Source organism: Tetrao urogallus, assembly GCF_951394365.1.
Source record: "Tetrao urogallus genome assembly, chromosome: 16".
Classification (NCBI taxonomy): domain Eukaryota; kingdom Metazoa; phylum Chordata; class Aves; order Galliformes; family Phasianidae; genus Tetrao; species Tetrao urogallus.
Window position 1 is genome coordinate 4289304 of NC_136829.1, and position 141681 is coordinate 4430984.

The 141681-nt window shown below is 46.1% G+C and overlaps 5 protein-coding genes across 6 annotated transcripts; all 5 read left to right on the plus strand.

Annotated features, from left to right (window-relative positions):
• Positions 1–5322: 5322 nt before the first annotated feature.
• ACTR5 (actin related protein 5) lies at positions 5323–15125 on the plus strand (the record flags this gene model as incomplete). The annotated part of the gene is made up of 9 exons (XM_079543306.1): positions 5323–5703; positions 6315–6544; positions 7375–7544; positions 8385–8602; positions 8934–9116; positions 11573–11695; positions 12210–12349; positions 13714–13846; positions 14868–15125. 9 exons carry the CDS (start codon positions 5323–5325, stop codon positions 15123–15125), a joined length of 1836 nt encoding a protein of 611 aa, XP_079399432.1.
• Positions 15126–48464: 33339 nt separating this feature from the next.
• Positions 48465–77538, plus strand: PPP1R16B (protein phosphatase 1 regulatory subunit 16B; the record flags this gene model as incomplete). 2 transcript variants are annotated; one of them, XM_079543338.1, is made up of 10 exons in its annotated part: positions 48465–48811; positions 68233–68303; positions 70471–70616; positions 71588–71691; positions 71986–72110; positions 73638–73763; positions 74102–74177; positions 75234–75363; positions 75906–76074; positions 77017–77538. In XM_079543338.1, the coding sequence occupies 10 exons, from the start codon at positions 48565–48567 to the stop codon at positions 77536–77538; spliced, it is 1716 nt and encodes a 571-aa protein (XP_079399464.1). The 2 variants fall into 2 exon arrangements, with proteins under 2 accessions (XP_079399464.1, XP_079399463.1); XM_079543337.1 differs by lacking the exon at positions 73638–73763 and having other exon boundaries at positions 48565–48811.
• A 5023-nt stretch (positions 77539–82561) lies between these two features.
• On the plus strand, positions 82562–87822 carry LOC306952846 (protein FAM83D-B-like; the record flags this gene model as incomplete). The annotated part of the gene is given in 7 exon segments (XM_079543618.1): positions 82562–82571; positions 82715–82848; positions 82852–82863; positions 82865–83329; positions 85421–85588; positions 86458–86582; positions 86934–87822. Coding segments are annotated over 7 exon segments (1803 nt in total).
• Positions 87823–90219: 2397 nt separating this feature from the next.
• LOC306952847 (protein FAM83D-B-like) lies at positions 90220–93820 on the plus strand (the record flags this gene model as incomplete). Its single annotated transcript, XM_079543619.1, has 5 exons — positions 90220–90663; positions 91369–91536; positions 91934–92058; positions 92256–92421; positions 93653–93820. The coding sequence occupies 5 exons, from the start codon at positions 90220–90222 to the stop codon at positions 93818–93820; spliced, it is 1071 nt and encodes a 356-aa protein (XP_079399745.1).
• Positions 93821–94511: 691 nt separating this feature from the next.
• On the plus strand, positions 94512–120867 carry DHX35 (DEAH-box helicase 35; the record flags this gene model as incomplete). Its single annotated transcript, XM_079543588.1, has 22 exons — positions 94512–94572; positions 96160–96293; positions 96655–96747; positions 97517–97594; positions 99809–99913; positions 101127–101188; positions 101810–101879; positions 102482–102541; positions 103125–103237; positions 104350–104446; positions 105599–105757; positions 107040–107250; positions 108662–108786; positions 109526–109580; positions 112674–112769; positions 113156–113250; positions 113879–113956; positions 114888–115017; positions 115706–115787; positions 116294–116365; positions 117820–117958; positions 120823–120867. Exons 1-22 carry the CDS (start codon positions 94533–94535, stop codon positions 120865–120867), a joined length of 2139 nt encoding a protein of 712 aa, XP_079399714.1. The 5' UTR covers positions 94512–94532.
• Positions 120868–141681: the final 20814 nt, after the last annotated feature.

Here is a 141681-nt window from a genome sequence, read left to right on the forward strand (position 1 = left end):
AGGCGATTTGCTCAGCAAACGGCTGATGAATGGCGTATCCGCATATATCTCCTCGAAATAAATGACCACGGGTATAAAGACAGCGAGCAAACAAGTTTTATTTAAAAGCATGCTGCCCTGCATAAATATTTGGACGCGTGGACATCTGTGGGAAAGGCAAACGCAAACAAGGCGTGCTTCGTAATTACAGGCAGCAGAACCGTTACACAGTCTCCCCATGCAGGGCTGTGGAGAGTTTCCTTCACCTCAGGAATAGGGACAGACGGCAGCGCGCTTCCCGGGCTGTGACTCCCGATTTTCAACTTGCCTTTTAAAACGAATTGTGCAACGCGTGCATCCAAGCAACGGGCAAACGGCCCCTCAAGAACCTTTAGGGGACAGAACTACAGCATAGCCCCCTCGTGGCCCCAGGGAGCTGGCAGTGACCGTCTCTGGCAGTGGAATCCAACCTCACGTGCTGGAAAGGGTGTATTTGCACAGCTCCATACATGCTAAGGGTGTTTAGCCACTCTGAAAGTGATTTGTACTTTGCAGTAGGAGAGTAGCAGAGCACATTTCCAAGCTCTACGTGAGATACTACTTGCTGTGGTCCATTTAATAACACAGAACCAGTCAATACTGGTTACTTGGAAATTAGCTGTTGTGACCTGAGTGCATCAGCTTAGTCCAGACTGCATTTCTTTATTAGGGAATTAACCTCTCCCTGCCATGCTGGAGTGGCTTTCACCGATGCTGAACAGGATTGCTGCTAACGGTCATAGAACTACTGGCTTCATTTTTACCTCGAGGCAGTCCTCTGAGCTGCACTCTGTTCTGTTTTCTTGTATCTCATCCCCAAGATTGAAGTTAACAGCCCTCTGCTTTGTAGCCTTGGGGAGCCCAGGATTTTCACAGCATTTCCACGCAGCAAATCACAAAGCCGAGCCACATCGACAACCAGAGAGGATGGCAGAAGCTGAATCCTCAGGACATTACAGATCTGGAGCAAATGGCTGAGAAAAGTCCAGGTGAGAGAACAAAGCATGGAGCACAGCAGCTGGTGAAGAAAAGGGGAAGAGAATTGCCATGGAAATCACATTTTTGGAAGATGTCAGTTTTCAGTAGGATATAAATAATGCGAGACCATACACGGTTATCCCTTCTCTCACCCACCCAACACAACTAACACAGCCTGTTGGTGTCACAGGTCTTATGTTACAAGGGACAAGTTTAAACTCCAGTTCTTCAGACTGCTCTGAATAAGTGAATGCTTGCACGTGCAAAGAGTTCTAGGAGAGCCGAGAGGTAACCTAGGCAATTCTAGGCTCATTCTTAGCATGTTTTCTTCTAGTTTTTGAGTACCGATAATGGAAAAATAATAATTAAAAACAAATCTTACAACACTGCCCTTGTTCTATCTTGTTAGCATTAGTGATGTCAAAGATCATTTAGCATGAGATATTCCTGGTTCCATGCTAAAGGTCAGCTTCTGGGTGTGCTAGTCAAACAGATACAGCAATTTAAGACAATACCAGTCCTTGACAATTCTAGTTTAACAAAGCAGCCAGCCAAGCTGGTAGAAGTAAACATAGGTAACTGTTGCTGCAATTCGAAATTCCAGGCAATGTAAGTAGAGAGGACAGAACAGAGACAGAGGAGGCAGGAACTAGCTTTCCCTTCTGAGCCCCTGCTGCAGCAGGGCATACAAAGAGCAAGGAAAGAAGCCACACACAACCCTGATCTCTTCCACTCTTTCGGACATATCTTTTGGGATTTGTAAGAACTGCATGCAGTTCTAAAAGACTTTGCAAATATGTATGCATACCTTCATAATACACACACACTTATACATACGTATGGTTCAATTTTATACATACTCTGTTCAATTTTGTACTCCCTGCAGTTGGTATACAACAGGAATCATTCCAAATAGGGATGACAGGGAGAGAAAACCTCTTGTTGTTCATTAACCAAGCAGAAACCAGTCTTGAAGATATCTCAGGCAGAGATGGAACAAAATAATATGAGCTGAGGCACAAAAGCAACAGATATGCAAAGAGAGAGTCTGGTCGTGCACTCACCATCGTGATGTTACAGAGAACGCTCCTTCCCACATGGGAGGGTTTTATCTTTGGTTCTGGGACCAGCCCTCTGAGATGGCAGTTTGCTTTTGGCTTTGAACTCAGATAAGCAGGTTTGGGCCTTGGTTGTCCCACAGGGCCACTAGATTGTTTGTCCTCTTTAAATTCTGGACTTGCTGTGTCATCCTGGCTTTCATCATCTGTTGGTTCATCTTCAAGTTTAGATTCAGAATGAGACACATCAGCAATCAGAGATTGTTTCTTAGTTTCTTCTGCAGGAGGCATCTCTTCTGGAAATAGATTTTGAAATCTGTTACATTACAGTTAGTAGTTCTATCCAAGAGCTGGATAAAATTCTTCTGAATCCCTTTTACCTGGAATTAAGGATTTTCAATCTCAGCTAGGCAGCAAGAGGCCTATACAGGTGTTTGATTTTAACCAATTAGTTTTTAATCAGCAACTACATTAAAGTCAAAGCTGAGTTATGCACTTATTTTATGTCACTTTACACTAGGAACGAGTAGGGAATAAAACAAGTGGGTATGACTTAATTAGGCAAGAAGACATTAAAAAGAGCATTGCTCTGTTTGGCTTCTTAAGAGTGACAGAGTACATCAAAGCTTAGTGATACATGTCGTCTTACTGATTGAAAGGGAATTGAAATCATGGAAGCCTGATGCAAACAACGGTCATCCTAGGGCCTGGTATTATAAAGGTAAATGCAGTGCACGTACCCTGAAAAAAATTTACATCAATAGAGGCATCAAAATATTTCAGAGTTACTCTGCCCAGAAAAAAATTGACAGCCAAACTCAATGTTAGAACAAGGCACAGCTAACCTTTACCTACACAATTCACATGGTCATTTTATTTTGCTTTTCAGACATTAGAAGCGAGCCGTGCCTATGCTACTCAGGTAGTTTGTACCCTGATCATAGCTCCATAGAGCCTACACTCTTTTGTCACTGTCACTGCTTATCCACAAGAGTGCACTTGGATGTATGGAGAAAAAGCTAGCAACAAGCAGAGATTTCTCTGAGCATCACTTATACATTAAAACTGAAAAATAGGCACAGAGAGTCAGAAAATGCATGGGTACACAAAGGCAGGGCAGGAAAGGTGATTAGAATAGAAGCCTCAGCTGCGGTGAATGCTTTCTGCTCCACTGCTGCTTGTGGGTCCAAAGGAATCATTTGGTTGTCTCCTGTAGGATCTGTTATAGAACAGGTTACCACAACGTTAAGTAAGAACCTGACTTGTTGAAGGCAGCTTTTATTCTTATTTTCCTTCCTGCAGTTGTCCGTCAAAGGCAGAATTACTGCTTCTGACTGGAATCGACTTATGATTGATTCCTCAGCTGCAATTGCTTATGTTCCAGGATTTGCAAAACCAGCCAAGCTTTATGCCCAGGAGCACATCAGCAAGCCTATTATTAGCCTAAACCAAAGCTTCTTATTAGTTACTGACATGTTAGAATTAAGAGCAGTGGTAGAGCAGAGATACAAAGTAAATAAATGAAAATGCACATCCTGCTTCTTTAAGAAACTGGGTTTTTTTTTGTTTTTTTCTTTAATCAGACTCAGCATTAATAAGAGAATCCCTTAACAACTCCCCTGATAAAATCCACTCCCTCCCCAAAATACAGAGATGAACTATAATGTGGGAGTTTGAAACCATACCAAATTATTAGGAACCATTTCTTTTAAATAGAAATCTACAAAAGTTATTTGACTTTTATCTCTCTTAAATTGAATTAATTCTGAAGAAAAAAAAAGCAGCTAGCAGGAGTTAGTCTTATAAGCATTTTAACAGAAAGGTGTGATCATTTGATTTTCTGTAGGCCACCAAAAGTACAAAACCAACAAACAAAAACCACACTTATTTTCCCTCTGTGATGAGAGGCATTAGGCTAAAAGTAGCTCACAGAATGCTTTACAGATGAAGTTAATAGAGACAAAGCCTTTCTACAGATGCACGCATCCAATCAGCTGCAGAACTTACCTTCATTAAGTAAGAGCCGTAGCCAGATCACTGCTATGATCAGTGTTAGCACATATGGCAAAGAAAGGCAAAAGAAAACAGGCAAAGTCAGCTCAGTCACCAAAGGAACTGGAGGATACTTCATTGCTAGCTTCAGGTTAATCTAAGTTTAGAGCAGCTTGCTTGTTCTTTACTAACTACCTTTTTATAACTCTGATTGCATCACTGTGTTAATCACAAGAGGACCACTGGTATCCTCAGCACGGATTGCAAAAGGAACAGCCCTGTAAGGGCAGGGAGGGGGTGAAACGGATTAAGCACGGGATAAGGAGACCTGGGAAAACATCTGATTTGATTGTCACTGCTTCAGCTGGTAATCACAGGATAAGAATAAATTGGAAAGCCTTCAAGGCTGATGTTAAAATGGTAGGTAAAGGGATTCTTATATCTTCTAATACAGGGGTATAACCAAGCACTTCAATTGCTCTTTGAAACTGGTAAGGAAGGTAACTTCTGAGAAATCAGTAACACAGAATCAGTTTTGCAGAGGTTCAGAACATAACTACTAGCTAGTTAAAAAACACTTATCCCAGGTGCTCTTGTTTGACATGGAGTACATGTATGTCCCACCTTAACACAGATCCCATTTTTAACCTTCTCTGCATATTTCAATCTATTAGCGAATCCATCGGGAAAATATACTTTAGCATTAATTGCCTTCCTGTTTCCCTTCACTCCAAGAAAGGCAAGCTAGCATGCTTCATAGGACACGCATCTCTGTATACATCGCCTCACAAAGGAGCCCAGCCGGAGCTGAGATAGGAGCAGATAGGTGGCTTTGATAACTTGGTGCTCATCGCTTCTCCCCGAGCACCGACACGTGCTGCTCTGTTAACTGCTGTGCAGCAGCAGAGGGTTTACAGGTCAAATTAAACTGCACGTGATGGAAGATGCTAAAATTCCTTAATAAATAGTGATGAACAAAAGCTGAGCTCGAGGGTCCTCCAAATCACCAGGTGAGGACAAGCAAGCAGCAATCAGCGCTGTTCCATCCACCTGTGGGCTTTGCGTGGCCACACCTCGCCTCGCTGCTTCTTTGGGACCTCGTTTTTAGTGCTACTGCAAACTGCAACGCTACGGGATCCTGCAGCGTCACTCTCTGCGGGGGGCTGTGGGCTCTGTAGCTCAGCTCAGTCCTCCTCGGTCCTCCTCTGAGAGAAGAGCAGAGCCCGGAACCCGAGCGCGGCCCGCGTTGCTGCCCGGAGCGGTGCGGACGCCCAAGATGGCGGCGGGGCGGGTGTTCGCCTTCCGCGACGCGCGCTGGGCCCCGGACCCGGTGCTGGCGCCGAGCGCGGCCGTGCGCAGCCCTCAGCCGGTGCCGCTGGTGATCGACAACGGCTCGTTCCAGACGCGGGCGGGTTGGGCCGCCGCCGACCCCTCGGTTCCCGCCGAGCCCCTGCTGCGGTTCCGCTCGCTGGCGGCGCGCAGCCGCGGGGCGCGCGGGGCGGCCGGCGCCGAGACGCAGGTGGGCAACGACCTGGGCAGCCCCGAGCCGCTGCGCTGGCTGCTCCGTTCGCCCTTCGACCGCAACGTGCCCGTGCAGCTGGAGCTGCAGGAGCTGCTCTTCGACCACGTCTTCCAGCGCCTGGGGGTCTCCTCGCAGGTACCAGCCGCCCGGGATCGCCTCCTGAGGCAGATTAAACGTTGACGACTTTATGCGGTTTCCTTAACTAGAAATGTGTTCGTTTTCCATTGAAAATGTTTTGTGTGCCTAGATGGCTCGCTGAAGCCACATAATGCAAAAGCTTTACCTAGGGCTGGACTAAATGCAGTTTCCAGTCATGCTTTGCCTCCACCTTGTATAGATTTTGGTTAATTAGGTCTTTAACTGCGGGGGTTGGAAGGGACCTCTGGAGTCCAACCCATGTGGAAAGCAGGCTCTGTCCTGTGGCCCTGCTCCTTCATGGTGAAGTTCTTTCATGTGTTTGCATGGAGCTTCCCATGTTCCACTTATTCAGTATACCTTTAAAATCCATTCTTCTTCACATTTTGGAGTTTATGCCTTGGTTGAATTAGTAGGGGGAACCCACCTGTAGGCAAGTACTCTCCCCTTGGACACTGGGTGTAACGTAAGTGTTCAGTAGCCCGCACATAAAGCGTGTGCTCATGGCTGTTTGGAGGAGTTGAAGCTGATCTTTAAAAAGAGGAAAGGTATCTCTGGATTTTTCTGTCCATCTTATCTTGTTTTTCCTCCTTTTCTCTTGTCTCTTACAGGGTTGCGTTGATCATCCAATAGTTTTGACAGAAGCAGTGTGCAATCCTTTGTATTCAAGGCAAATGATGTCAGAGCTCCTCTTTGAATGCTATCAAGTTCCTAAAGTGTCCTATGGTGTGGATAGCTTGTACAGCTTTTACCACAACAGGAGGCAGAACTGGCCTTGCAGTGGGTTGGTGATATCTTCAGGCTATCAGTGTACACATATTTTGCCAGTCCTAGAAGGGAGGTGAGTTCTTAGTGTCCTGATGCCTACTAGGTTCTTTTTGTCAGTGGTAAAAATACCTATTCCTCTGGCATTCAGCCTTACAGCTCCTGCAGTACAAATTCTTACTAGGTCCTAATTTGCACTGAAGAGCAATATACTACTCCAGTTGAATTTTGAATTGAAGAATCAATGCTGTCCTGGTGTATATTTTATTTTTAGTTTCATACTTAAAAAGTAGGTGAGGATATCTGTCCTAAGTACGACCTGGCAACAAAAAAAAAAGTGTTAGGTTTTAAAGTTGCTTTGGGGAAAAAAAAAAAAAGCACTCTGTGAGATTTCTACAGTCCTCCAGACTTTCATCATTCTGGTTATTTGGCCCCATTGCTCAGGTTTTGTTCAGTTTTGCTTTGTTTTTTTGTAATCCTTACTGCAGGAAGAGGCTTAATGACATCTGGCAAAGGCTTCCAATTGTAAGGCTCAGACCTAGCCAACTGGGAATCATACGTAGGCCAGAGGAGCTACTTTTAGCTTCCCAGAATCATAGCTTCCCTTCTTAAAGTAGAACAATATCTTTTTGTTGCCATAGCTAAAATTATTTGCTTTCTTGTTTGTTAATTTGTTTGCTTTTTAAAACAGAGCCTTCCAGAATTGCATCTGCAAGCAATAATGCAGCGCTTAGGGCTGCTGTCTGAAAAAACCAAAAGATGTGTTAAGACTTTCAGGTTCTTAAAATATTTACTCATAAGTATCTCCCCACTTGACCATGTTAAAATGATAGTGCTGAATAGAACAGGAGGTCTCTTTCACAGTGAACTGCTCTTCAGTTTTTGTTGTTTCTCTTGGACTTCCAGGTTGGATGCTAAAAACTGCAAGCGTATCAATCTTGGAGGCTGTCAGGCAGCTGTGTACCTGCAGCGCCTCCTCCAGCTGAAGTACCCCGGGCACTTTGCTGCCATCACTCTCAGTCGCATGGAGGAAATACTTCATGAGCACAGCTACATTGCGGAGGACTATACAGAAGGTAGAACCAGCTGTAACTTCTTGTACTGATCAGTAGTGCTCACTGAACCTTGGTTCTGTGCCCCTTTATCCCTTGTTCAGGTTCTACTTGGATTCTGGTACAAACGCTCCACTGCTGTTTTATTTTTCTTAGGAGGGTTCTGTAATCCATTACATGTGAGAAGCTTATTAGCAGTTTGAGTTCTGCAGGAGTTCGTGAAACAAGATTGAATTTTAGAAATCTGTTCCTTGTTAGTTCAGACTTCTTTGTGAGTGATAGATTTCTACAGATGTCAGAATGAATTTATTTTATTAGTAATTTTACTCTGTGCTTCCAACAGAAAGCTCAGATGGTTGGGATTGTTTCTGACCACGTTTCTCCCCTGTGGGTGTTTTTGCATATCTGTTTTAAGGTTTCCAAAATTGCTGAGGAGAGTTCTCATGACTTCTTTGTGAAATAATGAAGTTCTAAAATCTCCATGACAATTTTCAAGTAGTGGCCACAGAGTAGTGTTTTCTTCAATTTATCACATGCAAAAGAGCCTGCGGTGGTTTTAAACATGTGAGAGCTCTCAAATTGAAAAGAGAGAAGAGGCTGCATGCTTCCCACTTCTCAGTGCTTTGTTTGCTTCGTCCTGGAGAAGAGAGTGCTAAGAACCATTTGTGCTGAGTGTGACTTAAAGGCAGTTCTCTGAGGAGGCAGCTAAATAACTCTTGGAGTGACTGCCAAGAAGTGGGCAGAATCCTGGGCTGGATTGTTGCCTGCTTTCTCCTAAGTCTGAACGTGGCTTGGAGCATGTACAGAGTGTGAATCATCCTGTTCAACCTGCCAAAATGGTTCTTTTACTTCTCAAATATTTAGAACTACAGAAGTGGCGCTCACCAGAGTACTATGAGAACAACGTGCACAAGATGCAGCTGCCCTTCTCTAACAAACTCCTGGGGAGCACTCTGACATCAGAAGAAAAGCAGGAGAGGCGGCAGCAGCAGTTACGTAGACTTCAGGAGCTCAATGCACGTCGTAGAGAAGAGAAGCTGCAGCTGGACCAGGAGAGGCTGGACAGGCTGCTCTATGTACAGGTAATGATGGCAGTTTTTTGTCAAGTCTCTTGGGAGATGTGCAGGCTGCCCTCACAGCTTTTCTAGAAAGTTTTGCATCGCTGTAAAGAAGCTGTAACCATCCTCTGCCTTTTCTGATATGAGATCTCTGAGGTTACTCACAGAATAAAAAGGAATTGATGCAGGAGATACCTGCAAGTTCTGAAAGTGCTTTTCTGGTGAGGTATTTTGAATGCTGCAGAGCCTGCACGTTCAGAATCTGCCATAACAAGGGCATATGCATATGTAGCTAGTGTGTGTTTGATTACCATGTATCATCCATCCATCACAGCCTGCTCTCGTTTGTCTGTAGGAACTTCTGGAAGATGGTCACATGGATCAATTCCACAAAGCTTTAGTGGAGCTGAACATGGACTCTGCAGAGGAACTTCAGTCTTACATCAACAAGTTGAGCCTGGCCATTGAACAGACAAAACAAAAAATCCTACAGGCAGAAGTCAATATCGAAGTGGATGTTGTGGACAGCAAACCAGAGGTATGTTTTCTCCAAGTTAATCTGATTCTAATCTCTGTGAGAGTTAAGTTTCTGTCTTAAAGTGTTCTCTATCTGTAAGTATCTGTATTATTGATGGGTTAAAGTTTCCCTTTAACATGCTTCTTGCTGATTTGGCAGCTGCTCCTCCCGTTTGGGGCCTTCCAATGTAGTTACAGAAATTTGGAGTTATGAGTGTTTAAGAGTATGCCCAAGATCAGTAACCCTTCTTGCACTGTGTTCTGGGATATATCTTACAGTTTGATTTCTTACAATTCTAAGCATAATCTCTAGGCTTGCTGACACTGGTTAAAGTGCACAGTTATATAAAGTCAGTAAGCTTCCTCAAAGACTTCAACTGGGGAAGAAAGGAAACAGCCCTAAAAGATAAGATCATCTGAAGGTACAACTGCTTCCATTTGTACTTATTCCTGGCAGCATATGCAAGTCAGCATTCTTGCTGAAGGATGGCTTGCTTACAGGGTTGTAAATGCAGCAGGTAACATATTGATCTTGTTTGTACTGCAAGCTAACTCCTGTCTTTACTTTTGCATTACTTTTGCTGAAATAATCTATAATGCATCAGGTCCACTTTTTGCTTTTTTAAGAAAATTGATGACATTGGACTGCAAGTACTTGAGTTTTAAGTTGTTACAGTAGTAGGTCAGACTATCCTTAAATATTTGTAATGTAGCATTAAAGGTATGGAACTGTTAGGCTTTAAAAAATATTTGTCTGCCTTTCTGTTCTTTGCTTTCAGATGCGGGGAACTTTATGGTAAGCAGCCAACCCTTTGGTTTGTTTAGGGTATGGTTCTGGTGCAGTCGAGCAGCATGCTTTATTCTTTTTACTCAGATATAAAAGGTTGAGTGCTAGGCTTGGTTGTTGGAGTTTTCTCTGAGAAGAGAAAGTTACTTTCTGTTTTGCCCAGCACATAGCAGCTGCTTCTAAGGGATGGTCCAAATCTATTTCTACACTTGCTTTTAATTGCCTTGCAAGTCACAGAAGATCATTTTCGGTTTTATCTGTCTATGCTCAGGAAGAGGTAGAGAAGAAAACACAAGAATGAAGCATGGAGGAGAGTGATGCCAGAAAGAGCAGTTCCCGTGTTTTATGTAGAACCTGGGACATAGCCAAAACTAGCCAGTGAGATGATTCTTGTGGGTTCTATCCTTATCAGGAAAGTTTGTGTAAGAATCAGAATGAATGCATGTGAGCCAAATGGGGTTATAGTGGATTTCACCCACATTCTAGAAAGAGGTGAATGTCAGTGGGCTGCTTGTAGCTCTGCCAGGTGGCTGTGCCTAAGTTCCAACATGTCTGTTTTGGATCAGACGCTCCTCTTGTTTACAAGGTGTAGTCTCAAATGTTGGAATGAATTGGCAAGCCCTTTTTGTTTGGTCTGGGCTTTGTGAGAAAGCTTACAGCTACCAGTGAATCCATTTGTGAAGATAAACCATCTTTGTGGCTGTGTGAAGGAGCTAAAAGCTAATTCTGTTGTCTTGGGGTCTGTGCCAGCTCTTCTGCTCTATTCTGCTTTTCTCTGTTATTGTTCTTTGTTATTTCTTGTTTTTTAGAGGACAGAAATGTTGGAAATAATCCCTTTAGTTTGTGTTCACAATGCACACATCTTCAATTTGGAGTAATTGCCTGTCTTTTAAATGAGATAAATGAAATGTTCAGAAGGTTTAAATGTTCTAGCTTTATCTCATCCTGCTATTGCTTTCTAAATGTTGTAACAAATGTTTACCTTAAAAGGCAAAACCAAATATTTAGTGATGAAATTAAAAATCTACTTCATTATAATGAAGGAATAAATGAGATAATAAAATAAGTGCTCCTTCACAACAGTGTTCTGTGATCTGGAGTGATGCTTTTCATTAGGAAGGAGCTTTGGGAGCAGCTTTCATGTCTGTGTAAAATGCAAGGAGTTTTTTTTATATCCCATGTGCAAATGCTAACCAGTTACAAGTAGGCAACTGTCAAAAACTGTGCTAGCTTTTTAGCTAGCAAATATTTGTTTTCCAGTCCCACACAAGCAAAGAAGGGAATTAAGTGGTAATTATAGAATGGTTAGAGGTGCTGGGAGAGCACCAAGTTTCAGCCAACTTTAAAAGCTATTTTAATAAGCTTTAATATGTTATTATGCTAACAGGGTCCTGGCATTCAACCTGTTGACTAAGGCTTTTAATTTCTGAGCTGGCTTCAAGATAAAATAATAAAGAAGTCTGAAAGTGCTTGGTTTTTATTCTTTGAGTGTAGTTTTCCACTCGTGTTTTAGGGGCTGTCATCATTCTGATCTTTGTCTTCAGTGCTGAAGAACAACATTTATTTCCAAGCATGGTAGAGAGTTTGGATGTGCAGGAATCAGGGGTGATTTTCTGAATGTGTCACCAGAACTGGTTTTGTGCGTGTGCTTAGCTCATCTGGGCTAACAGATCTGAACATTCTGTTTCCAGACCCCTGACTTGGATCCACTTGGCAGCGAGCAGTCACTGGAAGATGTTGAAAGTATTAATGAGTTTGAACCTTTATTTGCTGAGGAACAACCTGAAGCTGAGAAGCCTGTTGCTGCAGTGCAGGTTTGACTTCAATACCTGCAGCTTATGTCAGGGGTTACTGCCTGCTGTTTGTTTGACTGTTTCTCCAGATACAAACAGTGCTTTCTGTTTTGTAAAAGAGATTCTTAACCCTCTGAACTGTGCACAAGGCAGGAGTCCTCACAGCCATGACTGATGGTTTGAGCATGAGTACACCCAGTCAGCTCTCTGCACGTTGTAGCAGTGCCATGTTCTTAGGGAAGCAGTCCTGCTTAAGCTTTTGTGTGTGACTCATAGCCTGTATCACATTCCAGTGTGAACAAAACTTTCAGTTTGTGAAACTGAGCTTTAGAACTGGTAACAAATCAGCTTTAGGAGTGGTAACAAATAAGGAAAAAAAAAAAGAGTCAGTTTTCTGTATCCTTCTAGAACCTTTTGCAGCATGGTATTTTCTATGAGAGAATATCATGATCTTTTTAGTAGAGAATTCTCTGGAATCTTTGCTTCCTTTGTTCTCTAGTATAATTTTCTACTTTTCAATCTCCTGTTTCTAAAGCCCGTGTTTAACCTGGCAGAATACCACCAACTTTTTCTTGGCACTGAAAGAATAAGGGCTCCAGAGATCATCTTCCAGCCCTCCCTGATAGGAGAAGACCAAACTGGTATAGCAGAAACGATGCAGTATGTCCTCGAAAGGTGAGTTCACAGAGATACTGGGCACCTTCTTCAAACAAGCCTTTGTTTGGATACCAGCTTTTGCAATACTTGTTATTTAACAGTGCCCTGAGAAGATATGTTTGAGTAGCTCTTTTTTGTCAGGCTTGAGCACTGAAGGTTAGAGATGCCTTTCTGTTCTGAAAACGACATCTAAGTTTCTGGTCATCTGAGTCAATGGTCTTCAAACTCTTTTAGGCATTCACTCATATTTATTAAAAATTTTAAACTGTCAATATATGTGTATTTATTTATAAATTAGATACATGTGCTACTCAACTAGCATGTATACATTGTAAAATAAAAGTAGAAGTTGAAAAAGGATATGACAGAGGTTGAATATCAGTGTTACAAAAACTAGTTTTGGACCCCTCTCTACAGCAAAGATACTGAGTTGAAGGAATGCATTCAGTGAAGAGTGGCAAAGCTGGTGAAGGAACTATAAAATGACATGAGAGATGGCAGGGGGAACTGAATTTAACTGGAGGAGTCTGAAGGCAGACATTGCTCTCTGTGACTGCTTGAAACAAGGCTGCAGCATGGGGGCTGTTGGTCTGTTTTGCAGCAAGTGGTGGGACACAAAGAAATGGCCTGCAGTTGTGCCAGGGAGGCTTAGATGAGATATTGGGAAGAATTCATTTGTGGAAGGGTGGATAGGCATTGGGGCACTGTGTGAACTGGTGAAATTGCCATCCCTGGAGGTACTTCAGAGATGTGTGGATGTTGTGCTTCGGGGGTTGGAGATTTGTGACCCTTGAGGTCTCTTCCAACCCTGGCTGTTCTGTGATTCTGTGACATGGTTTAGTTGTGGACTTGGCAGTGTTAGGTTGATGGTTGGACTTGATAATGGTAAAATCACTGAGCTTGGAAGAGATCCTTATGGTTCTGTGAAAGTGACTTTCTTCCCATGCAGCAGTGCTTTGTCCTGCACACATCCTGCTTTGAAGACCTCTGATCCAAATTGTTGTGGGGTAAACAAAGAGCCCTTGTAAATACCTATCACAACGTAAGGTATCAGTCTCTGTACGACCAAAGTCAGTGATGTTTGTAAGTTATCGAACTCTAGGAGTGTATGAGATTACATTTTCTGGAAAGAAAGAACTCCAGCTCTACTGAAGTGTTGATTTATGAGGATACAGTTCAGAGTGCTTTGAGGATTTTCTTCTGCCACCCCCTAAATTTACAGAAACCTAATGAACACAGGGTTTCATGCCAGTGAGGTGGAGAAAATTTCTCAAAATGTGAATCTTGAAGACAAACTGTTTCTCCCTCTTAGCTGTTCAGTTCAGAGAAGTAATGTTCCTGGAAAAAAGACAGAATTTGTGGGTTTTTTTTCCTCCTTGTAGGTATTCAAAAGAGCAACAAGCTGTTCTTGTGCAGAATGTTTTTCTTACTGGTGGAAATGCAATGTACCCCGGACTAAAGGCCAGAGTCCAGAAAGAACTCCTCGAAATGAGGCCATTCCAGTCATCTTTTCTGGTACGCACACTGATAGAATGTTTTCATGAACATCCTGTTCATCTGTGTTAAAAAATATTTCAGGCTGGGAGAAGTACAGAGTGGGTGTCCTCAGAGCATGGGAATGGAGAACGCTTGTTTTATGGCAAGGCAGATGGCAGCTTTTGACCTAAGAGCATGAGGGTGGAAGAATGATGCACTTGGTCTTTGTGAATACGTTAGGAAGAGTAGAATTGCCTTGGAAAAGTTTCTTCAGCTGAAGGGCTGTGCACTCACAAAAAAGCACATTTGGCCAAATGTCTGCAAATTGGGGCAGTTACTTTCTGAAACAAGCAGCCTTTGTTAGGAGTCATTGCTGGGAAAAAGTGTGCTCATTTGAAAATGAAGTTACTTGGTATACTTACATCTAAAGATTATCTGGAATAGTAAGAAAAGTGTCTTAAAAACCTATGAAAAATAAGAGTTTTCTTTCTGTTAAAATGTTCTGTGCTGTGGTTCTGTCAGAAATGTGTCATTTCACAGATATTATTTATGGTGTTTAGAGTGCCTAGTTCAGCCAGCTTATAGCTGCAGCAGGAAGCATTTTATGCTACAGTAATGAGAATAATTTAAATGGGAGCATGAATCTCCTCCAGAAGAAAAAAGAGCACATGGAAAGCACATGTGTAGTCTTTTTCCCACAGTGTGATTTCTTGGCTTGCAGAATTCCACCTTGCTACTTCAGGCAAGTAGGAAATGTTGCTGAGCACTTGATGCTTGTTTTGCATTACCATGAGCTGCTAGTGCTTTTGGTTGTGAGCGTGATGCATGCATGTGCTCTGGAAGCTGTAGAAACTCAGCAGTTTCATGGAGGATTGATCTGAAGGAGAAAACATGCTTCAGACCCTTTCCTAACACTGCTTCCAGAAGCACTGAATTGCCAGCTCAAACTTGAGAAATTGTGATTTGCATTGTAACCGGGGTGAAAAGAGCTTTTCTCTCCTGTGTTCAGATCTTAAGCTGGGATTGTCCTGCATTTGATGTTGTTGTCTTTTCCTTCCAGGTTCACCTTGCTTCCAGTCCCATTTTAGATGCCTGGTACGGGGCTCGGGATTGGGCAGTGGAGCACATGACCCGTGAGGAAGGTTGGATTACCAGAAAAGACTATGAAGAAAAAGGGGGAGAATACCTCAAGGAGCACTGTGCCTCCAATGTCTACGTGCCCATTCGCCTTCCAAAGCAGGCCCCAAGGACTACAGAGGCATTAGCACCCAGCAGGGCCCTGGCAGCTGGTACAGGCAATCCTTGTGAGCAGGCGTAGCAGTGATGAGCTTTTGTCACAGTCCCTCCTGTGGAGGTAACAGTGCGAGGAATAAAGCGAATGCTCTGCAGCCTGAGCTGTGTGTGGAGCACAGGCCTTGGGCTTGTCTTGTTGGCTGCTCTGAGAGCGCAAAGCATCTCATCTGTTGCTTGAAAGAGATGTACTGCTCTAGAGCTGGAGTGATTGTAAAGGATTGTGCTGCTTCTGCATAGCACGGGGATGTGAATCAACAAGGAGGAGCGCAGGAAAAATACATTCCAGAGGAGAATACTGTCTTATGAACTTTTATAATAAGACTCGGGGTTATTTGAAAATGTTTATGGATATTTTTAAATTAAAATGTACTGGTTGTATACTGCTCTCATTGCACAGTGCAGAAGCTGGGCTTGTATTACACGAGTCAGCCCAGCAGGTGTCTCCGTTGCTCGCTGCAGTGAGCTGTTGCGAAGCTGTGCTGGAGGGGCTGCTCGGCCTCCTCCTGAGGCCCTCTGGGCTCGTCCTCATTGATGTCCATCTTGCTACGTGCTTCTAGTAAACCACTGCACGATCAGTGGGATTTCAGACACTTTCTGAATTTGTCAGCTGCTGGCATCTTGGTTAAAAGTAGAGGTCTGATCACACAGCATGGCTCAGCTGTAAAGAAAGAGCTCTCCTTAAAGCACAGACCAGGAGGAATGCAGTCCTGTGAAGTCTGTATGTGATTTTGTAGGGGTGAGGGCTGAGCAGGGCAGCTCTCGACAGGTGTGACTCCGCTCTTTGAAAGCTGGCTGGGAGCACCTGCATATTACAGAGCATGTTGCAGCTGATCTGTAGCTATATTTCATGATACACAGTGCAGTGGTTTCTCCATTAGAAGCCTCTTGGTAGCACGTTCTCCTGAAACCATTAGTGTCGGTCATATTATTACAGTGGTGGGAAAGAGGACAGATCATGCCCTAGCAGAAGTCCCTTGCCACTCCTAATGTGGTCTCACAGTACTAGAAAGGGGGCCAACATGAGTGTAGTCAGGATTGTTAGCTGCCTCTGAGGGTCAGGTTTACCTTTTGACTTAAAGTGCTTCTGAACTGCTGGCAGTGTGACTAAATCAGAGTAGGGGGTGGTCACTGAAAGATTTGTTAGCAATAAAGAGAACTTTTTGCTTTATCACTGATGTGTTTCAGTGATCTGAGCTCTTTAACAAGTACAGTAATAAGCATGTATTTGAGTGGTTGTGTTTTTCAGCCAGGCCCCTGTCCTGCACAACATACTCCAGATGAAATGTAACTGATGATCCGTTTCTCACACTGAACAACTTGCTGTTGCTTTCCCAAAAGAATAATCAGTGCTAAATGCTGGACTGAAATCTAAGCAGACACCAGCAGTTTAGCGAGAGCCCTGAACTGTTAGGCTGGAAAAAGTAAGACTATGAGGAAAATATCCGGGCCATAATTGGTATCAGGAGGGTAAGCAGGTGGTGGCTTACAGTCAGTCCCGTGAGAGCTGCAGAGCATTGAGATAAGTTATCTTGCTGAGCCAAAACAAAGGGTGTGAGATGCGGGTTGATGCTGATGTGTTGAGTTTATTGCCATAGGATGTGATACACACATCTGATAGCAGAAATCTCAACCAGACCTGTGATTTTAAGAGAAGGTGATGTCCAGCTCTGAGGTCCTGCACACTGAGGTCGCAGCTGTGTGCAGAAGTTACACATGTTCATATATTGCTCAGGGAGTGTAGTGGGGGAAGTGGTATGGAGCTGCTCCGCTGCCTGGTTCCTGAGGCACCTGGCACTGGTTTCTCCCTCTGGTCTCAACTGGTTGGAGGGAGGGAGGAGGAAAAGGGAACCTGCTGCCTCTAGCTAGGACCAGCAATCCAGATTTGAGGCTATCCCTAGCTGCCTCCAGGCCTACTGCTTTTCAGGAACATTAAGGCAGTTCGAGGTGTTCAAAGAATGTGGAAAAGCATGCTGTGCTGAAATGCAGAAATGTTACACCCCACCAAAGCGCCTCTTTTGGTTTTGTTTGTGTCAGTGAGCTGGGGCAGGGTGGTGTCCCATTGTTGTCTGACCCCTTTCTGACCCATCTCTAGCTATCGTGATAGGCACAATGCTCGTGACGTTCGATATCTGGAGTAGTAACACTACTCTAAATGCTTGGCCAAACTTCCAACCATTCTGCTTATTAATTGAAAGTAGAGCTGTCTAATGCAGTAAGGAGTTGCCAAGTCAGCTGCTTTGACTGCTTCAAGGAAGCATGATTCTATAATCTTCTAAATATTAGCTATTAATTTGCTACTTTATCCCTGTAATAACTGGAGTATCTAATGAACTTGGGCAATACAATTGCAGTCACAAGCTGTGCAAAATATGCTGGTGTCACTTAATTGCTTGGAGTAGCAATGTTACAAGGGTGGATGTTGGAAAACAGGATTGATTTTGCTTGCTGAAGTTTGCTTCCCTGATTTGTTGTGCTGAGGTGCTGCGTGAGTGGTGGTGGCACAAAGGTTGAATGTGTGGTGCTGAGGGCAGGAGGAAGCAGTGTTGGTTTTGGCAGTACTGTTAGTTGAAGTTCTCCTGGATGCCCACCGTGGTGATGTTTCTGTGGCAAGGTTTTCTCATGCCCGTGTGAAGAGTTTGGTGTCAGTTCTCCATATCACTGATGTAGGGTGCACCAAACCCAGAGGGGGCTTGGAACCTTCCTCCTGTGCTTTGGCTTATGCCACCTAAAGGAGGAGGGGGCCAGTAAGGTGCCTTCCTGGCTTTTTCTGATGGGTGTCTGGCTGCGTGGGGAGCTGTAGGAGGAATTGTTACTGGAGGGGAAAAAATACAGCTCTGTGGACAGGAAAGTGCAGGTGATGTCACTGTGAGAGCCTTTGGCAAGTGCTCAGTGGGCTGAGTAGAGCTGCTGTGTAGGCAGCCTTGTGGTCAGCAGTGTGTTTATCCGCACAGGTGTCCTGCAAGCTGACAAGTGAGGTTGCTAGCCTGAGTTGGTGGAGTGGTCTGTAGCTGGTCCTCAGTACTTGAGGTTTAAAGCAGCCCACAACCTTATTATGCATCCGAGTTACTGCCTAATTCAGGTCAAAGAATACAAAAGTACAAGTTGCAATTTGTCAGGCTTGGTGAGCTTGGTCTATTTAATCTAAACGGAGCTCAAACTGGGTTCCACCTTTCACAGGGTCCCTAAGATCTGCTCGGAGTGGAAACACCACGTCAGTGAGGAGCCCTGGAGACTAAACGTGGGGCACGTGTCCCACGTCCCAGATTTCTGCTTGGGCTGTGTGCAGGGCTTGTTGCTGGTCTTCAAGGCTTCTTATGTTTCCTGTGCCACGACGACTTCAAACACAAACCATTCTTTGCTAAATCTCCGGCAGGACACCAAGGTTGGAACTCTTTGCTGCAATTATTAATCTCCAAAATAGTTAATGATGTGCTGGGTAAGACAGCATTTCAGAAGAAAGAGGAGATGCCTGTGAACTGTCACTTAAAATTTAGGATTATCCCTCCAGTGACAGCCTGCAATGATCATGTAGCAGCCGGGCATAAAGCAGAACTTCTGAAGCTTGTGTGGGATGAGCAGGGGAAGGCAGACTGCTGTAATGGATTTAATGTTATCCCCCAAGTCAGGTGGTGGGATTTCCACCCTGGTTCAACATGTCAGGCACAGGGCAGCTGCTCTGAGTCCCATTTTTCACTCCCACTGCCAGTCCTTGCGCATGAGCTTCAACAAAACTGCCTGGTCTAATGGTCTAAGTGGTTCAGACTGCGGCTTGCCGGTGCGGTTTGCCAAGAATTCTCCACGCTGCGTTTTACTCTCTCTTTGCAGATGCTCAGCTTCCCATGGTTAGCTGCTGCACACCTTTTACTCCACTTCTGAGCCCAGCCTTGGCTCTTAGGACATCAAAGTGCCATCAGTTTTTGTTTTTTTGTTTTCTTTTTAATTGCATTGTTTCTTCTATATCCTTAGGGATCTTCCCTTTTTTTGAGCAGTGGGCTTGCTTTCCATTTCCTAAGGCAGTAGAGACCATTATGAGAGTACTAGATCGAGAGCCAAGAGGCCTGTCTTCATTTTCATCTCTATTTACTCCTGACAAGCTAGTTTGTGCTTGTTAGCTTTGACCTTGCTCCTGTGCCTCGGCATCTGTAACAGCAAAATGAACCCAAGAGTCATGCTGGTAGAGGCTGTTCACACTGTAACAGCTGCAGAAGACAGTAAGGGTGGTGGGAAGGCTGAAAAGGGGTTTGCAGGGAAGGAGGGAGGTCAGATAAAACCCAGGGGAGTAGGTCCATGTGTGCTTCATGCTCAGCTGGGCCAGGTGTAGGTAGGAGTCTTCAAAACCACTTGCTGCCTGAAGCTGGATGAGGCATGCAGTAGTGCAGGAATCACTCTGTACTTGTCTTCTTTTATTCTTCAGCAATTGCTGCTGAGCACTGTCAGAATATGGAACAAACTGGGTTTATGGTCTGACTCAAAAACTTTTATGCTCTCAGAATTCCTGATCTTGTGCAGGGCAGGGTTTCTTTACCTGTTAATTTATGTTAGGTGTGAGGTGAAGAACAAAGTGTTTTATCTTTATCTGCCAGGAAGTAAAATGAATAGAAGCGATGTGCTGGTGGGGAAAACATCTTTCATGTTGTCAGTGAGGCTCCTTGTAGGCATCAGACTCCTGCGCTTTCAGCTCAGGCTGTTAAACCAAGAGGAAGCTCGGGGCGCTGCTCTTGGCTTCATTCAGACCCAGTGAATTCCAGAGAAGAGACCTTTTGAAAACATCGAAGCTCCTTGTGCTTGGAGGATGTGATACCTGAACTTTATTTATGGTAATAAAGCAGGAAATGGAGCCTGACTCACTGACGCTTGTTCTGCAGCCTGAGCAGCAGCCTGACCCATCAGGTGAGGAGCAGCCCTGGGGGTGCCCTGAGGGCTGGCAGCGCCGCGCGCTGCTCCCTGCACAGCTCCAGACATAATTCTGTTTGCTCTCTGTCTTTATAATCTGTTGTCAGCACTCCAGAGGCAAAATACCTTTTCAATGTCCCCAGCTGTTTTATAGGTTGTATCCACAGTAACATGGATTCTGCCACAGCTTTTTAGGTTCACAGAGGGTGTTACCAGGTAGATTTCCATCTGCCAGCTCTGGCTTTGAGCAGTCAGTAAGCTTCTTGCATAGCTTGTTGAGTATTAGGAAAAGCAGCTCTGATTGCTGAATGTGGCAGGGCTGCTTTTTTTTGGTCATCTTTACACTCAGTTTTATGTTGAACACATACATTAGCAGGATGCTCCTGGCTGGTGTTGTTTTTCACCACTGCAAAATGTATTTCCAGCCCTGACCCTTAGATCACTATAATTTCATTTTCCATGCTGCAGCTTGGTTAAAATATACCCCACTCCTCCTCTCACCCCAGATTCCTGCCACATACCTGGCATTCCTTCATCTTAATGAGATGAGGGAGTGGGGGATTTCACCCTCCTGGAATTTTAGAGGAATACTAAGTGGATTTCTCATGAAAAGCTCCATTTAGGATATAAATCTCTCCAGAAGATAGCCTCACGTGGCAAACCTTGCTTTTGCTGGTAGTGGCAAGCAGTTTTTTAGCTCCTTGTTTGATCATTGTGGTGCAGGTATTGCTGTGATGGAGCGAGCTGCTGGGTGGAGGTTGAGCTCTTATCTGTGTAGGCAGGGCACTGGGCACCTCCTGCTGCTGGCACTCGGCCTTCCTGCTGGGTGCTGCGATCTGCCCAAACTCTCTATTGCTTTATTTTGCCTTGTCTATGTGGAAAACGTTCACTGTCAAATGAAAATAGTTTTGTTCCAGGCTTGGCCATGAATTTACTCTACGGATCATGAAGCTGCATTGGACCAGTTTCCTGCAGCTGACCCAGGAGGTGTTGGGCAGTGGTGTCCCACGGCAGCAGGAGCACACTGTTTGTCACAGCGCTCGCTGATGGTGGCCTTGCTGAGGCTGGTGTGCTGCAGCCACCTGGAGATGCTCAGTCCCTGCTGCAGGGAGGCTCCACATGTTCACACATAGCAGTGACAGTGGTCCCAGCTGCCTGGAGTAGTTTCAGGACTGCCCTGGAGCACTTGCATCCCTGTAGGGATGGAGCAGGAGTGGTGTGTGTACAACAGGAAGAGGAGGCTGCCAATAATGAATGACAGCTGGTTGATGCTGGGTAAGCAGTGAGGCACGGAAATGCAGTGTGCCCAGAGCTGTCTGCGTGGGATCCAGCTCCATCACAGGGCTCTGCCCCGTCCCACGTGTCAGGATGGATTAAAGAATACAAATCACAGAGCTCAGCATGCAGGTGGATGTTGGAGTGGCAGCACCATGCTGTGCCATGAGCTTCTGCCACGGAGGTGCTGTGAATGTGCTGCAGTCTGTGAGGACGCTGCTGTGATGAGCCCTGTGCTGTGCAGCTCTGTTCTGGAGCCCAGCGGGGTGTGAGGGCTGTGGCTGCTTTCATCCTGCTCCACGCGGCAGGCGGCCACGGGTGTCCTGCTGCAGGAAGAATGGGGGAGAGGAAAGCTTTGATTCCCAGCGATGGACACCATGGTGCTCGGGATGGAAGGAATCGGGGCCGGGGGCTCCTGCTTTGCTTTTATCCTTTGTGACTGGGAAGTTGTGGGAATGGCTGTGACCTCTCCTCCGGCTTTGTTTGTGCTCCCTGGCTGATACTGTTCACAGCAGCTTTGATATGCAGCTCGGGGGGGGGGGGGGGGGGGGAAGCTGGAAAAGCTAAGCCTGGCTGCCCACTGCATGCTGCAGCCTGGCAGGAGGTGCCCCTGAGCTCGGATGGAGCTCTCCATGCCCTGGGGAGGGCGGCTGAGCCGTGTGCCATCACGGGCTGTCCTTGGGGTGCTGACATGCTCAGCATCTGCTGCTTGTGGGTGTGATTTCCTAGGAAAGGAGAGCCGGGAGGCTGCAGAGCTGCAGCGCTGTGCTCAAGGCGTGGGGTCACTGCTGCAGGTGGGAGATGCCCACGGCGTGAATCCATGATGGCCTGCGGACAGCAAGGCAGACCTGGCAGGGATGGCTCACACTCATGATTGCTTTTCTCTGGGGTACGTTTTAAAAACCCCAGTGAGTTTTGTTTTTCCACAGCACAGCAGGCTCCCTAGGCATCAGAGAGGACAATTCCCAGAAGCTGTAAAACCCTCAACTTGTTTACACAACTCAACATGCACTTTATAATATTGTGTCACCCTTCAACCTTCTCTGCTGGTTGTTTTATGTGCTGGAATCTGGAATACGTGTAAGCCCTGGTTATGCTGTCTGCCTTACACAGGCTCGAGATGCCTTTAATTGCAAATTCAGTGCTGTTTCTATGAGCAGTTGACAACTCAATCACAGGAGCCAGCTGTCAGGAAGAAGAGCTCTTATCAGGTATCAAACGTACCCTACAGTCAGAGATGGGAGCTCAGGGCAGGGGTTTGTTTCAGGCCATGGGCTCTGTGGGATGGGTTTGGTATGTTGTTCCCACTTCAAGCTGAGTTCTGCCTTGTGCAGGTGCTTTCCAGCATGGAAGCAGAGCTGGGTCCAACCTGAATATCTCTGAACCTCTAAGAAGTGGATGCTATAAAAGCAAACCCAAACAAACCAACCCCCCAAAACAAACGAACAAAACCTCAGAAAACCAGTGCTCTGACTCCAGTATTTTGCACTGAAAGAACCCTCGCAGATGCACCAACTGCTTTCTATTTGTCTCCTTTCCAGAAGGGTGTTGGAGCCGCCCCACCTCCTGAATTGAAGGAAGTCTTTTCCTGAAATGAGCACAGAAAGGCTCCAGGTTTCTGGCTCAGGAAGTCGCTCCTCAAGCCTGGGGCCGGCACAGACATCCCTGTCAGGCCAGTGGAATCCCAGTGAGTGAAGTCCTGCCAAGAGCAGTGAGTTTGGTTGCTCCCGCTCTGTTTTTCTTCCCATGCTGTGCCAGAGGATGAGCAACCAGGGTCTACCTTCCTATTCAGAGAAGGCTTAAATCTAGGCTGAGAACAAACCATAGTTTTGTTTCTTAGGCATCCTAAAGACTTTCCTACAAATAAGTCAAAATGTGTGCGTTTTCAAGTGCTCTGCCCCTTGGGATTCGTGTTCCTACTTGAAAATAAAAGCTTGTAATTCTCTAAGTGTGGCATCAGCTTCTTGTGAGCTGTGTAATTTAAGCATTTTGAATGTAAGCGCGTGCCTTTAATGCCATAATTTCTTAATACCACTGCAACGACTGTTAAAACATATATGTAATTTGATTATAGCTTTATGCTAAATGCAGAGCCATAATGGATATGAGGGTGCTTAAGTTCCTTCCCTACCAAGCATAAAGACAGAATTCTCTCTCCATAGTAAGGAGAACTTCCTCAAAGGACAAAACTGAAAGGCTTTTGGTAATAATTTAGATTTTGGAAGGAGTTTAAGCTGAAAGATAGGATTGAAGCAGGGCCTGAAATGCAAAATGCTTTGCTGCTGAGATGGAACCTGGCTGATCCGTTCTCTGCTCCCTCGTACTCCCCTTTCCCAGTTGTGATGTTCCTGGATAGAGTAACAGAACTGTTTGTGTCACATCTGTCCCTTCTCCTCCTCCCAGCACCTTTCTATGGAGTACCCAGAAAAGACTTAGATTGCCAAAGCTCTCAGGAAATCCTCTTTTTTTTTTTTTCTTCTCCCATTTTCACCTATCTTTACTAGCTATTCTGGGAAGCAGAAAACGTATACAGAAACATGAATCTCTGTGCAATTGTGTCTGGCCCCTGGGGCTGATGCCTGATGGCTGGAGCTGGTTCCTTCTGCCCTTCCTGGTGTGACTGCAGCACCTGGCTGCTAATTCTGACGTGCTCTGCCATGCCTTGACCCAGCATGGAGGCTTGTTTGGGGAATAGCCCACAGCTGGAGCACCTGCACATTTCAGAGGGTGCTTGTGAAACACGGAAGTCTCCATGCATGGAGCTGTTTCCACACACCGCGATGCACGTCAGCATCGTGCAGCCATCCATGCTCGTGTGTCATGGCAGCTCCTGTGCCGCGCCACAGGCATTTCTGTGCCCCACGGGGAAGCTGCCACATTGCCGTGATACCTCCTGTGGGTTCTGACATGAGGCTGTGAAGTTGGGGAGTGCTTTGAGGGCTGTGTGAGGAGCGGCTGAAGTCGCTGTGTTTGCTGGGCCCAGAGCAGGCTGAGGGGAGGCCTCAGGGCGGCCACAGCTCCTCATAGGGAGCAGAGGGCAGCGCAGAGCTCTGCTCCTTGGGGACCACAGCAGTGCCTGAGGGCATGGCACAGAGCTGTGTTAGGGGAGGGTCAGGTGGGGGTCAGGGCAAGGCTCTGCACTGGAGGGTGGTGGGATGGGCTGCACAGGGCAGTGGGCCCTCAGGCTGTGGGTGGTGCTGTGTGGAGCCAGGGGCTGAGCTGGGTGATCCTCATGGGCCATTCTGTGATCCTACAAAAGTCTCAGACCATGCACATACCCCCTTATCTCCCATGCAGCACATCCCCTGCTGTCCAGGCCCTGGACTTTATCTTCTCAGGAAGAAACACAACGCTAATGACTTCAGCAGGGAAATGTTGAAGCAACCCCAGCATACTTCTGTCTTCGCCCTAGTGCTGGGCACTGCCATCCTGCCCACAGATCTCTGGTTTGCTTCAGTGCAGAGCTACAGTCCCCAGTTTTGATGCTGCATCACCCCATCCACACACACTCCTGCCCCTCACAGAAAGGCTGCTCCGTATTGACATCTCACCCCTGGGAGCACACAGCTCAGCACGGAGTCATTGAGAGGGCGTTGGCGTAACATGATTGAGAACTTGACCTCCAGATTGTTTGCTTAAACTTCTAAACACAGGGGGAGGAGAATATGCTCCAGTTGTGTGGGGCCAATGGAGAAACACACTCACTCACGTTTGCCTGCAGCAGCTCGCGTGGTCCCTCAGCGCCCAGCATCCCGCCCAGCTCTGCTGGCACTATTAGCAGTAATGGTCAATGAGCTGTACCAGGAAGTGGGAGTAACAGAGATGTCAATTTTAGCACTTTGGGACAAAGGAAAATTAATGTTTGCTGAGCAAGAAGGATTTAAGAACCTACCAGGGAAAGGGAGGAGAAGGAAAAACTGTAAGCCTTTAAAGGAAGAACTATAGAAAATATTTAACAATGCTCCTCCAGGCTCGCCAAACAAGTAAAATGCATTTTCACCTGCTGGTTCACACGGATTTGACTTTTGGTTCGTGATTATATAAAGAGCTTTGCAGCACAGGTTTTAAGCAGGGCTTGAAGGTAAGTGGATCCCTGTGCCTTTGTATTGTTCAGGAGAGGAATGCGGCTGTGCACTACTGACAGACGCAGACATTTGCAGCAGGTCAGGCCCGGGCTGCTGAAGGATTAGGTCGCTATCTGCTCCTGCTGCTGCCTTAAGGCAAATTGAAATTTTCACAGAAAAAAAGAGAGGGGGAAGAAAGTCACCCAAGAACGTAACTGACCACCCAGCACTGGGCAAGGCAGCATGAGCCGCTCAGCCCTCCGCCTTGCTTTAAATGTTGCTACAGCAATTAGATGGCCTGCTTGATTGGGGCATTGCTAATTCTTGTAGAATAGAAGAGATTGAGCCCAGCTCTACATAGCTGTGTGTGGAGGCCCTGAGCGTGGGGACAGTCCTGGGGCTGCTGGCTGTGGTGTGGTAAGGAGGGGAGCTTTAGGATGTGGATGCTGTTGGGTCATGTTAAGTAATGAATTTCACATCATAAGGGTTTGATTTTGGGCGTGGGTTATGTGTTGTGGGACCAATGGGTGCAGGGTCCAGGTGTGGTTGCCAGGTGGGTGTCACTGGGCTCTCCCCTCCCTGCAGAGCTGCTGGCAGCAACCCTGCAGTGGCTGTGGGCTCCCTCTGCTTTTCTTTAGGTAAGAACCACACGCCTCCAGACAGAAAGCTATGGGAGAGAAAGCTGCAAGTGTACGCAAACCAATAACTGAATTTATCAAAAGATTAATAGTGACTCCCAGGCAGTGTTTTCTGCCTTCCAGGAGAGGAGATGAGGGGAAATGTCTCAGCAGCCCCAGCCTGCAAGGAATCAGTGTCTGTACAGCAGTGAGCACTGCTGTAGCTTGGCTGGGGCTGGGTGCCAGGCAGGGACCTGCTAGGAGCTGTGGGATGGGGAGCAGTGCAGGCTGAGCGGGATCACTCAGGCATGCTAACAGCCCAAAGATGAGTCCTTCCCTTCACTGCTCTGCCAAGCCCAAGCCTGGCAGTGGCTGCCTCAGTCCTGGGGATGCTGCCAAGGGCAAGGAACTGTTGTCTTGCATGAATGCACGTGAAGGGTGAAGCTGGAGAGGACACAAACGAACTATTCAAGTTATTTTTTTCTGCTGGTGATGGGCTGTGGTCTGTATGCTGTGTTGACCTACACAGACATGTCTGACTGTGGGCACTTTTGGTGGCAGTCGTGCTGAGAGCAGCACGTCCTGCTGCAGCTTTGAGGCTGGGGGTGCCCTGCTCTGATCTCAGGAGGAGGTGACAGGGCACTGAGTGTTAGCACTTTAAGTTGCAGATCTGATTTGGTGCCCTTAGTGTGGTATAGAGAGACTTCAGACTTTGAAAGGGGGGAAAGCGAAAGATTCTCACGGCAGAGAAGATATGGAGAGGCACTGCCTGGCTTGCAGAGGGGTTAATGCAGCTGAGCTTTGGTTATTGTTACTGTGCAGTACTCCAGCACTTGTAGCCTTGAAGAGGAGTCCTCAGGGTTATTTATATATCCAGAGCAAACAGGTTTCCTGTGGCATGGGGCTGAACTGGTCAGAGCACACAAAGGCTGTGAGCCAAGGGGTGCGGACCTCTCAAGGGTCTTCATTTGAACTCATTCAAAACCAAGAGCTGCCTGCTCAGGTTGGTGAAAAGAACCAGGAGGAGTTTTTTCACACTTTGCTACACTCCCTAAGTGACAGCAGCACACCTCACGGGTCCTGGTGCTCACAAGGAGAACCATATTGCAGGGCTGGGAATGCCCTCCCCTGGCACCAGTGTTGCAGCATCACACTGCTGTAGCCCAGGTATTGCTGCTTTTTCTTGGAGTATCATTTAAGGCTTACTGAATATAAATATGCATTTCTGACTTCACTGGTACCTTTCAGCCCCTCCATGTGCCCCTGTCACCACGGCAGTTTAAGACCTCACCGAAGAAGCTTAGCTGTTGTATTTTCTATTATCTGTGAGAATCCTGAAATGCTGAGCAAAGGCTTCTGCAGAGGAGCTGGGTCACCCGATCTCCATGCTTTGGAAGGTTTTGAAAGCATCTGTCCAGGATGACAAGGCTGTATGTGGGGGTCCCTCAGCACAAGGGAACCACCATCTGCTTCAAGTCCTGCAAGAGCCCCTGGAGAGCAGCGCAACGCTGATGGCAGAGCGCCTGGTCAGACAGAGGGGATCACTGTGCAGGCTGGTGGGAGAGGCAGCAACACCCAAACCTTCCTGAGCCCTCTCAAGGTAGAGAAGCTGCAGAGTGGGATTTCTCTTGAGTGTGGTGATATAAACATATTGTAACTCCTTGAGAAATTAAGTGCACCCAGGTGAGGTGCTGCAAATTCCCCCTTCTTTCATTCTCCTCCAGAATAATCCCTCTTAAAAGCCCTTCGGGAAGGTGTGGTTTGGCTGGGCTCACAGGGGCTGGCAGCTGACCACTTGCCTCGGGGCTGTGCTCAGTGCTGCACGTCTGCAGTTCAGGACTGCCAGCCTGCAGCAGTAACGCAGCTGGGATCCTGCACTGGCAGCTCAGGGGGTGACGTGGCTCTCCAGCTGGGGCTTTTATCCCTTTGCCTGTTGGTGGCATTAAAAGAAAGAACTGGAATGCCAAGCGGTTATCAAAACTCAGAAGCTTCTCATGTGCTTTGCAATAACCGATCCCAAGTCTTTTTGTATTTCTGTAGTGCTGGCTTCCCTCCTGCCCTTGTGTTTTCTCCAGAAGCCAAGCAGTTCAGTAACTGCTTATCTTCTTGCTAACGTGTCAGCACCTCCAGCACCCTCAGAATGACAGATGCTCCTGTGCTTATGTAAAGTGAGTGGAAGTGGCTCAGTTTGGATAAATTCATCCCTGGCGGTGTGAATTCTCATCTGTGCAGTCACCTCTGTGGCAGCTGGGTAACTGCACGATGAAACCCCACTGCTGCCAGCAGAGCTGCTCCCTGCGGGGAAGAGGGGATGCAGTGTGTGTCAGTGAACGCTTGGAACAAAGCCCTTCCAGATCATACAGCAATTCTTCTAAGGAGAACTAGAGTAATAGGTTTGTCTTGGCAAAATGAGGTGTGTGTGAGCAAAACCCACCTGTGACAGAGCCACGAACTTGCTCTTCGTTCCTTTCCTCCTGGTATTTCTCCTCCTTGTGAAATCCATCCTTCTGCCTGAATGTATCAGAAGGGCGCTCTGCAGGAGAGCTGTGTCTGCTATCACCTTGTTGGTCCAGCTGGAGACAGATGCTTAACAGGCACTCAAGCTCTCAGAGCAGGAAACTTCCCATTAATATTGATTAGAAACAATTTTTTTCTCATTGCAACTGCTACAGTGCGGTGTATGTTGTCATTAGCACTTGTTACAGCTGTTTGGAGGTTTTGCTTACTCATTAGGATCTGATTGAAAGATGGTCTTTCTTTCTTCTGTAACATTAACAAACCCAGTTAACCAGGGTATGGAAGCAGAGGTACTGTAACTCAGCCCGCAATACTGGAGCCACGTCCAGGCTGACTGCAGTGGGAAAGGAGGTAACTTTCTGCTTTTCTGCTATTGCTAAAAGCTCAGTGAAAGCACAAGAAGGCTGAGGTGCTGCAGAACAAACGCTGAGCTGGTGGCAGGAGCAAGGTGTGCGTTCCAGCAGCCATCCACGTGCATGCAGGCTTCCTGCTGCCTCTGCTGTGCCTGAGCACCTGAGCAGCTGGGCCACCATTCTTAGGGAGAAGGAGCACCTGAACATGGAACGTGCATTCAAGCCCCGAAGATGCGATCCCTGTTTTGTCCCAGCTGCAGCTCCCTATGCTCGGGCCCTGATTCAAATCCTGCTAGAACAAATAGGGCGACTTTCATTAACTGCAGAAACCAGATCTGGCCCTAAAAGACAGACAAAGACTTGTGACACGCCTGCTCCTGGGGAGGCTTTTATGCCTTCAGCTATCAAATGTGCGCTCTGCTGAGCAGCAGCATTAAAGTTGCATGGCCCGCCGGGATCTCCGTTTCCTGATGGCCACGCGTGCTGCCCGGCTCCAGCCCTGGCTGCTCCCCGTGCTCTGCTGCTCCAGAGGGATGGGACCCCCGTGCAGCCCCATCGGAGGGTCTGCAGCACGTGTCTGCCAAAAGCCAGTGCTTAGGTTATGCTTCAGGAAACCTGCTTGCCTTTTTTTTTTCTCTTCCCAGAGGTTCTGAGGCCAAGTTCAGATGGCATTCATTAAACTATTGTATATTAAACAAATGTCGGGCACGCCCTTAAATGTCCAGCCTTGTCAAATATCTGAGTGCCACTGGGGATTTTATGGCTAAACACCGTGCACTCTGTGTACACAGCTTATCGACGGTATTTGCTTATACTGGGGAGAAGGCTCGCGGATGAGAACAATTATGAGGTCCAAGTGCTGCACACAGAGATAGTTTAATAAATTGCTGATCAATAGATGTCTGGCAGGAGAAGGGACGGCTCTTAGTGAGGTCAGTTGGGTGGAAAGCCTCAAAGCAAAGCTATGGGCAAAATCATGCTGAGCACCCCTGTTCAACAAAGAGAACAGTGGGCAGAATGATTTCTTCAAGGACAAAACCCAAGAAATTCAAGGCCATTATCGGGGACAACGACTTACTTCAGTGAGAGAAGGGAGTGGACACAGCTGAAAATAACTGTTTTATCTCAAAGCTGAACCATCCCTCAGTAAATCCACCACCTTGCTTTGACTAGTGTGAGCTTTCTTCCCTAAAAACACATTGACCCTTGGGCTGCCCAGAGGCTCCTCCCAATTCAAAGCCCCTTTGCAACAGGAGGCTACTTTGGAGCTGTCATCTTAAATTCCCTGCTAACAGCCTCTAACCTTAGTGCCACGAGGCTGTGCAGCACCAGAAGCGTTCCGTGCCTTTGTCTTAAGTTGGATGTAACCCTTAAAGCCTTTCTCCCAGGCACACAGACACCGGGTTAAACAAGCTTCCTTCTGACCTTCAAAAATTCCAGCCAGATGCAAAGTTTGCACCTTGAGACAATCTTCCTAATTAATCTTCCCACCCTGCTGTGCAGAAGGTAAGTAATAGGCATTAACTGCAGCCCGAGGATTGGAGGAGAGGAACAAGATGCAAAGCTGTTATAATGCAAAAGCTTTTTAGTCCTTGAACCATGCTGGAAACAGAGAGATCATGGTGGTGTTGTCCAGCTGGTCTTCCCCCAGAACTGCTCAGGTCAGTGCTTGCCCCACACAGCTCTGCTCCTCAGACCCTGCAGGCTGTGGGCCTTTGCTATTTCATTCCTGCCAGGGCGTGAAATCTTCCAGCACACGCACAGGTCAGCCTGGCCCTGGCTCTCTGCTTTGGAGAAGTTTACTCTTGGCCCTTTCCAGGCTTTTGTGCCCACAGTAGCCCTTCCTCTGGGGAAATGCTGGATGTTAGAAGTGTTGCCTTGGGCTGGTACAAAGTGTTTTACTTACAGAGAGCTAATCTTTGTCCCCACAGAAACAAGGAGAGATGGATGCAGGCAGACAACCTGCCCCTCTCTGCCTTAGTCTTTATTTCTGCTGTCATTTTCAGGTTTTCCTCAGTGCTCTCCTGCCTCCTGTCTCCTACTGATTTCCTTCCTCCAATTCTCCTTTTGCAGTCAAGCCCTGGCTGTTCCACATCTCTCTGTGTAAGACACCAAGATCCTTCCCATAGCATTGCAGAGGTTTGTGCTCAGCTGGGGTGGGCTTTAGAATAGACAGCAACTGCGTGGGGCTTTGGAGGCCTTTTCAGGACCTCTCAGCATCAGCCTCAAGTTGTGGTGACAGCGCCCACAGCCTGGAATAACACATCAAGAGACCTTGGAAGGTCGTGAAAAGAAAACTTGGCTAGGAAATTAAACCTGTAGTCGCGGAAACATAAAATAAAGGGGAGAGGGAACGCAGGGCAATGCCTTTGGATGGCGCACTGTGGGTTCCAGGGTGTGGGGCTGCTCCCTGCTGTGATGAGCTGTTCCTGTGCGAGTGTACAGCGATGCAGTGACAACAAACATGCCAGCTCTGCACGCACATGGAGCTCGGGCTGGGTTTTACCATACCCTCACTTCTACACTTCTGACCTCAGCACAGGGCTGGCAGCTCCTGCTGTGTGTGCTGCAGGCTCTGCTCGCTGCCCTCCACCCGCTGCCGCAGCGCTGCAGCTTTCTGCCGAGCTTTTTTTCTCCCAAAGACTCAGTTGGATGCTGGCGCCTGGTCTGCTCCCTGAGCAGCCTGCATGTCATAAAAGCACAAGAGGAAAGCCCTCTTCTCAGACCTTTCCAGCAAAGAATGAACTTACCCAAGCAAAGAAACTCAAGGGCTCAAGGCGGAACCAAAATCTTTGCAATTTTCTTCTTTTTTTTTTGGTTGCAAACATTAGGTTACACGACCCAGGGAATTTGCATGGCATTAAAAAATAAACAGCTGCATTTCTTTTCTATCTCCAAATCTTCACGTTGGCAAATGAGCAGAGAGCTTTGATCTGCAGCGAGCAGTAGGGGCAGAGCAGCATCCACCCTCAGCCCTGCAGCTGCTCCACCTTCTCAGCTCCGGGCACTGCGAGGCCCTGCAGACACAGTGCTGCCCTTCTCCTCCTGATAGCAGTGCTCAGACGCCACTGCAGAACAGAAAATGAATCTTTGTGTTTTCAGTCCTCTCAACTGTTCAGATGTGTTTCATCTCTCTGCACTGACTCACTGCGCTGGCCCGGAGCCAGTTTATTTATATGACTCTCCCATCATTACCATACGTGCCTCAGAAAGCAGCTGTGCTTACAACACATTTTCAATAAACAAACTGAATTATGGGCTTCAGAGCGTGATCCTGAGCCTCCTAGCTCTCCTGAAGCCCGGGGCCCAGCTGCTGGCATTGGAGCATCCCACAGTCCTGAACCTTGGGGCAGCTGGGGATCTCAGGGTGCTCCCAGAGCCACTACTCACCTTCACCCTGCCTGAACATTGCAGCACCATTGTGGATGCTTAGGAGGAGGACATAGTTGTAATTCCTTCTCGTTAGCTTTGTTTTCCAGATGTTTGCATTTATAAATGCATCCATCAGATGAGTTTGTGTGATTAAGGCACCTCTCCATGTGTCACTGGTGACTCGCACAAGAGGTGATGGCTTTAAGTTGCACCAGCGGAAGTTCAGGTTGGATATTAGGAAAAATGTGTTCACCCAAAGAGCAGTGATGCAGTGGAACAGCTGCTCAGGGAGGTGGTGCAGTCACCACCCCTGGAGGTGTCCAAGAACATGGAGATGTGGCACTGAGGGACGTGGGCAGTGGGCATGGCGGGGTGGCTGGGGCTGGAGTTGGGGATCATAGGGTCCTTCCAGTCCTAATGATTCTGTGACTGGTGAAATGCAGCTCTGCTGGGCTGTAGTACGGGAGTTGTGAGATGCCATCAGATGGGACTCCCACCTTAAAGCACTTCCATGCTCTGGATGCTCCTCCAGATCCCAGTACAGCTGCAGAGACACCAATTCACTACCCGTAAGCACTCAGCCCTCGTTGTCCAGTTCAAAGGAGTGAATCCCAATCCGAGGCTGTTTGTTGCACTAGGCCTTGTAACACACCCACAGCTCGCCGATCAGAGCCATCTCCTGCCTCTCTGTCACCTGCAGCTGTGCAGAGGCTGCTTCCCAGAAGGAAATGGGGCTGATGGTGATTAATCCTCCAAGCCTACCGAAACCCATTTTGCCCTGCAGAAGGCACCGGGGCCGGATCTGACACAAGCATGAAGCATCAGCCCTGCAGCTGAACTGGGCAGCACGGTGCTTGCTTGCTGCGCTCCCAGAGCACCAGCAAAGGCTCTGACCCGCCTCACTTTGTCTGGGAAAGGAGGGGTGTTTGTGCTCGGCATCAGTCAGTTTCAGTGCTTACAAGCTCGACGTGAACGCTGCACTGGAGTTTCTCCTTAAAAATACCGCTGTCTCCTGCATCGCTGTGACAAACAGGAACCGCTGCCACGCTCGGCTGCTTCTGCTGACCAAAAAGGGGCGAAGCGGCTGCTAACCCGGATATCCTCCGCGGCCCTTCAAACTTCAGCAGCCGGGGTTTCCCCTTATCTCCAGCCACTTTCGGCAGCCTCAGGAAGACGGAGGGACGGCTGCGTTCTCCTTGCAAAACCCGAAGACCCTTAAAGGCAACTGCGATGTATCGCCCACCGGCCCCACGCACCGCATCTCTCCGGAACGCTGCGGGGCGGAGCGAAGAGGAGCGGTACAGCCCCGCACCTGCCGGGAAGGTCCGGCCCAGGGGCGGGCAGCGCTGCTCGCCCCGCTCCCCCCGGTTCCCCCCGGCTCCCCCCATCCCCGCCCCGCCCCCGCGGCGCGGCCCCACCTCGGGGCGGAGCCGGAGCGGCGGAGCAGCGGAGAGCTCGGAGCGCGGCGCTGGGCCTCGGGAGCCGCCGCGGGTGAGTGCGGAGCGGGGCGATCTGGGGGAGCGGTGCTGGGAGCGCTCTGTGCCGGGTGCCCCTCGCACCCCCGCCTGGACAGGGGCTGCCCCTGCGGAGCGCGTTCGGGGCGGTGCGGGCGGGGCAGGGCCGAGGGGTCCCACCGGCTCCGGGGCTCCGCGAGCGGTGGCCGCAATCACGGCGCGGAGTTGGGGGAAGTCGGCTGGCCGAGCGGACGCCGGAACGGCGCGGTGCCGCTCGGTACGGGGGCTCCGGGTAATTCCTCGGTGAATTTGTCCGACCTTATCTTGGACGCGGCTGATGATGAAGGCGCAATTACCTCTTTAAGGCAGTTTGCTCCCAAGGGGGATCTGCTTCGCCGTTCAGCGTGCCTTCGTACCGGAGGGTCGTGTTGCGGAACCCGTGTTGCGGAATCCTGAGAAGCCGAGGGGCTGAGGAGATACGCCTTGCCTTGGTTTGCTATTGGGTTTTGCTCCCCTTTGGCATAATTCAGGTGTGGATGCAATGTTCTGGAGGCATTGTAAACAGCCGTAATTGCCGGAACGGCACCGGGGCGCTGGCTGTGGCTGTCGGTGTGAGTGCTGCGGGGCTCGGGCAGCTGCCCCTCTGCATCGGCCCCTCTGCACCGTGTGTGATGTGCTTGGGGTGACTCTGACAAGAGAACGAGTTCTCGCTCAGCTCTCTGCTTAGTGATTGTGGAAAGATCTCTTTTGCACCAGGGCGATTCTGCTTGAGGACAAAGATGTTTCTTGGTACAGCGCTGCTGAGGGGAGCACAAAGCTGGGAACCAGCAGTCTGTGCCGGGGCCTCCTGTGCTCCCTGAGAGCAGCACGGTGAGCAGCAGCTCGGTGAGCTGCCCTCGCGCTCACCTTGACCTGCATTGCCCTGGTGCTCCTTGCAGGCAGAGCAGAACGGGGCCCTCGCTCCGAACTGAGCTGTCTGAAGGGGCTGATGCCATGTTCATTGTGCTGGACCTGAGTGTGAGGAGCTTCTTTGCATTTGTGCTGCCCTTGCTTTATCTCTGTGCTAAGAGTTGGAACCAAAGCTGTGTGTGAGGCTGTAAATCCTTTTCCTCAGTTATTTTTATGGCTTTTGCTTTGTGTTCTGAGATCTCTGGTGGGGTTGAAAAGCCTGTATTCCTTCTGCCTGGAAGATGCATATGATTATTTCATAACCGAACCGAGGTTTGAAGTGTTGAACTTTAGATATCTGTGCTGGATGCGATGAAACCCTGAGATACTGCTGCTGCTTTCTGACATCAGGGGCGCGTGCCCGGTCTGCCCACTGCTAACAATGTTGACTTGTTGGGTCTCTGAGCTGGAAAGCAGCCCTGTGTGAGTGTGCTGGTACCAATGGTACCGGCTCCCTGTGCCCCCGCATCGCTTCTGCAGCTACTTTGTTGGGACCTCGTTTTCCCTGGGTTTAATAATTTATAAATGCCTGTTGCCTCCAGGCACATTTCATCCAGTAAGAAGAAAAACATCGATCAGTGCTTAGTGGAATACTGGTTGCAGAGTCTGAGGCTGACAAATAATGGAGCCTTTGTGGATGGAGGGATGTCCCATTTTTATCTTATGTAAATGAGTGAAAGAGCAGAATTTGTCTGAAAGGTTTCTGAGATGTCCTTCCCTTCTTATCCCCATCTTTAAAAATGTCTCCTCTCCTCTTGAGGCGAAGGGGAGTTTAGCTGTGACCTTCCTTAACTTGATACTGGGTGTGAGTCTCCTTTGCTTTTATCTGCCCGTGGCTCAAGTTTGGAAGCTGTCATGTGTTCAGTGGTTATAAGTGAAGATAGGAGATGGAGGGCCTACATCTGCACGGGGTTTGTTTCCTTGGTTGGAGAGAGGTCAGCCTTTCTGTGGGCAGTGAATTGCCCTCTCCCACGTGGCAGATCCTGTGCTGTCAGCGCTGTGCTTGGGGTGGCCCACTGCAGGAGGGGAAGGCTGGCAGTCTCCTTTGGAACTGCTCAGAGGCGATGCAGTGGGCAATCATATCCCGGCTCATTGCCCTAAGGAGCAGATCTTGCCTGCTATCAAACCAGTTCCCTGCATTCTTCATGTAGAAGCCTTCTCCTGGCCCAGCTGCTCTTGCTGCTTTCAATTCCCCTGATTTTTGTTATGGCACTGAAAATGGAGCACCGTCAGCTCTTCTGGTGAGCAGTAGCTGAGGGTACGAGCTGGAAGTGCTACAATCCCAGTGCCTTCCTCTGCCTCTCCTCCTCCTCCAGGTGATGTTGTGCAGTGGGAGGATGTGACCCTGTGCTGAGCATGGCAGGGTTCAGGAGCGCTGTGTTGCCCCGAGAGCTGCAGGTGTGAGCAGGGATGTGCGAGCAGGGTCAGCCGCTCGCTGTGTACTGCTGCTTGAGTTACAGCACCTCTGTGGGCAGCCCTGCCAGCTGGCTCTTCCTTCAGGGATGTTTAAAGAGGCTTACTGCAATCTTACTAGAAATCTGTCTTCTTCTGTTAATCTATGGTCTCCTCATCTCCTCTCCACGTGCTCCTATCTCATTCATCTCGACAGCGCCCTTCTGCCGGCTGCTACACATCCATGCTGCTTCGCTGCCCTGCTGCTGCTTGGGGTTTGCTGCTTTGCACGCTGCTGCTGCTTGCTCTCCAACATAGTGTTTGCTGTATGTGTGTCTATATGTGTGTATATGTGTGTGTGTGTGTGTATAGAGAGGGAGATCTGTATCTACTTGGGTATCTATGTCTATAGCTATCTATGTAGGTATAATCTATGTATCTATGCAGACATATAACTGGTATAGCAAATATAAAAATAAATATAAATAAAGCCTGATAATAAGTACATACATATAACTGTAGATATAATTTTGTATTATTTTTAAGGCGATGCTGGGGCTTTTATCGCTGGGGTGAAGGTGAGCAGCCTGATGTCTGCTTCTGTGTTGGGTCTTGCTTGGCTGCTCAGTGTCAGGCATAGTGTCAGCCTGAGCTCATCAGGAGCCCTTGGCAGCCCTCCTTGCTGGGGCATGTCCTGCTTCTTGGGGTGATGCATTTCTTCCTGCACCCTTCCTTTCTTGCAAATCTCACAGCAATGTGTAAATACAGTGGCTAGCAGAGCCACGTAGGCGCCTAGAAGAACGAATAGCTCCAGGAACGCTGAGCCTCGATACCCATACAAAGCAAACACATATATCAGTTGATGTGATTAGGTGAGCTGCAGGGTTGATTGCTCTAGAGGCCTGGGTAACAAGTTCACGGCCTTTGACAAAGGTTCTGTGGCCACCCCTGCTCATAGAGGCTGCCCTGAACCCTGCAGCCAGCAGTGGTGCCCCTGCCTTTCCTTGCCCTTCCTCCCACACAGCATGCTGGTGCTGCCTTGGAATATTGCTAGCTGGAGAGGAAGAGATAATGTGTTTTTTTTCCAGAATAGTCAGCTGATGGAATCCCCTGGGAAGGGGTTGCAAAGCAGGAGGCGGGCGGGTGGGCATTCCAGCTCCATGCCTTTCTGTAATTCAGTGGAAGAGGGCTGAAACACGAAGTGTGCTTGTTGGGTACTCTTTTCTGTTTGCATTTGAAAGAGCTTGATAGGCTGTGATTAATGAGGCTAAACAGAACTTTGATAAGTGGTAAACTCCAATGAACCTGAAACAGAAATGGCTTTATAAGGTGGCTTTGCTCCATGCAAAGCACAGATTGTGGGTTTCTTGCAGCGCTGTTTGGCTGGGAGCTGGCAGTGTGTAGCATGGGCTGTTCTGTTGTACAGCGGGAGGAGAAGCTGGAGGATGTCCGTATGGCTGCTATAGGGGCGGCCGTTGTACAGCAGCTCCTGTGTCTGGGCAGACCCTCCTGCTTTCTTTTCTGCTCTGGGTTAATGTTCCCAAATTTGGGTCATCAGATCTGCACCCGGACACCTGCTTGTCCCCAAATCCAGGCTCTAATTAAGGATGCTCTAAAAGTGGTGGGCTGGCTACCATGGCCTTGCAGATCAGAACCATTGGCCTAATCTATTTTTAAAGTGAATTAAACTAGAAAAAGGCAGTGTCACTCTAGAGTAAGGAGTCACCTGGGGAGGTAACCCAGAATAGTTGTTCTGCTTTGACTTTGCACCCTTTCTCATTTCAGAAAGACTTTTCTTTCCATATATATGAAAGCTCTGTAAGCACATAATAGAGGGCATGCTTTAAGCAACCAGTGGAAAATATCTTATTGTTCTTGAGGTCTTCCCTTCATTGCCTCCTGGCTGCTTGCTCTCTAACATAGGCATCCTTTTCCCTAGTAAATCTGCCCTCTTTCTTGCTGCCCCCTGCAGAGATCTGCGCTCCCTCTCTGCAGCAAAGCTCACACAGCATCAGGTGCCCATATCCAGCTGATAACCTGAGCTGCACGCTGGGGCTGGGTGTAAATTATTAGCAATGCCAGACCTGCTTGCTGTGCTCAGCTCGTGTTGGCTGGGAGGAGTGGAGATCTTTGCATGGTGTTTTGAGTTGCGCTGAGACGCTCTGCTGTTACGCTGCTCCTTTGGATTTGTCAAGCTCAAGTTAAATGTATATAATTTTAACATCTCATGATTCTTTGGGGGCTGACTCATGTTTTTTTGGCCTGGATGAATCATAGCTCTTGAACTCCATTGCTAAATTCATTATGCAACAATTATAGGGTTGGAAATGCCACCCTAAGTGCACACAAACAAGCTGGCAGCAATTTTCCCCTCCTTTTCTCTCACCCTGTGTTGCCAAGAGATCTCCCTTGAGAGTTTGCTCGTTAGCTCTCAGCGCCGTGCTGCAGGTGAGGGGCTGCTCAGCACCCTGCATCACTTTGCCCTTGAGCTGGAAAGTCCATCCTTTCTGGAGAGGAGAGAGAGGTCAGCCAGGATGGGAGGCTGGAGGTGCACAGCTCTGCTCATCCATGCTAGCTGCCTTCCCTTTGTCGCAGATGGCTGTATGACACTGTGCTGTAGTGATGGCAGCTCTAATGGTCTGTATGGGGAAACCCCAAGGATGAGGCATTGCTTTGCAGCAGTTCCACATAGCAATAGGGGATGCTGGCAGCATCACACAGGTGTGAAGTCCTGGCTGGGTAGTTCAGAGGTCAAATAACTGTCAGAGGAGAAGCACGAAGGACGATGTGTGCCCCATAGTGCCTGAGAAGCCACCACTGTTTTCTCTACCTACTACTAAGCTGAGATTTGTACAGGGCTTGGCTTTTTGTTACTGAGGTCTTGAGCAAACGTTCGTCTGGTACATGGAAATAAGAGGGGCTTTGTACCCCATGGGCTTTGCTAGTTGACTTTTCCAATTCACTGAGGCTGCTGGTGGGAGCCGTGCTGTAGGTGTCTGTGGGATACAGAAGGACCATCTCCACCATCTGCAGGATCAGATTGCAGTCTTTAGAACAATCCTGTGCCTGAATTTGGCTTTCCCTATTGTATTTTTCTGCCATCCAAATAAAACGGCTTCAAAGAACAAAGCGTCCAGCTGAGGTAGGGATGAAATGGCAGGGTGGGTATCTGGGAAACTGCAGAAAATCTCCCTTGAGCAGCAGTTCTTCCCAGCAGAGGTTCTGGCCCTTCCATCTCAATATTCTGGGGAAGTCTTCCTCTCCTTGCGAAGTCTGTTTGCACTGAAGGGCATAGCCATGTATTGAGCACGTGAGAAGGCTCTCCAGGAACACAGTCAAGGCACTGAGCTTGCTGGAGTTCAGGAAGCATCTGGACAACACTCTTAGACATGTAGCCAGCAGTTGGACTCGATGATCCTTCTGGGTCCCTTCCAACTTGGAATATTCAGTGATTGAGCCTTGTGCTCATGGATGGACGAGGAGAAGGACCCGTGAGCAGGGAGCCCTAATATTTGTAACAACAGAAGTGGCAGAAGCAAAGTAACAGCAACACCATCAAGGATGAGGCAGTTCTGGTACAGTGATGGCAGTCAACTCAGTGCATGAAAAATATCCCAAGTCATGTTTGCAGAGTAATAAATGATAAACATTTGATGAAACTTTGTGTAAGAACAGCCATATTGTCAGTGCAACAGGTCAAGCCAATGTGCCATCTCTGATTGTGGCTATGAGTAGATGCAGAAAACATGAAAAGTAGGGCATGTATGGTGACGTACGGGTTGATAACTGCGCCTAAAAATAAGGTACTTTAGAAACATAAAATCTGCCTCGCAAGCAAGGCAGTGGCAAGCAAGGCGGGTGTTTGATTGAGGACTGAAGCTGGTGATGCTGGCGCTGCAGAAGGCTGTGTGTTGTTTAAATCTGATGGTTTGCATCTGAGATGAGACAAAACGAGCTGGGCATGAGCTGAGGTGGGAAGCAGTGGTGGGGCTGTTGGTGGAGATGCTTTCCGTTGGCCGAGGCCAGCAACGTCCTGCTTCTCGTGCAGCGCTGATGCTGGTCTGCATGCCAAGGAGCCCTCGTCCCCTTGTTTTTTTTTTTTTGTTAAATTGTTATGGGGCAGCTTTCTGAAAGATGCACTGAAATACTCCTGTGGGCTTCAAGAGGACGGTTGCCCAGTGGTGACAGTATCAGCTGGTACTGATCCTCACTGCCATTGTTGTGCATGGGTTGATACCTATAGCTGCTGCACGTTACTGCAGTGAAACCTGACTGTGCTGTGGGTGTTGGGTTGTAGAGGTGGACAAGGGCCTGAAATTTTTGGCATTGAGGAACATTGAGCACGTGGCTTAGTAATGGAACAAATAGGTCGCGGAGTTCACTAGGGCATAAGGGCAGTGCAGTAGGCCACCAACTCAGATGCGTGAACTGTATGGAGCAACATTTTGTGCACTGTAGTGTGAATAGGTTGTTTTTCCCCAAATCTCTTTCCTGGCAGAGCCTGCGGGCTCCAGGTGGATGGGCAACCCCCCCTGCCCCAACAAACAGGAGATGGATGGGCTCCTCGGTGTTGTGTGGTTGAGATCTCTTGAGGGTCATCGTAACGGTTATAGACGAGCTCAATAATGTCAGTCAGCATTAGAGCTGAAGGCATTTGGTTAATAGTAATTAAATGCTACTGCTCTTTAAAAGGAATGAATCAGATTGTGGGGAAGAGCATCTTCTCCTACGTCTCCCACAGAATCAATAGTCCTCCTGACAGGTGTGTAACAGGCACCTTCAGCTCCCATCAGTCACATCCATGCCAGTCACAGAGCAGCTGCAAGCACTGCGTCACCCCAGCACTGCTTTGATCCCACGGGGTGCTGCTGTCACTGCCTGTGCATGGGGTGCCATCCATCCTGCAGCTGGGGATGCTGATATGCAGAGAGCACTTGCCTCTTTCTGAAAGCTCCCAGGGCCGCGTGGCTGCGGGCAGAGAGGAGCCGCAAATGGAAAATCCATTCCCTTATCTGACCTGGTGCTGTGCCCCAGAAGGGCAGTTCCCTCTGGTTTTTTGTGTTTTTTTTTTCTTTTTTTTCTTTTTTTTTTTCCCATTGCCAAAATGTGTGCAAGTGGCTTTAAACAATAAAAGGACTTTGGTCAAAAAGTGCAGCATGCAGGCAAACAGCACTCCATATCTTACAGGAAGGGTGTGGGCTTCTGCAGTGGTGCTTTTGAGGTCCTGATGGAAATTAGCCTTATTTTTTTTTAATCCACATCTTACTCTGAAGCCTGATTTGTGGGCACTTGCTGCTTTCAGGCTCGAAGTAATCCAAGTTGGTGGCATGTGATGTCAGCGAGGAGGATCTGGATGTGCAGGTCTGTGTGCATCCTCCAGTTGCAGGGCTGGTACGGAGCGGAAGCTTTCCCAGGAAAACAAATGGGAGGCGGTGATACTGCTGCCACACATGGGCCGGGCTGCTCCCCACATTTCCACCCGCATGCATATCATGAGCTGTGGAAAAATAAATGGAGAGCCGAATGGGAGACTTATGCCCCCAATTAATTCCCATTCCATGTAATCAGCGCTGCTGCGTGCTTTTCCTTCCCTGCCAGCTGCCTGGCTCAGGGCTGGGTCTGCCTGGTGCGAGGGCAGCTGGGATTGGGTTTGTGTTTGCACACAGAAGTCCCGCTCTGATCTTCTTTTCTGTGCCTGGGGGCAGGGATCCCGCTGCTCCTCTGATGCTGGAGATAAATTTTGTTAGCAGATACTCTTCTTTGGGAGAGCAAAGGGGAGCATTGTGTGTAATGAATTCCTGAAGGAATACAATTTCGTTGTCTCTGAGCGTCGTGTCCTCTGGGGCTGTGAGTGCTGCCCTGGCTCGGCTGCGGGCAGAGGGGCTTTGCTCGTGGCTCAGAGCACGCAGCTCTAATCGGAGAAGACAAATCGATGCAATTAGTGCGTGGTCCCTGAAGATTTGCAGGCTATTGAACAGTTTTCTCTATTACACAAGGCTTGTTCAGTGTGTGCTTTGAAACCAAGCCCTTGGACTTAGTTCTCATTTGAGCTTGTTTCCAACTCCTGGCTCAGTTCTTCGTGTTCCAGCTGGTTGACGTGTCCCCGACCCTGCTCCAAGCTGGTGGCTGGAGCCTGGAGTGACCTGAGAGCAAAAGGCACAACTGGCATTTCAAACTGCAGGGCCAGCGGGGGCTGCTCCAGCTGCAGCCTTGGGAGCACTGCATGGACCAGAGGGAGAAGTTCTGCAGAGCAGCTCCAGCTTCCTGTAGGAGCTCAGTGGCCACCACGTGTACGTCTGGGGACCGGGGCGGCTTGTTTCACTTGCTGCTGAGGAGCAGTGTATCCCCATGCAGCCTCGGGCATGGGAGCGCTGCTCAGCACAGGGGGCCTTTCTGAAGGAAGCACAGAAAATAAGCCCGCGTGGAAATACTGCTGGGAAAAAAGAATGTATATTATGCTGGGTTGGGTGTTCAAGGGAATTATGTGGTGAAAATATTGAGGGGACTTTCCTCAAACAAGCACCAGCGTTATTAAGGGTGGAACAGTTGGGAGGAGAAGAGAATGAGGTGCTTACATTTTTCTGTTACCAGCATCAGCTCCAAAGGAGATCTTTGGACTTGCTGTTTCTCTGTTTTCCTCCTTACTCGGATTTCATTCCCACTGCTCGCAAGGAACGTGCTGAGGAGGGAGAGATTATCTGGAACCAGCAATAAAGCGCCCAGAGCCAAACGTTTTTAATTCTCCAAGGAAGAATTGAGTTTTACGTTTCGAGCTTCCTGTTCAGTGAGGAATTATAGCTTACATTGATTCACCTTCACTGCCAAACTTCCCTTGTTGCAAACAGGTAGAATAGTCTCTGAGCTTCAAGAAGGTAATTGGGGCACAGATTAAGTTACTCACTTTGCATACAAGGAGCCTGTGGGAAAGCCAAGGATCTCTCCTGAAACTCCCAATTTCTGATCAGATCTCTCGCCCAGAGGACGCGTTCCCTCTGTTCCTCGCTGGGGCTTTGGAGCAGCCTGGAGGAGCTGTGTCCCTTAGGGCTCTTGGTGAAATCTTTTTATGTTTCTCAAATAGCATTTCTCACTGCTTTGATTTTCCTTTCGTTTGCTCACGCTAGATCTGTGCTGCTTAAAACGCTGTAGATGCTGAGTGAGGAAGGGAGCAGTTTGCTTCTGAGATAGCAGTGAAATGAAGTCATGTAGTAGTGCTGTTCACTATTCTCAGTGCTCTGTGTGGTTACCCTGCAGGTGCTGTGGGGCTCGCAGGAGTTGCGTGGTGCTTGTGAGAAGAACTAGCCATCAGAAGCCATAACCAGATTGAGTTGATCAAAGCCCTGATCTGCCTGGCCTTGAGCACCTCCAGGGATGCAGCATCCAAAACTTCTCTGCCACTGCCTTTCCACCTGAGTCACTGCATGCAGATCCAGCCAGGGTCAGGGTGCAGCCTGCCTGGCGAGGTGTGATATCGGAGAATTGCACATTTTAGTTGCAAATAGAAACCCTTGTGAGGCTTGGAAGCTGCATTGCAGCCTTTCACCACAGGCTTTCTGGCATCCTTCTCCCCTGTGGTTTGTAGGAAATATGACTTTCTTGTGGCATTGCACGGGGAAGAAAGCATTTGGGGCGGGGATTCCTTGGAGGTGCCTTGCATCTCTGTGCTAGCTGTGGGCGATTTGAACTCCCAGTCCAGTGCCTGGCTTCTGATGTCAGGTTGTCTGTCCTCTGTCATTGGGCAGACCCAGCAGCTGAGTTCGCTGTACAGGTATGTGAGATTGCAGTGGTTTGGGCAGTATTTCTTGGCACGGATCCTTATTGGCAATGCTCTGATGAACCATTTGCCCCAAATATGGGTGGTGAGACATGCAGTGCTCTAAGAAAGCAAGAAACCCTCAGTTCTGGGCTCTGGTCATCCTAACGAAACCCTCTTGTCTTCATGTATTCTGTACTTATTTAAAAAAACAGCAAACAAAAACTTTTGATCCTTGGTCCTTCAGTCCATCACCCTGCGCTCTTGGTGGCTTTCTGGCATCTCTCTGCTTGTCTCTGCATGCTGTTTGCTAGTGATGAAGAACAGCTCTGCTTTCTCCAGCTGTGTGGACAACCTCACTGGTCACCTAAGCTGTGATGCAGAACACACCTTGTATTGATGAGCAGGGACAGTGCTGGGGGTGATGCATGGAAAAGGAGCCTGTGAGTTCTTCACTGGTGCTCATTGCTGGATGCTGGAGGTTGTGATGGGCTGGTCACTGTAATAGCGCAGCTGAGCCTAAGTTATGTTGGGAAGGTGAAGGGGGAATTCTGCTCCTTGCAAGAGTTGATGCACACAAAGTAAATAATTGGGCAGCTGCCTCTGCTGCAGGCTGCTTATGTGCTCTGGTCCCTGCTATAGGCTTTCGTGTTTGGTTTCCAATTCCAGCTGAGAGAAGATTAACTTGAGGTGGGGAGGAGAGGGCTATTTCTGTCGCTTTTCACGCCTCTGACTTGTCTTTATGCTGTGGATGCAGATGTTTCATCCAGTCCTGGGCCCAGTCCTGCAGGTGTCTTCCCTCAAATAGTCCAGTGAATAAGAACAATCATTTCCACATCAGCAGAGGCTGCTCTTGTACATTCTGCCTTCGCTTGAAAGGTGCTCAACTTAAAGGAATTCTTTGGCTGTCAAACTACTGCCTTGTGTCCTGTTTGCTCTGTCAGAGTTTGTGTGTTTATATTTATCTTTTTCTTAAAAAAATAAAAAAATAAAGTGGAATAAAAATTAAGTCGCTTGATGACATTTACATGAAGGGCTCTTGCAAGTGTGTGCACTCTGCTGGTGTCATGCTGTGCTTTAAGCAGCTCCTTGAGGAGATGTGGCAGGGGATTTGCAGGTCTTAGCTCTGCCTTGCCCCACTGCTGGTGACAGACTGCTTTCATGGACCCGGCCTCATCCTCAGCAGCGCTGCAGCCACATGTCTGCGCATTGAATGCTTGGTAGGATGGACTGGGGGGCAGCCCTGGAACAGGAAAACAAGTGTGCTCTGTTTATCTCTTTCCAGGGTGTGAACAGCAGCCACTGTGTCTGATGTGGAAAAATGTTTGTATACAGGAGGTGAAGGCAAGTTGGGGGTGCAGTGCACAGGGTTGGCAGCTGAAGTCAGAGTGATAGAATCATAGAATGGTTGGGCTAGAAGGGACCTTAAGTCATCCAGTCCCACTCCCTGTGGTTGCTGGTTTGCCCAGCCATGGCCTCGGGCACCTCCATGGATGGGGCACCCGCAGCTCTGGGCAGCAGTGCTGAGGCCTCACCACCCTCTGAGTGAAGAATTTCTTCCTAATGTCTAACCTAAATCTCCCCACTTCTGGTTTAAAGCCATTCCCCTTGTCCTTCCACAGTCTGTCCATGTAAAGCACCAGTCCCCTTCCTCCTTACAAGCTCTCTTCAAGGGAGAATCAGCGTCTTCTGTAGTGCAGGTAAGACCAATGCCTAAAATAATCCTCCTGAACTTAGTGAGATGCATCTTGGATGCAAGTGAGCCACACTGTACGGGAAGCACAAACTTTTTTTTTTTTTTTATAGGCTGTGTTTGCCTGTGTTTGCATTGCAGGCACCACTGTCTGACACTGCTGGAGCAGGTCCTTCCTATGGCTGCAATATAGCAGTGTGTGTCTCACCCTGCTCCTGGCCCTGGCACGGCCGCCCTTGCTGCCCCACATCTCACAGGATGTGCTCGGCTCCGAGCTGCTGAGCTCACGGAAACAGCATGCAACAAAGTGCTGTCTTTTTTTTTTTTTTTTTTTTCCTTTTTCTTTTTTTCCCCTTTTCTTTAAATAAAACAGAAACCAAAATGCACTGCCTTGAAAACCGCAGCCACCCACACAGCCAGCTTCTGTGTCGCTTTGCAGGTAAACAAATGCTCGGCCTGTAAGTTTGCTGTAATTGGACTGTGCTGCATGTGTGATGAGATGTCAGCATACCACTTTTTTGGTACAGCAAGGGAACCAGGTCACTGGAAACCAGTGATGCGGGTGAGGTGTTTGTGAGGCTTTTTGGGATCTTTCAAATTTAAAGGGGGGAGGTTTAGGTTGGATGTAAGGAAAATGTCTTCTATGGTGAAGGTAGCGAGGCACTGGCACAGGTTGCCCAGCAGGTGGTGGATACCCCATCCCTGCAGACACCGAAGACCAGGATGGACCAGGCTCTGAGCAACCTTCCTAGCTGCGGATGTCCCTGTTCAGTGCAGGGGAGTTCGACCAAATGAGCTTTAAAATTCCTTCCAACTCTAAGGATTCTGTGATTCTGTCTGAGGAAGATGCTCGATGGCCTGTGCCAAAGTCTGGGAGCCAAGCTGTATATCCATCCCTGGGGAGCTCTCTGCTCCTTTAGAGGTTGGCTGGGTGGTTGGAGGACCGGCTGGTTCTTGGTGCTGAAGTGGCCTTGATGGGAGCAGCAGATACCTCCTGGTGTTCATCCCCCTTTTGCCATTTTGTTCATTCCCCTCTGTGGGCAGCTCATCTCTCCCCGTTTTTCCTGCTGTGAAAGCAGGAAAGCTGAAACGTGGGTAAGCAGAGCAAGGCACGCTTCTCCTTGCCTTGTAACTTGGTGTCCTGCTGCACCTCTCAGATTTGGTCCACAAGGAAAGCTTCCAACTTGTCTTAGGCAGTCAGAGAAACGCAGGCATAGTTTACATGCTTCCAAAAACCTACAGAATTAGGCCATCATTTCTACTTCAGGTGTCTCTTGGGGTGTATTTATTCTTCTTTCAGAAAACAATGGTGGAAGCGGGCTGGGAAAGGAGCTGGGTGGGAGTGCCGATGCGCTACGCTGAGAGGCATTTCCTGCCCTTATCTCTGCCACTCGAGGTATTGTCAGCGGGCTTCAGATCTGCAGCCCGTGTTACTGCAGTGCAGATCGCCAGAAAAGATACCTGCAGGAACGCCTGCGTGGGCCAGAGCTGGGCTCACGGGAGGTGGGAAGGGCTTCCCAGCAAAATGCTGTGCCTGGGAAGGGTGTCGGGTCTCCAAATAAAGGCGTTTTGGGAAGAGGGTTGCGTTGATGCCCGCTCTGTGGAGCTGCTTCTGGAGGGCGTTTTGGGCAAGTCCTTGGATTGCTTGGTGGGATCTCTAAGGAAAAACTTAGCAAGGTTTTGGGTTTGTACCTGCGTGGAACTGAAACATTATTATTATTATTATTAATTTAGTTTTGCAATCTTGAGTTCTCGTGGGACGTAAACAGTTTTATTTTTGTTCACGTCTATTCTAAAATTCTCAAAATAAGGTTTGTGGGGGCTACTGAAGCTGCCCTTGGCCTTCTTGGCTGGATGAAGCAAGCTGCCTGTGTTCTCTGGCTGAGTTTGTTTGTTTTCAGTTTTCAAACCAATTATCTCATGGAGGAAGTGGCGTGCCTCGCTGTCAGAACCGCGGTATTTATAGGTGAGGTCAGACCCCGGTGGAAAGTGTGGCAATATTTGAAAGGACTGGATGTCTGTGCCTTGTGCAATTCACTGAGATGCAGCGGATGTACTGCACGGTTTGGACATCTCCCAGCAGCTCCTCGGAGCTCTAATATTGTATGTGACTATTTGTAGCTTGCTTCGATTTGGCGTGGTACACATTCAGTGGGTCTGTTTGGAATGGACTTGTTCAGTTCACTTGTGGCACTGACTTTATTTCTTGTGCATCTTTCCCTGTTGGGTTGACCCATAAATCTGGGGCACACTTCCTTCTGCTTTGCAGCAGATGATTGTGGCTGCCTGTGGGCCTCCCAGCTCGCAGCTCTGTGGTGCTGCTGCTCAGTGATGTCTGGTGTTGTGGTTGCACCACGAGTCTGGGTCTGCACTATCACTGTACTTACTGCTGTGAGCATGGAGGCTGTACAACAGAACTAGAATGGTCTACAGCGTCATGGAGAAAATGTCTGGGAAAAAAATGCACACCAAATGCCGTGTTTTTAAGTAGCTGAGATGGTTAAAGTGTTGGTAATGCCTCCCTGGGAGCCACATCCTATCTGTCTGCCCTTGGCTAAGACTGGAGTAAGAAGGGCCAACGGGGTACAAGTGATGCTTGTGGCAGATAGAAACCTGCCTGGGGACGTGTCTCTCCAGAGTTGTCTAGGGAATGATGTCTGTGAAACGCTATGGAAGAACTTCTTGTTAGTTCACTTAAGCTTTGTTCTGCTCATAAAGGAGGGCTACCTTGAACTTCAGGCGTGAGTGTATTGTATGTTAGAACTGCTACTTAGTCAAGAGGGTTTTGCTTGGGTATTTGAAGTGGGTGGGAGGTGGAATCACAAAGGTCAGTGAGAAGAAGCGAGTGCTGAAAGTGCAATTAAATGAACCTTCTTTTGAGATGGTAGGTGTTGCCTGTTGAGTTTTCCAGTGGGCTGATCATAATCATTTGTCTGCTTGGGGCAGTGAGAATTGGTCCCTCATACTTACCTCTCATTTCAGGCTTCCACCAACTTCTCATTAGACTGCGATGGGCCCTTCCCAGCTTGGCCCCAGGATGCTGGTATAGCACCAGGCAGCCACGATCCCGAGGACCTGTGGTAGGACACCATTTCCAGCTGGGACGTCCTCTGGCCCCTCTTTGCCAGCAGAAGCGATGGATGCCCACGTGGACCTCCTGACAGAGCTGCAGCTGCTGGACAAGGTGCCCACGCTGGAGAGGCTGCGGGCGGCCCAGAAGCGGAGGGCTCAGCAGCTGAAAAAATGGGCACAGTACGAGAAGGAGATGCAGCACAAGAAGCGGAAGCATGAAAAGAAGAGAAACGCTGTTAACCGGAAGAAAGTGTCTTTCGAAGCCAGTGTTGCTCTGCTGGAGGCTTCTCTGAGGAATGACTTGGAGGAAGGTAGGGAGCTTACATCTGGCAGTTCATTTGTTTGGCTACCTGTGACATCCATGTAACTCCTCAGTGCGAATCTGTTGACATCCATGGACTGCCCTTGGCATGGACTGGTCTCTAGAGTGTTGCTATCTCTGGCATAGCTATGGGCTGGGGCATTGAAAGCAATGTGAGACACCAGCGTTACCTAGAATGACACCAGGAGTGGGCGCAAAGTGACAGGATGGGGCAGGAGTTATGACCGAGATCTGGGAAAAGGAAGGCGGCTTTCATCTCTTTCCTTTTCACGCTTTCCTTGTACAGAAGGTGAGAAACGCTTCTTTGCCTTCTGGATGTGTCTATTTTAGAGGCTTTTCAGAAGTCTGTCATGGGGATTTACATGTCAGTGTAAATCTTTTCAGCTTCCCTGCTTGGGAGATTGGTTGAGAGCTACATGGGTGTATAGATTTTTTTCCCTATTTAACATAATGAAAATCATTTCTTTGCTTAACGCTTCCCGTGGAAGAGAAAGTTCCAAATTTTTCAGGAATCGGTTTAATGGCACCGTTTCTGTTTTGTTTTTGTTTAAAATGAAGGGAAGAAAAAGATGCCTAAAAGCCAATCCCAATTAGCCTCAGCACTGCACAGGGGAAAACCTGTGAGCTCTGGGAAACCAGGGCTCTGGCAGTTGTTTGGAAGCGGGGCAGCTGAGCTGAGCTCTGCTGATGCCACCAGCACTACTGCTGGGTTTGGAGGGACAGCAAAAGAGGCCTCTTACTCTCTCAAATGAGAGAATTGTTCCTACAGTGGCTGCTGCAATTCTCCTGTGATTTTAATAAATGAAATAGAGAACTTTACTTCCAACTTCCAAAATATTTCCAACGCAGTAACTATTTTAACAAGGAATCCTCCCTGGGAGGAGAGCTTGAGTCACTGGTTACACACAGTGGCCAACCACCCGCTTTGCTAAAGGTAAAGATACCTTTAAGAGAGGGATTTGTCTGCCTCACCTCTTCCTCTGTATCTTGGGTATTAGCACTGTCCTTGCCTGCTTTCCTAACAACCAAGTCACTGTGTACCGTGTGTCATAAAGTCCGCGTCAAAACAGTGGGCTTCCTACTGGGAACTGAGGGCAATTGCTCCACAGAGAGGTAAAAATATTTCTCAGGGAAGTCCTGGAGCAGTCTTTGGGATTGCTGCCAGGTACTGAAATTGATGTGATCTTCTAGGTCCACTGGTGTTGCAGAGACAAAGGGTGATGCCTTGGGAACCTACAGTTGTGTTGTGTCTTTGCTAGGGAACGTTGCTCTGGATTCTGCCATCTTCTGCAAGAAGCAGTGTATATGGAGGGACAGCAGGAACCGGGCCTCGTGAGGAATCTCCCCAGAGTTACGTCCTTGTTTCTGAGATGGCCTTTCACACACCACCACCTGCCCTTATATCCCAACGCTGCTTGGAAACGGAGGGCCAGTCCCTCAGCGGGCCCAGGTGGTGGCTGTAGGCCATAACCATGGGTGATTCCCCTGCCCAGCTGGATTTCTCAGATGCCTCGAGTTTATTAAACTCCAAATAGCCTGCAGGCAGGTTCTGTCCCTCCGTGCTGCGGCGCTGGTATAAAGGGAAGGAAGAGATGGCAGCAAACCTAGATGTCAAACTGGGAATATTTCCTTACCGAATGCTGGAGGCCAAGTGAGTGAATTCCTGGCCTTCTGGAGGTCCTTGGGGATGATTTCAGCATATGAATCATCTTCTGTTTCCATGTGGGAAGAGGAGGGGGAGGAGAAATATAAATGATTTAAAGAGTTGAGAAGCTCGTGTGAGGAAAGTTTAGAGCTGGGGGTGCCGTTAGCGCTCGTCATCTCTTGAGCGACCTCCAAGCGGGCGTGCAATTTCCATCCTTTATTCATATTCTCTATTTATAACTTTCTAACTTTCTCACTCCAGAGGTGGAAAAGCGGTGACATGGGCACTGTGCAATGAATTTGGGATGAGTGGAGCTGAAGAGCCAGTTAGGGTTCTGTCAGGAAAGCACGCTGTGCTGTGACATGGCCTCCGGCTGGAGGACTGAGCTCTGTGGGGTGGTGACTGTGAAGGAAAAACCCAACCTTGCCCTTTGGAATAGCCCCGAGTCCCGGTTATGCCAGCTGTGGGATACAGCATGGCTGTGTGGGGCAGTTCTTGGAGAAGGAGCCCTGCAGGTCTGTGCGGAGCAGGGTTCGGGGAGCCCCACAGCAGGCACTGCAGTGGGTTCCTGTGTGCCTACAGTCATCTACCTCATCTCTGCTCTGTTTGCACAAGGACCAGTTCACCATGCTTCCCATTTTGGAACAGCAGGGTGGTGAAACAGGGCTAAAGGAGGTGACACTGACAAGGAGTGTGGGCGGGAGCCGTGAGCATCTCCTGCGACAGATCTGTCAAAAAGTCCCTGGTTTAGCAAACAAGCTGCTGTGAACAACTCGCTGGGATCTGTTGACAGAACCAGGCCTGCGCTGCTACCTGCCTCGGCTGGGGCCTTTGGCTTGAAGCTGAAGGGCCTACGGACAGCTCTGAGGGGAGAATGGGGATCTCTGGGCCCACTCCATGCTCCCCTACAGAGGAGCTGGGAAGACCATTCTCTGGAGGAGCAGCACGGTCCATAGCCATTCTAACTGACAGTACACCGAAGCCCCAAGCCCAGCCCGAGGCACAGCCTGATGTGTCTGCAGGATGATGACGTAGATGGGTTGGATGGGTGAGGGGGTCATAGGAGATCCGGAAGGATCTCTGTCTGCTGTGGGACATGAGATGGCTGGGGACGGACAAAGCTAGCCTGGGGGAAAGGAGCACAGGCTAGATGTGTTGCAGCAGTGTTGTGCTTAGCTTCTGTTATAATAGTTAGGAAGGAGAAATGCTTTATAATGCAATAAAGCTTTGCAAGCCACTGTTCTAATTGCCAAGAAATCGCAAGGGCTTCTGAAGTCTGCAAGGTGACGGATGGAGGCTAGTCCCAGGGTGGTTGGTGGCTGCTGCCAGGCTGTCGTGTCAGGCTTTCTGCATCACTGAACTGCTGCGGGAGTGGTCCTGGGGAGCAGGAGAGGGGCTGGTGATCTGTAAATGGAAGATGGAGCTCCCAGAGGCTGCCTAGGGGAATGTGTGGCATTTGCTGCCTAGAAATGCTTTTCCGCATACAGCCCGTATGCAGAGGGAGCTTCTAATCCAACGGCGGAGACTGGAAGGTTTGCCCTAGCTGAGGGCAGGCTGTGCTCCTTTCGGGGAACCAACTGAAAAATAAAGCACCCAGAGGACAGCCTCACCTTCCTGCAGTGCTGAAAGTGCCCTGGTTTCTCCTGCCACCATCAACATGGGCCCCTGTTCCCATGGGCACAGCTCGGGCAGCATCAGAGTCCTTCAGCTCCCACCTCCTGCAAGCAGTACTCAGTCGGGGCAGAGAGTTATGTCAAACAGCACTTCTGGAGGAATTTAATCCTGCAGATGCTCATGATTGATGCCCCAGAAGCTCAGTGTTGGTCCTGGCGTCCAGCAGAGTGGTTTCCATTTGCAGTTTGTGGTTTGCTGGGTCGTCCCTCACCCCACTGCTTGGCAGTTTGGAGCTGTGCAGGGCAGGCTGAGGTTGGCTTTCATCTCATTGAGAAGATTTTCCCTGGGAGGGTATAAGTATTGCACAGCTTATTTGTGCAGGCACATCCCCCATGTTTCCCTTCATAATGACCCTTAAATCTCCTCAGTGCTCAGTAATACCGAGGGTGACAAGCCCTGTGTGCGAGAAGCACAGCCCTCCCCAGGCAGCTCCTTTCCACCTTTTTGGAATAAAACCAACCTTGTCATTGCAAAGGCACTTTAAAGAGAGGCCCTAATTAGTGTCTATAAATTGCTTTCGTTAACCTTTCCTAGCTGATGCGATCTGTTCCCTTGTTACTAAAAACCTTTTATGAGGTGCCTTAATTTTCCACCCACATTATTAGTCTCCTGAAGCTTTTTACATGGAGTTCCTGTGTCCAAGTGTATGAGCAAGTGCATTTATCTGTCTCGGAAGATTTTTCTCCTGGGTTTTGTGCCCTTTGAAGAGCATTGAAAGAAAGTGCCTTTTATTGCCAGCAGTCTGAGTGTATACCTGTGTGCTTGGGGAATGATTAGAGTCAGAAATGTAGAGCTTCTGCACAATAACAGAGTGTTTCTTGAGTCTTTAAACTCCATTGGCGTGGAAATGAAACCCCTTTCCTTCTAGGAGCCCTGCGTGGGAGCTCCTGGCAGTCAGGGATTTTGTTAATTCTGTTAATGGCGGCTGCTGTGTCTTCCAAAAGCAGATTCACACAGTTGGCCACATTTAACTGGGCTTTTTTCACACACTCTCAACCTGATGCCAAGGCGGGGCAGCTCACATATGGCAGCCGACGAGGTGGCATCCGGGGGCACAGGCAATATTCAGTATGTGCCTTTCTCTGTTGTCACAACAAATGGCTGCTCTATATTTATTTATTTTTTTCCTCATGACTTTCTGGAATTTCAACAAAGCAGAAGTATTTCCATAAGAGCTAGGAATTCCAAAGGTTTTTTTTTTTTGGTGCTTAAAAGTCCATCTCTGGGTTTCCTGGGGTGGTTCCGCCTCCCCAACTTCAGAGTCAACAGAAATGTTTTGTTTCAAATCCGCTTCATCCAGAAGGTTTAAGACATGAGCAGAAATGCACGCGTTATCTGTTGTTGGTTTTTGCTCTATAGTTCTAGAGTATCAATAGCACGTGGTATTTCCTGGTGAAAACACAACTGCAAAAGTACTCTGTAATAACGCATCCTGGCTGTCCTTGCTAGGATATGCTAGGGTACAGTGATATAGGAAGCCTCGCTGGGATTTTTGTTATTATTTTTATTTTTGTCCAAAATGAAACCCCCAGATGTGTGCGTGCTGCCTGCCCTCTCACCTCCTGGGGTGCATCTGCCCCTTCACACTGTGTTGGCACAGGGAAATGGGTGATTTTTACATGTTGCTTCAGTTCCTGGCTTTTACACTTCAGCATTTCTACCATTTCTGATGCTACTGGAAGTCTTTCTTTTATATATCCTGCAACGATCTTACAAGATGAATTGAACCCAGCATTGGATCAGAACTACTTGTCTCTCTAGGGTTCTGTTTGGATTCAAGGCGTTTTGAATCCAGGTGGGATTGGCTGATGAATTGTTTCTTCCTGAACATAGTTTAAATCACTTAATCCGCTCCTAAAATTTGGCTGTAGTGTGTTCTGGAGGTGAAAGTCAGAAACCATCTCTTTGGTTTCACTTATAGGCTGTGTGCTTGTAGGCCCCTCTTATTTACAAAAACATGCTAAAAAAGGCAGTTTCCTGGCAGTGAATGGCTCTTAGCCAGACCAGGCTGCATAGGCCATGTGTTTAAATCTGGCACAGCTCTTTGGTGCTGCTGATGGTATTGCTGATACTGCTTCTTCGTGCACCTGCAAGGAGGGAGTGCTCTGAAGGAGGTCCGGGTGGTGGGGAGCAGCTGGGGCTCTTGGCACATGCATGGTGCAGCAGGTCTGCCATGTTGGATCGCCATCTGCCCTCCAGCCTTGCTCAGCCAAATTGGGGCTGCCTGTGCTGGGGCTCGGGGTGCTCGTGCACACAGCAGAGCTCCGATTCTCCTGTGTTTAACCTTTCTGTTCTCTCTCCTGGCTGCTCTGCTTCTGATTGTGGCAGGGCAGCCTTGGGTGGCTGCGCTGTGGTTGTTATCTGGACTGCCACATGTCAAAGCCTGAACTTCCGTATCTGAGCCCATTAATATTTGCTGATCTATTGCTCTTGTTCTGAACCGGTGACTTCCCAGCCTGTTTGTCCTTGTGATTTCCCTGGAAGAATTGCTGCCTGCTGACTTGCTGAGGGTATGGCTGCTGGAATGGGTCGTGCCACACAGCACGTCTGACTTCCACAGGGTGAGGCTGAGGGGCTGCTGCTTCAGCTCCCAGCTCTCCGGTGCTGTGACGTGGGGTATCTTGCAGTTGATGCATTTATCACCTGCCTGGCTGCCTTCCAGGTATGTGCTGTTTCCTATGCTCAGATAACTGTGTGTTTTGTTCCCCTCCAGTAACAAGAAATAAGAGAGCGTGGATAACAGCTCAGTCAGAGACCTCTGCTATTTTCTGTGTAATAAGCAGCAGCAACCTGGATTGAAATGTCGGCTCTCTGCCCACGTTGGCTGTGACCTCCCCAGCCAAGGCTCTGCAGAGCTGTGCTGATATCTAATCCAATTCTGTCGGAAGCATGCGAGGCGTCAGCGTGATCCCTTGCTGGTACCTGGAGTTTTGCAGCATCACTGTGTTTGTCAGTGGGTCTGGGCTAAGAGGTCTTTGCTTTTTTGCAAATGAATGTTGGTGGGGAAATGAATATTTTTGGAGGTGAAGCCTTCTTGCAGGACCAAGCCATTCACGATTGATGCTTGCTTTATCCTGCTGCACTTGAGAACATGATATGTGGATAACATGCATGGGCAGGAGGGCCTTTGCTGCAAGCTGTGGCTATGCGTGGCTGCAGGCTCTGCTTTCTGCCCCCTCTCTTGGTCAAGGAGAACTTTAAAAGTGGATTAAATCTATTTTTTTTCCAGATTTAAATTCCTGGCTTGCTGGATTGAGGCCAGCGCTGCTCAGCTGGTGTAGGTTTCTTCCTCCTAGAATCATGGAAAATAGAGGTTGAGCGGGCCCTGGGAGGTCATGTAATCCACCTCGTGCCCCTAGGCAGGATCAACTGTATCTAAAATGCTTGCTAATGAGGCTGGGGTTAGGTATCTTAGTGTATTTATAGGTACCTGCACAACACCGGAGTGCATATACCTGTGCATGCACTCTTGCTTCTCGCTCAGCTCTGTGTATTCTCCTCACTTGCTCTTATTTATCCTCTTTATTTTGCTTTGCATCCCATCCTTATGTGTATTGACTGTGAGTTTTCCTACTTCCGTGAAGAATGCTCTAATTCTTTCTCTCTCAGCAGTTGCTATGGCAGCTGGTGCAGGCAGTGCCTTATGACCCAGTGCAGAACGGCTTTTGCATACACTCCCACTGCTTGGTTCTTCCTCTGGAGCCTGGCCAGATTTTTGGGAAACCTTATCACCCACTGCAAATGCCTTGACAAAACGAAAGGAAATTAGATTCTGGCACAACCATTAAAAATATCCTAAGCCTTGCTGCTCTCAAACCCGTCGCCCAAAGGATGCTAAATAGGCCAGGAAGATGCTGTTTAATTCTGTCTGCTGATGCCTTTGTAATCAAGAGCCGAGATGCAATCAAGCACCCTGCACTCCTTTTAATTCGGGGAACAAGAGCCCATGTGCAGCTCCTAGCAAGCAGATGCAGTTTCCACTGAGGCCACTGCAATTTGCAACTGCTTATTGCTGAGTTTGGCCTCTGCACCCCTAGATGGCATGAGGCAGAGTGGCTGTAAGTGTTATTCATTTAGGAAACGGGCTAAAGTCAGTGTTTCTTATGCTCAATGTGCACTTTGTACCAGCATCCATCCTTGCAGCCACATTTTTCAAGCTTTGACCTGGGCTCCCTGTTTAATGGTGGGCCTTGGCTGCCCAGCTTTCCATAGAATGATTGAGTTGGAAGAGCCCTCAGAGATCATCCACTTCCAACCCTGACTGTGGGCTGGCTGTCCAGATGCTAATTGCAACTGCTCCAGTTGCACCAGTCCAGGTTGCCCAGGGCCCCATCCAGCCTGGCCTTGAACACCCCCAGGGATGGGGCACCCACAGCTTCACTGTCAAAAATGTCTGTTTTAAAAGAGCAAAATTGTACCAAGAAAATATTCTTGAATGAAAACATTCATACAGCAGTTTTCCTGTGCCAAGGCGTCTCCACTGTCAATGGGGAGAGGAGAGATCCAACTGGGGGCTGCAGCCGAGCCCTGGGGCTGTGAGCTGTGCAGGGACAGGGTGAGGCCAGGCACACGGCCTTCTGCACACAGCTGGCTTCAACCTACTTTGCTTTCTGTAGCTTTCGAACTTTTCTGACCTGGTTTATTTTCTTTCACTTCAGATAGAGCATCTTTAATTAGCAAGCTATCAGGGCAGAGCAGGACTCCTCAGAAACTAAATGGGACTCTTCATTTTGTTCAAATCTTGGCTTGGTAGCCTGAAATAGCAGCCTTTAGGAAGGGCGGGCTGCTGGTGCTCGCGGTCCATCCTGCTCCTGTGAGACGGGCCTGTGCTTATAGAACTTTATGTAAAAGGGCAACTGGAAGGGATTCCCTGTGTGCTTTCATGGCAAATCCAATCTCCGATAACTTCAATCACATTACTGTGAAATGTCATGGATAAGCTGCTGCTCTCCCTTCTGCCACAAATTATACTCATCTGTGACAGTCTTCCATTGCTCCTTGGAGTGAAGAGAGCTCTCACTCCAGCACTGGTCAGTATTGGAGCTGCGGCATGGATTCAGGGTTTGGACCATCACTGCAGTTCCTTTTCCTCTGTGCAGCTTTCCAGCTGTGGGTTTCTTGTGCCATTCCCCAGTTCTGAGTTGCAAACCTAGTGCCATGGACACTTGTGTATCCCGTGGAATGGGCATGGCTGCAGAAAGCAGCAGAACAGGCAGGGATGAGTGTGACATGGGGAGAGCAGCATCCTCTGAGACCACTGTCTGACTGACAGTGGGGAGGGAGCTGTTGGTTTGGGAGCAGGGACTGTTCAACCTTGGTGCTTCTCACATTAATCCTTCTTGTGTTAATGGGCAGCACCACAGCTGTGCAGTGATTAGTGTTGTTAATGATGGGCCAGTGGAGCAGGACTCAGGACTCCCAGCAAGTTACTGAGGTTACACTTAACCCAAATCAGCCCCTGGGAAAAAGTGTTGGCTGTGAGTAGTGGGGAGCTCACCTGGGGCTGTGCAGGTTGGCTGGAGAAGGCAGTGGCTCTCAGTGCTGGTGCTGGGATCTGCCTCCCTGCTGAGGGCCGACACAGTGCTGCTGCTGCACGTATATTATGCTCCTGGACAAATAAATGTCACTTTATAGCTGAGTGCTTTGCCAGATGAATCTGGATCAGTCTCCCTCCCCTTCCTAATCAGGTTAGTTTTCTTTTGCTCTACTCTATTAGGAGAAACCCAGCCTGGTGGGGCTCTATTTCCATCCACGCTCATTCAGCTGATGGCTCTTTCCATCTTGGCTTTACCTGCAGTACTGCTGAGCTGTCTCACGCAGGTGACAGTCTGCTGTATGACTTTGTACATCTTAGCTAGTATTCACTGGGATTATTTTTTGCTGGGTGTTGTGTTTCATTTTCAGACAGTTTAGTTTTATGTTGGTGAGGTGCACTAGATGTAAAGAGATGACAATTGCTCCTAGTTGTCAGAAGGAAAACACTAATTATCCATCATGTTTTACTGAGCCTCTCTTGAACTGATTTACCATAGAAAACAGTTTTCTCATCCTCTGTCTTTGGGAAGTCTGATTCCTATGAGTTCTGCTCTCTTGATGATGGGGACTTACCTGTGTGCATAAAAGAGAAAAAAAGCCCAGCTCGGGGTTAAAACATGTGACAGCCCAGAATTTAAATCACCTGGCTTTAGGAGCACCAAAGCGTCTGTGCTGATGTGCTGTGAAGTCAGTGCTGATGTGCACTGATTTGCTGTGCTTTCCTGAACGCAGCAGGGTTTGGTGAATGCGGTGGGCTGTTTGTTTGCTTTGCACAGGGCTGAGTTTCAGAACAAGCCTCCTGTTCCTGTGAGACAAGATAAGAGCAGTTGGGGGAAATGCAGCTGCGGTGCCTCGCATGGGGCTTGGCTATGAACCGCGCTTCCCGTCGCTCAGAGCAGCACCACTTCCCTGTGTGTCCCTGGGCTTAGAAAAACTGCTCATGTATTTGTTAAATAAATCAGGTTTCTGATGAGCTATCCTTGGCTGCAGCCACGTGTGGTATCTCGAACCCATCTCGCTGTGCTCCTGGTGTTTGTGACACAGATGCAGAGAGGGCATCTTCCAGAGAGCCTCACACAGCCACTTCCTGCCGCCTGGTCGTTTTGTTTTGCTCTTGTGAGCAGCAGTCAGCAGTTTTTATCAAACTCACAGAGGGGAAGTGTTGGTGGAGGGAGTGCATTCATTGCCCTGTGTGGTGCAGCAGTGGGTGGGAGCAGCTGGTGGCTCTGCACAATGGGCCTGCCCTCCTCCCTGCTCTTCGTTCTGGGGATGTGCTTCAGCAGCACCAGGCACCTCCTGATGTCCAGTGAGAAATGGATGCTCCGTCCCTGCAGGTGCCCAAGGCTGTGGATGGGGCCTGAGCAGCCTGATCTGATGAGGGGCTGCCAGCCCATGGCAGGGGTTGGAACAGGATGATCTTTAAGTTTCCACCTGCCCCAAGCCATTCTATGATTCTGTGATTTATCAAGGCTTCTGCATCTTCTGCAGTTCCATCGAGACCCTCCTCCTGCTGCTGTTGGCACAAAGCAGCAAGGTGCAGCTGGTGGAGGAGCAGCCTGGTGCTGGCAAAGGAGGTGGCCCTGTCTCTCGCCCTGTCCCTTGTGTTCCCCACAGTGACTGCTGCAGCTCAACCAGTTGGATTTCTTGGGGTCAGCTTCAAGAAATGTCCCTCATGAAGAGCAGCTCTGTGGGGTTGCGAGTCTCCAGCAGTAGAGAGGTTAACGTGGGCTGTCCCGACCATGTGGCTCATGCCAAGCCTGATTGTCATCTCGCTGCTTTTAGCCCTGCAGTTGTTCTGTCCCAGAGCACTGCCTGTCAGTGAGGACCGTGCGCTTTTTGCTGGGACATCAGCCCTTGCTCCAGTGCTCCCTAATCCAAACTATGGAAGGGAGCACTGCAGCTGCCTGCCCTCCTTGTGCCCTTACCAAAAGAACACGGCAATGTGTGCCTATCCTGCCAGCACAAGGTGCTCCATCCACTGCCAGTAGCTTGCATGCATTTCCCTTGTGCAGTCAGGGCCCAGTTTCGCTCACTCTTTGCTGGCAATCTGCTTCTTCTCAAGTGTCCTCTGCGCTTTTAGAAGAGAGGTGGTGTGCTGGTGGGGCTTGGAGCTGTGCAGTGTTCGCTGCTCCGATGACCGGCAGCAGCAGAAGCGTGTGGGGCAGCTCCAGCTGCATGCATCCTCTTTTCAGAGGGGAATAACTAGAATTTGTTTGAGATTTGTAGATCAGGTTTCCGTTACACAACTGTACGGCTTTCAGCTGCTCGCGTGACAAGCAGCCTTGCTGGGTGCCCTGGTCTGGTTGGCTGCTTTCCCCTGGAGCAGCGCTTTGTGATGGGGTGCACAGGAGGAAATAGACTTCTGTACTGCAGCACCAGCTGGGATGGGAATGGAGGCATAGAATGGGACTTCCTTCAGTCTTCGTAGAACATGGGAAGCATCTCCGAAGCGTTCGTTCCAGACAGGTGTGAGAGGTGCAGGGAGCACACAGGGCCTTCTGCTGTTCATTGTCACATTCTTGTATTGCCACAGCTGAAAGGCACGCAGCTGGGCCTGTTGCTCCTGGGTTATTGCAGCATTAAACATGTAATGAAGAACTCCCTGACGTGGGGAATCCGCTGGTGAAGGAACTTTCTTATACGCAAACAGGAGCAGAATAAAATGGTTCATTAACAAAGCTGGTTTTAATAGAGCAGTTAGTAAAGTTCTTCCACCAGTGTGGAGAGGAGAATGGTCTTGCTGTTGCTAATGGCAAAAGCTGATGGGGAATTTTAATGACTTAATTATTTTGAAAATTGTGTCTTCTTGGGAAACGCAACATACTTTAGCTAACTGAAGCTTTCCTCCACCGTTGCAGAAAGGAAAATGATCATTCCTCTGAGCTTACTCTTTGCTGAAGAGGGAATAGAAGGCAGTTGACTTGAGGCTGCTTCCCCATGGCCTCACTTCCTGGAGGCCACGGAGCTGTAATGCGTCAGCCCTGCTGGGAGCACTCATGTTATGCTTATTAACTTTGTAGGGAGCAGAACTCAGGTAAAACTTGTGAGAGGAGGAGTTCAAGAGGGTCCTCAGTTCTGTGCGCAGGTGGCACAAAGATGAGGTGAGCTGGTCTGGATGCAGAGCTCTGTGTGTCAATTAGAGACCAGCCCAGCTGGTGGCCTGCTGGTTTCGGGACAACCTGAAGATTTGTTGTCTTTGTTTCTGAGGGCTCATGTAAGAGGAGTTCAAACCTTCTGCAAAGAAATTAGGAAATGCTAAGGAAATGAAGTTTTTCTCTTATTGATACTCAAAATAACAGAGCTTAGAGGTGGATTGCAGGGCTGGCAACCTGCAGCAGGTTCACACTGTGGTCTTCATTGAGCAGAGCATCCTCAGCAGGGTCAGGTTTGGGGTCCATAAGGCGAGTGATCTCCAGCTTCAGCCCTGCACTTGGGTTACCCGTGTCCCCTGTGTGCAGCAGCCAGGTTTCTCTGTGAGCCTCCTGCCAGGTCTGTCTCATTCACTGCAAATCCTCCAATGGCTGCAGAAGGGCTGCGTTTCTGCCAAGCGTGGGTATTAATTTCTGATTCAACTCTTAAACATGTGAACCAGTTTCCATGCAGCACTGATTACCTCTGTCGATGTTCTTCAGGGATAATCTCTGACTGCTCTGACAGTGGTTTGTGGTTGCCAAAGGCTCAGAGAGGAGTCCCTGTAGCTCTCCCACTGTTTCCTTTTTCCATAGCCTCCAACAGTGGTGTGCTGATGTGCTGAGTTAGTAGTGGGTTTGGTTGCACTGAAAACAAGCCTGCAGCATGAAGAGGCAGGCTGTGCAGATATTTCCTGGAGTTAGGCTTGCTGGGTGCACAGCGGTACAAAGCTGTGCTGTGCCTGCAGGCCAGGTCCTGCTCGGGTGGCTGGGGGCTTTGCAGCTGCTTGGTGGCTGGGGCAGCTGCCTGTGCTAGAGTGAGGCTGCTGTGTTGCTGTGAGCACAACAAATTCAGTTCCTTCACTCGGTTCTCAGGGCTGACTGATGGAGAGGACAGCAGAGGACAGCAGGAGCACTGCCATGCTTGGAGCTGGGGCTCATGGTGCTGTCACAGCCGTGCCATGGGCTGTCACTGTGACCTTGCTGGAGAAAGCCGAATCTCTGGAGCCTTTGCTCTAACATAGGCTGAGGTGTCACATCTGTGAAACAAGGCAAACATTGGTGGTAAAATCCCAGGAGAGGGCCTGGAGCTCCTTGCTGCTGGCTCTCTGGATGAGAGCTCTGCTGAAATTCAAATCTATGCGTCACTTAAATCCGCTGCTGAATAATTGCAGGCTGCTCCAGCAGGAGGGCTGCAGAGGAGCAGCCGGTATTTCCCTGGTGCGGTTCAGGGCACTGCTTAACTTGTGTGAAAGTGTTCTTTCTGTAGCGTTTGCTTCTTAAAAGGAAACTACAATCTTTTTTCTTATTTTTTTTTAAGAAAGGACTTTCTACTGTGCCGTTTCCGGCAGTGTAGCGTTTCCAGTAAGAAGCCGTGCTGTCAGGTGGGGTGATGATGCAGCAGGTTGTAACTCCTGCTGCGTCCCCAGTCCCTGTGCAGGTGGCAGTGGGTGGCACTGGGGCAGGGGGACGGGGCTGCTGCAGCTCCTGCTGTGGCTGCATGGCACAGGGCTGGGTCAGAGGGCTCTGTGGCATTGCACATCCCAGCACACTGCACAGGGCAGGCACTGCAGCGACTGTGTTATGAGTGTGGGGTTTGATCTTGAGTGTCTTCAGGATCTTCATTCCAGGTATCCTGTAGTACGTGGAGGCAACTTTGAAGGAAGAAAAAAACCCAGAAGTGCTAATCAAGGTCATTGCGGGTGCTGGGAAGGGTGAAGAAGGTGCAAAAAAAGCCAGAGGCAGAGGAAGGCAGGACATACTCATCAGAAAGGGACTCTGAGCTTGGGGAGCAGCTTTCCCTGTGGGGAATTGCTCTGTGCTAATGCAGAACAGCTTGAAAAGCACAGGGATGCTTCCCCTCCAGCACAACCTCTTTTCTGTTACTCCAAATAGAATGTTTCCTGTTTTATAATTGAGCCTCTTGAAGGCATTCCTGTTGCTCAGGTCAGCGTACAGCTGCTGAGCTGAGCCCATAAATGCCTGAAACATGAGCTGGGGAATGGGCTGTTGACTCTGGAACCTAATAATGCTGTAAAACAGCAATAGGAACTATTTCCTGCTGTACAGAGCAGGTTGCAGTATCCTGTTGCAAGTCCTGCAGGCTGCTTGTGTGCAGAGCATGGGGTGGTTGTGTAGTTCTGCCCTTGGCCCTGTTGCCTGTTGCCTATTGTGATAATGGAATGGAGAGCTCCTCGTGTTCTGGGACAGCTGGAGAAATGTACCTCCTGACACCTCTGCTCCCTTTTATTGAAACACTTCCTAAGCTGTAATTGCTATTAAAGCCAATTAATTTTTTTACCCCCTTTTGTTTGTGCCCTGGAAGATTTATTTTCTAATAAGCTTAGTATGGACTTCACAGGCAATGCCTGCTGCACATCTCAGTAGGTTTTGGTCCCTTACATCAGAAGTAGCCTTTGAACAGGTATTTAAGTGGGATCCTTTGTGCTGCTCAGATGAAAGTCTTCAATGTTGTGTTGTCTGGATGGATTTGTGCTGGCATCATGGCTTCAGGAAGAATTTCTGGGGGGAAGAAAGCTGGAAGAGCCCAGAGCAGTGGGAGAGGAGAAAGTTCTGGTGAAGCATTTATTGCTTCTGTAGGTCTTTCAGCTAATTCTGCCTGAAGCAGAGGGGTCTGCACACTGAACCCAGTGTGTAAGGAGCCAGCTGCAGGTGGGTTGCAGCTTCCTGTGGAGCTCCATATGCACACTACTGTCTCACCTGGCTCCAAAGACCCTCCAAAGAGAATCATAGGTTGAAAAAGAACATCAGGATCACCCAGTCCAACCTCAATCCATCTCACCATGCCCACTGACTGTATCCCTGTGTGCCACATCTCCACGGTTCTTAAACACCTCCAGTGACAGTGACCCCACCACTCCTGGGCAGCTGTGCCACTGCATCTTCTCTTTCTGAGAAGACATTTATCCTAATATCCAACCTGAAGGGGGCCAGTCCCACCTGCACACTGTGCAGTGCCTCGTGCTGAGCATCGCAGCACCCCAAAGCCCTGCACTGCTCAGCTCATCGCTGCAGCTTCTGAGTTACTAATGGAGAACTTCACCTTGGTCTCCTTGACCCGTAGCTCTGTAAATCTGACTTAAAGGTTTTTATTAAGGTCTCTTCAGGTAGTTGCAGTTCTTAGAAAATACTCCAAAATGCCTCTTAGAGAGAGAAGAGGCTCGTGGGCAGCCCAGGTGTCACTGTCACAATGATATTGGGGAATCTGCTTTCCTGGCTGCCTGCCCGCAGCAATCCTGCTGAAGGCAGCTGAGCCTGAGGGTTATATAAAACACTCATCCCTTCATCGTCTGTTTAAAAACCATACCAAAATGATTTATTTATTCTTCTGATAACAGATGAGGAATGGGAACCAAGCAAATAAATTCAGCTTCCCTTTATGTGTTTAGTATGTCCAGCATGGACCAATGTCACAGTTAGGGTGAGCAGAAGGGGAGGAGGGGATGCTTTTTCATGTGATGCTGCATCCTTAGGAGGGCTTGTCAGACAGCAGCATCCTGTAATTTTTATTTTCTCTATTGGAATGAATTTGGCTTTGTTTCTGCTGTATCCTCAGTGCAGTGCTGGCTGCAGATGGGTAGCTTGCATAGCGTTACTCATCTGAATAATCCCAGGTGGATGGCAGCCATAAAAGATGCTTCAGCATCACTAGCGCTGAATGGATTTTGTGAGCCTGAAGTCCTGAAGACACGGAACAAGAGAAATGTGGTCTGCAGCAGGGCCTGGCCAGTGGCCCAATGGTCACAGTGCTTTATCTCTTTGGGCAGTAGTCCCTGCACTGTGTTATCCTCGGTGCACGGTACTGTGATGATGGATAGGAGTCCAAACGTGGTGCAGAAATGGTTGAAGTAGACACTAAGAGGGGGAGAAAGTATTGGACTGCATGCATTAAACAAACGTGTAAGTTGTCAGCAGCTCTCACTTGGTGTGAATGAAGGCTGGCTGGGAAGCAGACCGTGGTGCATTTGCACAGGAGGTGGCTGCCCCACTGCTCTGTGAATGTGGCACAAGGCATGCAGGGCTCTGCTGGCCTCCTCCCAAACCTCCCTGCTTCTGTGGGGGTGTTGGAAGGAATGCGTGTGCCCGGCTGTAAACCAGGTGGGAGGTGTCTGTGCAGGCTGGGAACCTTCCTGAAAAGGCTGAGCTGCAATGGATGTCTCAGCTCAGCAGACAAAATGGGCCGTGTTTATTTTTAGGTGTGCAAACTGTCATTTGATGGTTCAGAAAGCCTCAGGGAGCTGCGGGGTTTGTCCCCGACCTGGGGTGGGCTCCCAGTGTGTGTTACAGGAGAGGAGGGTGATGCTCCTGTAGCTCATCCAGTAGCTGCTTTGCATTTAGCAGTGCTCATAAACAGGAGTGTCACAGTGTGCTGTGTTAGAAGCTGGATGCTTTGTTGGCACAGCGCTCACTGCCTCAGTGCTGTCTTTCTGGCAAACGTTCCCCTGCACAGCAAACATCTCAGCCAGGCTCAGGGTTGGGACCTTTGCCCACACGGTGCAGGGAGCAGTTCTGAGCAGTGTTAGTGGTTGGGGCTGCGTTTGGGTGGGAGTGTAGAAGCACGCAGCAATGCAGGTGAAACAGCTCAGCATTTACTCTGTAAAAGCGGGCATGAACGTCTGAGAATCTTTCCACTGCCTTCGAAATCTCAGCGCAGCAGTTTCTAACAGTGACCTTTAGGAGCAGGGAAGGTGAAATAGAGGAGTTTCAGCATCACTTTCACAAAGAAGTCACTGAGTGCAAAGGACCAAGTAAGCCCGGATCTGTAAGAGTGGAGGGCTGCGTGCATGGAACGCACAGGTTAGTCCTAAGCTGGACGGTTTGCCACTGTGCATTTTTGAGAGGAATCTCATCAAAAGAAGTGTATTTTGGTGTTGTGTGATTGTTTGTTTGTTTCCCTCCCTCCACAGCGGCAGTTGCCTTTTTATTTTATGACCAGTAATACCTGAGGTATGCAGGCAACAGGTACAGAAGGGAGCGCACCTAGAGCTGGATGGTGCAGCTCACTGGTGTAGGGGGATCTGTGCTGACGGAGGCATTTTTCTCCATGGGAAATCCTCCGTCTGCTTGAGGAACTTTTCTGGAACAGCTGTTTCTGCTATAACCTCTGCAGGAATTCACAGAATGACCAGTGATGGTGCTATGATAGCTCGGAAGGTGAGAGCCCGTTGCCCTGGGGGGGGCTTTGCAGTGGCTTTTTGCTTTCCCTCTGATGGATGGGTTTGTGGCATGAAGTGAGGCTGTGAGAAGCGGTTGGCTGTGTGCAGGGGGCTGCCCAGGCTGTCCCAGGACTTGTGACAAAGGAGCTTACAGCCTGATCCACTCTGGGTGTATTTTCACAGCTGCTGTGGGAGCGGTTTCCATGCAACTCAGCACAGATGTGAATGATCAAATATAAATTGAAGATTGATGCACTCCACCTTGGTGTGTGAGAGGCTCAATTAGAGGCAGAGCAGGCAGAATAATGGAAAATGCATTTGAGTGATGGTTTGGGTAGTGTAATTTGCAATGAATTATTCGCAACAATTTGTTCACCCCACTCTCATTGTGATCATTTTCAGGCCTTCATTTGCTGCGTTTTTGAATGCTCTTCCCACAACCTGTACCGAAGCAAATCCCCGCACGCGGCCCCTTCTCCCCACCCACACGAAGGACAGGTTTGAAGGAGCTCAGCATCTCAGCACAGAGCTCCCTGGAAGAAATTAATCAGAAGTGTTGAGGTTGAGGAGTTCACACCTGCAGTGTGCTGAGGTTTTCCCCACCCAGCAGCCGCCAGCTGCTGTCAGGTTATCCATGTCCCTGTAGCTGGAATGTGGGTTTCCTGCCTGTGTGGCCTGGCATGGGCCAGGAGCTGGGAGGGAAGGGGCTGAGTCACACAAAGCTACTCCATAGCCAGCTGGGATTTATGCCACCACATCCTCCCCATGGAGGGGCAGCACTTGCAGGTTGATCTGCCAGCATCTACTTGTCCAAATCTCCGTAATCAGGAAACGTGATTATGGGGCTGTGTGTCATTAGAACGCAGGGCCTCCACAATGGCTCAGATTGAGTTAAAGCCTGAATGGCAGAGCATCCACAGTAAGTAACAGCCGAGCAGAGCTGTGGGGAAGCTGCCCATCGTCAGCCCTCACTGCATGGATGTGTGGGGTCAGGGCTTTTATTGCAGCTGGGTGCGTGGGTATGGATGTGGGCTTCCTGCACTGCCTCCGAGCTGGAAAAAACAGCCAGGATTCGGGCTTTGCAGTTGTGTGGGGTGAGTTTTGTTCTTTGCTGTCTTCTCTTTTATTTGGTATTGGCTTTCTCTCGCACATCTGAATGCCTTTGTATTGTTTCCAGCAAGTGGAAACATGCCTCAGACTGGTGGCATCCACACAAAATTTCACTTGGGTTTCGATTTGACTGTCTTGTAAGTGTGCCTTCAGCTGAACAGAGCTTTGTTCATCACTACTGCTCGTGGCTGCAGCACAGAGCTGCGTGGGGCTGCAGGGCTCACTGCCTTTGCTCTCGGTTATCACTGCCAGCACTGAAGTTCACTGCCCTTTTACTGCTCCTTACTTTGCAGCTCTGGTTTTGCTCAGTCTCCTTGCCAGCAGATCAGGTGGGGTTGCAGCATCTGCTGCTGTGTTGGTCCCGAGGGGAGCAGCTACGAGCTCTTGCTCTGCCTGGGCTGGCACTGACATCTGGGGTGGGAAAAGCACTAGGTAGTGAAATCTCTGGAGAAAAAGCAAGGAGTGAGAAAGCAAACAGAAGATGGGTGTGGATCATCCTGACCTGTCAGTGGAGTTGAATTTGAAGAGTTCCTGCTGTTGCTGTCAAATTGCTTCCTCTACCTTATTGCTATTACCCCCATGGAGGAGCTGCACCTCAAAGCAAACTTTGTCTTTTACCTAAGGGCTAATGGCTTTTTATGTGCTTCCAAAATTTGCATTTTAATGGAATAAATCTTATCCTTACCCCCCAAAGCAGCAATCAAAAAGTTAAGCCTCTGGCATGCTTTCCTCAAATACCCAACCACTCATGCAAAGGGTCCAGAGCAACCCTGGTGTGTTTTAATGTGCCAGGGCCCCTGAGTGCATTGGGTGCCTTGTACCAACCAGGCTGATGGCTTCTGGAGACAATACCTCATCCTCCCACAGTGAGATCTCTCTCATGGTTGAAACCCAGACCCTTAGGCTCTCTGACCACCTCAGAGCCCTTGCAGCATGCAGAGGTTGCAAAGCAAAAGATGAAAACGTGAATTGTTCTGCACACCCACATGGAAATGGGAGCTGTCATAAAGCCTCCTTTGGATGGAGGCTGGGCAGAAAGCTGTGTGCTGCTGCTCTCTGCTGGATGGAGCCAGCAGGGTGCCCAGGGCTGCTGAGGGAGTGGGTGCCTGCTCTGACCTTGCTCTCCTCTTCCTCTTTGCAGTGTGCTACCTGCTGAAGAGCAACATCAGCCCTGACCTGTGCAACGAGGACGGACTGACCGCACTGCACCAGGTGAGGCTGCAGGATGGAGTGTTCCCAGGCATTGTTGCTTGCTCAGAGCTGGGTCACTTTGCCACGCTGCTCTGGTCTGTGGGCTGAGATCCAGCATGTTAGCTCACATTAGTAGACTACTGACCGTTGCTTTGGAATGGGTTTAAATAAATGATGGAAGAGGTGTCAGAGGAGCCCCCACAGCTCTCTGTTGGCTCAGGGATATGGGCTGGTTTGTGTGAGACGGCCACAGCTGATGGCAGTAAAGCACAGGGCTGTCATCCTGCTGCAAGTCTGCATCCTTCCTCGCGACCTTCCTGCCATGAGGGTTTGTTATTCTTCCTATAGCCCCATCCCCATTCTGTGAATCGTGGGGCACAGAACCAGAGCCTCAGTGTCATCAATTTTAAATCTCTCCAAACACGTCAAAAAGCCAAGTCTTTAGAGAGGAGACATTGATTTGTTCTGCGTAGGGTGCACAAATCAGATGTGCAGAATTTCTGCACTGGCTTCTATTTCTAGTCCAAAAGGTTTTCAGTGCACACCTACCTAAGTCACACCTACCTACTGCATATTCATAGCATTATGTAAATGCAAGGGTACATAACATATTTGAGCATTCTGCACTTATGTGGGGGTCTTTGGTTGTTTGGGGAGGTGTCCCACTCCTCGCTTTATCCATGTTTGGGTACAAGAACACCCAGTCCCTTCTGGTTTGTTGCTGTTTTGGACTTGTGCCTCACTTCAAGGATGTCTGTCCTTGTTTCCTATTCATGGCAATCTCGGATCTTTGAAGAGAATCATTCCATCTCAGGAAGATTGTTTTTTTTCTAAGTAAGCGGGACACCTGGAACTTAAAGCAGAGCTGCAACCTTGAGCAGAATACCTCAGCCAGACAAAAATGTTAATTAGCTCAGGAGCCATCACTGGGACAGTCCCCAGGCTGTGCCTGGAAGCCACCACCTCCTCTCAAAGCAGTGGTGTAGCTCTGGGGTGTAGCTCTGGAATGTGACTTTTCTCCATTTAAACAATCCTACTGACTTGGGATTTTCATCTTTTCTGCACGTTGCTTTTGTCCTCAGGGCTGGATGGATGTTGGCCTGAAAAGGCTAGCTGGCTCCTAGAGGGCACCCAGAGGTGTCCCACCGCTGGCTGCTGAAGCCCTGAAGTGCTTTGTCTACTAAAGGATCAGTTTTGGTAAAGGTTCATTTGGTGATCAAGGTGGAGCTTTGCCTTCACAAGAATTAATTGAATCCCTGAGCAGGGAGAAGCTGCCAAATGATCACAAATGCCCATTACCAGTGGCTTCCAAGAAAGGATGCAGCGTATGCTTCTGTGATAACTTGGCTGCTTGACAGGCATGATTTTGGTCTCACTTTCCCATATAAATAGTAAACAGAAATAGAAATACACACAGGGTGCTTGTTGCTGCCGAGATGCTTGCTGTGGGAGTAGATCAGCCCCTGGCAGTCTTGTGCTGCAGTGCGTGGGTCTGCAGCAACGCACAGCCAACAAGCAGGCTGTCTGCACAAGGACAAATCTTGTTCTGGTGTCTCATGAGTGCATTCAAGTCACAGAGTGAGCACGAGGTGGATCAAAGCAAATTCCACCTTTCCAGGAAGACAGCCAGGGCCCTTCTTGCAGGTTGCCTCTGGGCTATGGTGTGAATGCATCAAGTCTTCCAGGAAAGATGTCCCATGGAGTCCTTCATAGTTCTGGGAATCCAGCTTGTGTCTCTTCAGATGACATTGGTGGGAAGCATGAGCTGCTTATGTGCTGCTCATCATATGCCACTGTGGGGGATTTTCCCTAAGAAGAGGGAATGTTGGCTTGTCAGCTCATCCCTTGGTATGTGGCCATACTGGTTACCTTGAATTTCTGCTGTGTTTGCTCTTGAATATGGAAGACCCTGAGGAGCAGCTGTATATATATGTGCTGTTGTTCCCCCACTGCTTCAGCCCCAAACAAGGTCCTGTAGAACATCAGTGACCTTCAGTCCATCCATCATGGGTGTTCTGCACATTGTCTTTCTGACCTGGATGTGCTGAATGTGATGTTGGAGATGCTTGTTGCCAAACACTGCAGCATAGAGTAGGTCCTTGTGTCCAGGTACAACTGAACAGATATGAGCCCTCTGCTTCCCGAAGTAAAAAACCAAACCAATCTGTTTCCATCTCTCCCTCAACAGTGCTGCATAGACAACTATGAAGAGATTGTTAAGCTCCTCCTCAGCCATGGGGCCAATGTCAATGCCAAGGACAACGAGCTGTGGACTCCCCTGCATGCAGCAGCCACGTGTGGTCACATCAACCTGGTGAAGATCCTCATCCAGCAGTAGGTGGCTTGTTATGTCTGTCCCTTTTGGCAAGTCTGATTTCACCCACAGCTTCTGTTGGTGGAATCTGGGACTGTTTGGGACCTCTTGGAGATGGTAATTGCCTGCTCCCAGGCTGTTGATGAGAACCCTTCCTGCATTGGGGAAGAGGAGGAGGAAGAGCAGGAGGGCTGAGGAAACGTGGTAAAACCCCAGTAGGCTTGACTCAGTTTTATGAAGCTTTTGGGACTGAACTAAAATTGGCCAAATTTGGGGTAAAAAAGAAAAAGGACATGAAATCTAAATGCAGGTGGATACTGTTTTTCCAGTGCTGGTAACTGGCCAAATAGATTGGAGGTCAACTAAGGACCACTTAATAGATAATTAAAATGATGTGGTTCAGAGGGTGCTGGAAGTTTTCTACCCTGTGGGGTAGAGTTGATATGGAGGCTTAGGGAATTGCTTTTGGAAAATCAGAAAAATAAACCTGGCACTGGGTGATTTTTCTACATTTTTTTTGGTTTTGCCAATGGTCCTGTGGTTAGACAGAAGGCTCCCTCTGCCATTCAGCCCTTGTCTTTTACAGCTTCTCTGTTCCTTGTGAACTTTTCTTTCAAGGACTGCCAGATGCCCAGGTAACAAGCACCTGGTAATTGCTTGGCATGCTTATCCAGAAACTCAGCAAATGAATGATTTCTGTCACTGAGAAGCTGATGGTGTGTTTGGTGCCAGGAGGAGAGCGAGGACCAGGAGCAGCTCAGTGCCTCACGTACCCCCAGCCCATGATGGAGGTTCATCCACGTTTGGAATTTGTCTTCCCCATCTGTAGCTCTTTGGCTGTTTTCAATCTTTCTTCACTGACATAAAGGTTGGGGCCATTTGTGCAGCTAGCAAAAACCAGCCAGGGTTTAGTAAGTGTTTATCTCAGTGTTGGACTGCCAGCTCTCGGATGTCCCGGGTCGTTTCTGTTAACGCCTCTTTCCCCTCGCAGTGGAGCAGACCTGCTGGCGGTGAACGCGGACGGCAACATGCCCTATGACCTCTGTGAGGATGAGCCAACCCTGGATGTCATTGAGACGTGCATGGCCTATCAGGGTAAGGAGATTGAGAACGTGCAAAAGACAGAAGTGGGCCCATGTAGCACTAAAAATTACCTTCTCAGCTCTTGTTTGGCCCCTCAAGAAAAGCAGAGAGCTGTGCCTGCCATAGATTTCTGGCGCTTGCCTCTGTTTAGTTTCTCTGATTCCTAAACAATGATGATGGTGAAGTCCCTTCACCTCTGAAAAGGATGTTGAGGCTGTGCCAACCAGCCAGGACTCGATGAATACAGTTTTACTCAACCACTGGAGACAAAGACCCTTCCCAACTCTTTAACTGGAATTTTAACAGGAATTACACAGGAAAAAATCAATGAGATGCGGGCTGCCCCGGAGCAGGTCATGATCTGTGACATTCATGACATACTTGCGACTGGCCAGGACCTGAACAGGACTGATGCCCAAGGTGCCACGCTGGTGAGTGAAACTGCATGGCTTCATCTCAACTTCCTGCAGCCTGCGGGCGATGAAACCTGCCCTGTGGCAGGCAGTGGTACAGCAGCAACACAGACAGGTCACTGAGAAGAGCGAGGAAGCTGTTTGGATTGTTCTCTCTGTTTTGGTCTTGACATGTAGGATAAATGAGTACAGCTCATGAGCAAAGCCAGCACAGCTTACTGCCTATCCCTGTCCTTTTTGGAACAAGTTATCTGTCATTAGCTATAAACAGGAGAGAGAATGGCTGTTTATGAGGGTGGATACTGATGGGACAAGGGGGAATGGTTTTAAACTGAGACAGGGGAGGTTTAGGTTGGATATTAGGAGGAAGTTTTTCACTCAGAGGGTGGTGATGCACTGGAACAGGTTGCCCAAAGAGGTTGTGGATGCCCCATCCCTGCAGGCATTCAAGGCCAGGCTGGATGTGGCTCTGGGCAGCCTGGTCTGCTGGTTGGCAACACCAATCACCAATAGCAGGGGGTTGGAACTGGATAAGCATTGTGGTCTTTTTCAACCCAGCCCATTCTATGGTTCTATGATTCAAGCCCCCATTTGCTTGTCTGACTGCTTCTGAGTGGTAACTGACTCCTTGTTAAGCCATGTGACCTCTAGACAGTAGGACCCAGTGCCATACAATTCATGTAAAAATCAACTGAATGGTCAGAAAGCATTAGAATTTTTTTCCAGATGAGTGTTTAGCTTCCTGTGGTAGAATCCATGTGGGAAAACCTTGAAAAGAAGCTTTTGTGCTTCTTGTCAGCACAGCTGAAAAAGAATGAGCTCTGAGTGGAGTTGGTGCCTTCAGAACAGTGCCCAGGTCAGTGCTGTGCTCAGAAAGGCAGCAGCAGGCAGCAGTTGTGAAAACCTTCAGAGGCACAAAATGTGGTGGAGAATGGGAGTCTATTATTGATGTCTTCAGAGCGAAGGGTGTAGCTGTAGGCTGGGATCTGAAAAAGTCAGATTCCTTTAACTTAAAGTAGCCACAGATGTAAATGTTTCTGATTTTCAAATGGTGAAAGCAATCAGAAGAGGTTGGAAGTGCGCTCGCACAAAGGGAGTGCTGACTAAAGCAGGCTGGGCAGTTGGTCAGCAAATCACATCTCCAGCCCTTGGTGGGGAAGAGATGTTTGCTGGCATGGAGAGTGCAGAGTTCACAGCAGGAGATGTTCCCCGTTGCAGGTTTGCACTCTGATGGTGCTGTTTGCTTACAGACTGGGAAGTACTTAGGAGACCTTGATTTAAAATAGAAAACAGTATGCTTTTAACCCATATATGTAAGTGATCTTAAGCACTTGCCTTTCCAAACAGAATTACATGCAGGTTGCACTAAGTTTCAGTCATGGAAACAAGATGCTTTTGACTTGAAATGTATCTGCAAAATTTGGAATGTGCTGCCCATGTAAATTTAGACTCAGATGCTATACAAAAATTCCACTGAAATTTGCTGTAAAAAATGCCCATTCATGATCCTTGCAGGTGGCTCATGCTCTCTTCCTTGTCTCCTAGCTGCACATAGCCGCAGCCAATGGGTATCTGCACGCAGCTGAAGTCCTTCTTGATCAGGGGGCAAGCCTGGATGTGAAGGACTGGGACGGCTGGGAACCTCTTCATGCTGCAGCTTTCTGGGGACAGGTGAGGATTTTGATGCAAATGTCAGCTACGAGGGTGACATCGCTTTCTGCCTGGACAGACCGTGGAGCACTCTGCCAATGGGAGCAATCTGTGCTAGGACTGAGCTTGCTGCACGGTGGCAGATGATAGCCCTGGAGCTCCAGAAAGAACCTTTTGCTGAGAAAGGTTGGGAGAGTATGTCTGTGTGGTGAATGGTGGGAACTGTGTTTAACATTGTGTACATACCAGAATAATTTGAGGCGAGTTGAGTATGCATGCCATTGCCTCTTCTCAGTTTTGAGGCAGAAAAGGATTGCCTCAAATACTTCTGTCAATTGGCTTTCTTTCCCTTCCTTTAGATGCAGATGGCTGAGTTACTCGTGTCCCATGGGGCTAGCCTGAGTGCCAGGACATCTTTGGATGAGATGCCAATAGGTGAGTTGACTAACATTAAAAAGCAGATCAAAGTTACTAAGAAAGGCATTCAGAAGCTCTTTGCTTTAAGCTTACTGGGTCTTCAGATGGAGCTTTCAGAAGCATTAGCTTTTCATTTTTCAGATGTCTAGAATCAAAGCTGGGGGACTGAAGTTTTAAAGAGCCTGATTCATTATTTCTGAAAATAGTTCCTCCTACTCATTTAAAAAAAGAAAAAAAAAGAAAAATTAATTTCTTGAGCTCTGAGTTTTTATCTTTTTCGCGCTCATGTCATCCCACAATTCCTGTGCTTTGGAGTCTATCCGCTCCTTCATTGTGGTCTTGGATGTGCCCCAAGCAGCAGGGTTTGCAGTACCACTTCTGAAACTGTTGAGTGCAGCCCTAAGACTTAGATGTCTCCAGCTCTGCCTTGATGCAATGAAGTGTGGGAACCTGTTGGGGCTGAAGAAGAAAAACACACACAGTTCCTGGAATAGATTGGAAGTAGAAGTGCCAAAGTGCTAGCACCTGGCCAAGAGTATTACAATCTTATGCCGTGTTTTCTTTTGCCAAAAGGTTTTCTGAGTGTTAACTGAAAAATCCGTGTGTTCTCATTTTGAAGGATAGAAGTTCTTGTCTCCTACCACGACTGCTCTGTTTTCGTCTATTCTCCTTAATTTTGGAGAAATTAAAAAAAGCTGCACTCAGGGGAGGTATGGGCTGATAATTAGGGAAATGTATTTTCCTTCCACTTGAAGCTTTGAGACACTGCTTGATGTCTCTTTCACCCATTCACAGGAGAAGGCACAGCCTGCCACCGGAGTTATGATGAAGCCTGGCTGAATAGCTGGATTGTTGCAAAGCTGAGCCACAGAGCTCTTGCTTTCTGATTCCACTTAGTCGTCCCTACCACCGTTTGTTTGGAGACAAATGTGCCTAAGCATATTTTGCTTAAATTTCCCTCCTTCCTCTGAGCATTTAGAGTTTTATTTACTAGGAAGGCATAATCTTTAACGTGGTGTTAACAGCACCGCATTTGAATGCTCTAACTAGTGCCTTGGTTTACGTGTCCCTTAGATCTGTGTGAGGAAGAGGAGTTCAAAGTATTACTTCTGGAGTTGAAACACAAGCACGATGTGATAATGAAGTCTCAGATGAGGCATAAATCCTCCCTGAGCCGAAGAACCTCCAGCACTGGCAGCCGGGGGTGAGTGGCCAAGATGTTATCTTCAGACACTGCTTGCAAATGTCTTTATAAGGTGTTCTCTAGACATCAAAGCAGTCCTGCTGACCACAGAGCTCCTAAACAGACCCTGGGCCTTTGCCCTCTGTATTTACTCCACTGGCTGCAGAGCAGATCCATTAGATGAGCTGTGTGAGATCACAGAATCATTAACGTTGGAGAAGACCACTGGGATCACCAAGTGCAACCCCAACCTATCCCGCCATGCACACTAACCATGTTCCTCAGTGCCACATCTCCGTGGTTCTTGAAAACCTCTCAATTTTTCTTTTCTTGAAAATCACCCATCTTTGCAGTGTTACTTTAAAACTCTTTAAAATTCCTCCCACCGTTAATATCCACACAAGTGCCTTTGTCTGCTTTGCGTGGGTACCAGGAAACTAAATTCACGTTACATTCCAGTGGGAGATGCTAGGAAGCACGAGGAGAGGCTGAGAAGAGCTACAGGGTGAGGAGAACTTGCATGCCCTGCTCACAGCTCTGTGCTCCTTCCCCCTGCCCAACAGGAAGGTGGTGAGGAGAGCCAGCCTCTCCGACCGGACAAACCTCTACAGGAAGGAGTGCGAGAAAGAGGCCATCGTGTGGCAGCAGCTGGGGGCAGCAGAAGAAGGAAGGAACTCGGGTCTCATTGGCGAAATTGGGGAGACTCGGTCTGACCAGGAGAACACAGACCCCGTAAGGAATCTCTTCTGTCTTACGGAGTCACAGCAGAGGGCGGGTAACGCTGCTCCTGGGATGGGACGAGGCTGAAAAAAAATCCTAAGCCTCATGTGTCAGATTTGAGCAAAAGACCAAATTTTAGTTTAAAGTGGGATATCCCACTCCAGTGGGAAGGCTGCTCTGGATTTACAGTGGCATAGAGAAGTTTGAAATATGGCCCCAGTGAACCACAGTGTCCAGAAGAAACAGAAGTCTATTGTGACACACGTATTTCTCCTTAGAGCTAACAAACTGGTAATCACAGAAAAACCGCTATCTTGCTTTGCAGTTATTTGGTTTTAGTTCAGTTTTTATTGTGTTACATTAACATGTGTATCTCTCAGTCCATTTTTTTTTTTTTTGGAGTCCTTCCATGCAGACATAGAATTAGAATCATAGAATTGTTTCAGTTGGAAGGCACATTTAAAGGCCATCCAGTCCGGCCCCCTGCAGTGAACAGGAATACCCACATCTCCATCAGTGCTCAGAGCCACATCCCTTGGCCTTGGGTGTCTCCAGGGACAGGGAACCCACCATCTCTCTGGGCAACCTGTGCTCACTGCCCTCGTTGTAAGAAACTTTTTCTTATGACCCGTCTAGATCTCCCTTCTTTAAGTTTGAAAGCACTTTTCCTTATCCTGTCATAGCAGACCCTGCTAATGAGTTTGTCCCCTTTCTTACAGCCCCACTTAGATACTGAAAAGCCAGGATCAGGTCTCTCCAGAGCTGCCTTTTCATTTCCATGTTCCTGGCTGGGGCTCCTGGCAGTTTAGAGTTGGTGGGTGAATTCAGTGGTTTTGCTGCACTACCTCTGGATGAAAGAGTGAGTGTGAGCTGGCTTAGGAAGTTGTCACAGGGATGACCTGTATGATGGAGAACAGGGGACAGATGCTCTTTTTTGATGTGTTCTTGTTGCAGAATTCACTGCTGGAGAGCTCTTCCCTCTTTCCGGAGTTAGCAAACAAAAGCACCCAGTGTGACTCTGAAATCCCCCTCCAGAATGGACTCATGGCCTCTGCCAGCACTTACCCATACACCTTCTCCAACGGGGATGTGTGGGGCATGCACGCCGACCCTGATGGTAACCCAGGCCACGTGCTGCCCTACGGCAGCCCCGCGCTCCCCGACGCGCAGCAGTTTTGGGGTGCCTACAAGGAGCAGGGCCACCAGACGCTCTCTGAACTGAAGCGGCAGCGGGCTGCAGCCAAGCTCCTCAACCACCCCTTCCTCAGCACTCACTTTGGCAGTGGTGCGGGGGGAGTCGCCGAGAACGGGGGCGAGGCCAAGTCGCACCTAATTGCATCCAGGACTTCTCCCTACAGCTCCAATGGGACCTCAGTGTATTACACAGTGTCCAGTGGGGAGCCGCCCCTCTTGAAATTCAAAGCTCCCATGGAGGAAATGGAAGAGAAGGTGCATGGGTGCTGCAGGATTTCCTAGTTCCACCTGTTGCTCGCCTCGGAGGAAACGAGAAGGGAGTGGGCTGGTAGGATCTATCGCCACGGCCAGGTTGTTTGCATTCCAAGGGGAGAGTCTGGTTATGGACATCCTGACTGAAGCAGTCTCCTTCATCTTGAATTGTACTTTACCCTGCTAGTTACTTCCATTGAAGTCAAATGAGTAATGCAGGTGGAGCAAGGCTCTCAGAAGAGAAAGGGATACGCATCAGTATGATACAAAAACAAAAAATAAAGATGCCTACGTCTTTCTCCCTGGATAAGAAGGTGTGGTGCACTGTCTCCCCATCGTTGGGAAGTCATGGGATGGCTTGGAAAGAAGAAGCGATCTGAATTAAAATCTTTGCATCTGAGCCTCTTGCTGCGGCAAGCAACCGAGCTTCCTGAGGGTAACAGTTCAGAGCTGAATTTTCACTCTTAAGTGATGCACGTTTCCTGCAGGGGGGAGGTCAGCCCTACGGGAGGTTTGCAAGTGGACAGAGCTGATTTCCGTGCATCTGGATCCTGCGTCTATAGGGGCTGAGCAACAAGCAAGTGTAGATACTACGTGTAGATACTATACTTGCTGTAGGAAGTTTGCAAGGTGTCTCCTTGCAGTGACAGCTCACCATCAGAAACTACGCGCTGGCTGGGTCCTGTTCTGCTCATCGAAACTCACGCTGCAGACTGCATCAGGTTTAAAGCAGAACTCTTCCTGGAGCAGGCGCCACTCAGCAGGCTTTACAACTGACGTTGCAATAAGGGGCCCTGGCAATAGAATTTTACTGCAATAAAATACTGACAAAGGTCTATATTGGGATAAGTAATTTAAAACACTTATTTGTACTATTTAGACTTCAATTTGTTTAAAACTGAAAGGACTTTTGCTGATCTCACTTTCCTATTGATTGTTTGTTTACTCTCTATGCTCAGCACAGATACTTGGGGCGGTGTGCTTTATGTTCTGACTTTTCTGGATTTCCAGAACCACAGGGCTTGGGAGGGGTGAAGAGGAAGGGCTTGCCTACGCTAATCCAGAAAAGCCTGAAAGCATTTCTAATCTCTGTAGGTGTTACCTTGTGTTAACCTGAAGTCTTTGGCTGATGAGTAACTTAAATCATTGCTTTGGTAGTTGAACATTGCAGTGGGACAGGAAACTTTTTTGCCTTTATTTCTAGCTTCCATGCTGAAGTCATCAGCATCCATCAGAACAAGGCTTGAGTGCCTCTGTGTGTCAGGGAGTCAGCATGCAGCACTGAGTGAAGCCTCTGCTGCAGGCAGGTGGGCACACCAACATGCAGTTCATGTTAATTCAGACACACATGAGAAACTCCTGTGTGGTATAATGTGCAGTTTTGGTATTGGCTTTTCCAGCAAGTGGAAGTTTCGGCATATCTTGTGGGGGTGAAGGAAAAATGGCCACAGTTGAGCTAACGAGTTCCATCCGCAGGAGCAGTTGTTTGTAAACGTTCAACCCTCTTTCTGCACAGAGGAGCTATTGCACACATCAGTGTTTGCCTGCCTGAGTATGAGTTGCCTTGGGCAGCTGAAATCCCGGGTTGAGCACAGCCTGTCTGGGTCTCTGTAAGCCAGCAGTGGACTGAATCCTGCTTGCAGAGATGCTGTTGTGCTCCAGCCAAGCAACAGAAAATGCGGCTTCCACCCATCAGCCTTTTAGCTGCAGTTGTTAGACATCAGTGTAACGTTCCTCCCCTCCACAGCTTTAGGAGCAAACTGGAAAATTGCAGCAGTTGGTCTGACATCTTTTTTTCTTTCTTTTCTTTTTTTTTTTCTTTGAACTTCCATTCAGTTAAAGGCAAAGGGGTTCTTTGTATGTTTGAAACAGAGAAGTTGGGCTTTTCCTAACACAGCACCAGTCAGCTTGCACTGCTGAGCTCCTCTGTGACTGGAACACATCAATATAAGACCAGAAAATAATTCTTGTGCTTAACTTCAAGGGAAATTAAAAGCCGCTCTCTGGTAGAAAGAGGGTAATTTGGTAACTGGGCAGACTTTTCAGCATCTGTGTTTCATTAAAGGTGGGTCTCTGATCAGCTAGAGAAAATCCATCTGCAATGGTATCAAGTGTAGCTGCGTGTCACTGTGTGGGGGAAGATGATCCTTCAGGTGCCTCTGCTCTCGCATGGTGCTGGGGGTCATCTCCTCACATCCATCCCTCTGAGAATTCTGGACTCAGTGTACAAATTTTTGGTGCTGCTACTCACTAGGTGCAAAATACATGGTGCAAATTCAGCCCAGCTGATGCCTTCCTTCGTTGTTGGGCCAGTCTCCTCAGAGCAGTTTGGTACCATCGAGTGTATTGAATCCTCCATAACTCCATGCAAATGAAAATGAGGCGCTTGAATGCAACAGTGCAAAGTAGTTTGAGGTTTGCTTTCTCTGAGAGCTGCTGATAGATTAAAGCTGTAGGAAGCCAGTCCATTTTAGACCAATGGATTTTAGTTAATTGCTATTTCACTCTGTTTATTTGTGAAACCGTGGGAGTTCTTAATTCTAACTGTGATCTAGAGCAAACCAGCAATTGATTTACTGTCAGGAGAAAGATGCTACAGGTTCTAGATTATTCATCATCCACTTAATTGGTCTTTGTGTTGCAATTGTAAAATTGGCCATAATAGACTCTTCCAGCATTACCACTGCAAGGTAACATGCTCACTGAAGTCTGGTGCTGTCTGGTTGGATGGAATCAATTCTCATTTAGATGGCACAGTCAGTAATCGAGAAATGCTCCACGATTTGTTTCTTAGCCAAGTCTTTATTTTCCTCTGGCTTTGGGCAGAAGTTGCATCAGGGTAGGATTTGGGAGGACTGTGGAACAGTGACCTAAGGTAGATAAGCACCTTTGTGTCAGTGAAATTCTGGATGTAATGGTCAGTGCCTGCGGAGCACTGCCAAATAAGCTCAGGGAAGGCTGACAGTTCTGCCTGCAGAGCTGCTGGTTGTAGGTCTGAGATGAGTGATTGTGTAAAACGGGTGTTCAGCCTGCTTCTGGCAGCGTGTTTTGGAGAGCTGACTTTGGGGGGGATTAAAAAACGTGCAGAAATTCTTATATGTGCATTGTAGGAGCTCATCTCTAGGAGCAGGGCTCTTAATTGTAAAACTTAGCAGTGTTGTAACAGTAGTGCTTTCTGTATCTGTGTTTGAGTAAAGGCTATCCTAGTGGAATGGTCTGAAGTACAAAGCAGGAGGCGCTTTGGCTAATTCACTAGGTCTTCGTTTTGCTAAACAGCCGTGGACGCTGTGAATTGTGTTGATTGGCATGTCAAGCACTTGGCTTATGAGAGAAAGATATAGGGGTTTTACACTATAATCAGTGACTTTAGGTTCAATAATACTCTAAATACAGATTCAAGGTCAGATCAGGGTCACACTTGCATCAGCAGTAGCCTAAGGTTGTGGTGGTTCATGAAGGCCACGCAAAGATCTGAGGAGTGCAGTGCTGGCCTGCTGTAGGTGGAGCTGCATGTGAGAATGACCTCCCTGCTTGCAGAATCTTCCTTGCTTTCTACGTCAAAAGACTTGACTTAACTGCAAAAAGAAATGTCTCTCAAAATAGCATCTCTGTTTTACTAAGCTCAACCGAGGAAGTCCCAGCAATGAAATGTCAGATAAGGGCTCAAGCACTATTGCTGGGATATGTGTGACTTCAGGCCTGATCTGTGCTTGGCATACCCAGTGATGTGATTTTAGCTCAGTGTCACTTCTGTGGTGCTCTGGAATCCTACAACCCTCTGTTCAGCCAAGAAAGGACTCCAACTGGAGTCCAGCTGGCGGGATGCTGTAGCAGGTGTGGTTGGGCACCAGAGACTGAGGAACTCCTGGTAGGGAAGGAGCAGAGCATGGCAGGGCAGTGGCAATAAGGAATCGGTGCAGTCCATGGCAGAGGCACTGAATTCTCTGGTGCACTCAGCAAGGTCTTATTTCATGGGGTTGCAGATGAAAGCACTTATGGTCTCCCAGCTGGCTTTACAAGTTTTGTTCGGTGTGCTTTTGGTTTAATCTTGGACCTCTGGTCACCCAAATCTTGCACACTGAAATATAGCTGGCAGTATCCTGAAATAAGAATAACTTAACTGAGAAAGCAACAGTACTGGTCTGTGGTGAGCCGTGGATTAACTGTTGTGCATCTGCTGGAAGGTGTCCTCCCTGTGTCTGGGTATTTCTGTGCCTTATATTTGCTAAAATTACTCTGTTGTTGGTCTCTGGAGTGCTTGCAGTGCTGTGCGGTGCTGTTTGCTATTGCAAGGGAAAGCAGTTCAGAGCCAGACATTGAAGCTTTCGTTTGTTTCTCCCACGATCACTGTTTCCCTTCATAATACCCAGAATGAAAATGATCAGGATAATTTAACAAATCTTTTTGACCTCTTTCGGTATAGCAGCTCTCTGAGGCAGAATCCAACACGTGCTCAGAGTGCCGTTAATATCTGGAGTTTTGTTTTCTTTGTGGCCGTACAACAGAGCCGGTTGTTCTTTGGCTGTGTTCATCCTGCCCAAGCAGGCACTGGGCTGCAGTCCCCCCTCATCATCCAGGTACCGCGGGGCTCTTCAGGCAACGTCTGACCCAGAACATCGCGCTGCATTCCAGCTGTGGTAGAGGAGACAACGCTCGAGGAGCGTGTTCTGACCTCACCAACACACTGACCTCCACCGGGAGACAGATACGGGTTTTACAGCACTGCAAAAGCAGCCTTGGCACTGCAGCACAGGGCGCCTTCTGCAGTAACCCTCACCCCATCCTGCAGAGCGTACAGACCCAGCCGACCAGGTGTATTTTATGTGAGAGAAAGAACGTGAGGACTGCGTGTTGTATTAGCAGCTTTGTGTATAAAATGGCATTTTGGCAATCAGAGTCTAATATATTTAAAACTTTTTTTTTTTTTTAAAGGATATTTGATATTGTATGGAGCTGACTTTATTGTTACTGTAAGTATGAAGAGATGGTTTCTTAACGTGTTGAAGCAACGCATAAAATCTTAAATTTTATGTAAAACTCATGCCAAAAGGGTATGTCTGACAGTATTAGCACCTGACCTGCGTCTTTAATAGAGAGATTGAATTTTTTAATTTAAAAACATATATATATATTAAATTTCTTTTAATAACACAGAAAGTGCCGCTGGTTCTTCTGGGCTTCGCAGCTGAGGGCTGTGACGAATGAGGGGCGGGACGAGCGGCCAACGGCGGCGGGGCGGGGCGGGACGAGCGGCCAACGGCGGCGGGGGGCGGAGCGCGGCTCCCCCAGTGGCGGCGTTGCGCGGCGCCGTTTGGATTCAAAGGCGCTATAAAGGCGCCGTAACGGCGGTGCCCGCGGCCGCCCGCCCTCCCGCGCCATGGCCGCCAACGCGTCGCAGTGCCTGGAGGAGGGCGCCGGGCAATGGCCGCCGCGCCCGCCCGGGCCGTACAGCGAGGCGCGGCGGCTGGCGCTGGAGGAGCTGGTGGCGGGCGGCCCCGAGGCGCTGCGCGCCTTCCTGCGGCGGGAGCGGCTGCCGCCCTTCCTGTCGGAGCCCGAGGTGCAGGCCATCGCGCGGGGCGCCGTGCCGCCCGCCGCGGCCGACGAGTCGGCGGCCGAGGCGTCCCTGGACGCGTCGTCGCTCACCTACTTCCCCGAGCGCTCGGACGCGGAGCCGCCGGCGCTGGAGCTGGGCTGGCCGGGCTTCGGCAGCGGCGCGTTCCGCGGGCTGACGCGGGTGGAGGCGCACTTCCAGCCGGGCGGCGGGGACAGCCCGTACGGCTGCAAGGAGGCGGTGCGGCGGCAGATCCGCTCCGCGCGGCAGGTGGGTGCCCCGTGGGACCGCTGTCCGGGTTCGAGCCGCTTTAGGACGGGTTCGTGGCTTTGCGAGCCAGGCTCGCTCGTAGGCGCCTCCTCGTGGAAGCTTTTCTTGTGTCCTGCCTTGTCAGAAGGACGCTACGTGCAGAGGTAGCGCCGTGCCCGCACTCTCCTTTCTTCCCAATCGGCCCGAAGCGCAGCGCAGAGCCGCCCCTGGCCGCGCACCGTGCCGTGGCTGCACGTGGCTCTGGGCCGATGCAGAGCGCGGTCCGAACGCCCCGCGGAGCGGTGACCGTTCCGTGTGAGCGGTTGCATTAATCGAGCACAGCGCCCGTAGCGACGGTGCCCGGCAGCAGCTCCTTTCCCACCGCGGTCCCATCGGCTCCGCTGAAATTGAAAAGCGCGGCTCCCTGCTGGGCGGGGCGGCCCCGGTCCGGCGCTCCCACGTGGCACCGAGGTGAGGCTGTCAGCGAGTGAGGATGGCACGGGCTTTGCTCGGCGCCTGCCGTGCAGGAAGAGCCGCTCCGAAGGTTTCTGGTGATTCATCGAATTGCACCATCGAACGGCTGTTTTTCCCAAGAGCTGTTCTTTGTTATCTTCTTTACGCCAAGGCAGCAGCCAGGCACGCTGCTCTGCTCGCTGCCAGGTGCTGGCCTGGGAAGTGTTTTTGTGGGTGAAAAACAGAGAGACCCCTGGAAATTAATGACTGATGTTCTGCTTGGTCATGTCTGCATCCTTAGGGTTAGCGTGGGGAGCAGCTTCAGATGCTGCTGAGTTCCCTGTCAGCTTGAGGGACTGACCTCTGGTGACCAGCAATTGAAGCTGAGGGGAAGGCATGGAGATGTGACAGCAGAGATATCAGGGAAAGGCTCTGCCCCGGAATGCAGTGGGCATGGCCCCCAGCTGCTGGAGCTCAGGGAGGGCTGGGACATCGCTTTCAGCCATAGGGTTTGGGTTGGGGTGCTGCTGTGTGGAGCTGGGGGTTGGGCGCTGTATTTTTGAGGATCCCTTCCAGCTTAGGATGCTCTATGACTGAGGTGGGTGCAGTTGCTGCCTTGTCTGCACATCTGGAAGAGCCCAGTACAGAGAAGAGAGTTTTCTCTATCTGCTATAACTGTTTCGTTTAGTTTGAATACAGCTTTTCTGTCTTTTTCAGCTGCTAATACTGGGATTAGAGCTCATGTGCTGCTAACTGAGCGGCCGTTTGAAGGCAGCAGTATTTCCAAGGAATTGTGTTCCTATTGTTCTGTTTTCAGGGGTTAATTTCTTATTCGCCTCATCAACAGTGCTTTAATTTTCTCCATCTTGCTCCGGCACTTAGAGAAGTGGCAGAGTGAGAAGACCAGAGGCACTACAAGAGGAGCACAAGCATAAGCTAACTTCTTCTAGAAACGTAGCCTGCCTGTGTTCTATAACTAAGAAATGGCCTGTTTAGAGCTAACCCCCTAAGGAGCAGGGCTCAGGTGGGAATGCAGAGCTGAGACTGTTCTTGTGGGAAACGTTTCCTGTGAGCACCAGCAGTGCCACACACAGAGCAGCTGTGCTGTGTGCCCGGGCCTCTGTGCAGCAGGGGGTGTGTGCCAGGAGAGCTGAGACAGGCAGGTGAGAGCAACAGCTCTTGTTGCACATCTGGCGGGACAGCAGTAAGTCATGAAGCCAGAGCTTTGTGTCTGCACCCACGCAGCTGTGCGTTCCCAGGTTGAAAGGGCTGGGATTCTGGGCAATGCTGTGTGGTGTTGCTCTGAATGGAGAGGCTGTTTACAAATGTAAGAACGTTTTGTCTGTGGCCCACTGAATCTTTCCATCTTTGGGCTTGTCTGTTCAAAAGAACTCTCACGGTGAATTTGCATCTGCTTGTGAGTTTTTTTGTGAAGGTGTTGGATGGAAACCCAGAATGTGCTCTTTCCAGCTCTTAGGAGATATATCCACTTGACTGTTGTCTTGGTCATTTGTATAGGGACAGTGCTGCCTTTCTATCAGGTGGCTTGAGGAGAAAACAGAGAATGTTTGTAGATGCTCAGCTGTGCAGGAGGCCTTCTGAGCCACTTCTGTCCTGTGTGAATTAAAGCTCTGGAACTCTTGCTGCCTCTCTTTACAGGTGATTGCCCTTGTTATGGATTCCTTCACAGATATTGATATCTTCAGTGACCTTCAGAATGCCTACAGCAAGCGCCAGGTCCCTGTCTATATCCTTCTTGACCAGGACTTTCTACCTTATTTCTTGGAAATGTGCAAAAACTTGGGTGTCTGTCCTGAGAAGGAGAGTGTAAGTACTAAAAGTGGTTTTGTTTTTCCTTCTTGTGGTTCTGCTTTGGTTTTGTACATCAGAGACACCTTTCTGCAAATCCTCAGATTTCCCCAAAAGTCTAAAGCACCCTGTCTGTTTGGACACTGAAATAAGAGGGTGCTGAAGGTTATGGCCCGTTTTGGATGGTTTCAGTACGGTCTCTACCCAAAGGGGTGAAATTTCTTACAATGTAATCAAAAACCACACAGAAAAGGCACGTTTACCTTCACACTTCCTTCTACCTCACATGTCTGCATGTAGGAATGACAGCCATGCTGTGCAGCTCCTCAGCGTGCTGGGTGGATCCCTGTGATCCCTGCTGGAGAAGTGGCTATTTCCAAGCGTTTAATTTTGCAAGATCTAAGTAACTTTATTCTGTGGCTCAAGGAACTGCTTGCCAAGGCAAATAACTGTAAGGAAAGCAAACAGGAAGCTCAAGGGTGGTGTGGCATTGGGAACATCTTTTATCTTCAGGATTTGGAGGATGTGACCCAGGTAGCTTACTTGATTCCTCTGAATGTAAGCTGACACGACTGTGTTATGTCCTGGCTTATGTTGACCCAAGTGAGTGCTTGTCTGGATGGGAGGCACTCCTAGCTCTGTGGGCAGTAATTAGTTGGTGCTCCCCATTCTCTCCAGATTAACTCTCTACAGCCTTTTATGATCTAACAGAAAATTAGCACTACAGAACCAGTAAGATGTTAGTTGCAGGTCACTTTGAGGAAGCTTGTTTCATTCCTATGTTCCACAATTAATCTTGTTGCTTTTAAGCAGAATTAATGATCAAAACTTTTTGGACGTAAACTTAAATTTGATGCTAGTTTTTTCCCTTTTTTTTCCTGAAACAGTTGATGAGGGTTCGAACTCTTACTGGGAACATCTACTACACGAGATCAGGTGCCAAAATTATTGGGAAAGTCCATGAAAAATTCATGTTGATTGATGGCGTGAGAGTGACAACAGGCTCCTACAGGCAAGTACTGGAATCCATTAGTGTGTAATTATGCTAAAAAAAGCAGGGGGGTGTTCTGCAAGAAGATTGTGTTAAATCTCCTGTTTGCTGTTACTAATAAATATCAAGTGGGTACCTGAGTGGGAGTAACACAGAACAGGAGGCACCTTTGGGAAACTTGTATTGCATGTCTTGGCATTAGCAAAGAACCTGGCTGTGGCTGTGCAGAGATTTTCCTGAAGGAGCGAGTGAACAGTTGATCAGGTCTATGCCTTCCTTACGCACAACGCTTCTAGGCTGAGTCTTGCTGTTGGTTACTATGTGTTGAAGTGCACTGGAGTTTAATTGTGAATCTTGGTTTGTTTTCAACAGTTTCACATGGACTGACGGGAAGCTGAACAGCAGTAACTTGCTGCTACTGTCCGGTCAAGTTGTTGAACACTTTGACTTGCAGTTTCGAATTCTTTATGCCCAGTCAAACCCTATCAGTCCTGAGTGCCGATCAAGCTGTAGGAACAGTGGAATATTTGATCACATGGAGAAAAGAATAGAGTCCTCTAAAGAATACACTGTGGAGAGCAATTTGAGGGCAGAATTTGCCAGGCTGTCTAGTACTCCAAAAAAACTGTTAAAAGAACTAGATGTGGCTGAAGACACTCCAAGACGCAAACCTTGTGACCTGGGACATTCTCACTTCAGTGAAGAGGAGTGGCTCAGCGATCCAGAGGCCATAGTGGGACAGAAGAATGCATCAACTCAAACTGGCTTATGGGAAGAGCAGCCTGCAGTGGCTGTATGTAATGTTGGCATGCAGACCAATGTTTTAACAGAAGAAGCTGACACTCAAACTTCAACTGCTACAAGAACAACTGGGACTCAGACTTCAGTTTTGTTGAAGGCTGCAGTGACGCAGACAAGGGAAGATGCGTATGTGGAAACCCCTCTGCTTTACAGGAAGTTTTCCAAAGAAGAATCCTTTCTACCTGGAAAGTCTTCATCAAATTCTAGTCTGCAGTCGCTATCTTCATCATCATCCCACCTGTCTCGCACGAGCTCTACCAGCTCGCTGTCTTCTCTTCGGTCCTTTGAATACCCTAGCGTTCACAGGGCAGAGTATTTCCAAAAACTGCATATGGAGAGGCAATTCCACTACTCCACCATCAGATCAAAGCTTAGCCACATGGTGGATATCTTGTCCCGGAGAAGACATGTTCCTGAAAGCTACATGAACCACTGCAGGGGAAGGTACAACCTGAAGTAGAGGTGAGACATCAGTGCCAGCCTGCACAGCCTCTGAGATGTTTCACTCTTGTCTGAATAAATGCTGCACTGAATGCAGGGCTTGAAAGTTCTGGTCACAAAATGCAATCACTTTATATCTGCTGATTCTTGTAATTCCTTCTAGTACTTTTACTCACTGTCCAGCACTTTGTTTTCTACTGTGCAATTTAATCAGTGAGATTTTTCACATGTACTGAAAAACCACTTGCATGTTTCCCTTATACACATTAGTGGTATAAGTTTATTGTACTTCTGAATGTTTGACTTAGAAAGCTGTCAACGGTTTACGGGCTGGTTCGGCCCGGTTCCATGACGAGCGGGGTGGAGGGATCCACAGATCCGCGCCTCCGGAAAAAAGGAAACAGGAGACCCCAAAATAATTAAAACAGCGGCACCGATCTGAGGAGAAACAAACTAATTTACTAAGTATATTATCAGAATGCAAGATAACAGACTATAATACAATATAATCAGAATTGGAGCTAATAAATCAAATATAATGAGAGAGAGAGAGAGAATGTCTGAAAGGTGGATAGGCCTCACCACAATGCTGAGGTGAGATGCGCAGTCCAGCTGAGCAGCAGGGAGACGGGAGCAGCGCCCACGACGAAGGGCAGGCGAGAAAAAAAAGAAAATCAGGCGACCTTGCCAGGAGTTCAACCTCCTCTCCCTGACCGCAAGGTCCCCTGGGGAATGTAGTTCTTCTCTTCAGGGCAGGTACCCAGGACTTGAGCATTGACAGTTAAAGTCCCAGTGCCCCGCATGATGTTACGATGTGGAATACCGAAAGCCAAAAATCACAAAACCATGACAAAAGCATTTAAGTTTTGTTTGTAGGATTGCTAACGCTCTGGCTTTACGTTCTCTAAACTTGGAAAAATTTGAGTCAGATCTTGCTCAGAATGGTAATATTAACATTTATTTCCCCTTTTTAATAATGGGTTTTATTTCCACTACATGTTCAGAATGAGGGAAAATAACTTCATTCTCACTTCAGTAGAGGAGTAAAGTGTGTTTTATCTCTAAAGCTGTGAAAGGTCTGTTGGAACAGCTGTGGGTTCTGATCTAACCACGTCTTCAATTTGATTGTCCTCGTATGCCTTTACATGGCCATATGTAAGGTGTGCACATAACAATGATAACATAACTGTGTTACCAACAGTTTTTTCTCTTAAATCAAAAGATAGCTTCATGTCAGATGCTAAGAAGAAAATGAACTGTCTCAGCTGGAACTGGGACGTGTGTCTTAGTTCTGGTAGGAGACCTGTAAGTGCCTGCCTGCCTTGGAGTCAGGCTGGAGGTGAGATGATCCCCAAGGACACATGACAAAGTCTCTGCTCAAATAAAGTACAAAAACATTATAGGTTGTTTGCCATGATTATTTTACAAATAATTTTTTTTTTCTCTTTAAACTGCACTTTCAGAATTTATTCTGTATTTCCTGCTCTGTCTGTATTTTATCCACTGATAATGGTTTGGGGCACCAGAGAGCCACTAGAGCTTATGAAAATACCTTCAATACTACATGGACTGTGGGTTAAGTCACTTTGCAGAGACACTGCCTGAATGTCTGCAGCAGGTGCATGTGTGTTTGTGCTTGATGGATCACCTCTCTGAGGTCTGACCTGTGCTGCTTTACACCTGTATACCATTATGTTGGTAACTAACCAGACTGAATTCTGCAGTGAAACCAGTCTGGATAAGGTATTTCCTCCTTATTTATGGGTGCATCTGTCCAGTAGATGGCACATTTCAGCTGTCAAGTTCATTTCCCTAAGGAGAAATGAATGAGTGGGAAAACACCCAAAACAGCTGGGCTGCAATGGAAGTGTAGGCAGACACGCTTTATCCTATCTGCTGTGGCACTTCCATCTTTTCAGGCTGCGTTGGTGAAGGCCCGGCTGCTGCTGTAGGCTGTCAGATCATCCACTCCTTTCCCCTGCCCTGGAGGAGCAGTAAGCGGTGCTCAAAGCCTCTCTGACAAGGCTTTGTATTTAAGAGCTGGCGTTGGGCAGCGTTTGAATGCCTGTAAAATGAACTCGAAAACTTTTGCTCTGCGTACTCCTCAACGTTGTTGCACTGTAGGATTGTTTTGGTACTGATAGGGGCGATACGCTGTTTACAAATAAATTCACTTTGCCGGGAGGCTCTGAAGCTTTGGGAGTCGTCTTTTATTCGCGTGGCACCGGGCACCCCGACACCCCGCGTCGCAGCCCGCAGCTCCAGCCGTTCAGTTCCCGGTTTGCTCTCAGAGGACGCTGCGGGGGGGTGGCCGGCGGCGGTGCGAGGGCGCGGGGCCGGGCGGGAGGCGGGGAGCGGCCGCCCGCTATAAAGGCGCCGTAACGGCGGTGCCCGCGGCCGCCCGCCCTCCCGCGCCATGGCCGCCAACGCGTCGCAGTGCCTGGAGGAGGGCGCCGGGCAATGGCCGCCGCGCCCGCCCGGGCCGTACAGCGAGGCGCGGCGGCTGGCGCTGGAGGAGCTGGTGGCGGGCGGCCCCGAGGCGCTGCGCGCCTTCCTGCGGCGGGAGCGGCTGCCGCCCTTCCTGTCGGAGCCCGAGGTGCAGGCCATCGCGCGGGGCGCCGTGCCGCCCGCCGCGGCCGACGAGTCGGCGGCCGAGGCGTCCCTGGACGCGTCGTCGCTCACCTACTTCCCCGAGCGCTCGGACGCGGAGCCGCCGGCGCTGGAGCTGGGCTGGCCGGGCTTCGGCAGCGGCGCGTTCCGCGGGCTGACGCGGGTGGAGGCGCACTTCCAGCCGGGCGGCGGGGACAGCCCGTACGGCTGCAAGGAGGCGGTGCGGCGGCAGATCCGCTCCGCGCGGCAGGTGGGTGCCCCGTGGGTCGGCACGTCCTCTGTGCCCGCCGCAGCCTCTCGAGTGCTGCAGAGGCGCTCAGATTTGTGTCGCCGTGCCCTGAAAGTGAGGCTGTGTGATAAAGAGCGCTGCTTCTTGCTGTCGATAAACGGTGCTCTCGGCAATAGGCTTCCAGGTGGGTTGCTTGCGACCAGTGCACCCAGGCGTCCGTGTCCAGGCAGTGAGATTCGTGGTGCTCCACTGAAATAGTGAAAGAAAATCCCACATGGGGATGATAGAAAATCCTAAGCGCTGTTATCTGCTATAAATAAAACAAGCAGCACTAGAATAGGGACAAACAACAGTGGGTTCTGTCCATAAGTTCGGGAGAAATTAACAACACAGGGATGTGAAAGAGTGATGATAACAAGTGATGTGTGTTGGTGAGCTGTGGGCTGTAATCATCTGTATCAATATGCGATTCTCATCTCAGATCTTTAGTCCATTCACAGTTATTGTTCCCTTCTCTTCGCTTTCTTATATGTCTTTTCAATGTTCCATTGGTTTTCTGAACAACAGAAGGATGTATTGCAGAGGACTGTACCATGTGCAGTGACCAGGAGGGAAAAAAAGGGCTGTGGGGGATGTGGAAATATTTAAATTGAAAGTCAAATTCCTCCCATCTCCCTTGGGATATTGTGGAAATAACCTAACGATTTCTTCTGAACCTTGTTGCAGATGATTGCCCTGGTCATGGATTCCTTCACAGATACTGATATCTTCACGGACCTCTTGGAAGCTTGTAGCCAGCGGCAAGTCAAAGCATATATCCTTCTGGATCAGTCTTCATTTTCCCACTTTCTGAAAATGTGCAGGGATCTAGGAGTTGATCTGGAGCAGGAGAAGGTAAGCCTTGTAATGCTTCTAGAGACAAAAGTACTGCTCAAGAAAATGAAGGGGGAATGTCCAGTATGTAAAAGGGCATGTGGAGCTGCTCGGGCTTGCTGAGACTGCGAAGGCTGATGGGAGGCACGTTCCCAAGATTCTCTGGAGTTCGAGTCCCTCTGAGATCAGACAGCAGTTTTAACAGCCGCACTCTGCACCATCAGTGTATAGCTCTGCCCCTTTGTGAGTTTTGTCTCTGTGGGCTAAGCCAATTCAAAACTGTTTCTAGATGGTGAATCATGTGCCGCTGTGCAGTAACCTTTGCTAGTTCATCTACTGTCATGTGTTGCTTCTTTAAATGTATTACAGTTATACAGCTTTGAAATTCATTTATTGCTTTCTGAATCTTTTTTAACAGCTGATGAGAGTTCGAAATATCACTGGGAACACATACTACACAAGGTCAGGTGCCAAAATTGTTGGAAAAGTCCGTGAAAAGTTCATGCTAATTGATGGCATTAGAGTGACAACAGGTTCCTATAGGTAAGTGTCGAGTTTTTCTCTTTATATGATTTCTTTAAACAGGAAACAGTAACATTTTAAAACCATTTTCCTTACTAGCACATTGCTTGTAATGTTTGGCCTCAAAATAAGGCACACCACCATGAGAATTTTCAGTTAGTGCTTGGATATCTGTTATTACTTTGAATTAACTTGGAACTTTCTCCTTCTTTTGCTAGTTTTACATGGATGGATGGGAAGCTGAACAGCAGTAACATTTTGATCCTGTCGGGTCCTGCAGTTGCACACTTTGACCAGGAATTTCGCACTCTTTATGCACATTCAAAGCCTGTCAACCTTAAAGAGTTCTCCGGCAGCGAGAAGAATAAGGTGTTTGATGAGCTGGTCAGGATTACAGTGGCTTCTAGAGACTTAACCAGGGAAAACTTTCTGAGAATGGAGTTTTTATATCTTAGAGCATTTGTAGGAAATCTAAAAAGGAAGCGAAACTGGATGCATGCCTCAAGGGAAGCAGTGTATGTGTCAAGTAATGCAATGCATATTTCTCCACCACTGACTAAGAGGAATGGCTCTCTAGTTATGAGGCCACACTGGATCATAGAGAGATGAATTGCACGTTCACTCAGAGCGAGATGCAAAACCTCAGAAGCCATGTCCTGTGGTCCATGTCCTGTACTGCCTTACAGTGTGCCTGTGCAAGCAGCTGGGAAGGCAACCTCAAGCTGAGAGAAAGAAATACTGGAATTGTGAGTTCAGTTGAACACCTCTGCCGTGTCATTCAGCAGACACAATTATGGTATTGTCTTATGCGCAGAAGTGCTCTTGAATAACAAAACAAAACTCTTTAATACCTGAGAAGCCATTACTGATTTCTGGTGTTCTGTCAGTTTCTCATTTTTCAGCCTATTTCTGATTATTTTAACGTAACAGGTTGGTGACGTCTTAGTTCAGTAGCTCAAATCTCATTTTCTATATGTAGATTCCTTAAAAAATACATTCCTTAAGATTCTAAAGATGGATAGCAGGACTGCTGCATGGCTCTGAAGTCAGTCAAAGCTTAGTCTTGTGTTCCACAAACAGTTCTATGATGCAGAACTGGATGGGAGTAGCTGTAAGCTAGAAACTAGGTCAGTACCTGGTTTCTAGTACTGTTTACATGAAGCTGAGCAGCTAGGCAGAACGATTTAATGTATCAGATTAATGTTTCTGCCATGACTTAATTTCAAATAATCTTTTCAAATAATCACTAAAAAAGTGATAATTCTTATCACTTGGATTGTGACCATCACAATAAACACATTCTAAATGCCTGAAGTCAAGGGGCTATATGACTAACAACCTACTAATATTAGTAGCAAAGCCAAAAAAGACTTTTTTTTTTTTCTGCATTATATATTTTACGGTTGCTACCGCTGCCTGATCTCATAGGAAAAGCTGAGTAGATCTGAAATCTGTGAAGATGCTTCTAATTTAAAAAGCTTCCACCTGACAGGCAGCCTCATGGTAGTGAGAAATAGAGCCTTTTCTTGTAGATGTTAAGACTCTGCTGCAGCAGAAATCTTAGCAATATGTGTGCTTCTGGATTCTGGGCCTCCAAGGGAATCTGTATACTTAGCTGGGGAAGTTCATGTGGATCTGTGCTAACCGCCAGTGGGAGAATGTCAAAGTGGACATGTGGATCTTACAGAAGTGGTATTTCCTGCCAGTGCATCGTGCCAATGTGTCCTTTTTCTTCTCTGCTTACAAACATGCCAGTGTAATAGTTTTGATTCCTGATTTGTAAATGTTCAATAGTTTATATAGTTTAATAGCGTTAACTTTTATCCTGATGAAAGCAAATCTAAATATGTATTTTTATTCTTATTTTGGACATTTTCCATTAATACCCTTTAAGAAGACAGTTTTGTATTCTATGCAAAATGCTGTTTATGTGACCGTACTCTCACAGTGATGATCCCCCGTGTGTCTGTTATCACAATTACAGGTTTTTAACTTCGTTGTTCATCTCCTGATGTTAACAGGACTCCATTTCTGTGTCCCAGCAGCAGGATTTTCTTCTCAGCAGCGCCTGATACAGTGATGGTGCTGCGATAAGAGTAGAGCTTATTTTTGATAGGATGGGTGTCGTTTAACAAGGACATTGAAATAAATTTTTGTAGCGTGTCTAATTATGACTGAATAACGTTCTTATCGGGTGGTTATGCAGACACTCAGCAAGTGCCTGTGGAGTTACAGCATTACGACGTATGCTGCTGTAGCCCCACAACACTGCTAGCGCGGTGGCACCCGTCACGGTGGGTAAGGAAGCAATTAGCTTTGCTAATTAACGACAGATGTTTCGGGGTGAGAGCCTGCCCGCAGTTAAACCCCAGGCCCCACCCCGTTCACTTCACGAGCCCACAGCAACGCGCGCCGGGGCGGGCCGGCGCCATCGCAACAGGCGCCGAATCACGTGGACTCTACACTTCCGCTTCCGGTTACCCTCTCACCCCAAGATGGCGGCGCCCGTGGGACCGGTGAAGTTTTGGAAGCCGGGTGAGGGCGGCGCGTTTGTGTGGCAAGGGAGGCTTGCGCCTTCCTTCTTTCCCTTTTTTATCCTTTCCTCCGTGGGCTAAAGCGCTTCTGGCCCCGGTGGTGGCGGGGAACCTCACGGGCTGCGCTGCCGGAAGAGCGCTCTGCCCCTCAGCCGGCGGCGGTGCGGGAGGAGAGGCCTCTGTGAGCGCTGCTCGGTGCCTGGGGCACTCTGCGGCCAGCGGACACCGTGTGCCCTTGTAGCTGGGGAGTGGCGGGGGCTACGCTGAGAGAGAACTGGGGGAAGAGAGCTGCCCTGCAGCGCTCCTGAGGTTGCGTCGGGAGCTTGGGGGGCTCCCGGCATCACGCAGACGTGGGCTTAAAGCAGCGCGATCGGAAAGGGCCGTGAATGAGATCGGGGAGTGGAACACGAGGGCGGCTGGAGCAGGTCAGGCATGACGAGAGGGGGCTGAGGGGTGTTTTTGTGGGCTGTTAGAAAGATGGGGACAGACTTCAGCAGCATCTGTTGCGATAGAGCAAAGGCAAGCTTTCAAACTACAGGAGAGGAGATTTAGGTTGCATATAAGGAAAAAGTTATTTATGCTAAGGGTGATGAAGCACTGGTGCAGGATGCGTAGAGAAGTGGTGGATGCCCCATCCCTGGAGACATTCAAGGTCAGGCTGGATGGGGCTGTGAGCACTTGATGGAGCTGTGGTGTCCTTGCTCATTGCAGGAGAATTGGCATAAATGACCTTTTGAGTCCCTTTCATCTCAAATAATTCTATGTTCTGAGTGGCAGTGGGCTCCTGGACCTTCCTGTTTCTTACCTTACCCATTCTGGAAGTGGATAGTAATCAGAGTCAGTGCTAATTGCTGTTAAAATTGATTCAGTATGCTGCGAAACTTACTTAGCAGTTTTGACTTGGGATGAGTTGATTTAAACAGCAGAAACAATGGGAAAAACCCCAAATGAGCAAGTCCTACAAAACAGGAGAAACCCCTTTGCTCTCAGATTTTTCCAGTTGAATTTGCAGCTAAAGACAATACGTTCCTTTGTTGAGATGAGTTTTTGCTTTTGGTTTGTCTGCATTATTTGGAATTTTTAGTTGTCCCTAGTTTTATTTTAACACAGCAGCAGAAACAAATCAAATTTCAGATACTGAAGTAAATGTAGAGCTGCAGTGGTGTATCTCATCAGTAGGCAAGGCTGCGGTTTTGTGATTCACGTTAGTTCAAAGGAGTCCTGTTATGTGGCTGGCTGGCTTGAAACTCATGGCCTTATTTCTGAGATTGATACTGAAGCTATATCGGAACTGCTGCGTGGAAGAATAACAGTCCTAAGAGTTGCTGTTTATTTTTCCCATGTGCTTTTTTTCTCCTTTATCTTCCTTTAAAAATTCATATTCGTATGTATTCATGTTAGGTTTTTAACTAGCAGGAGAAAGACATTTGATTTGACACAATTTTTGCTTGTTTACAGATATGGAATATTTTTGATTAATTTTCTAGAAAAATTGGTCTCTTGATATATGCTAGGATGCATGCAATTCCTCCTTGCGAGGAGCATCTTGACTTTGGTTGTGTTGTAAAAGTTAACTGCTGTCATGTAGGCACAGAAGGTCCTGGCGTCAGCGTCTTGGAGGAGAGGCAGAGCCCTGCAGAGAGCAGTGGTGTAACAGTCATCTATAATCCTTATGCTTCTCTGTCTATTGAACAGCAAAGACAAAAGCTGCCTGTTTTTAAGGTACAAGAGTTCTTTCTGGGGATATTAAATCAGTTAGATGGTGCCTGGCTTTTGTGGTTTTGTCTGTATTTGAGAAAGCAGTATGGAAACCCTTTACAACATAGCACAGTTATGTGATCTCATTCTCTTTATTTGCTGAAATTGATCGTTCTCATTGACAGCTGTTGCCAACAGTTTTATGGGCTTTGTAGGTTTAATTTAGTTACTGTATTTTGTATGCATAACCTTTGTAGATTTGAAAGAATCTCTTAACTTTTGACAGTACGTTCTCTGTAAAATGACTTTGCTTAGGTAAACACTAATGTTAGCTTTCTTTTTTTGTTCAAATCTGGTTTTGGTACCTAAATGTTATGTCTTTCAGCTAAGAAATCACATACTTTATCTAGTGGAGAGCTATCAGACTCTGGTGATTGTTGGAGAAACAGGATGTGGGAAGTCAACGCAAATTCCACAGGTAAATGTGTGTTCAGCTTGGTAAAATCTGGTATTCCCTCAGAGGATTTTGCATGAAATATTAAACCAGCATCCCAGAGCTATGCTGTAAGAATGGAATTTGCCAGTGTTGTGTGTGTGTGTGTGCATGACCAAAAGGAGAGAAAAGTAAAGCTTCATGTTTGATAGCAGGAACTGGCATATCTGAGACAGAAAGCCTTCTTTCACTCCTGGAAAGGAACGCACCCTACATTTATGCTGATATAAATAATAGTTACTCTGCTAAAGTGAAGGCTTTTATAACTTTATCAGAATTAAGTTTAAAATTTTGTTGAAAACATAATTTTGAGAAGGAAAGGAAGTGTGGGTTTCCTGCAAGTTTCCTGCAGGTAAACGATTCTTGATTTTAACTTAAATGACTGCAAGCTAATGATGAATGCCACCTGTTTCAGTGTGAGCACTTGACTTGTGCTTCTTGTCTTCTAAGTGGTTATAAAATGAAGGAAAGAAAATAAAAAATGAAGCAATTCAAATTAATACTTGAGACTCAAACAACTGCTTTTAGCATACCTTCTGACAGTTGATGTTCTTAGAAGTAGTTATCATACTATATTTTTCTTAATTATAAACAATTATAGAAACCTAAATTGTTTTTAATGGTGAGACAAATAATGCACAAAAAGTAACTGGTTTTCTGGAGATCATGCATAAGCTTGTGTCAGAGCCAAGCAGTGTGGAGAGCTAGCACCTCTTAATCATAATGCCTTCTTTCCCTAAATATTTGTTTGCAGTACCTAGCAGAAGCTGGCTGGACAGCTGAAGGAAGAGTGGTTGGGGTGACACAGCCTCGTCGGGTTGCTGCTGTTTCAGTGAGTTTCTCCATGTCCAGATTTTCCCACTTAATTATCATTATAACTCCCCATTTATTAGTGGTTTTTGCTGAATAACAGGAATGGCAACTCTCAGCTCCTGAATGAATAGGGGTTTCTGCTTATCTTCCCTCCAGAATTTCTGATACTGCATGCTGAGTTCAGCATGATTAGTCGGTCTTGCCAACGATTTCAAGGCCAGAATAGCAGATGAAGAAGCTTAGAAATAAAATTGAGTTGCATCAGCAGAAACTATACAGGGAGTTAGGACTGTGCAAGGTTGTGCAAGGTTGAGCTATGATTGACTCTGGGTTAGGATTATGGTTGTACGGTCTCTAACTTGTTTCCCAGAGTAAAGTAGTGGTACAAATCTGTGTGCAGTAACGTGGCTAGTGGAGGAGGTTGTATACTTCTTTCCTTTCTAGCAATTCATACCTAATTTTATTGAACTTTTTTTTTTTTTTTTTTTACTGTTTCCCCTGGTAAGGGGGTGGGGGAAAAGAAGAAACCAATTTTATCATCTTTGCATTTAATTAATATGTCTAGGAGCACATATTGTAAGTTAGGTGTACTAGGAGAGGGAGGAAGGATGCTGAGGACAACAACTTGCACTCTGTGTTAATAATATGCACAGAAAGCAGCCAGTGCTGTTTGTTTTCATAATTGTCACCAAGCACTGAAGAGGTGGGCTGAAGCTTTTCTGCTGCCAGTTCCTCTTCTTACAGTAAATTGAGGTGCCTTTTTGTAATCCTCATTTTGCCTGTTTCGTTTTGTTTTTTAAATTAATGATGTTTAACTGTACCTGCAGTGTGTCAGTGCACGCTTCTGGTAAAAGTGTTGTAGATTGAGCAATTGTCCACTTTAAAGGTTCACCTCACCCAGTGTTCTTTTACTACATCCACTGTCATTAAAGAAACAGCCTGTAGCAGTGATCTGCAGCATGTGCTTTGGGCAGTTTGCCTGCAGTGTCCTTCCTTCTCCCCTTCAAAGAACATTCAGTTGACATTGAGCAGTTCTACAGGAGATGCTGCATATGCTGCAATGATTTCTCTCTCACAACAAATGTGTTTCTCTTTTCCCTTGATGTCTTAACATACTGCTTTTAAGTCTAAAATACGATTACTCAGCTAGGTCTTAGTGTATGGTCACAGGAGGATTTTTCTTTGAGAATGTAGTTGGAAACTGCCTGCATCACATAACTATTGCTGGGAGGTGAGAGACGATGATTTACTGCTTTGTCTTGAGCTGAAATAGAATTTTTAATTTTAATTAATGTCTTACCTACTTTCTCAGGTAGAGTGTGGAAGTTGTCCCAAGTGAAGAGCAGTAGTTGGCCAAGGTTGCTTAGTTTAGAAATACCTGAAGTTCTGCTTGCATTACCCAGGCTGACAGTTACTCTGAACGTTTGCCTGAAAGTGATAAATGATGCATTCACTGCCCATCTGTATGGTTTAGGCTGTCATTTGAATGACTGAAAAAGCTTACTGCTGGAATTCTAATAGAACTAATGTGTGTGTTCTGGGGTTTTATTCTGACTGTAGCTTTTTAATTGTGTTGTAGTTTGCTGAAACCATAGCCTGCCATTACCTAATATTCTGTAGACTAGTGAATCAGGATTTCAGCTGTTGGCTTAAAACTGGTCGAGGGCATCTGTCTTCCAAAAATTGTTCTGCTTTTAATTATTTGCCAGTTTTCTGTTTTCTGCATTGAAATTTCTGTGTTATGAGAAGGAGACTAGCTCATTAGGTAACAAGAAAAAAAGTAAAAGTCTGAGTAAATTCAGGGACATACCAGCTTAACAAGTAACTTCTTCTGCATGCTACGTGTGTGTACTCCTCTTTATTGCATGCCAGCTGTGTTCTGAAACTGTACTTTCTCAGTTGCTGACCTGTGGTCTTTCCCCAGCTTTGTGACTGGTTGAAGGACAACCTTTGTAGGTCTGACAGAACTTTTCACAGAAAATTACTTCAAAACCTGTCTGAAGAAGTGTGAAGCAGATTAAGGTGTGCTGAAGGATCTTAAAGGTTTATTTACCACTTGCATGTTCAGCACGCACTACAACATGAAACAGAATTTTGTATTTAAGATCAAGTCATACTTCAGAAGCAGTAGCTTTGTTTCTGTTTTGATGCTGACTTTCTACGGACAAAACAATGGTGCAATAAGGAATTTTGCTATTAGCTGCTTTTTGTTGACATGAATCTCTATTGTCAGGTTGCAGGCCGAGTTGCTGATGAAAGGGGTGCAGTATTGGGTCATGAAGTTGGATATTGCATTCGTTTTGATGACTGCACGGATCCACAGGCTACAAGAATTAAGGTGAAATAGTGTGTGGTCATTCTGGGAAGGTTAGCTGAAACTCTTACAGCACTTTTGCAAAATCAGTGGGAAAGTTGTGATGCCCGGTATGGAGAGTAGATAGCTTTTTGGTTTTCCAGATGGATACCCTAGGAGTGTATTGAGGTGGTTGTGGCTATCTAGAACTAGGATGTTTTACTGTGCTATTCTGACAGCCACTGTTGTAAAATGAAGAGATTTTCAAGTTAGTTGTTGCCAGCTGTTGGTACAGCACTGATGTGACCCCATGTGACTCAAAGTCATTGTGAAAGCCTGCAGTGAATCAAAGCTGAAGTATCCTCACCACCCCAAAAACAGATTTTGATTTTCAGAGAAAACAGAAGATGGGCAGGCTGAGAGTAATTTGATGTGGATTTAATAGCAAGCTTTGCAGCTCTTCTTTAGCCCTATGAATGATATTAATGTTGTTTGTATTGTGGACAGACAAGGGTTTGCTTTAGTTATGTTGGAATTGGAATGATGATGAAAGAAACAATTTACTTTTTTTTTTTTTTTGAGACTAATAGCACTTTAGAACTGAAAGAAATAGAGATGTTTTGGAGTCTGATTCGTTGTTTGAGGTTGGAAACTTTGGGATTTTTACCTTGAAAATCAGTTCTTGCTGATTAAAGTCTAAATTTATAGTCCCAGGTCAAACTGTGAGGGCTAATTAAAGCTGGTGGGTTTCTACTGGCTAGAAATAAAAAAAAATTACTAAATTAAAACATTGAATTAGTTGTAATGTTAAGTCCTGTGTTCTGGTGAGATGTGAGAGAGATCTTAAGTAGTACCTTGAGAGAATCTAAGCTATACTGATACAGAGAATGTTACTTGTAGAGAAATTCAGTCATGTTAAGACAAGTGTGAAGAAGCTTCTATTACCACATCCCAGTGCTGCCAGTCTGTGTGATTTTCAGTGAAGAACAACTAATTCTCAAAAACCAATATGAAAAGTACCAGTTTCTCTGCTTGTCTCCAGGATAGCACTCAGAATTGTATTTAGCTTCCATAGCTGGAAATAGAACAACTTCAAAGATCATTAGAAAATGAAAAGCGAGTAAAAATTTAGGCAAAAGCTTAGAAAATGATTCAAGTAAATAAATGACACATGTAATCAGGATTACCTCCTAGGCTTTGCTGTTCGGTTTTTTTGTTTGTTTGACTTTTTACCATTTTTCTTTGCATTCACTTTTAGTTCCTAACCGATGGTATGCTCGTGAGGGAGATGATGGCTGATCCTCTGTTAACAAGATACAGGTAAGGAAACATGGGCTGAACGTTTGCTCAAGTGCATCTTGGTAAACAACTGGGGTTTGTTTTTTAGGCTGAGATATGATTAGTATAAGTTAAAGTTAAAAAATGTGAAAATTATTCCGAATTCTGACCTTCATATGTTTGAAACTTGTTAGAAAATTGATAGCGGCAGTGCCAAACCCAGCAGGATTTGGTGCTGTGATTTTTGGAGTATAACATAAATGGGCCTTGTGGAGTCTGAACTGTTTCATCTGCTAGTTTTAAACTTTTTAAAATTAATTTAAACAATCAACAATGAGCAGGCTTTATTCTGATATATAGAAAACATTTGCAGTATGCAAATAATAAACCTTGGTTATTCCATCCCTTTCCAAAACAACCTGAATAAAGAAAGCTCTGCTTGTACTGCATGCTTGTTGGTTGTTGTCTACCTTTTCTCTCTTGTTTGCTTCTGTGTTTTTGGTTTTTTGTTGTTGTTGTTTTTTTTTTATCTCAGTGGTTTTCTAAATGAATGTAAGCAATAATTCAGTAACAAATTTAAACACTGATATTTAATATAGGAAGATACCGATTCTAGCATCATTCAATCCATTTATATATCTTATCTTTCTGCTTTATTTGCAGTGTTCTCATGCTGGATGAAGCCCATGAAAGGACTCTTTATACAGATATTGCCATTGGATTACTAAAAAAGGTTATTTTTTTGATGTGGTCTGCAAGATTTTCCACTGTCGTCATCTTTGCTAAACTTCTGCTCCTGATGTTTTGTTAGTAAATTCATTTGAGAGAGGGAGATTTCTAATTCCTCATTTATCCCACAGCTCACTGTATGTATCAGCTGTTTACTTTACACATCTGACACTTGGGATCCTCTGTTCCCCCCCCCCCCCCCCCCCCCCCCCCCCCCCCCGGAGGCTGAATTTTATCTTTGTATTACATAAGGAAAAATACAGTCTTTGTTCTGCTGAAGATGAGTATGAGAAGTGACCTTGCAGGGAGTTGCTGACTTCAAAGCCATCAGTGATCTGACTTTCACCAGAAATTGAGAGTAAACTATGATTTCCTTTTGAATACCCTCAATTCTTTCTTAGCCTTAAATATAAAAAGCTCCACACGCATTTCTCAGGTTGATATGGTCACAGGGCAATACAGGTGCTGCAGTTCATCAGCTGTCTTGATCACAAACTATTTTTATAGAGAAGTCACTGGTAATCTGGCTGCTCTGAAACTTGGGTCTAGTCTTATGGCTCTGAAGACAGTCTTTACTCTAGATGTTCTTTGTCTTTTGGATCCTAGATTCAAAAGAAGCGTGGAGATCTTCGACTGATTGTGGCTTCAGCCACCTTGGATGCAGAGGTATATCTCCCAAATTTGGTTTAAAATGAAGTGACCCTAAGTGGCAGCTCCACTTGTGTTCATGTGGAGCTTGTCCTCTGTGCTGCTCCTGTTTGAGTGCTGAAGGAGAGAGGGACACCTCTCCTACAAAGACTGGCTGAGGGAGCTGGGCTTGTTCAGACTGGAGAAGTCTCTGGGGAAACCTCATTCCAGCCTTCTAGTAGTTAGAGGGTGCTTATAATGAGGAGGGAGGCTAACTTTTCACATGGGCAGATAATGATGGAACAAGGGGACCAGTTTTAAATGAAAAGAGGGGAGGTTTAGGGAAGATGTGAGGAGGAAATCCTTTACTGGGAGGGTGGTGAGACTGGCGCAGGCGGCGCAGAGCTGTGGGTGCCCCATCCCTGGAGGTGCTCATTGCCTGAATCTGAGGCAGCAAAATCCAACTTTTAAGTTTTTTAAAGTAGAACTTTATTTATCAAAAGACTCAAATTTATGGAAGCTATATTCAAGTAATAATAGTTTGACTTCTTGATGTCATTAGTTTTCCCCCTCGATTCTATGAAGTTTCAAACTGAAAGTATTTGTCTTTATTTTAATGGAGAAATTCAAGGATTTCTTCAACCAAAATGATACCGGTGACCCCAGCAAAGATACCAGTGTGATCCTTACTGTGGAGGGGAGGACGTTTCCAGTTGACATCTTTTACATACAGAGGTGTGTTTCTGTTTGATCTTTTTGGCGGTGATTAAGAATGTCTAACTTGTGGTGTCATAACGCACCAGATCAGCCTTATTATATAAGGTGTAACGTTCAATTTGGCAAACATAGCCATTCTTTCAAAATACTTTCATAGTTTTGGTACCAAGAAACTAAGGACATAACTATAGATACAAAATTGAATGAATTTTCCACTTCTGTGAGCAGCAGGAATGCATTTAAGTACAAAGGTGATGAAACATCGTAAGCTATAGACAAATAGAAGACAAATTAAATTAAATTAAAAATTTATAATTAATATAATTATATTATATATAATTAATATAATTAATTAAAAAATTAAAAGACAAATTAAAGGAACTTTTTTTCACCCGAGTTTATTTTGAAATGAATGCATAGAGCCTGTCAGAAGCCCCCTCAGCTTTAGTTTTTAGTGGTCTCCATTCTGCAAGTGATTTGTTCTTTTGCAGTTGGTCTGGATGATCTTTGAAGGTTCCTTCCAACTTCTACTCTGCTTTTCTGTGAGGGAGCTGAGGATTTTAAAGGCAGTTTCATAAATGGAAAACATTAGAACAGAGTTCTCAAAAGAACTTTCAAATGTGTGCATGTGAACTCACATTCGTACAAATGAAAATCATGTTCTACTTGTGTCACTTCCCATTGGGAGATGCTACTCTTGCGTGTGCTGGGAAATGTTTCTAATGATGGGTACATGAATCATATGGAAAAAATAAAATAGTAGTATGTGTAAAACCTCAAAATTACATTTTTCTTCTTAGAGCAGACACATGGTCATATGAGTTATATTTGAAGTATGCACTTTAGAATATTTGCTTGAGAAAATGATGTTTAAAAAGCTCTTGAAGTGATGGGATTTTGCTTGTAGCAACAGAACATGTGCAGAATGACTTTTTAAACTCAAAGCAGTGTCAAGGAAAAAAATGAGTTGCTGTTTTTTAAATTTTTATTATTTTTTAAAAAGCAAATAGATACAAAATCATAGAATCATAGAATTGCTCAGGTTGGAAAAGACCTTAAAGATCATCGAGTCCAACCACAACCTGACCATACTACCCTAAGTAACAATACTCTGTGTTCTCTCTCCACAGTCCTGTTCCTGATTATATAAAATCAACTGTGGAAACTGCAATGAAAATTCACCAGATGGAGAATGATGGTGATATACTGGCATTTTTGACTGGCCAGGTATAGACAACAGTACTTTTTTGCTCGACAGTGTTGTGCTGTTGACGTTGTGAAGCCTTTTCAGATTCCTGCTTTCCTTTCTTCACTGTCATTAAGATGATGAACCTTTCTGTCAATGAGAGCAGAATTAGACTGGTCCCAAGGACTTCCAGAAAATGTACTGATGCAATGGTCTGAATTTATCAGAGCTGATAAGGAGTTGTCTGAATTTATCAGAGCTGAATCTATCACAGCTGATAAGGATGGCTTTTCTCATTTTATACTGTGTGGCTTGGCCTTGTTAATACATGAACAGTGTGCTTTTTAGTGATAGTCACACCTACAAAATTGTCAGTTTGACAGTGAGTCATGTTGATAATTAGTGCAAATGGAATTTTACATATAATAGTCTTAAAATCTGAAGTCTTTAACAGGAGAAACAAATTGCTATATGATTAGATTAAAAAAAAAAACAAAAACAAAAACAACCAACAACTATATTTTTCTGCTGTGTACCAGTTAGCTTACTTTTGCAGCCTGGAAGAGTAAATTAGAGATAGCTTACAATTCCACAGTGCAAAACAGACTACCTTGAATGGCCTCACTAGCATCCTGCATGTTTCTATAAGAAATTCTTCATGCTTATAATTGATTTGACTTTGAAAGAGAGAATTGAAGAGAATATATCTAAACCTTATTCTTTTTTTGTTGTTGTGTTTTGAGAGCCACAGCTGATCTCTGAGATGAAACACAAAGTTGAGCAATAGGTGTTAATGCTGTTACTGTGTCATTCTAGACCGAGGCCTACAGCACAGTCAGAACAGATCAGCCCCTCATTTTGATCTCACACATTGAGAGATGCAGAGGAAAATGGGTCCTTTTCTTTATTACTGAACTTTGTTCAGCACACCTTTCATGATTTTTCTCATATATTTGTGGTGGGACACTGTCTTGAACAACAACTGTTGTAATTAATATAAATAGCAACATTAATATAAGTAGAAATTAATATAAGAATATTGCAAAATTGAGGGACCTGGTCAGATGGTTCTAGATTTTGAAAAATTAAAATTGTGTTAGGATTATTTTGGTGCAGGTCTCATAGAGGTGATATCTGTAGGATATTTGTAAGTGAAAGCTCTCTCATGCTCTTTCATCTTGCTGTGCTTCTAGGAGGAAGTGGAGACTGTAGTTTCTATGCTTATAGAACAGGCTCGGGCCCTTTCTCGCACTGGAATGAAAAAGCACCTCCGTGTTCTCCCCATGTATGCTGGGCTGCCTTCTCCTGATCAGATGAAAGTATTTGAGAGAGTTTCCCGCAGTGTCAGGAAGGTAAAGTTTTAATTTAATGTAATCTCTGCCATCCAGAAGGCTGCCTGTGTTTTGCAGCTTAATGCAAAGAATGTTCACATTGTGAGACTGTTGTGAGCTCCTACAGAGCAAAACTTTTTGCATCTCCTAATAGTGCCTGTCATCTTTCACACTGTGAGCCCAGAGCATTTTCTCTGCCTTCTCTTTTGATCATCGATCAGTGCAAGATATGTTAGTTCCAATTCTCCTTTCTACCTCAGCTTCTCAATCTTTGGGAGTCTTTTTACATACCTCACGTATTTATCTTTGTCCATTTGCAGCTTTTGCTTATGTCCAGATGTAGCTTGTTACACTCTGAAGTCTGCTTTCACCTGTTATCATTTCTTTTTGTGGACAAGGTACCTAGACTAAGCTGTTCTGTACCAAGAAAAGAAAAATTAAGGACAGAGTGGGTAAATTTGCATGTGAGAAAGAAGTTAAACCTTGCTTGACTTGAGTTTAAAAAAAAAAAAAAAAAAAGCTTTGTTTTGACTTCTGGAAGCCTTGTTTAGATGTTTAACATCAAAGAACTATTGTCTAATTGGTCATGATTAGTGCTTTCTACTTGAGCAGAGCTTGTGTTGGGGCTGAGATAAACTGACAATTACATGGAGTGAGTTGTTATACTTCTTGTGCCTGCTGGAGTCTAATGGGTAAAGTTGTTCATCTCATGCTGGACATTGTTGACAGATAAAAACTTCTTTTCTCTCCAGGAGGATTAACTGCTGAGATTTACTTCTTTATTTTCATGTGAAATAAGGATTAAATTTCCCTCTGTCACTTGGCAGCAATTCTTTTTTAATATTCTAGGACTCATATATAAGTATACAAGAACAGGAATACTAAACGTGGACAATTAATCAGCTCTGTCCTCCCCTGTCTCCTGCCCTGCTCCTGTGTTACAAGTTCGGTATAACTGAGAAGCACAAATTCAATATTTTACTTCACTAATTAAGAACATTTGATTTATAGTTAGATAACGTTTTTCTTTGCAAACACACCAAGTTGTTCTGCGTTTTATGAAGAGGAGATAAACCTGAATAAGAAATAGATTGTGAAACTGTAAAAAATAGAGTTACATCAAGTTGAGGACTATTTCTGCTGCTTTTACTGTATCCTTTTGTACTCCAGAGTGCATTTACTGGAACTGTCCTATCTGGGATCTTTTAAGTATCTTGTATGTGAGCCCTGGTGCACTGATGCTAGTGCCAGCACAGTTGAGATTGCAGGGTTCACAGTGTCATGGCTGTGTCCATATCTGCAGGTGATAGTAGCCACCAACGTTGCTGAGACTTCTATCACCATTCATGGCATTGCGTATGTAATCGATTGTGGTTTTGTGAAGCTTCGAGCCTATAATCCCAAAACAGCCATTGAATGCCTTGTGGTGGTACCAGTGTCCAAGGCTTCAGCTAACCAGAGAGCAGGACGTGCAGGCCGGAACCGCTCTGGGAAATGTTACAGGCTCTATACAGGTCAGTAATGGCGTGTGTTGGGAAGGTGAGCTTGCTGACATGACTTGCATTTTGTTTTACAGTGGCTTTAGCATTGGTGTAAGGAGAACAAAACTGCATCTTCTTTCAGCAAGAGATAGTTACTCCTCTGGCTTATTTAGAAGTGCTTTGTTCGTACCTGCTAAGCACCAGAAATGGGATCCTTTTATGAAACAGAAATATGAGCTTAGCAGGGAAGTTTCACTAATTGCCAACTTGCAGTGTTGATACAACTTTGAGAGTGGCAGCTCTGCACAGAATTCTGCCTTTCAGTGAGTTTGATTTCTGAAGATTCGCATCACTGAACAGCAGCCACCTGTGCCACACTCTTCTGTGACTAAAGTATCTGCTAACTGCGTGTCTGACAAAGGATTGCAGATGTCTGTCAGATGATAGAGGAAAACTTCCTGATGTGGTCTCCATAGCAGTAGGTGCCAATCTCAAATGCTGCCTTGAAATATTGAAGCTGGCAGTGTACAAAAATAACTGTTACAAATGAATCTGTCAGCCACTGGGCAGTGCTCAGAATGCTGCAATCCAACTGCCTCTTCTCTCAGCTGTTGAATAGGAAAGGCCTTACAGCTGAGCACTGCAGTTGCGTATGTGTGCCTCAGGTTCCATCTGATGTTATCAAGCTTTGAGACTTAGAGATATCGAGCAAATCACTTTGAAAAGTGTATGTGCTTGCCAGCAGTTGCTACGTTAAAGGAAGGCATGCTTTGTTCCCTAAATTTGTGTGTTTACTAAAGAATCAAGAGTGAATGCAATTGCTCTTGTTTTAAATTTAACAGTCCTTTCCATGGACTATAAGAGCCTGCAGACTAAGGGAAATGCTTACATGGAGGTTAACAATTTGTCATTGGGTTTGGGTGACAGAGTGAAAACTCATCTGTGTGAGATGTGCTTGTATTTCACAGGGACAGGTCTTTGGCTGCTTTGGGAGCAATTGCTGATATACTGTGAAATTTAAAAAAATCTTTTTTTCCTAGTTGTCTTCCAGAAGTGTGATCCTGCACCCTTTGAAATTGAAGTAAAATAAAGCACCTTCTCCCAAAATGATCTGCAGCATTTTTCGAATTGCTGTTTTAGAGCATTTTCTGATTTGAAAAAATCAAACTATTGGAAGAAAAAGTATTTCCAGATTTCTGTGAAGAATTTATATTTCAAGTTAAAACATGGGTCAAGTACATGTGTGATAAACATAGAATTTTCACATTAAAGTGACTGAAAATACAATCATTAAAATAATGTCATTTTGAGAAAGAGTTCTATTAACACCTATGAAGTGTTCATAGTCAATAGTTTTAAATTGAAAATGGTAGTTTTATCATGGTGACTTGCACACAGGAAGAGCTGAAACCCAATCCCAAATATCTTTGCTTTCCTGTAACAGAGGAAGACTTTGAGAAGTTGCCCAAGTCCACTGTTCCTGAGATGCAGCGCAGCAACCTTGCACCTGTCATTTTGCAGCTGAAGGCTCTGGGAATTGACAACGTGCTCAGGTTCCCCTTCCTTTCGGTGAGTCCTATGCAATGAAGCATGTCATCTTCCTTTAATGCCAACAGTGATCACTGGGTGACTTGTTGGTAACCCACTGAACCAGTAACTATTGCTTTGCTAATTTGGGAATTACACCTCATTGACCACTATCAGGTGGCAGAGTATCCTCCTGGGAATCAGCTAGTGCAAGTAATATGTGACAACTTAGAAACAACAGCTGCTGTATTTTAGAGTTTGCTGTTACAAGTGTGGAGCAGTTGAGAGCAGTTTGGAAAGAAAAAGTCCTTAGGATTCTGTGAAACTATAGCTAATTTGATTTTGACTTGCACTGAATTTGGGGGGGGAAGAATCTACAGAACTAAACCTGTGTTTGTCCACCTTGTTAAAAAGAGCAATAACAGTTATTAGGTTTCTCTAAAGTTTCTAGCTACCCTTACGTAAAGAGAAGATAGAAGAGAAAGTTGAGAAGTAATTGATGTCGTAATTGCCTTTGAATAAAGAGAGCTCGGCCTAATTCTGTATACTGATAGGATCTTGAGAGAGTCATAGTGATGATCCTGAACCTGTTGAGATGGCTCTGACTTGCAGCACTGGTGGTCAATGAAAGGTTGACAGGAAGATTCTGAGAACTCTTTTCATTTTGTGTGTGCAGAAAGATCATTAGAATGATTTTGTGAAGAAGATCTAGGAACTTCTGTGAAAACTCTTAGGTTTTATGATGAGAACTTTAAACAATCCGTGTTTTTGTTTTCTACAGCCACCTCCTGCACAGTCAATGGTACAAGCTTTAGAATTACTGTATGCTTTAGGAGGTGAGAATATTATACTTTGTTTTACCTACAGTTTTCTTATGGGAGTTGTTCAATTGAAGCTTTTTTTTTTTTTTTTTAATGTACTTCAGCCTCCTCAGAATTTCCTTTCTTTTGTTCAGTGGTTACTTCACACAGGTAAGCAAAGGAAAAGCAAAGGAAATGACTTTCTGGGAGGAACTAGAAAACTGCATAGAGTATAAACTAGAGTGTATCTGTTTTGATTATGCAAAAGCAGATTTTACTGCTATCCTTCTGTGCATTAACTTGTGCTTTCGTGAGAGGAATCAGGTATTTGCCATTGCTAAGAACAGGATTCTGAGCTGATGACGGTGTTGACTTGATTTGCTCAGGCAGATCTTGTGTTTCTTCAGTTCTTTAAGAACAAAGTTACAAAGTTATAAAAGGAGATAGGTCACTAATTAGACCAGTATGTGAGTAAGACACTAAATTCACATGCATGCATTTGGATAGGTTGTTGGATATTCAATCTTTAATTTTGTGTTACTATACCAGTGATGGAAAGTTCAAGTATAAACAAGAATAAAACAAGTTGGGAGTAAAGGTGTGACATCTCTTGTGGTCAGACTAATTTTAATAATTCAGAATTTATCACATTCAATATAACTGTTACTTTATTTCTTCCTTGATTGGACTTCAAGAAGCACAGAAAGCATTTTCAGTTTTTCTGTTAACGTGTTCCTTTCATTATCTGATCTTGACTCTGCTGTGCATTGTAAGTACAGTCTGATACTTGAGTCTGAGAGCAGAAAGTCACCGAAGACTGGAATCAAGATCAAGCAAAGTGTGCTTCCCAATAGCTCAGAAAACAGAGATCACCTATTAGTTTTTGTAGCCTTTCATTGGTAAGATGTTGAAGGCTTTTTGAAGGCTATGATTCTGTGATAATGTAAACAAGAGGAAAAAGGTAGTATAGAAGAGTTTGTGTAAATTCTGGAAGCTTCCAGTGGTCTGTGGCCATTTTTTACATCACTTACGAATGCTGTGTTGTAATTTGTGGCAGCTGGTGTGATTCTTATTCTCGTGGAGCTGTAGCTTGTTGCCTGGAATTTTGTTCTGTGCTGGTTCAATTGCATCTTGAAAAGCAGGGTTCCACCTGAGGCACTGGGTTCATGGCAGCCATTTCGGCCTGGAACAAGTGCCTTTGTGCTGGCTCTGAAGCGTGTTGCGAGGATGGATTTGCAGCCAAAGCCACCTTAGGGAAATGGAGAGGAAAGGTCAGGAAACTCACTGATGAGCTGTCTGCTGTTTTGGCATAAGCATTATGCTCATGGGGAGAGCATGGAGCTGTTACTCTGTTGGCTGTCCAGCTTTTGTAGCAAGACAGAGAAGCTCTGATGTTGGTGTTTGAGGTAGGAAGGAATGCATGTGTGCCTGTCATACAGGTTAGCTCTGAGATTTTTGCTGAAGTTTCAGTTTTTTGCTAGTTTTCTGAAGATTTCTTTTTTTCCAGAGATAAAGCTGCCCAGGAGTTGGCAAGGGCAGTAAAGGTTGTATTTCTCTTATGCAAGTATGAACCTGTATTTCAACACTTGCATTGTAATATCATGTAAATGTGCAGTTTAGGGTCAGGACCCTGCGGAGCAACTTGTGCAGACTGAGATAGTTCTGTTGAATAAACACATCAGTGTTCTCAGACTGATTATTTTTGCAGTGACGCAAGCAGATTACATCAGGAGGACCTTTTCTCAGCCTTCTCCTTTGATGCCCATTTGAAAGTCAGAGTTGTCAGCTGGGGTTTATTATTTTTAAGCATAGTTTAGAGGAGCACAGATAAGCTGGCAAGAAGTGACTTTGTTTATAGCTTTATTTCAGAGCCAGTGTTTTGTTGAAGATTTGTTTTTGTGTTGCTGTCCAGCCAGGTTTAAAATCGGATGTCCTCCTCCCTTAACCCATCACTGACTAGTGATTGCACTTGAAGCTTTTTAGTGACAAGGTGTTGAAGCATGCTCAGTAGTAATCTTTTAATATCTTTATCTAAGCTTTCATAGCTATATACAGCAGTTGCTTCTAAGGTAATTTCAGTAAAGCTGTTCCAAACTTGTGTCCATTGTAGCTCTTCCCTGTAAATGCAGGCTTACTGCTACAAAGACATCTGCACACAGGCTGTATATATCCATATACAATTGCACTGACACAGAATTCAGCAGAAGCCAATAGCCTATGGCTTAATATGCCTGTAGAAAGTTAAAAAAGATGATGATTTCTCCTCCTCCCCACTTCAGAACACAGTTTTGTTTCTTGAAATTCTTTAAGTTAGGTGCTCCATGTTCTAAGATAGCACTTAAGCCTTGGTCGAATGGTAACTAATCATACCTTAATTTTTTCAGTTTCTCTGACTGCATGTTTAAATATATTATTTCATCACTATACACAGGATGCATTTTGTACCTGTCTCCAAGGATAACATTTTTACATTAGGTGCAGTATCTTGTGTTAGGGTAGGGGTGTGGTGTGTGACATAAAAAGTAAAACATAAAAAGTTCATTAAAGGTCTTATCAAGTAATAAAGGAAAGTAAACATTTGAGAGATAGCTGTGGCATTAGGTGTGCTGACGTAAGTTGTTGGAGCTGTCCTCCTTTGACTTCATTCGTGGTTAGGGTTTTCTCTGTGTGGCTTTTTGCCACCACCCAGTCTGACAAATAGCATGTTTATGTATGGTGTGGGCCACCGTTGGTTCCTCACTGTGCTCTGGTTGGTTATGGTTATTTATACAGTCTGCAGTGCTCCAGTGTCTGCTGCACTGCTCCCATCAATTTGTCCTTGTGTGGTTTCTCTCATGCTCTGAAAACCAAGCTGCTGTGCCTTCATCCTGTACCACTCCAGCTCCAGTAAAAAGGCTACGGCTGGAATATGGCTGGCAGCTCAGTTGCTGATGCACCAGGCAGGCAATCTTTATCATTTGTGCTTCTCTAGACGCTATTAAATTACTTCTCTATGACCCAAACAGATGTAACTCAGAAAACTGACAGTGTTCCTAGGTGTATTTGCTGTATTTTTAGCTCACAATTCTAAAGAAGTCTTTCTGTACTACTTCTACCTGCATCACCAATACGTTTATCAATGTGCTGCAGGTTTGGATATGCACTGCCGTTTAACTGAGCCCCTGGGCATGAGAATAGCGGAGTTTCCTCTGAATCCGATGTTTGCAAAGATGCTTCTGGAATCAGGTAGGTGGGGAAAAAACAAAATTTTCTTCATAGTCTTGTGATGAGTAGTGGATATTGCTCTAGCAATAGTAGCATGCTATTAGATATAGGCTAAACTTGCAGCAAGTTTTGTCTTGGTATAGTGTTTAGTAAGAAGAGCCATTAAACTCATGGGCCTCTCTAATAGTGGCCAACATTTAACACATTAATAATTAAGATTAATACACCGTCTTTTAATTTTCCATGAAAACTTTCACTCATATTTGCAAAAAAATCTGAGTTAGATATTTTGTGTTGTTATACTATAAAAATATGTATATATTTTTTTTAATTTTCTTCTATTCTGTGTGGTGGTAAGTTGAATGGAAGATGATTTCCTTTTCTGAATTTTTCCACCTGCTTTTCAGGAAATTTTGGCTGCTCCCAGGAGATTTTAACAATTGCTGCAATGATGCAGATTCAGAACATCTTTTTGATCCCGCCGAATCAAAAATCTCAAGCTGTAAGTTCAGTCACACTTTTTTTTTTTTTTTTTTTTTTTTTTGGTACATTCTATATTTTTAGTTTTCCACCAAGTATTTTATTGGTGCATGCAACAGATTGCAAATTCATTTGAAAATGAAGCAAAGCTTTGAACTGTACCTAGTGGTTCTAGGTAAAAGGGGAAACTGAGTAACGGTGGGGTCCATGTGTCCCTTGCTATTATGAACTGACTCCTTCTGAGGAGCAGAAATGTGAAGGGTTGTAAACCAATACTGGCCAGCATGAGAGGTTGTTAAAGAAGGGGAGGGAAATAGAAAAACAAGCTGAGCAACTAAGCAAACTTCCACAAGTTCTCCTTCTTTTTCAGAGAACAGAAAAGAAAGTATTAGGTGAGACTGAGCTTTTGATAGATATCAGGAGCCTAATTTTAATGGGTCTCTCTTAGATTTTGGGGATTTATTTTCAGGTCATTTTTCTAATTCAAGTTTAAGAACACCACCTCAATATGTATGTGTGGTAGAATGTAGGTGTCGTGTTGAAGAACTGTTCTTTATGGTAAGAATTCTGATAGTCACCAGGAAATACACCAGTTTAATACTGAGGTCATTAAACATGACTGCTTTTAAAATGCATTTATCTTCCTCCAGGCCAGGCAACACAGAAAGTTTGCTGTGGAGGAAGGAGATCATCTCACTATGCTTAATGTTTATGAAGCCTTTGTCAAAGTAAGTCAAATACAAGTGTAAGTCAATACGAGTGGATTTGTGGGACTGTGAAGAACCTGGGTGTCCCCTGTTCTGGTTCTGGAATTTCTGGATATAGAACCCTCAAAGCTAAGGACTTGCGAAGTCTATTGTGAGATAGTTTGGCATTAAAAGATTCTCTGGCCTTACTTTGCCACAGATCTTCTGTAGTTCATTCGATCATGAAACAAAATTCTGTAGTTCAGATGTGGCCCAGGATTCTTATCTATAGGTAACTGTATTTTCAGAGAGATGGGGATTTTTGGAAGGGTCTAATAAAAAACAAGTATTCTAATTTTCATTGAAATTTGTGTTTCTACAACTTTTTATAGAGATATTTGAGTTGTACTGATGGTAAACTACATCCAACTCTAGCAATCTTTCTGTAAAACACTGCCTCATTATTTTGCTGGTATGGAGCACTTCTATAACAACATGTTTGTTAAAGTCTTGAGTTGAACCAACATAATGACTCTAGGATTTAAAAAGAAAACTTTCCTCTTCCTATTCCCAAAGCAATCAGGCACTAAATGAAACTTTGCCCATCAGATTTTGACTCTTCATGTCTATTAAAGCAGCTGAGTGCAGATTCTTGAATGAAGTATTGGCTTCTAGAGAAGGAGACCAATGAAAACAGTATAAGGAAAATGTTGTTTACATTTTGAGATTAAAAACAGACTCATTTTGGATATGATGCATTTGTCTGCCATTTAGAGGTTGTTTGAAACATGCTCTGTAATTACTGTTGCTACCTACACTTGATAGCTGCTGTGTAAGAGGATTTTCAGCAAAAAGGACAATAAGTAGCATTGTGGAAGACAAAAGAAAACTTAATAAGATTGTGACCCAGAAGAGATTGTTCGTTGTTTTACTGGTGGCTTTTCATGGTAATTTCTTTCTCCTTACTCTGCAGCACAGCAAAAGCTCTCAGTGGTGTCAGGAACACTTTCTGAACTACAAAGGACTTGTTAGAGCTTCTGTTGTAAGGGAGCAGCTCAAAAAGCTTCTTGTACGCTTTAAAGTGCCAAAGAAGTCCAGTGAAGGTGAAAGTTTCCTTCTTTCTTCATTTTCTTTTAATTCTGTTGCACGTTTTGAGGGTAGACTCTAAATTGCCAGTGTGCTTCTTGCCTTTCTTGTATTTTTTCATGCCCTAAAAATAACATTAATTAAATCTATATATTTTTTTTCCTAAAAATGACTGTGAATGAGCAAATTAGTGTATTTTTTACAATGAACACATAGTCCAGCCTTCGTTAGTTACGTTTCCAATAAGAGATCATCACCTTTGATCTTGGATTTAAAGGACAAATTTACAAAGAAGTTATAAGAACGTCACCTCATTTCTTCTTCCAAAGAAACATTTCTTCTTCTTCTGTCCTTTACAAAAGGCCAGTTTTCTGCTGTATTCATAATGATGTATAGACATTGAGATCTGATTGCTAGCTGCTGTGTGGACATGAATGCCATGACTGGTTTTCAGCACTCATTTCTAGCAGCTCTGAACAATCAGACCTTAATGCTTAGCTGTCACACAGGTTTGCTCTAAGGAGTTTGTATCGATCTTCTTGGAGGCTTCAGCAACTTCTGTTTTTTACAAGAGATTGCAGGACTTGTCTTTATTTGCTCTCAGAGCTTGACGCAGCATGAGAAGTTGTCTGAGATGATTAAATGATGCTGAAGGGATTTTTACCTTTCCATTGACTAATTTTACAGAAAAATTCTTTTCTTCAGGTGATCCAGATCCTGTTCTAAGATGCATAGTTTCTGGATTCTTTGCTAATGCAGCTAAATTCCACTCTACTGGAGCTTACAGGTAATATAAGTAGTTTTATTACAACTCTTGCTTAGTTGAAAAGCTTGTTTGATTGGGTAAATCTAAGCACAGCCAACAGATGAGTGTGCTTCTGGATGCTTGCACTAAGGAACACGTGGCGACTGATTTACTACATCTTTGGAGGTTTGTATGTTCAAACTGCATTGATGTTTTTCTTTGTCACATACAAATAACAAGTTATGGATAATGGGGAATCTGTTACTAACAGTAATTAATTTATGTTAATGCAAGCAAGCACCATGTATTTGTTCTATTGCTTCCAGTGAACTGAATAAAACTCTGAAACACTGCTTCTTCATTTAATGTAGATCATTACATTATCAGTTGTTTCTTTGACCAGGATTTAAGCCTGGTTTCAACTGAAAACTTCTTCGTTAAATAGAAATCTTTAAAATTTGCTCCAATTCTTTCACTGTTGCCTTTTATTAACATTCCTATTGGGGATGAAAGGAATCAAATTCTAAATAATAAATCTTCTTTTTAAGGACTATCCGTGATGACCATGAACTTCATATCCACCCTACTTCAGTACTGTATGCAGAGAAACCTCCACGCTGGTAAGTTAAAGCAACTTGTGCTTGCTTTGTGATCTCTGTAAGGCATTCCTGGCATCCAGACATTTTTGTGATTGTCTTTCTTTATCAGTGGAGGAATAAATGTAGAAAGTCATGGTTCCCACAGGAAGAATTCAGATGGTATTTCCTTTGCAACACTTTGTAGGCAGTATCCAAGTAAATCAAAGAAAGATGGTGATGTCTAACTATCAGAAAGCCTGTAGAGGTTGTAGAGCAAATTGACCCTTTTTAATAGGTGTCTTGTACTATAGCTTGGTCTGTGAGCAGTCTCTATACCTAGATAGAGCTAGGATTGGTTTTATTAGACCTAATAAAGAAATGTACTGTCCAGCAGCTGCCGCTTCCTAGGAGAGGGCATGTGCATGCAGTTCATGGTCAAAATCTTTGAAAACCACCTGTTTGGTGTTGATGGCAGCACTGTTGCTTGGAGCTGTCTTTCAAGGCCATGTAGGATCGCCACTGCCAGCCTGAACACTGTTCTCATGGAATCCTATAGGATTCCTGTGCGTTACCTTACCTGGCAACCCTAATTCCAACTGCTTGGGAGCACCTCCTGTATGGAGGGCTTCAGTTCTCCATCTGTTTCAGGTGTGTATAAAATCTGTTCTTTTTCTTCTTGCTTTTTCTTAGATTTCTTTTTAGTTGTATTGTTCCATTTTGCAGGAAAAAAAAGTTTGTACTCCTTTGCTTTGAGAGCAAAATACCAACTAATGAGAAACCACAAACCTTGTGGCAGTTTTACTGTGTATAGGAGGCTGATAGTGACTTATGGCTTTGGTGACTAACTGTTCAGAGTGTGGGTTTGCACTCCCTTGGTAGACTTTCCCTGCAGTAGGGTGTCTTCAGAGTTAGGTTGTCCTTTCTGTTCATGTGGGCATGGATGTTTGAGTCCATATAGCTGGCTGTTTCTGAATCTCTTCCAGAGGATGTCCTGGCAGCAGCTAAAGCTGATTTCTTGCTCTAATCACTATCTCTTGTGTCTGCATGAGAGATGTTCATGCTCTAACTTCAGCCCAGCTTGTTGTGGACCCAGACTTTTGGTGTCTTTGACATTCTTTCTCATGACAGCACAGAATAACTAACATTCTCTTCCAAAGTATTTGCTATAGGGGATTTGCTGAATCCCCTTAGTCCCATGATCTCTTTTTATACCTTGTAGTCTGTCCTAATAGTATGTGAAGTTGTTTTTAATGGTGGTTAATTAATTAAGAGTACTCTGAACAACCCAGGAAAAAAAGAGGCAAGAGCTTACTGCATAATCTACAGACTTTCTTATCATGCTGTGAATATTCTGTGTTTGTATTGTATGTGTTTATGTATTAAGGTACACATACAATATTGTATGTCATATTGTATGTGTATCTTAATATGGTGTTAATCACCTCTCTCCCTTGTCTCCTTGCAGCACAAACATGTTTTTCTTTTCCTTCTCCTAGGGTAGTGTACAACGAAGTCATACAGACCGCCAAGTATTACATGAGAGATGTGACTGCCATTGAATCTGCATGGCTCGTGGAGCTGGCACCTCATTTTTACCAGCAAGGAACGGTACGGAATCGGCATAAAGCCCAAACGGTACCACTGCTGTATTAACAGCTTTGTATCTGAGTTTTGCAGTGATTTTTTTGTTATTGTTTTCATCTTTTTAATAGTAGAATAAAAATAGGCTTTTTTTTTTTTATTTTAGGTGTTTTACTGTAAAGAAAGAAAATAGTAAATTGATGCATGACAGCTTTTTGCCCTATTATCCAACTGACAGATGTGTCTGAGAAATGACAGAACAACATAGCCCTCCAAAAGATGAAATCTTCAGCTATTCTGCACTTAAATATGGATGTTTGGTGTTTCTTCTGTGAGCATCACTGTGACTGACAGTGGTCATAGTTTGCACAATCATTCACAAGAGTCTTTGTATCATTTGCAAATGTTTGTGCAAATCCCAAGCCCTTTGTTTTTGATTATCTACTCCAAAAAGTCACCTCTGATCTGTTAAAAGCATGAAACGTAAGGGACAGCTGCTGTTTGTACAACCTTTATTGTAAGTTCTGTTGTGCAGTATACATACTTAGAGGAAGAAGAAAGAAAAGTGTATAAAAACCTGAAGGGAGGACAGAAAGAGGACTGAGTGAGGCTCTTTTCGGTTGTCCCCAGTGCCAGGATGAAAGGCAGTAGGTACAAACTGTATCACAGGAAGTTCCATCTGAACGTCAGGAAGCACTGGTTTGCTGTGCAGGCGATGGAGCACTGGCAGAGGTGCCCACTATGAAGTCTCCTTGGAGATCTTCAGAAGCTACCTGGTTGTGGGCACACTTCTCTGGGTGTCACTACTTGAGCAGAGATTGGGCCAGATGGCCTCCAGAGCTCCCTTCCAACTTTAACCACCCTGTGATTCTGTTCTTCGCTTCATCTTTTAACAGTTGCCATCTTTTTTTTTTTTTTTTCCTACTATTCTTTATCAACTCTGTCCCATGCAAACTCATCAGTTTAGTCTTATTCCTTCTGATAATTGAGAGATCTGGATTGGCATTAAATACTGCCTAAGTATTAGTCATGCTGAAGCTGCAGATACTGCATTGTAAGTAAATACACACAAGATTACCAAACTGATCTTGCATGCGAGTTTCCCATGAGATATTAATAATTATTGAGCTTTATGTTATGAATTAGTGGACTATTTCCAAAATGATGAGGGGAAGCAGGCACTTGATGCAAAAACAGGCCCTGATGCAAAACAAGATATCTATTAGCATATGAGCAGCCATATTGCAAAAAATACTGTTTCTAATCTGTATTTTGATCTGTCTCACTATTGGACTTCTGTAAGAATTTCATGCTTGCTTGCTTTCATTTCCTGGGGTTTTTGGAAAAAAGAAAAACGCTGTACTGCATGGAGCATCCTAAAATGTATGCATGTGGCTACAGTATATAAGAACACTGGTGTTCATGTAATTGACCTGGGCAAGGTTTTTTGTTTAATAGGTGCTGAGCTTTGATCATTCATCTCAGTTGTGTACACGTTTGCCAGCTATAAATACCTTTACAAAGTACTTGAATATATTCTGCCTTTTACTCTAATGCCTTTGACAAAGGTAGTAATGACTGCAGGATACATCCTTGAGCCTTTAGCTGCAGATATATTCTGCAGGTGTGGTGGTGAATGATGAGGCAGCATTCCTGTTGTATCAAATCTGCTACTGGAACAGTTCGTCCTTTTGACTCACATGTTTACATGTTGTAACATCCCATAGGTAACACAGCATCTTATTATCATATAACCTCTCCGTGGGCTACAGCGTGGTGTGAGGTTTTCCTTTAAATAGGTGGTGCTGGGACATGTGATTTGGTGACTCATTCAGGCAGAACTGGAATTGCTTTTTGGAAGAGGAGAGTTGTCTTCAATTTTTGCAAGGCAGTGCTGCGACTGTTGTAGATATTCCACAAGATCACATCAGAAGCTGATTCTCATGCTTGCAGCCTTTTTGATTCAATACAGTTGAACTTATGCTTCTGCCCTGTTGCAAGCTTACTTTCATCCTAAAGTAGATGAAAGTTATTGGAGGTAGAGCTAGTTTTGAGGGAAAGTACCTCTTTTGGTTTAGCCAGTTATCCTCATCAGTCAGGAGGCTTAGGTGTATCGATAAAAGTGTTTGAAAATCAGAAATGAAACTGGAGTTATACTTGTAAATTTTGAATAAACAGTTAACTGCTAAAGTACTGTAATTCAGACCCTTTTCCTTCTGAAGGACGCATCCTTTTGCTGATGTATCCCTGAAATAGGATCGTTTGAATTCCTGTATCAGGTTTTAAAACAAAAAAAAAACAACAAAAAAAAAACCACAAACAAACAAACAAACAAACAAAAAAAAAAACAAAAAAAAAAACCCAATGGAACCTGAACAGGATTCTCTGTCAAGACTTTTTCCTACAATTTGATTAGACAATTCTGTCTCTTTTCAACTTCTGCAGTGGTTTAAGAAGATGATTTTCATGTTTTCATTCCATGTTGCTGTGTGCCTTTTTCTTTCAGAGCATGTAGGTTCCAAGGTCCAAAGAAGCTATAGCTGCAGCCTTAACGCATTTGTTAAAATCTTGCTCTTTATGCACCTGTTCCTGGTGTCTGTGTTGGGAACATATGTACCCTTCAGTGCATTTTTACCTGTTGACAAGCTGCATCAAGTGCTGAGTTGTTGCTGTGCTTGGAGTTAATACAAAGTACCTGAAGATATTTTACACCAAGCCAAGATGTTACTTTTGGATGCATGGAGGCTGTTTGATTTCATGGCTTTATCTCAGCTGTATCAAGGATAAGCAGGGGCTTGGGAAGGGTGGTCTGACATGTTTGCATTTGTTTTAATTTGGATTAATGAGTGGAAGTGTTCCAGTTGAACTTTTCTGTAATTGTGGTGCACATGCTGAGTGTTTTTTCTCTCTCCTTGCAGCATCTCTCCTTGAAGGCAAAAAGGGCTAAAGTAGACGACCACTGATTTTATGTGACTTAAGCCTTGTGATGGCAGATGCTGAATCTACCAGTGATTTGGAGCTGGCTACAGTCCACCCAGCAGCCAGTTCATTGCCAACGTGATCTTACATCAACTTAAATGTTAAATGCCTGCCAGGATCTGTAGGGATTTGTGCATGACCAGTACACTATAAACCTATGTAGAGCTTGCATTGCAGACATTTTATTCTTTGCCTAATTGACCACTGTTGTTAATCTAGGCATGTTGCTCCTTTTAAATAGATAGACAAAAAAAAAAAGAGGACATGCAGGACCACAAAAAAAAGGAAAAGAAAAAAAAAAATCCTTCAAGAGGGAAATGGATTTCCTGGAGTGATGTCTGCCTTATGAGAGTGGGGAATAGGGTACCCTGCCTCCTGTTACCTAGAGCACTGTGACTACTGCCAGCCAAACTGAGGCTGACTCCTGACAGCAGGTAGCTCAGGGCAATGAACCACCCTTGAAATGCAAGGGACTGCCATGGAAACATTGCTTTCATGTTGGACCATAGCAAAGTGGTGCAGCTTGTGCTCCCAAGCAGTAAAAGTCTCTTGCCTGATGCTGAGTTGCCTCTTGCTCCCTGTCTTTCAATAAGTATAATGTCTCAATTCCATACAGTAATATTTGAGAGCCCTTGTCTGGGGAAGGGGAGGGAGAGTAGCTCAACCTTTTTGAAAGGATTAGCTTTTTTCCTCAATCAGGGGAAATCACACATGTTCACAGTTACTCAAATTCACTGCTGAGACTTTACTCTTTTTCTCTCCCTTGATAAGAAAAGCTGTTAACCTCTCATTGCTTGGAAACCAGAGAGCACTGGTTTTGGCCTCTTGTTCAGCAGAGATTAAAATATTCTTATTAGGAAAGTATAAAACCACAGTCCTATGTATTTTTTTCTAATGAAGAATTTGTCCTTTGCTGCTTGGGACCACATGTGTTTCTGTAAGAGAAGAATGCTCTGAACATTTGCTTCTTTAATCAGGATTCCATGGCTACTTTTCAGTAAAGAGCTGTATTTTAGTGTGTTTCAACAAGACAGCATGTATACATATATTTATTTTTTTCTATCAATATTTATTTTAGAAACATGTCTAAAAACTTTATTTTTGTAAAGCAGTTGATTTGATGAATGCTTTTGACATGTTAACCATGATCTTCTTTTTTAATTAAGAAAAAAGAGACTGAAGTATGTAAATAGACAAAAGTTACATAAAGTGAAATGCCTCCTTTATCACAGGACTGCCTTAGAAACTTTCCTGGATTTTTCTTTATGTTCTCCTGTCCAACCACTGCAGAAAGCATGTTCCATCATGTGCAGTGTGCAGTGTCTCCATGATGTACATCTTTCTGTGCTGGCCTGGTCCCCGTGGATGGCACCAGCAGCATTACAAACAACATCACCTTCTTTGTCATTTTCACTGTGAGCCTCACCTTTGTATTACTCTCTTTTAGAATGGAAGCTCTTTGGGGCAGGGACTGTCTCCCAACCAGAGCTGAGAGCACTGTTGGCGCTTACTAAAAAGATTCAATTTACAGTTTTTTGTTATTTTTCTTTCCTCTTAAAGGATCAGAGAAAGAACTGAATACGAAGACTTTTAAAATGTCTGTGTCCCTCCGTCCTCTGGAAATATTTTTAAGAAAAATAAAGGCATTGAATCAAGGAAGCTTGAGAGTGCCTCACTTCAGCGAGACTAGAGGTGATTCCCTCGCACGGCAGTACTGGTGATGGGCACGTGGTGGGTGGCCGCTGTCACTGGCTGCTTTGGGGAATTTTGACTGATCTGGCTGATTCTCTTCTCCAGGTGTGTTTCTGCCTGCCTGTAAAGCTGCACATCTGGTTGTTGTTTTTTTTTTTTCTTGGAATGGTTGTTACTCTTGCCAAGCTGAACAGCCAGGGATGTAGAAGCTCCATGCCGTGCTGAGAGCAGCTGTACTGGTGTAAGAATGGGCACAGCAGGTCTTTGTAAACAAAAGCAGGAATGAAGACTTGTATTCACTGTGGGCATTGCCAGAGGTGCACACACAGATAGAATGCATAGAACTTATGTGTGAGATGCAGGCTAAGAGGAAATGTTTTTAGTATCTGTATAAGGTGTCATTAGAGAGAAAGCACTGCTTTCATCAGAAATGTGCACCCTTTGAAGGTGCTTCAAGGCAGAGACCCAAAGCTTGAAAGGACTAAGAATCTTTTTACAGCTGTGACCTGCAGCTCTCTGCTAGTTCTGTACATAGCTCTGTGCTGTAAATATCTGATGGAGGAGGTGGGTACCTGCCTTGTTGGCACTCTGATGGAGAAACAGTCGGTGTGTTACTGTGGGAGAAGTTGGTGGCATTTGAAGATGAATGAAAAGAAGTTTATGGAACAGTTTAAAGATTTAGAATCTGGCCTTTGGGGAGTGATGCTAAATTGCTGCAGTCTGGAATTAAAATGCTGTCTGAAAAAAAGTTGTGCCACCACTGAAGAGGAGGTATTTTTCAAATCTAAGCCTACAAGCTGTTAGTTTCAAATTACTGTGGCCAAAAAGCCATGTTCCAGACCCATCAGAAAGTGCACTCAGTGTTTCTGCTTGTGACTTTGGGATTGTCAGTAGTAAAAAGAGATGTTGCTGAATTTGAATGGAAATTCAACTAAGACTGTTATTTGGAATGTGTTTTTTATAGATCAAAAAGAATTCTGTTAAGTGGATAGGAAAACAGTCACAGCTCTGCTTCTTTAATCTGAAGAAAGACCAGTCCTTAAGCAACTAAATCAAATGGTTAGGGATATGCACTTCTCAGTCCTTTATGATAAAAATACCTGTGTAGTAGAATACTAGTAGTGGCACATACAGTGGAATAATTGTCTTTTTGCTGCATGCATGTTATCAGAACTTCAAGATACGAAAGTTATTTTTTAAGATGGATTAATTTTATGTATGTGTTGCAATAAGCATCCTGCAGATAAGCATGGGAAAATGGTAAGTCAGCCTGTGTGTGTGTCTTTAGACTGGAAAAGAAGCTTATCAGAGTCAGAGATCCATGTGACTCAGCCTAGATCTGGTGATTTTCTAGCTCGTGGGCAAGTGCAAACGGTGAATGAATCGCTTCCTATTCCAGTGAATGGAGAAATAGGGCAGGGGTGTAAATATGGGAGAGTGCACGAGGGAAGCTGGCTGCAATATGTTAGAATGCTTTCAGTAATTGTGGCTGTATTCTGGGATATTTTTGACTGCAAAGGTGTGCTGCTTCTCTGGTTCTTTTGGGAGAACCTCAGTCAAGGAGAGAGGGAAAAGAGCAGAGCAGCAGAGAGATGTGCAGGAAGGTGCAGATAAGTGCAGAACTTCATCCTTGGCTCACGTAGTGACTCACAGCAGTGCCTTACCTGTTTGCTCCTCTGACTATTGCTGGTTGCTGAGCTGCTGGCTTGTTCAGTGGGAAACTGAACTACTGTAAGCTGATTAGAGATGAGCAGAGAGCATCGCCGCGCGTGTCCCCTGTGTGCAGTGTTTGTATCTTGTGAAACAATCACTGACCTGCACTCTTGGAGCTGAGGGCTGTGCTGTTTGTTTGCAGGTTGGACTGCTGCTGACACAAACACAGATGTGAGAATCCACCCTGCCATGCTGCAGGTGGAAACCATCGGGGCTGCGCGCTGTCTTTGGATCTGAAGGGTGATTCTACTCTACATGTTTCATTCCTTATGTTTCAACTTCTTTCTTTACCAACTAAAACTAGCTGTCATTTTTCTACTTGAGAACAGGAATGTGCATGGGTAACTGTTGGCATCCCATCATTCTGGTGTCATTTGCTACATGCATATGCACATGTATGAACTCAAAAGTTTATCACTTTTGAGTAACTTCATTGGAGGCAGCTCGGAACTCGTGTTTGTCAGCACAGTTTCATAACTCCAGTATAAGTGAATTGGCTGCTCAGTCCTTCACCATTTGAGTGACCATTGGAAAGCTTTTCAGAAGCCCTTGCACCTAATGAGCAGTAGTTTCTGGCAAGACAGGTACTTTGGATTGGACCATAATTCCTAGTTCAGTTGCTGGGGAGGATGAGTAGAGCTGAGCTAACAAAGCTTTGTTCAGCACAAAGCCATGCTGGTGGCACTTTGTGGAGCTCACAGAGGCAGCCTGAGCACAGCACTGCTGCTGGGCTTCCCAAGGGTGAATGTCGAGGAGGACATTCCTTCTGGAGTCCAGCAGTACTGCAGACTGCTGTGTAGTGGGCTGTTCTCTCTATTTTTTTTTTACCAAACTTAGAGGATAAATGTATTTTATTATTAATGCTTTTTTTGTTGTTGTTGTTCTTTTTTCTGGAGTCTTAGGCTGGACTAGAACTAGAACATCTGAGTTTTGGCGTTGGCTTTGTCTCTCAGTAAATCCACTTGTCTTTCATTTTACTGAAGTGTAAACATTGGTGAAATTGTACCTCCTGCAGCAGTATGAGGTTGAATGTCAGATGCACTGACACCCACCAATATGATGTCTTCTGGAATGCAGAAATGTTTTTGGCAAGTGGCTTTGCACACTGTTTGTTTTCTATCCGAGGCAGGTTGAAACATTTTGAGGAAAGTAAGTCTTTCTTCTGAAATAGGAATTAGAGATTGCTGACATCTGATACTTTTCAGTGCTGAATGATCTTCATGAGCTACTCTTAGTTTGAGTAGCACTTCTTCCTTCTCTTCAATTTCTGTTTTAGATGATTGCATTTATTTATTGTACTTGTCACCATTTGATTCCCTTTGTGGTCACTGGAGGAAAAGTAGTAGAGGAAGCAAAGCTTCCATCTCTCCTTTTCCCAATGTGGCCAGGTGGGAAAAAGCAGCTTGCCATGTGTCTCTCTTCCCCATGGCTTTTTTCATGGCAGAAACAGATAGGCTTAAGTTCAAAATGTGGATAAAGCTTTAGAATCTTCCAAAAAGGAGGGGAAAAAAAAAATTAAGGAGGTCCCAAACCCTTCAAATGAACAGTTTTCTGGGCAGAAAAAAGAAAGAAGAAAACATTATACAGGTCCTGGGGGATGAAGAGTTTACTGTGCTAAGCAGCCATGATCCCATGTGCTGCAACTATGGGAGCAGTCACATGTGTCTGATCCTCTGGGCTGCTCAGCTCTGGTTGGATCAGCGTGGATTTTCACACTGCCAGAGTCCAGCCTGGTGAAGGCCATTGGGTCCCATGCGTGCAGACGATCTGTACTTCTTTGCACAGACAGGCTGGGCTTCATGGAAGAATACCAGTTGTGGCCCTCTCTGCTACTGTGCAGCCATTCAGGCTTCCTCTCTGTGGCTGTCTTGTGCGCACACCTGCATGCTTACAGCACTCCAGCCCCTGGCCCTTTGTTAGGCAATGAAAGTGCCACCTGTGTGTGAGGCCTCAGGCATGACTTGTTTGCTTTGCTGCACCTGTGTTGCTTGGGTTGAAGTACTTGGTGTGATGCAATGGAGGTGGGAAGCATTGAGAAAGCTCCTGCTATCAGCAGGCTGCTGTGAACATCTTGGTGCTTGCACAGTGCCAAACAGGCAACGTGGGACTCCTCAGTGGGGCAACATGGAGGCAAATGTGTAATGAAAAAGGGCAAGTGAATCAAAACTTATGATTATGAGGAGCAGCTTCCCTAAGAAACTTCTTGTCTGAGTAGCAAGTAGGGTTCTGTGGTTTAGATGCACTTTTTACATCTCTGAAGATTAAATCCCTCCATCACTGTAGTGTAAACTTGCATTAGTTATTTACAGCTACATGCATGAAAGGGCTCTGGGGGTGAGTCAGGGATCTGTAAGGTCTGACTTGGGCACGTCTGGCTCCTGCAGTGGACGCCACAGCCTTGTGTAGGTGTCTAATCCTCAGTGCAATGCAAAGGGACTGCTGACGCCAAAGGATAAGGCTGGTGACATTCAGCCCACTTAGAGGGAACCCACCTACGACAGCCAAGGAAAAGTGAGTTTGTGGTGGTAGTCAGTCTGGGAGTTCAGCTTCTGGGGCATTGTGAAAACTTCTGGTACTGATTTTCTAGAGCCCTTCCAGTAAGGTGATAAAGACATCTGTGAACTGGCTCCAAAATTGGAAGTCCAGGCGCCAGTGGCATGTTGATGTCCAACAGAGATACAGTTGTGCACACAGGTTACAAAGCCTTTCTGAGGCAGATAAACATGGTCACACCATGTTATTGACCTTTGATAGTAGATGTACAGAGATCTGTAAGGATGTGGGAGACTTGCTGGATTTAGCTTGTGGTACCTCAGCACCACACTGCTGGAAGACTCATCGTTATGTCTATAGGATTGGATGCACTGGCAGTAAATCCCTGCTCTGGGTGATGGCTCCATGCCTGCAGTGAGGCTTCTAATTCTTCTTCGGTAGAAGGTGGTAAAACTCACTGCCTCTGGAGGGGCTCAAAGATAAAGAGGGACACTGCATCCTCTGCGTACAGGTCTGCTTCCCCTGTAGCAGATAGCCAACGTTCACTGGGGAAGGAGTGTGAGTGCAGCTCTGTGAGCAGCACCCTGTGGAGCAAAGGGTCCCCATCCTCTGAGTGAGTGCTGCTTGCGTACACAGTGTGAGAGGGAAGGCAGAGAGAAGAGCATCACGTGCAGGCTTTGGGATGTGGCAGGGGCTGGGGCTGTGCAATTACTGCAACTGAGGAGCCCATCCCCATAAGCTGGGCACGATGGGCAATGTCACTGCTGTTCCCCCTGTGGGCCAGGGGGCTCCAGCATGGGTGCTTGGCGTGGCAGCGGGTGCTGGGCAGTGTGCAGTGCTGGCAGCAGGGACAGCCGGGCTCAGGGGCACTCAAGTAACAAATTGAACAGTGAATATCTTAAGATGACTCTGGTTTATTGTCCAGATCAGGTCAGCGGAAAAAATATTGGGAGACCGAACAAAGAGACAGGCTGCTTGAGCAGATAAATGGACTGATCATTTCGTATTGAGGAACAATCTCTAAAACATAGTTTACTGCACAGCTGAGGGCTGAAGCATTTGCTGATGCCAAGAGCTCCTGCTTTGACCCTAGGCACGCGTGGAATTAAATGGCGCGGTGTTTTTTGATGGTTAAACTCCCCGAAGAAGACACTCCATTTGTTACCGGGGCTCTGATGAAGTAAAGTGTGGTTTATATGTACAAGGCCGGCCTTCAACTCATCTCAGAATGAATGGAGAGGTAAAATTGAATTTTACACTCCTGCTGCTGTGATTAATGAGCGGGCTCTCGGAGCTGGCTGGCCGCAGGAGGGCAATGCAGGCTCACTGCTGCTGGGAGCTGCTGCTATGCACAGCGATGCCAAGCAGGAGGGAGTCTGCATAAATGAGTAGGTGTTGTAAGAATAAACCTGTTCTAGCAATAAATTCCCTGTGTAGCCATCTCAGACATGGCCCTCTGATATGAGATTGCGCCTGACAAAGAAATAAACTTGTTAGATGAATAAAAGAGCACATGTACATTAAGTCTGAGAGTCTAATGCTGGGGAGAGAAGGCTACACCTCACCGAAGGATGGGAATGTGGGTACAGCTGCTTGAAAGACAAGCAGAGCCTCTAGTGTGGCAGGTAGGGGACGTTTGGAGACCTGGAGGGTTTCAAAGCTTCTTACAGGCTGCAGGGGGATGAGCTGCCCAGCTGCCCTGTGTGGTGTTGTAACTTGCTCCAGGAATAAAGAAGTGAGAGAAGACAGACTGTCCGTAACTGTTAGGGAGTGAGTGGCATCAGCCAGCTGGGAGGGCAGACTCTGTCAAACATCTTTGTGTTAGGAGAGATGCCCTCTGTCACCATCTGCCATTCCTCTCTTCTTCCACTCCTGAGGACTCTGATTTTCCTGTTGGCATGGAGGGTTTTTTTTTTGCCTCTGATTCCTTTCCCACTCATTACAATGGGAAACTGAAGCTTCACTGAACCCTTCAATGCTAGAAATTGTTCACTGTGACTCCTGCTTGCTGCCCTGAGCTTCTGCTGCTTTGCTGAGCTCTTGGCTGGATGCCCTGTATGCGTACTCTCCCTTCTGGCTTTCCCAGGGTGGGGATTATCTGGCCCCAGCCATTGCCCAGTGCAGCACCTTCCTTTCGAGCATCTGGACTGGTTTTAGTTCTTTTTGTACAGCACAGCAGCATTCACTGTCCTTATTAACATAGTATTTTCCATCAAATTCACCATGCTATTTGCCTAAAAATAGGGAAATTCAAGCCATTGGCCTGCCGTAAAAATAGAACAAGGTAAGCAATCACTTCTCACCATCCCTGAGCTCATGACTTCTAATGGCTGACAATCACAGGTCAGTAGCAGTCGTAGGATTGCACTGTGGAACGTTGTTTGATCAGGTCCAGTGAAATCCAAGGGCTCCCCGCACTGCTGTGGCTCTAACAGGGCAGAAGGAGAGCTGTGTAAATCATTGAGGTGGGATGGTGGGGGGTTTTGTTTTGCTTTTCCATATTAGCTGAAAATTTAAAAGTTAAATATCGAAGGAAACAACTTTTTGTCTTGTATTTTTCTGTTGGAATGCAAAATCACTGATACTGTTATGGATACTACAGGTTTTTGTTTTTTTTTTTTTAATTTATTTTTTGCTCCAGGTGAATCGTGTTGTTCTCTTAATTCATTTTAAATGGAGGTACGTTTGTAAGTGGAGCTGTTTTGAAGTTCTCCATCTCTAAGCAGAAATCGCTTCTCAGCTGAGGATGGTTCACTGGCACAGGTTGCCCAAGGAGGCTGTGGATGCCCCATCCCTGCAGGCATTCAAGGCCAGGCTGGATGTGGCTCTGGGCAGCCTGGTCTGCTGGTTGGCGACCTGCACATAGCAGGGGGTTGGAAGTGGATGAGCACTGTGGTCCTTTGCAACCCAGGCCATTCTGTGATGTGAGTGTCCTTACCACCTGCTAGAGCTGGTGCAGCAGGGGCCGTCAAGCCCTGCAAATGAGGCAGGACAGAGGGGGCAGTGGTTTCTGTACCTGTGTTATTTCCCTGATGCTGGACATCATCATGAGCTTTCTCCTTGGGCAGCACCAGGCTAGTTTTACAACCGGCTGCATACTGCCGGTGACCTGACTGGAGAGGCTTTCCCATATTCCAGTTGCTTCAGAGCAGTGTGTGTATGGTGTGACTGAATGCCCTGCACTTTGTGGGGCTCCCCAGTATCTCCTCTGGACTTGGTTTAAGTCAACATTGTTTTAGTGAGCGGCATTTGGAAGCTGCTGGCAGGGCTGTTTGGTTTTCCAACCCACATGAAATACGCATTGTTTTGCACTCTGTGCTACTGAGGCAAGCAGAAAGGTTTTGCTTTGGGTAAGGAGGGTAAACTTTTGGTTACAGTCTTTTTCTACTCAGCTGAGGGCAGGTGTGCACCTTGGGGAGGCAGAGGATGTGGGGTTTCCATTGAGACCTTTGCTTCTCTCCTTGGACCGTCCCAGTGCAGAGCTGTGGGTGCAAACAACCACGGGCTGAAGGATAACAATGAGTCAGGTGGAAAAAGGAAATGTTGGTTTTGGTTTTTTGTTTTTTTGCTTTTTTTTTTTTTTTTTTTTTTTTTTTTTTTTTTTTTTTTACAATCTGCTGGAGTGTGTGTGGGGAAAAAAAATCCTCTGTAAGAACGAGGAGCTTGGGAGAAAGGGGATAAGTTAACATTAAATGGGCGTGCGGTGACAGGGGGGGAAATGGTGGGATGGCTGGAAATGCAGCAGGAGCCTGGAGAAAATCGATACGAGATAAGCGTTCCAGGGGTAGTGCTGTTCATCAGGTGACAAAGTTAAAGGCAGCGAGCCACTAAAAGTGAGAAAATATCACTGACCTCCTGCAGTATTGATCAAACAGCTGAGACGCTCAAGGCCAAAGTCACTAATAAAGTGAGACGTATCAGCAAGGAGCCCGTGAGAGCAGATGAGTTGGTTTGCGAGGGTCTTAAAAGTAAAATAAAATGTATCTGCAAAAGTTCTTCTTAACCATCTTCTTTGTCTCGTTCAGTGCAAAGGGGATGAGGCAGCTTTGAGGAAAGGCACAGATGGGGAGCTGGAACAAATGAAGGTTTGCTACGGTGTTAAAAGGGGGGGTTGCAAATTGAGTGGGTCTTGTTCCAGAGGGGAGCAAGGAGTGAGTGATGCCTGTGGGGGCTGATGGCTCATCAGGTTGCATCTGGAAGGGCTGTGGGGCTCCATGGGGCCAACATAGGTCTGCTCAGCAATCTCAGGCCGCAATCGTGCCCAGGATTGAGGCAAAACAAAACAAGTGCTCCTGCAATGCTCCTTCCTGGCTCTGGTGGTGCTACTGCTGGCTTTTGCCCACCTCCCTTGCAGAGTGAAGAAGGAAAGGAAGACAAAACAAATGCCAGCTGAAGGTGTGTGTGAGATCTCTGTTGTCATGATGATGAAGCATCCTAAAAGCGTGTGCACCCTGAGTAATTTCAGCACAGGAACTGCCAGGTTCTCTTGAGGAAGTTTTGTAGTGGGGGAAGAGAAGAGACCGCAAAGGAAGGAAGCTGACAGAGAAGGGAATTTATTCAGCTATGGGGAAGAAAGGTTAACTTAATTACTCTCTTCATCAGGTTTCTGTACGATACTAGAAACAGCTGCACCTTAAATTCATGTTTGAAGGCCCTGAAACCAGAAGACAGTGCTTATTGTGGTGGATAATATTACCATTGGAAATGTACTGCAAATTTCAACTGGGACATTGACTATTTTACGTGCAGCAAGGACAGATCAGTGAGCAAAGAGAGATTAAATTAATTAAATCAATATGTGAACTCTAAGCCTCATAATAAAATCTTAAATAAAAACTTTGGGAGGAAAAAAATGATTACCTTCACAGACCATGAGATGGAACAGCTGTTTGTTCACAAAATACTTTTTCAGTAGTTTAACAAAATTAAATTCAATAGTTTAACTTCTTCCTCTCTCCATTGTGTCTCTTTGCATGATAGAAAAGCTGGTAACCAGGATTTCAGAGGTTTTCCTCTTGCTGTCAGCTGTCCAGCATTGAAGGGTGCACAGAAGAATCATAAAATCATGGGGTCTTTTGAGACTTTTAAATGTCACCAAGTCCACCTCCTCTGCGATAAAAGGGACACCTGCAGCTGGATCTGGGTGCTCAGAGCCCTGTCCAGCCTGACCTTGTGTGCCTCCAGGGACAAACCTCTCCCCTTTGAGCCTTTGAATTTCTGTCCATCCAGAAAGGGACAACTGCACCTTTTTAAATGATGTCTCAGGCTTTATTATGTAATCTGGGCACAATTATCAAGATTTTTAAAAGATTGGTGATTCTGAATGTGCAGATTCTGAGTGCTCAAGTATTTCTTGCAGACAACCGTTAGCTATTGTAATCTGCTGGACCTGTTGGGTTTAATGCTCTTATTTCCTTGGAAAGCATTAACTGAGACACTTGGGCAGGTAGGAAAAGTTCAGAAGGAGCAGGAGCGCCTGCTGGGATGCCTTGCAGCATCGCACACGTGAGGAGGTGTGTACTGACCTTCAGAGAGCATCATTCCTTTGCGAGGGGCTTCTTCCAAAACCATCTGAACTTGATTTGTTGTTAACTTTAATAGCAGGATCACAGAGAAAGCTCGTTATGTCTGCTTTTAAAACAGAGGCTTTCCTTTCCTCCAGAGCATCCACATGTTCGTGTGGCTGAGTTCTTGCAAACATAACCTCGTATGATTTTTATTTAGCTATGTGGGCTCAGAGATCCAACAGCCAACATTATTTGATCTCCTTTTTTGTGTCTGCAACATAATGAAGCATTTTAAGCTTTCAGCAAGATCTCTGTGCTGGACCCATGACTGGCAGTGTGAGGAATCTAGCAGATTTTCTGCTGTCTCAAAGGCCAAACTCATCAATCCTTCCCCAGCTTTCTCTCTGCCGATTCATCAGTGTCTTACAACTTCTGGCTGTTTGTGAGAGACCCCGTCTGTCCAGTCTGTGTACAGGTATTGGGAAGTGCAGGTGAGACAGTGCGTGTGACATGTGCCCTTCTGGACCCGAGGTCCATCTCTCTCTGGGCATTCCAGCCAATCGGGACAATGCCATATGGATGCCCTGGCCAGCTCTTCCCACACCACCCTCCCTATTTACCAAGCTTTAAAGTTTTTTGACACGAACAGCCCAGGAGCAGCTCAGTGGCTTATTCCATCCCCATTCTCCCCCTTCAAAGCAGAGCTGAGCTGTGGCCTGACCTGCAGCCAGCACAGAGACCTCTGGCACATCGCCTGTAAGAGGCAGCAGGTCCAACCAGCTGGAAGGGACCCAGCAGTGCCCCGTGGGCCAGGCCAGGCCGAGCAGTGGATAACAGATGATGTGCCATTGCCGGAGTGCCTGTGAGCAGCATTCGGCCCACCCGTTGGTATGGCAACGGCCGTCCATGGCACAGCTCGGCTATTTGTACTTGTCTAATTATTATTACTCTTCGCATTTGCTTCCAGTAGATGAGTAATGGAAGAGGGTTAGAGGGAAGGGAAGGTGCTGGGGGAAGAGAGCGGTGATTTGTGGGAGAGGTATCTCATCTCATGGAGAAGGGCATTTATCTTGCTGAGCCTCTGTGAGCAGCCCTGGCCATCAGAGCTGCGTGGGGGTCACCCTGCAGATGTCTGGCTGGGTGCTGAGGTGATGCCGCAGTCTGCGTTTGCATTGGTCAAGGCTGGGCAATGAGCTGGTTGTATTGAGAGAAGCCAGCTTTGGGACACTGGGGAGCTGTAAACATTGGAGGCTTTCTGGTCTTGATCCAAGCTGTTGTGCTCATTCTTGCTAATTCAAATCTCTCGTTTTGCATTATAGTTCAGTGAGTTCAACCACATTTAACAGTCACTTTTTCTTCCCAGAGCCAAAGGTGACTTGAGATTATCTGGGGCAGAAATGTTTGCCTGAGTTGGGATGTAGCTTTGTGACAAGCCTTCCTTTGGTCAAGCACTTTGGCAACTACGTCAAAGCAGTTGCCCCAGTAGTTTGGATTGGATAGTCCATGTTCTTGTCTAAGCCAGCTGTAGTGGGTGGAAAACAGACCCCTGGTGCTTTTTTTTTCAGTATTGCAGACCTCCCAGTGGGAACACTGCTGTGGTTTTCTACAGTCTGATTTGGAGCCAGTTATCCTGTTTCGGTGGAGTGCAAAGTATCTTGCCTCTTTGAGGTTTACTGTGTTTTGGAAGGGTAGAGAAAGGCACATTAATCTCTGCTTCACAGAGACATATGTAAGTGAGAAATCTGAATATGTGGAAATAGAACTTAGTCTGATATCTGCACAGATACACTTTTGTTAATTGAATATTTTTATTTATTTCACACAAATAAACTGTGATATCTTTAAATGCTGCACGCTTGCAACAGGTACTCTAAATGATTACATGGGTATGGAAGTTGGATTTTCCTGACCACAACCATGTAGTAAAGAGCAGATTGTACATTCTGTAGTAGACCTGTATTTGCTGCAAGAAGTGCCACCCCTCTTCTTTTGAGCAATACTGAAATACCTACAACTAGACAAGCTCATGTACATGCTGTCTGGCTTTTGTTCTTTCACAAATGGGAGTTAAACGAGGGTTATCCATAGCAGCAATGAAGGAATCTCATGGAATATTTATGGCCATAGTACAGGAATTGTATCAGGATTCATTTTTATTTCCTGGAGCATATACTTGGAGCAACCAGCAGATTTATTTTTATTTTTCTATCTACTTTTTTTTTCCCCAACTGATTTCCAAGAGGAGGTCTCTTCCAGTTTGTACGAGCTCATATCATGCCCTATCCTGAGGTTATAGAGAATTTCATGCCTGTATTGCTGTTGGTGGCTGCAGGTTTCTGTGAGCTGTTCTAAAGCAAAGGCTTCCATTGCTGGTGCAGAGCTGTGCTCAGCAAAGGTGAGGCCTTCACAACACCAGGGAAAGGCACCAAGGTACCATGTTGGGAACCTAAGCTGGTAATTGCTGGGATGGGGATGGGTTACAGTTTTGTTCTTTGACAGAATAGCCCAGGATTATTGAAATTCATCCTACACAGACACCTAATCAAAATTTCTTTCCCTTGAGCCAACTGTCCTATTAGCTGCTGAAGGTCTCATAAACCAAAGCTATTCTTTCTTTTTGGGCTGGGAAGAGTTTTGAAGTTCCAGAATAGTGAAGCTATATTCTGCCTTCAGAGTCAAAAATCCATGTGCTTGACCATGATTTCTGTTCCTTGGGATATTTTTTGGTAAGTGAATTAGAAGATGCTTGTCGGCTGAATTTCCCAGCAGCTTCAGCTGATGACTGAACATCTCATTTCTCCTTGCCCTGCTGCACAAGGAGGGCTTAACTTGAAGGATGCCAGGACTGTGTTCAACCTACCCACCAGTTATGTGCCCTGGAAGGGAAGAAACAAAAGAGCTTGGCTCTGAAAGGCCCCAGCACAAGCCAATCTAAGGGCAAGCTGTGGTTACGGCCAATTATGATGGTATTATAAAAGATGGCGTTACAGCTCTGAAAGTATTGATTAAACCTTTAGCCATTGCAGGCATTGAAAGAGAGAGAAAGAGTGAGTGCGAGATCAATATATGCATCTTTAGGCCTATTTATCTCTGGGTTTTTCCATTCCCCTTCCTGTTCGATATGGCATAATTTACCTTCATAAAGTGTTCAGCGTCAGGGGTCCATTATCAGAGTAATCAGTTTTGATTAGTAGAGAAAGGGTACAAAATTGTTTAGCCTCTAGATAGAACTGTGAAAAGTGAGTAAACTATGCTTGACAGCACCTAATGCAGTTAGAATGTAGACTTAATTTGATTCCAATTCTTTATGGCTTTCCGTGATTTCAAGCATCTATTGGTTTGTTAGAAAAATATAATAGGAAATGGGCCGTGGCAGGTGGGAGGGGAGAGGGAGGAGAGAGATAATTTAAGTTTGCAGGATGCAATTTTCCTCAATATAAACATTCTAATGCAATTTGATGCCCATTGTGTTTTGGTGCAGCAGGCGGGAGCTTTTATTTTGCAGATTTATTTTTAGGACTCTGAGTGCATACAGGGGTAACCTAAGCGGACTGGCTGGCTGCTTATTCTCAGTGCCATGAGCTGAGCTTTAGAAGTCCTGACGTACACTACAGAGCTGGGAGCAAGGGTTCTTTCCCTTATGCCGTCCTACAGTCCCAGCATCCCCCCAGCTTTTTTTTTTCTTGCTCTTCATAGAACAGTATGGAGAAATCACGTAAAATCTTTGACTGGTGACAGGGCCCTTGGAGATCTTCTAGAGAAGATAGCTTTAAAGTCAATCATTAATCAGGATGTAATTAATGCTACATCAGTGGGAAAGTAAAGCTAGTTAGGATTTCAATATGCAATGCTTTCTGTCTGCTCCAGTTCTCAGCACGCACAACAGGACAGCAGTATGGCATGCTGAAAGTGTTTGCTGATCTCTCAGACTTCCATAACTAGCTGGACTGAGTCCTCTGTCCTTTGCTTCATCAATAATGTCTCTCTTCCATCTAAAAACAGAGATTGGTTGGTGCACAGCATGAGTCAGTCCTTTGCTAATTCAATTCAATGATATTTTGGGAAGAGCTGTGAGTACACAGCCTATGTTCTCCTCATCCAAGGATGCTGAAGTTACAACTTAGAAGAATGCACTGCAAATTCGAGCATCTCTGCTCAGGGACTGGATATGTCTTGGTGTTACGATTTGCGAAGGTAACTAGTATTCAATAAATGAGCTGAACTATTTTGGTATATGAACTATAAGGTGATGAAGGGACATATGTACAGCTCTGAGGATTTGGGACCCAGGAGTGGGGAGGTTTGTGCTCTGTTAAAAGGCCAAGGATGAGAATTTCTGAATGCTTCTTCGATATACAGAGATAAAAGGACTTCAGCCTGCATTTATCTGTGTTGAGATGTTCCTACAGGATGTATTTCCTTGTTTAGTTGCTTGTATTTTTGCTCATTCTTTACTGGGTGAATATGAATGGCACACAGTTTAAAAGCAGAAGGAGATGAGAAGAAATGAGAAAAGCCACTGCACTTGTGCAAAGTGTTTCTGGAGCTACCTCGTTTAAAAGTCCACAGGGCTTCTGGGCAAGGACCTCCTGCCCTTGAGCACCTTCAGCCCTTTGATCCTTCATCTCCTCATCCTGAACCCTTTCATCTTAATGTACTTTTCCTCACAGCACACCAGCCCTGCAAGAGGAAATCTTTTCCTCTTGTTGAGCATGTGTGGTGTCAGAGCGAAAGCCGGGTGAGGAACTGCAAATTAATTCATCAACTTTCTGTGGCGCTTTGGTGTGTTAAGGAGTTTTGGACTGACCAAAAATCAATATTCTTGGCAGAGCAGAACCATTCAGATGGTTTGGGTCTGAAAGTGTCACAGTAAAGCCAACTTCCCCTCTCCATCTTGTTATTATTCTCTTCCAAGAGCATTGAAACAGAGAAAAAGCAGGCAGAATTTCTTAGATCTGGCCATGAAGTCAAGCAGAGGACCTGCCTGGATCTCACAGCCACAAAGCCCAACCCAGCTGCTGGGGTTTGCGCTGACCTGGCGGGTGGCTCAAACACGGCCTCTGCCTGTGCCCATCAATGCAAGGATTACTTGCCCCAGGTAAGCTGATCAACAGCCCCTTACATGGCATACTTATTTTTTGAGCTTTATCCATAAAATTAGAGCTGGGCAAATCAATTTGTGTAATAGGATCTCCAGTCACAGATCCTTTTGTATTTGGTTTACATCCTCTAGTGATCAGAGCTTTTAATACCTTTTAAAGTTTTGGAATGGAGACAGCGTTGCCTGCTCTTGTACTTTTACTGAGTCCTAAGATATTTGGTCTCGTGTTTATAGCTCCTGCAGGCAAATGGCTGCTGGAGAATCTTGGCTTCTGTTTTAAAGCATTTCTAGTAATTGTGGTTCAAGAGAATGTCTTTAAAACGTGATCTGGCTCCACTGTAAAGACTCAGGAACTAGAAGGCAAATAAAAACTTCTGTTTGAAAAAAAGCAACTTTATTTTTTTACCTACTTGTGCTATTTTCTGTTTGTGGGGGACTTGTGCATAAATCACTCAGCTATTTGTCCAGAGATGTTGACCTGTATTTTTATCACTCTAAAACTTAGGTCCAAGTAAGACATTGGTGAACAGCTGCCATCAGCTACAACAGAATTATCTGAAACTCCGCTCTCCTCCTCTAGTGTTGCTTCACTTGCTGCAAATCCAATGCAAGCCAAAGCAGCAGAACCCTGGGCTGCAGAAATAGTTTTTCATGGTGAATTTATTTCCACTTTGAAAAGCTGGAAGCAGCTGTAAGAAATTCTGCAACAATTAAGGAAATGAACTTCGGGCTCTGAAGGGACAGGATGTGATGTGGCAATGGGAAATTTGGGCGGTGGTGAGTGTCCCAGCTGCTAAGAGACATGACCAGAAAAGAAGGGAGAGAGAATGTCATTATCTGAAAAGTCCATATTCCACCCAATCTTTCTGGTGTCTGCCTGATAGCAGCTGGCCTTGTCCACAAACAAGACATGAGATGCTTGCAATGGACCTTAGCTCCAACGTTGCAAATCTCTTTCAGAATCACCAGCTGTGAGTGGATGGACCAAAACTCTCTAAAGCAAAATGTCAGTTTGAATAACAAGGATTTCTAGGGCTGATGTTCGGTCTGTAGCCCAGCACAGAACTCCCAAACACATGCAGTTTTAAGGAGGTGTGTAACATCTTTAGTGAATTTGCTTCAGCTGTGTTCACGCCTTTCTATCAAGTACTCCCCAGGAAACTTGGGACTATAAAATCCTGATGGTATGAAAGCTTTTTTTTCCCTATAAAGTTTAAGGTTGTGTGCAGCAGTACTCCATAACCCAAACTAATAGTTTGCATGTGTGAATCAAAGTATTATGTTCACAGTTTTTGACCAGCACTAATATTTATGATGTGACACATCCAATCTGCTACTGACCTGTTTGATCACAAAGTTGCTCCATATGTCATGGTATTGCAGTCTGTACAGTGGCATACGTTAAATTAATGAAGTAGTTTGTTTAATTATCTAATCAAAACACACTATTCCTTTCTTTGAGCAAAGTTGGATGGCAGCAAGGAGAACAGCATGCTAATCTTGAAGCCCATATGCATGTATCCTAGGTCTAGGAAATTCATCTATGGATCATGATTCCAGAGGCCATCAGTTGTGATGGGGAGGATCACCAGCCCTTTTTTCAAAAGTTACCAGGTTGTGAGCAGACAGATGTATCTGGGGCCACGTGATTTAAAGAGGTAAGATTTTTCACTAGTTAGAAGATGCCAGCTGAGTAAATAAGCTCAGATCATCGTGTATGTATTCTCCTTCTTCCCAAAGTTCATTTGTGATAATGAGACTCTTGGCATTTGGATAATAAATTGGGATCTAAGGGCTGTCCTAAGTAGGTTGGGGAACTCAGACGGTGACATTAATAATGCAAATACAATAACATTTGAGGAGAAACCTCTTTGAGGGGAAGAAAGAGTGGGTAAGTGCAACAAGGAGAGCTTCACCATTGCAGCACTCTGTGGAGAGGACATCCACCATGGACTCACCATGCACAGGCTGTATTTTTGTGTCAGGTCTGTGAAACAGTGGGAGACTAATAGGGATTTTTTTCCCTGTCTGAACTGTTTTGCTTGCTCACATCAGCTGCCCAGAGCTGTGGGTGCCCCATCCCTGGAGGTACCTGAGGCCATGGCTGGGCCCTGGGCAGCCTGAGCTGGGGGGCAGCCAGCACAGGGCAGGGGTTGGGACTGGGGGAGCTGTAAGGGCCCTTTCAACCCAGCCACTCCATGATTCTATGATGCAGCTGTAATTTAGCACTTGTTAAAAAAATGAAAATAAAATCCAAAGTAAAGCCATCTTAACCTTTTCATGGGGAACAGCAAAACTGTATTTGCCCGGATCTCTCCTTTGGTTAGAAACAGTCACAAAGCAATTCCTGCCTTTCTTCTAGGTGTATAAGGAGTTTGCCTTAGTAGTACTGAATACCTGAAGTACTAGAAGCACAGTTTATTGCAGATGGAGAGTAGATGCTTTTAGATAATTTCTGTAATTGCCATAGAGTGCTTGTTGAGTACATGGGAGGAATCAGCAGTACCTGGGCCCATTCTCTGCAGGTAATATTCAAATTCTTGACTTTTGCCTTCTGTGTATTGTACCTGAATTAACTAATTTTAAAATCTTGCTCCCTTCCTTCCTAGATTTTAGGCCAGGTATCCGTTAGCAGTGAGGGTGGCAGGTAAAACACAAACTGTTCAATAGCACTGTTGGCCTCCCCCAAGTTTATATATTGCTTCTGGTAATAGCAACCTATGTCAAACGTGAGCTGCTCTCTCATCAGGTTACAGCCTATGCAGAACCTGAATTACATTTTTTCTCTCATAGGGCTATGGTGGAAAACAATCAGAACTAGCAGATAAATGAATAAAATCTCAAGGACAGCAACTGAATGAATGTGTCTAGTAAGCAATTTTCTAGCCGGAAAACCTGCAGTCATGAGGAAAGATGCTGTGGAGGAAAGGAGCCCCAGTGAGCAGAGGCAGGTGATGTCAAGCACCAGGTTCTTGGGTCAGTGGATTAAGACTTTGCTCACCAGGCTGGTGTGCAGGGCCTCTTCCAGTTATATTTTCTTAGCTTACAATCATGTTTTTAGAGCTATCTCCAGAATATCAGCCTGTAAACCAGTTCACACAGAGGTGGTCTGCTGCCTTGAGTTACACGGGAGTGCTTACAGGTTTTGGTGGGGCCCAGGAGAGCTCACAGTGTTATGGGCCAGGACCAAACAGCAGGATGTGCCCAATGCTTTGGGGACTGAAGGGAGTATGGGGGCTCATAAAACCAAATATACTTAAGAGCATGGAATGGAACAGCAAATTGAAATTGCACTGAAATCCTGTTCTAGGGTTTTATAATCTACAGGAACTTATTAACTTCAGAGACCTGAGCAAGCTGGAAAGAAAATGTAAGCTTTTCATTCCATCCCCAAAACACAGATAATTTAGGGCATTTTTATGGTGCATTTTAGGACAGTGACATGGGCAATGTGTTTATCCACTTCACTTGCCTCGCAAAACCCCGTTTATACATTCTTGGACACAATCTGCTCTGTTCTGGGGTTTTCAAGAACAGGGCCTGCTAGTGGAAGCACTTCATGGCATGGGGCTAAATGATCAAAGGGACATAGACCAGGGCTATTGCATTCACATACATATTGCTATGTTTGATAGGAAGCAAATACGTAGACATAAATATTTGCTGTGGGGCAGAGAGAACCTTTCTGTACTGTCCATCAAAATACTCACCCCTTCTCCAGGGCCTGATCCTTTGAACGTATTAGCATTTGATAGAACAACTAGAGCAAGTGTCACCTGAAAATACCCCCCAAAGAAGGAATTTGCAGCTGGTGTGCCCTGTACCATTGGCTTGATTGTGCCAAGCATTCTTACTGACCAGCACTGAGTTTTCCTTATTGGTGTTTGAACTTTCTGTGTCCATTAAATAATTTTTTTTTAAGTCCAATCCTTGATTGAAAGAGAGTTGAGGGGAGTTGAGGAGAGTTAGCTGAACTCTCTTTCACTCACCCAAGAAGGCTGACTGGATTTTTTATTTGGAAAGCCTTCTTATTTTAGTCCGAGTTGTTTGTTTGTAGCTACAGCACTTCTGCAGCTCTCGCGAGTCTTTAACTCTGCAGTGTCAGTTCTTACTGCTGTTTCTTCTTGCAGCAACATGATAGCTTGCATCTGCCCCTGCAACTGAGTGGCTGTAGCCAGCACATCGCTACCAGAGGAGAAAAATCGGGATTCAAGCCCTGTCTGAAAAGTAAAAGGGACAAATTAGTTTCTTGTCACTGCGCTGCAATAAATACATTGTCATTTTTATACCCC